Here is a 144179-nt window from a genome sequence, read left to right as displayed (position 1 = left end):
GGAAACAAATAATAAGCTCCACGTGATAAAGCCACAGTTAGGATTCTGGCCTTCCGTAACAAAATCACGCCGGACAGATGTCCTATTTTGTCGTCTAAGAATAGGACACACATTTGGCACACATAACTTTTTACTCACCGGAAACGAGCCTCCAACCTGTGGTAGATGCGGGGAGAGGCTGACCGTCCTCCACGTCCTTCTGGAGTGTCGGGCAGCCGAATCTGAAAGAAAGAAACATTTTCCCTTAGCATACCGCCAGCACATCCCCCTTCATCCAGTGATGTTACTCGGCCCAGAACCGCTGTTTGACTCCAGCGCAGTCCTGGGCTTCCTGAAAGATGTTGTCTTGCATGTTCTTAGCCCCACATGTTCGTAGCGGGTCCTCTCTTCAGAGGATACCGCTGTGATAGCTCTTTCGTATAGCACGCGCCTCTAGGCCCTTGTGTTTCAAGGGCTCTGGCGAGGCAGCAGTGCTCCAAGTAATTTTACTATCTTATACATTTTCCATTTTGCATCATTCTCCTACGATGGATTTTAATGGTCATAGTTTTCTTCATTAATCATCGCCATAATATTATAGCACGTAGATTTTACGCACTTTACAGCGACTATTTTTAGGCCACTTTACAGCCAAGTCACATCTTCCATAATACATCAACATTAACACTTGTCATGGCGCTCTTTGGCCAAACCTGGCCCTTGCGCCACTAAACACAACACATCATCATCATCATCATCATCAATAAGGAACGGCAAGGCGTGGAAATTGATCAAGTATCTGCTGGATGAAGAAGGCACGAAAGCCAACCAGAGACACAGCCTTGTCCGAGCTATACACGTAGCCCTTAAGGATCAGCCCATCGAAACAGTTACCAAACAACTAGTTGACAAATACCTACCAGTTAGAAATGAGCAGGACCAACCACTTCCATCAGAATACAGGGGAGCCGCTCAACCTGAGCTCGACCAACCCTTCACCACATCCGAAATCCGGAGGGTGTTAAGTGAACTAAATCGAAAGTCAGCCCCCGGTCCTGATGGAGTAACAAACAGATCACTTAGCAATCTCGATGAGCCGTCAATTGAATCACTGAAAGACTTCATCAATGAAGCATGGATTTCAGGCGAGGTCCCAGACGAATGGAAAACTTCCCAAGTTATACTAATACCGAAACCGGGTAAACCTCCAAGCTTGGACAACTTAAGGCCAATATCTCTTACATCATGCGTGGGGAAGGTTGCTGAGCACGCAATCCTTAATAGGCTAAAAGAGCACTTAGAGAAAAATAATATATACACTCACAACATGCTGGGTTTTAGGTCCGCACTTTGCACGCAGGATGCCATGAAGCAAATTAAACACCACATACTCGACGGATATTCTAGAAATAGACTTGGAAAAAGCGTTCGACAGCATCAAGCATGAGTACATCCTCAAAACGATAGAAGACATTGGACTGGGATTGAGGATGTTTAAATACATCAAATCCTTTCTCGAAGCACGCACAGCGAAGATAAAGGACGACGACACATACTCCGAAGTGTTTCAGCTCGGAGATCGAGGAACCCCCCAAGGATCGATGATCTCTCCCGTCCTTTTCAAACTGTGCATGATTGGTCTGTCCAGAAAGCTGCGCAACATTAAGGGCATTGACCATACCATATATGCTGATGATCTCAGTGTATGGTGTGCTGGTGGCAGTGAAGGGCAGATACAGGACGCACTGACTGAAGCGATCAAGACGGTGGAGGAATACCTGAGACCTACTGGACTCAGGTGCTCCCCACATAAATCGGAGTTGCTACTTTACAGACGGGAAAAAGGGGGCAGGCCTAAGGGCTGGAAACCTCTATCGGAAACCAATGTATACCTACATACAGAAAATGGTGTCAATATACCCAGAGTCAACGTGATCAGGGTACTAGGCTTTTTCATTGATGCCAACGGTGGAAACCATACGGAAGTCAAGAAAATCACCCTTAAAACGGATAACGCGTACAGGATGATCAGACGCCTGGCAGGAAGACACAAGGGCGTGAAAGAAGATAACCTCATCAGGTTAATCAACTCTTTCGTACTCTGTCATATCTCATACGCCGCTGCCATGTACAACTGGACGCAGGTTCAACTCAAGAAGCTTGACGCAGCGATCAAGAAGGTTGTTAAAAGCGCATTGGGGCTCCCAATTCGAACCAGCACTGAAAAATTGCTCAAGTTAGGAATACACAACACGACTATGGAGATCGCGGAGGCCCAAGAAACATCACAAATAGCGAGATTATCTACAACCAGCACGGGAAGATCAATCCTGGACAAGATCATGATCAACCCCATTACGGATCCAGCAAATTACACTAAAGTTCATCAAGATTTCGCAGACAACATAATTGTCGCACCGCTACCCAGGAATATGCACCCAAAACATAACATCAACAGGAGAGTTGCACGAGACAGGGCGTTAATCAAGAAAATGGATAAAGGGGGCAGAGGAGCCTGCTTTGTGGATTCGGCTGCCTACAAGGATCGAACTAAGTTCGCGGCGGCGGTAGTGGATCATCAGGGCAAATGCACCAACTGCGCCACGGTCTACACTAGCAAACCTGAAGTCGCTGAACAAGTTGCCATTGCATTGGCACTAACAGACGATAGATTCACAGAAATATACAGTGACTCGAAAACAGCTATTAGAGCTTTCAATAGGGGAAAGATTGCCCCACAGGCTGCTAGAATAATTAACCAAATGCAAACAAATGTTACGCGTTACATTTACTGGTTCCCGGCACACCTTGGTTCACTTGAGGACATTCCTGTCAATCCAAATGAATCGGCCAACAGCGTCGCCCGCGACCTTACAGACCGGGCCGCTTTTACATATGGTTTTGATTCTGCTGGATTGGAGAACCTACAGAGAGATACGCTCATTACATACAATGAAATTACAAAACATTACTACATGGAAAGGAGGGAGTTTCCACCCCCTCACTACAGGCTAAGCAGAGCACAAGCAGTTACACTTAGGCAATTACAAACACAATCACCTGCACAAATAAAGGAATGGTATGACATTACAGACATGAATATTTTATGCAAAGCATGCGAAAAGGAGATGTGCACGCTTGAACATCTGCTCTGGGAGTGTGGGTCGCTCGGCCCTGGCATTTCCCGGAATCGGTTTTTAGGAATGATCAGATCTTCAGATCGTATCCCTCAAGTCCTGGCTGTCCAGTACGCCCGTGATAGGGCTAGGAGGCTTGACCTCCCGGTCCCGACATGGGACTAGCCAGGCAGGTGGCAACACCTTGTACAGGACCAGAATAAAGTTTTTTACTCCTCCTCCTCCATATATAAACAGATATATTTGAAGGAATACGCGTTGAAAAACATAACAAATTTATTTTGACCGTTTTGGCTGCGGACCGACCGTAACGTCGAAAATAAATTTGTGATGTTTTTCAACCTGGATTCTTTCACATAACTTTGCAGTTGCCAAGCGCTCTTATCAGTATTCAACTATATGCATATAATTGTGAAAAACTCAGGCTGCTAACAGCAATGTTGTCCGAGGATTCAGGTAAGCACAAGAGGAAATAAATCAGTAATAAGAATGTCAGAAAAGCGTCGTCCTTCACTTTTACTGCGAAAGGCACGCGCTGCTTCTGCGAGTCTCGCGAACGCTTGCTCGTCGTTTATTCTTATTTTTTATCCCTCCTTTTTTTTCTTGTTGGCTTTCTTCTTCTTTTTTTTCGTTTCTTGCTATGCCTTGTCGTTCTGAGGTGACCTGTGTCTCTTGCCGCACAAGTTCGCAAGTGCGTTTTTGTGATGCATGGCCGTCCTTTGTACCATTGTTAGTTCACAGTATTTCTATTTTTTTTTTTTTCACTAGGAAGTCACGCTATGCGAATACTGTGTAAATAGCAAAAACTGCTGTTCGCATGAACTGGTCAAAACATGTTTTTTTCTGCATTGACGCGCAGACTACTCGCTTCAATTTCAGCGGGTGGCACGCTTATCTCTCCTTTTAGACATCATATAGCGGTGTAAGGGAAACCAGCTCGGCTCATTGGTCTAGGGGTATGATTCTCGCTTCGGGTGCGAGAGGTCCCGGGTTCAAATCCCGGACGAGCCCGAGTCCTTTTTGTTCTTACTCCTCCCTTATTTTCCTTTTTTTTTTCTTTTACAACTTTGAGTAAGGCCAGGCCTTCTTTTTTTTAATTTCGTGCTTAACTTTGTATGCAGCAAACATGGGCATAATTATCAACAGCCGTCACCTATACTAAAATTCTTCGAAACGGGTCTCAATGGATCTATTACAGACAACCATCCTGAAAAAGAAAGATAAGAAAAACAAGAAAAGGCAAGAAAACAAGGACTGTTTCAGCGTGGCCGCTGTTCCGACGCACCGGTGCAGCACGGCGAGAAACGAGACGAAACACGCATAGATCGCGGGAAATGACGCTTTTTACGAAGCACGCGATTATACGATTGTACAAACACACTGTGGTCGACGGTTGTTGCCCCATCGTCGCGTCAGTAATGCACGGCGTAGCGTGCTTCATCGCTACAGATGACGGGCCGTACGCTATCGCCACAACTGCTGTCGTGTTTTGGCTCGAAAAAAATAAATCAGAAGTGCCCAGACGCACAAGCGTCGGAAATAACGCACAACTTCCGTTTCCGTTGATGATTTCAATTACTAAGTTGTGATGCCAACTAAAACGTGCCAGTAATATGTCATTTCGCAAGCACAAGTTGGTTGCATACTTACATTAAAAACAGTTATCACGCCAGGTGGCAACCAATTTTCATGGCACCTATTTTTTTTTAATGCAATGGAATGCTCACCGGTCAGAGTGTCTAATCATGAAGCGGTAACGCGGCAAACGCCGTGGAACATTTTTTGTCCGAATTTTTCTATCTGGAGTGAGGGTGTAGTCGTTCACAGGAAGCATGCTGAAAACGGCGACAGGTGAGCGCGATAGCGATTATACGCCGACATTAGTGGGAGGCAGACGACAAGCGCGGCCGTAACTGTGAAAAAGTATGATTTTCGTTATCAAGTCGATGTTCCTGCGATTCGTGTTTTCCGAAGTGTTAAAGTATTTCTTCGGCAATAGTTCCGTGTCTTCGTGGCTTCCTGTCCAACTGCTTCGGTATTTAACCAGTCAAACCAAAGCCAATCGGATTCAAAACGAAACGACGCTTTCGCACGTCACACGCAGTTCGGCGTGTTGCCGTAAACATGCGTGCGCTTTTGATTTCCGAAGCATATGATGTGTAATAATATAGCAACTAAAACTTTAAGCAATGGTTGTGCTGTACTTAATAACAGTCGAGTTACGTAAAGTAATATCATAGAATACATCGGAAGTACCAAAATTTCACTGCCAGGTATCGCCACTTACTGGTTTCTGAGACTTTCTTTGCCGATTTAAAATTATAATTCCCATTTATATTGCAAACAGCGTGCGGGATTCTATTACTATATGTCATGGTCATTTCACTTCCATCAACGTCTCACAACGCATTCTGGCCAATTGTCGATCCCTTTAATCGCTTGTTTGGTTATGATTAAGATGCTGATTGATGATGATGACCGTACGTGTGCTTACGATCAATAATAATGTTTATTATGATTATTATTTCTAACGACACATTTCCCAAGAAAGGTTGGCGTCCAAGCATGCCACATTACTTATGTGCTGGCCCCAACGCAACTGATTGTCTGAAGCATACAGCGACAGCACTAACGATGATCTAGGTCAGCAGGGACCCCGGTACCGGAGGGCGTTTGCCCGCCCCCCCCCCCCCCCCCCAACATTTTTCCACAGAGAGCAGGGCCCCCCACTTTCCGACTGTTTACGCCAAAATCAAAATTTTTACACGTTGAATTTTCAAACTGATGGCTGTGTGGTCCACTGCTTTCCAGAAAGCCGATGATCAACTGGACCTACAACGGTGGCACGATGGCCGGTTCAGAAGCCGCAAATTAAGGCACGCCACTCAACATACCATTAACAAAACTCTTCATTAAATCGCAACTACGGAAACAGATGTACACAAAAAATGGCGGGATATTGACTTACATACGGAGAGGGAACAACAACGCATCAATGGATGAGGAACATTTCCCTCATGCCACCGCACTTCCCTACAAAATAATACACAAGCCAGGCAATCACCGGACACTGTACATTTCCAAACTATCTCTTAAGATCCAAGAAAACTGACCAGAACTCTTGCAAATGCTGAAAACCGGAAAACCAAACGCGGAAAAAATGATGTACCAGGTTGTCCGGTACCTACAACTCGTGTTTTCTGCGTCAGCTGCTTCAGGAGAGCGATCTTTAAATACTCTGAGGCGAGTAAAAACATTTTTGCGCAGTCGAATGACACAGAGGAGGCTCGCACACCTTTTCCTCTTCCACGTGCACAAGAAGAGAGCTGCGGAACTGCACTTGGATGTGAGTTCGTGTCTAGAGCGGCAGAAGGAACAGCGACCTTCGGCCTCACCTCTCGCGCCTAACGCCTTCTTAGAACGACAGACAGCTGAGCTAGTTGGTAAGGATTCATTATTATGCAATTTAAGCCTGTCGCACAGGCTTAAAGAAGTTGCAAGTAGATATGATGGTAATGTTGCTTTCACTGCTCCCAATAAACTAGGTAAGATATGCGCTGCCGTACAGAGGAAAAAGGAGCAGGTAAAAGGCAAAAAACGAACAGATATTTGTCTAGTGAAGCACAATAAGAACAACAGGTTTACTGACTGTCGTATGGGTGGGATTTATAAAATTCCCCTTAGCTGTGGCCAGTTCTACGTAGGGCAAACGGGACGGTGTATGAATCAGAGGCTAATGGAACATAAAAGGTCGTTAACCGGTGGATCGCCTTCTAATTTTTCCCTGCATTGCCAAGATTGTAACTGCGCGCCAGAGTTAGATGAATGCGCGATATTGTACAGGCATAAGAATGAAGATACGCGTCTTATGGTAGAGGCATGGCATACCTATAATGGTGGAAGTGCGTGCGTGAGTCAACCTTCGATTACTTTACATAAGGAAGAGATTAAGTGCATTAACAGTTATCTCTCACGTAGACCGGCACGTGTACCCGACTGACATGTGTTGATACCATTCCTGAGCTTGTGCAGATGAGTTTTGTGTCTTCTTTCTTTTTTTCACCTCAGTGCTCCCTTCAGTTGATAGTCGGCGTTCGTGTTGTCCACTTCTCTACTCTTGTGTCCTGTCTGCACGCCTCACTTCTTTTTTGCATAATAACGCCTTCTTGTCATGCCAGCTATGAAGCTCGTCAATCTGCGATAATAGCTTTGTGCCTAGTGCCTACTTTCTTGTCTACTTGTATCACATTTGTGCACTTGTGTCAGTTCACATTTGCTTCACTGCGGGAGCGAATGCAGAAATATTAAAAATTATTTTTCGCAGCTTTCGAACCCGTTTTGTCAGTTGCGCGGTTGCACAGGTTTTCACTACTTCTGAAATTTCCAACCATATTTAAAGTGTATAACAATGCAGAATAAGCGAGGAGGCAAATATGTAAAATTTAATACGGCTAACATGAATGGCTAACATGAAGGGGGTAGCGGAACCATGAGGCGGAAAGCGGAGGAGGCGCGGAGGGGAGACGGCCTGCGCATGCGCTGAGTTGCCGGCGGCCGCGGCAACCGCAGCCGCGTGAGCGATCTCATTTGCGCTTCCGAGGGGGGGGCAGGGTGCCGTGAGGTGAGGAGGGCTGCGCTCGTCCGCGGCGTCTACTACTGAGGTCAGTTCGCGGTACCAGCGTGTGTGGCATGATTCACTGCTCCTGCAAGGGACGATGGCGAGCGGCTACGAGTAAGGCTCGATGTGACGCTCCCTTGGGTGTTGTCGCCACTGGCACTGGTGGCACGACTTCCCCGCGACGAAGGGCCGCTCTCGTCATTAGTGGAACCGATGAAAGCGACGCTTTCTGTGCTGTTTGCGTTCATTGAGGGTATTTGGCGGTGACGTTAACGGTATACGACAATCCTGATGCGAATTTAAATGTTACGTAGAAATTGTCGCTCGGCAACTTGGTTGTGATCTAATGAATACATTATTGCGCCAAAAAGGAAAATAAAGACTTAGGAGTGAGAGTATGAAACAACAGATCGGAGCGCTGAGTTAAAAGAGGAATAAACACTCTTTGCATTGAATCTGCTCTCATGAAGTCGTACCCTCACGCGATGCAGGCTAGCGTTGATAAGCAATTGGCGAGGCTACACACAGCCGGCTACCGAGCTTGGTCGTTGGCGTGGTGTCAAAAACTTTACTCCAGAAGGTGAAGGGGAAAAAGAAAGGCCTACGCCTAGGCCCGACCAAGAAGGATGCAAACCCGCAGTGATGCCATACGTCCACAGGCTTTCCCACAACTTGAAGAAAGTCGCTACTAGGTTTGGTGTGCCAGTTGTTTTCTCGGCGCCACGCAAGTTGGCCGAACTATGTCCGCGCATAAGCCGCGTCGACAAAAAGTCAGGATGCCAGAAAAAGCACACTATACAGTACATGAAATGTGCGACGGGCGTTATATACGAGATAGCGCTAAAATGTGGGAAGTCCTACGTTGGACAAACGGGGAGATGTGTCAATGTTTGGGCACGGGAGCATGAATAGTCTGTAATCAACACATGTAATGCGCATTTACCTGCCCATTGCATGGTTTACCTGGAAGGCAGATGCCAGCCACTACTGCGTGAGATAAAGATACTTGTCAGGAGTGGTGATACGTTAGCAAGATAACTTTTGGAAGCATATTACATAAAACAGAGAGGCGCCGGTTGTATTAGTGATACGTCTGTTTTTCTGTTTGACAACGAGTTGCAGCTGTTAAAAACGTCACTTTAATCGCTCTAACAACACTGATGTACGCATACGCATTTGTTCATTCTCCCTGCCCTGCTGTAAGAATAAAATCAGTTGAATCAGTGCTCGATCTGTCGTTTCAGACTCTTACTCCTAAGTCTTTACTTTCCTTTTTGGCGCAATAATGTATTGTTTAAAGGTTACCTTGCCTGCACCACTTGGGTTCCTACACGTAGCAGACAGAATTCAGAGAGCCGTGTCATTCATTCACTCACACCTTTACCGAAGAGAGCCCAAATTAGCAATGCTTTCTGGTGACGCTTTTCCTTTCTCCCGTTGCCACGAGCGCAAAGGGGTTAAGTTAAAATCACCCGCCTCGTGACTGCGTCCATGCGGGATCCGGTTGTACTCATTCCCTGCCTCCTCTTTCTTTACTCCCTCTCTAACATTCCCCATACCTCCTCCCTGGACTGCCGTTGTTGTTGCGCGTGAGCAAGGAGACGAGTGCGGCAGCTCCTGCAATGCTTCTGAGAAGAGTCACGTCCTATTACGACGTCCAGAGATCATTCTTGCGCAAGGAGCTTCAAAATGCATTGTGGCGTCCCGGAAGGCGCGTCAGAGGGCATTGTGGCCCCGCTCTATCGAAACATTCGTTTTACCCATTCTCCGCAGTGCCTTTTTGTGGGTTCGAGAGGTGTAGTTTACAAGCTACCCCTGAAATGCAGTCTGCCCTATATAGGGCAGATAGGCAGATACCTAAATGTTAGACTGCAAGAACACAACAATAAAGGGCGAGAGGGGTTTCTAGGTGTCCATTGTGCAGAATGTGGCTGTATTCCGCTCTTTGAAAAGAGCAGTAACTTGCCCACTGAACACACACTGGTCTGTTAGCCGTCTACAAGGCGTCTTGGCAAGATCACCAAGACGTCTCGAAAATCTTAAACAGCTGCAAGACATCTTCAAGACGTCTTGGCAATATATTTAAGATTTCTTGAAGACGTCTTACAAAACTTTGTCGGATGTCTTAAAACGTCTTGTAGCCGCCGTGAAGACCGTCTAATGCACTGCCAAATGAGGTATACAAGACGTTTTGCTAGACGTCTTATAGCCGTTTTAAAAATGGCTGTAAGGAGTTTTGCGAGACGTATTGTAGCCGTCTTAGAAATGTTTTCCCAAAAGGCTAAACAGACTTTTGAAGAACAAGGTACGATACCTTCTAGTCAATATTTCTGTAACGTAGCCCTATAATTTAGTAAAGCAATTCGTTGAGTGAGATTTGTAACGTACGCGCAGAACATTCAAAGCTCTTTAAAAAGTGGCGGAACTTCTAGTTAGGAATGTTTAACATTCATTGCAAGCATCAGCACCTTAAAATTGTATCGAAAAGCACCACTTGTTCATTGGGCTAGGGAGCAGTTGCAAAAATGACAGCAAGACCTACCAAACCTGTCGAGTTACAATGGGAACACTATTGTCAGGGGAAGCACTAGCACAAAGATCACATTTTAAGTAGGCTCTAGACGCCAAAATAAAGTCATAACATTGCAATTCAGAGTGTGTCTCCTTCCAGATCAACTGTCCAACGAAATGTTGCAGAGCTTCAGTGGTTTGGCTCGAAACAGCATACACAGCACATCTGTGATGGTTTGGGAAGACTGAAGATAATTTTCCTTACCTTGTCAACATTGTTTGAGATTTGCGGATGGAATAATAGCAAGGACTCTAGCAACACTATCACGGAGGTTTTTCTTACGTGGATATTTGGCACTCACATGAATTTAGAACATGATACACCCTTCCACTATAGCATAAGTATAAAGAAATTGAGTGTCTCCTGATACTTGCTAAATGAACAAATCAATGGGAATGTTCCTAACCCTCGCAATATTGAACAAAGAATGGCTGTACCGACAGCGCCAATGCCTATGGCCCATTTCTTGCAACCCACCATAGCACCACTGAAGTATTGGCAAGGCCACAAAAGTGATAACACATGTTAAAGCCATGCTTAGCAAAAGAATGATGATTCACACAAATGAAGCGCTAAAGTGGCCAAAGGTTTCAAATAATTTTTTAATAAATAAAATCAATAACACCATTACATAAGCAAAACGTTTCTAATGCACCTTCTAGAGATTTGCCTTGTGCCTGTTTGTTATCGCACATTGGCATTTCACGATACAGGGGCTGGGAGATTCAGGGAGTTCCGCAGGCTGATGCACCCTCAGACAATGTAGCTTGTTCCTAATGTTGCTTGAGCTCAGATTTGTCACCTGTAATTAGAAGATAAGAAAAGGTATTAACACACACATGTTACAGTGAAACTTCGTTATAACGAAACGGGACATAACGATTATTGGAGGTAACAAAGTGCAATTCGCCTTGAAATCTCCGTAGATATCCACCTTTTAAAACATTGTTTCAACGAAGAAAAATTATCCTGCCAATAGATTTGCCGAACTTGATTTGTCTCTTTTGTCTCCGGAATACAAACTTGACTTGTCTCCGAAACATGAAATGCCCGGCCTTTGCAGGCTCCATCGCATTTCGCGGGGTTCGGCACACATTCGGCGCCAAAACTTTTGGGTATGTACGTTGAATGCGCCGTCGAACACTGTTCCTTCTGACCATTACGCGTAGCTGCGCATAAGCAAAGGTTCACAACCGCCATCGCAATTTCTCTGATTGCGGCACCGCGCAGGCTAGTGCAGCTAGGCGTGGCCTCAGAGATTGTACCGACGTGCGCTGAAGAGAAAATAGCAAAAGGAATTTCGGCGTCCTCAACACACAACTTGTCAGCATCAGACACGATTGCGTTCACGATATCTGCCTTCTGTTTCAATGTGACGGCCCTTCTTTTCCGCTTTCAGTTGGCTTGTCTCTAGCATCGCGAAATGACGACGCGGTTGTATAGACTGCACCCTGCAACGCCAACAACGTTCGTTGCATTCGAACTCGACAAACGACAAACGGTATCAAGTAAAACGCCATCTTGAAATGGTCGCATGACGACAATTTTGTTTGCTTCTATGATTGGCTAGCGGAGTAACAACCCTGTTAAGAACGGCCAGCTGCAGTGCAAGTTTTGCCACCCAGTTGCGACTGTGGAGGCAACATTCCGGGAGCGTCACCGCCAACCTCTAGCCACGGCGTGACTAAGCCGGCTTTGTGTCATGAACAATACGCGCATCCTCCACTCTCCGTCGCTTCAGCTAGGATGCGTTCGACGAAGCAGACTTTGTGCTGAAACCGTCACCGTTACGCTCTAGCCTCGTCGCTGTTGTGACTGAATGAGTTCGACGAAGCAGGCTTTGTGCGCAACAGCACAACGCCAACCTGATCTGCTACGGGTGGGGGAGTTGACGCGGGAACGCCGACGCAGGCTCCTTCCCACGCACCGACCAAGACGCAAGACAACGCGCTACCCGGAACGGCTCCGAGTTCCACGAGGCCCCTCTGACGTCGGCTCCCGACAATCGCACCGGTGTGTATGCGTGTGTGCGTGTCTGTGTGTAACCCGTCCCGGAGAGAGGCGGCCTGTATAAAATGAGCGAACGAACGTTCGCGTCACGTTGTATCGGTAGAGGACCGAGTGTTTAAAAACCGCTGTTGTGCGGCTGCTCAGGACACTCTCTCTCAAGCAGTCATGTTAGATTGATGTACTTTCTCAGACAGTAATGTTAGCCTGATATAAATACTGTAAATAAACCCATATTCCTCGTTCTCGATGAGAAGCAGTCCTTCCCTTCATCAACGTCCTCAGCGTGGATAAGTTGGACGACGGCATGGGCCAGCTACCTTCTAATTCATGCACGACTCCAATCTTGACAACGGATCACGAGCGATGGGATTGAACCCCCAATCATAACAACCCCGTGACGTCCATGTGCCTTAATTGCCAACTGCTGTTTTTTTTTTTTTAAGCTGTATCCTATCATAGAAAGTCGTCACATTAAAAGATAAACTACTTTCTTGAGCTCGCACGTGCATTCTCGTTCCTCTTAAGCAGGTGGTTATGTGTCGTTTGAATTTTGAATGTGTACTCGAGCTGGCTTCGTCATTTGGAGGGGGCGTTTTTATCTCGGTGTCTTGGTTATATATGCTTGTTATTGGAAATAAAAAAAATTCATTTAGAAGTCAGCGCTTGTCTTCGTCGTTATTTCGGTCCTTTTGTCTATGTGCGCGCTGAAAGTCAACCTCCACGGAGGACGCCATGTTCAAAACTTAACTGCAACATAATGGAAGTACAGTGAACTAGAAGGCTTCTAGTTCGCTACAATGGAAGGCCCCTATATTGTGACCTTAAAATTAATGGAAAGCATCACCTACCGGTACAAGGGCCGCACACTCACGGCTGAACTGCACAGCAGCAGCAGAAACAACAACAACAACAACAGCAATAATAATAATAGTAATAATAATAATAATAATAATAATAAAATAAAAATGCTTATTATAGTGCCCAGGAACAGCTACGGAGAATTCCCATTGGCGCACTTAAAAAGTAATACGCAAGACAATATGTACAGATAAGACAAATGCGGCCGCACACAAAACAGTGTGGGATATGGAAGCCGAAAATGAGGTGGCGGGCGTAAAAGAAAGCAAATCTTACAACATATATACAAAACACAGGAAATGAACTCTGAAATATGCGAATAAAGGCAGAATACTTCGCGAAGGAAACAACAGGAAAAAAGAAAACCGATGTAAACTCTAAAGCCACCTTTGTATCGTTAAAATGTTCAATCTGGATCGTGGCGAGCTACCCTATCGTCGGTGACGCCACGTTACACGTAAATAAGATAACATCTCACCCTCTTTATTCTTTAAATCTTTTTTGCTTGCTGGCACAAGTTTCGATGAGCAATCGACTCAGTGGACGCCATAGGAAGTATAGTACGCGCATGCATGGCCGGCTGCAGAATATGCGTCTCAACGAGGACTTGGGAAAACCGGTTGTCCGCACGCAAGCAGAGCAGGGCTGATGCAACGATTCCTTTCCGGACGCAGTTCCTTTTCGCGCTTCGCCTGCAGCGCTGATCTCTGCACCACGAGGTCGCAGGCTCGACTCACGGCTGCGGGGAACGCATTCCGATGGGGGAGGAATGCAGAAAACGCTTGTTTACCATGCTTAATTCGTATAATATGAATCTTTTTATTGCAGCATACCAATGCCCGCTGCCGAATCCAAATGTCATACTGGACTTCTTTTTCTCTCTCTCCCCCCACCTTTTCTTCCTTTTTTTTAGTGCTTCGTCAGTGGTTCGAAAGGCGCAAGCAACGCAGACATGAAAAGTTAAAACACAAATTTAAATACTGTGTTAAAGGGGGGGGGGGCGCATTCCGGCCCCATCGGAATGCGGCCTCGAGCTCAGCAGCCTAAACGGTGGATGATGGAAAAAAAAATTATTCTTTATGCTGGACCATGCAGGCAACCTCAGTTGCCTTAGATATTATCATATATTCCCTCTGACAGCAGCTGAATATTAGAGGGCAATGGGCCGCTCATTGTAGTTCATTCAATGGAGCAAAGAATATGCAATGCGGACAATAAACCACATACGCAATCAGCCAAGCAAGCACATGCGACAGCGCAACCTGTCGGATCTGTCGCAATTTTCTACCAGACAGCCCGGCTCGTTGGTCTAGGGGTATGATTCTCGCTTAGGGTGCGAGAGGTCCCGGGTTCAAATCCCGGACGAGCCCAGCTTTTTCTTTTTCTTTTTTGAGACTTCGTCTTTTCTTATTTTTTTTAAAAACAGAACTTGAGACGTTAGCAAAACATCAAACCTGTGCTGCCGGGCCACCACCACTACTGCATAGCGGTGCTAGCAGCAGCCATGCTTATTCAGCCAAGCACATTCTTCTTTCCTGAAGACAAATATGAAAATAATCCAAGGCAGTGCCTGGTTGTCAGAGCAGCCTTGACCGATTAGTAACTGCAGCACTTGGTAGCATGCACGCTTCATTTGTGCTAGTAAGCAGAAAAAAAGAAGTCCAACCCTTACATGACAAACATATGTGACACCATGAAAAAAGTAGGCACCTAACAGTGTCTCTGCCAGCACATTGTGAATTGCAACAACTGCGATAGCTAGCAATCGGGCGTCGCGACACCTCAAAACAGATCAACACAATGTGGCACGTTCATGGACCATTACATGCCCAGCACATGAAACATACATGGTACCATCGAGCACTGAGGAACTTACTATGCTATCACATGTACCTACCTGCCAAGCTGAACTTTAAAATTTGTGAAGATACTGAGGACACAACAGTTAACGACCATAATTACTGACCATTCGCCCTTGGATGCAGCACTCGAGCAGCCGCTAACTTGGAACGACAGAGACCGACAATGCATTGTTCTTAAATCACAGTGACCTTTTCAGCGAATGTGCTTCTGCCAATTTCGCCTCCTTCAGTCTATGTAAACTTGCTCACAGTAATGAGCCTTTAAAAGAAAAATTAAAAGTAAATCATGTGGTTTTATCCGCCAAAACCACAATCTGATTATGAGGCAGGCCGCAGTGGGGAACTCCAGATTAATTTTTACCACACGTGGTTCTTTGGCATGTGCCTATATCTAAGTACACGAGCATCTTTGCATATCGCCCCATAGAAATGTGACCACCACGGGTGGGATTGAATTTGCAAACTCAAGCTCTGCATGCACAAGTAGGAACCCGTGGCGTAATTTCACAATCAGGAGACTTTTAACATTGTCAGTAGGAAACTGAGAAGCAAACCTTTTACGTCAAGAGAATTTATTTTTGGTAGAACTTGACACAGCAACTTCTCAATTGTAGGATGATCCCACATTTGTAAAATTTACAAAAAATTCAGTTGAGTTGACAGGTGTGCAGATGTAGCATTCTTCCCAACTTTTTTAAAATTGTCAGCCGGGAGAAATTGCAGGTGCACTCTTTTTGTCAGACGTTCATAGAGAAAACACGTGCGAGATAAGTCAGCTCAATTGAGATAACCACATCACAAATACAACAGCATTAACAAATTTTCATGTGCTACAATATAAAAACGAATTAATGGACATTACCCTCGGCACAGATATCTGTCGAGGATTAGCACGACGTATCCATAACCTAAGAATGAGAAGCTTCAAAAGATGACTACAACCGCAGGGTTGCCGCGAGAACGCACATTTACTGCTGCACAATGTGTAAAATTTAATTAACGAGACAATTTCTGAAAATCTCACTCTGGTATGTGCTGAATGGAAAGGTGTTCAAAAAGAATGCATCATTTAAGTGCAGCACCAGTTGAAGAAGTGTGTTACACCTGTGAACTTTAAAATTTGTAAGAATTATGGGGCCAGGGTTAGATAGCGTACGTTTTAATGCGAAACATTCTTCTTCGAGTCGATCCAGTGGGTAGGTATGTGCTGCTTTTCAATCAACCTCTCTGAGGCCAACTTGGGTGAGTGAGTATCACAACAACAAACACCTACATGCTGTTTGCTGCACGAGTTGAGTCTGATTGGATTTCGTAAGGTTTGTCTTGAACACGCACGCTCTTTGTGGGATATATATGCACTGTTAATGATATTGCTTTAGGCGCAGAACACAAGCAGCACCAAACTTGGAAGAGCGGAGACTTTGGGTCACAGCGACTTTTACAGTGGCATCAATGATGCCATTTTCGCCTGCTTCAGGCACTTATTTATTTATTTATTTATTTCCTCAAAGGTCTCTTGTTGAGACATTACATGAGGGAGTGGGGGGTTAGTGACAAAGAAAGATACTACAAATTACAAAGGGATATTTTCGATGAGTCACTTGAATGCAAGTGGGTCGATGATAGTGGCAACTTCGGTGGGCAGGCCATTCCAGTCTCGTGTTGTGCAGAGGAAAAATTATTGCTGAAAAGTCGTGGTAGGGGCTTGTGGGGGATATACTGTGTTAGAATGACTGGTGCGGGCAATGCGATGTGCTCTTCTTATGTACGGGTTGTCAAAAGGCAAAGAATGAAAAAATTTATGAAGAAGGTTAAGACTTGCTATTCTATGGCGTGAGGCTAGAGAGGGTAAGTTTATTTGGGCTGCTTGAATTGTACGAATAAGTTGACAGAATAAATCGTGTCGCGCGGTTCTGAACAGACTCAAGGACGTTAATGAGGTTATTGTGGTGGGGGTCAAAAACAGCATCGGCATACTCCAGCTTGGGCAGCACAAAGGTTAGAAAAGCAAGTTGTTTAATAGAGGGAGGAGCGAGGAAAAGGTTATGGCGTAGATAACCTAGAGTATGATTAGCAGAATTTATTACGTGGTTAACATGACAGGTCTAAGTTAAGTCACGCGAGATGTACACGCCAAGATATTTGAATGAATCAGTTGTTGCAATCTGCATGTTATTGATGCTATAATTAGGCATATTGTAATTACGACGACGATAAATAGACATTAACACGGTTTTAGCTACATTTAATGACATGAGCCAAGCGTTACGCCAGTTTTGTATGCGCAATAGGTCATTTTGTAACGCCAAATGGTCGGTGGGGTTAGTAACTGCTCAGTAAACCACACAATCATCTGCGAAGAGTCGGATATGAGAAGAAATATTACAAGGCAGGTCATTGATGTATATTAAGAAAAGGAGGGGACCAAGTATGGTACCTTGAGGTACGCCTAAAAGCACGGGTGTTAAGGATAAAGAGTGTGAGTTAACGTATACGAACTGCTGACGGTTAGTTAAAGACCCTCGTATCCAGCTTAGAACACAAGGATGAATGTTAAGACGGGATAACTTTATTGAGACGACCACGGGAGACCTTATCGAATGCTTTTTCAAAATCTAAAAATATTTCGTCAGTCGAAATGTCACTATCTAGGTTTAAATGCAAGTCGTGCAAGAAAAGAGCAAGTTGGGTGTCACAGGAACAATTTTTTCGGAAACCATGTTGACTTGGGTGAAAAAAATTGACGGATGTTAGGAAGTTAGCAATATGCGAGTATAAGATATGTTCCATTATTTTACAAGACACACTTGTTACGGAAATAGGGCAGAAGTTACTCGGTGATGATCGGCTTCCTTTCTTGAAGGCTGGGATGACCTTGTCCACCTGCCATTCATGTGGAATTGAAGCGCTGTTTAGTGATTCCTGGAATATGAGTGATAAAAACAGGCTACACCCACGTTTAGTATATTTTAGCACTTTGGCATTGATACCGTCTACTGCCGTGGATGACGAGTTCTTCAATGATTCAATTACTTTGACAATGCCGATGGGATTGAATGGAATATTTTGCATGAGCGGATACGCGAAGTATAGTGGATCGTGCATGCCGTCGGGTAATTCATTAGTAAAAACCGAACTAAATGTTGTGTTAAGAAGATCTGCAAACTCAGTCTCGGGGATCGGAAGTCCGGAGCTATTGTTAAGTGAAATCTCATTCCATTGATTAGGATTAATAGTTTTGTGGGTATTTTACAGCTATTCGTTATACACTATAATTCGTTATATCTGGGCTCACTATATCCGGGTTCGACTGTACGTAAAGTTCACTCATGAAACATTCATATAATGGGTGCAAACATTTGGTTGCCTTCACACACCAGCTCAACAAGTGGTTGCTGCTGCTGTGGGTAGATCTAAATAAGCACCCGGTTCTGAAAACTTAGGCTGAGAAATCGGTCAGCGACCGTCTTTTGAATACGTTTGAAATCGATGTTTCCCAAACTAGACAAAATACAAAAAATGAAAAAAATTATTTGGGTCATTAGGACAATCGTTAAGGACCAGATCTATAAACCTAACATTTAACAAGAAAGTTGTAAATGTTGACCGGTGTGATTATGTTGTTTCATAACACAACCAGCAGTGTCATCTATGCTGCTGATAGTGCTACGCTATGATGATCGTGCATGCACCGACATGATGCACCGACCTAAGGAGGGACTGCATGCACCGACCTAAGGAGGGACTGAATGCTTTTGGCGAAAGAATCAAAACCCTGGAAATGATGACTATGTCAATGGACGTAAGGGAACAATGCGGGTCGTCATTCCTCAGAGCTACACTTACTCCCCAGGCGGGGGAGATGAAAATGCAATATCGCTCACACTAAGAGGGAATTTCGAATATGGCAGTGGAATTGCGGGGGGTACAATAACAAACGTACCATCATCCAGCAATACGTTAGGTCACTTCAGTATAAACCGGAAATTATCGCACTTCAAGAGACGGGATATAGATATGTCACACTCACTGGATACAGAGCCATAGAGTGTCAAACATTTGGTAGGGGCCTGTACGTGCTTGTAAATAAGCAGCTTACACACATTTCACATGACTTAGGCATCATAGACAAAAACCTAGAGTACCTCATGGTTGATGTTGTAGTTCCAACTTCACACAAAAATCAAAGGAACAATAGCTTATTCGTGCTCAACGTCTACAGCAATCCGAAACACCAGAAACAACAGTTCAAGAGATTGTTCGAAAAGGCTACTAATGTAGCTGGAAGTAGACCTCTGATTATATTAGGAGACTTCAATGCAGCCCACGAGCTATGGGGCTACGCTACGACGAATGTCAAGGGTAGGAATCTGTGGAACCACGCGGATGAGCTAGACCTGGTCTTAATCACGGATAAGACACATCCCACAAGGATCGGCAATTCTGTCTGCAGAGACACCACACCTGACCTTGCGTTCATTAAGAACGCAGAGCATGTTTCATGGACTAACACAAACATGAATTTTGGCAGCGATCATTACGTGATAGAAGTCAAACTGGAAGTTGAGAAAGGCCGAACTCGAGAATTCGAGGTAGTAGATTGGGACCTTTTTCGTAAGTTAAGAGCCCAAAGCGGAAAAGAAACCACCAAACTCAATCTCAGAGACTGGTGTAACGGCATCAGAAGGGACATCAAAACAGCGTCCAAAAGGTTTGTTACAGACACTAATGTAGAGATAATGGACTCGAAACTTGCCCACTTAATAATAGAAGCCAAGGAAGCCATAACCCGAAGGTGGCGGGCCCAAAGGCTAAATCGTAGGCTGAGAAAAACAATCGCAGAACTTAACAAACAAATCGAACAAGACTGTAACACCCTCTGCCAGCAACAGTGGGACGAGTTTTGTGAGTCAATCGATGGGCAAATAAGGAACACATACAAAGTTTATATGCAGAATCGAATGAGTGGTCACTTCATATCCAGAGAACATACATCAGCCAAACATATTTTTTGAAAGTCCACTCTAATCCTCAACATCCGTGTTATCATACCGTTAACGAGATGACATACGCTACACTCTTTCGCAATCGTCCCTCCGTAAGACAGCCTTTCTCGCTGCGTGTGAGGGAGCTTAGTGAAGAAATGCAAATTCCACTCCTCGAGCTTCGCCTAATGCATCCAGCCAAGCTGCTACCTCCTTGGGAGTGGCAGCTGATACAATGCGACACATCTTTCGTTCAAGTTACAAAGCACGCTTCAGACATTGAAATCCAAATGCATTTCCGGGAACTCCAACACAAACACTCCTGCACGGAGTTCTACACAGACGCATCGAAGTCACACGACGGGGTGTCCTACGCAGCCGTCGGGCCATCCTTCTCGGAAACCGATGTACTGCATGCGGAAACTAGTATCTTTACGGCTGAGGCCTACGCACTATTGTCGGCTGTGAAGCATATCAGGAAATCAAAACTCCAGAAAGCAGTCATATATACGGATTCCCTTAGTGTTGTGAAGGCCTTGATGGCATTCTCTAACCACAAAAATCCGGTAATTAACGAACTCTATTCTGCTCTGTGTAAAGCGTATGTAGGTAATCAGCATGTCATCATATGCTGGGTGCCAGGTCATAGGGGCATCGAAGGTAACGTTCTGGCGGACCAGATGGCCACGTCAGTTGCATCATATTCTGCTAATCCCACCGCTGCAGTTCCTGTCACAGACCTGAAGCCCTTCTTACGGAGGAAACTACGGAACCAGTGGCAACGCCTATGGGACGCGGAAACAAATAATAAGCTCCACGTGATAAAGCCACAGTTAGGATTCTGGCCTTCCGTAACAAAATCACGCCGGACAGATGTCCTATTCTGTCGTCTAAGAATAGGACACACATTTGGCACACATAACTTTTTACTCACCGGAAACGAGCCTCCAACCTGTGGTAGATGCGGGGAGAGGCTGACCGTCCTCCACGTCCTTCTGGAGTGTCGGGCAGCCGAATCTGAAAGAAAGAAACATTTTCCCTTAGCATACCGCCAGCACATCCCCCTTCATCCAGTGATGTTACTCGGCCCAGAACCGCTGTTTGACTCCAGCGCAGTCCTGGGCTTCCTGAAAGATGTTGTCTTGCATGTTCTTAGCCCCACATGTTCGTAGCGGGTCCTCTCTTCAGGGGATACCGCTGTGATAGCTCTTTCGTATAGCACGCGCCTCTAGGCCCTTGTGTTTCAAGGGCTCTGGCGAGGCAGCTGTGCTCCAAGTAATTTTACTATCTTATACATTTTCCATTTTGCATCATTCTCCTACGATGGATTTTAATGGTCATAGTTTTCTTCATTAATCATCGCCATAATATTATAGCACGTAGATTTTACGCACTTTACAGCGACTATTTTTAGGCCACTTTACAGCCAAGTCACATCTTCCATAATACATCAACATTAACACTTGTCATGGCGCTCTTTGGCCAAACCTGGCCCTTGCGCCACTAAACACAACACATCATCATCATCATCATCATCAATAAGGAACGGCAAGGCGTGGAAATTGATCAAGTATCTGCTGGATGAAGAAGGCACGAAAGCCAACCAGAGACACAGCCTTGTCCGAGCTATACACGTAGCCCTTAAGGATCAGCCCATCGAAACAGTTACCAAACAACTAGTTGACAAATACCTACCAGTTAGAAATGAGCAGGACCAACCACTTCCATCAGAATACAGGGGAGCCGCTCAACCTGAGCTCGACCAACCCTTCACCACATCCGAAATCCGGAGGGTGTTAAGTGAACTAAATCGAAAGTCAGCCCCCGGTCCTGATGGAGTAACAAACAGATCACTTAGCAATCTCGATGAGCCGTCAATTGAATCACTGAAAGACTTCATCAATGAAGCATGGATTTCAGGCGAGGTCCCAGACGAATGGAAAACTTCCCAAGTTATACTAATACCGAAACCGGGTAAACCTCCAAGCTTGGACAACTTAAGGCCAATATCTCTTACATCATGCGTGGGGAAGGTTGCTGAGCACGCAATCCTTAATAGGCTAAAAGAGCACTTAGAGAAAAATAATATATACACTCACAACATGCTGGGTTTTAGGTCCGCACTTTGCACGCAGGATGCCATGAAGCAAATTAAACACCACATACTCGACGGATATTCTAGAAATAGACTTGGAAAAAGCGTTCGACAGCATCAAGCATGAGTACATCCTCAAAACGATAGAAGACATTGGACTGGGATTGAGGATGTTTAAATACATCAAATCCTTTCTCGAAGCACGCACAGCGAAGATAAAGGACGACGACACATACTCCGAAGTGTTTCAGCTCGGAGATCGAGGAACCCCCCAAGGATCGATGATCTCTCCCGTCCTTTTCAAACTGTGCATGATTGGTCTGTCCAGAAAGCTGCACAACATTAAGGGCATTGACCATACCATATATGCTGATGATCTCAGTGTATGGTGTGCTGGTGGCAGTGAAGGGCAGATACAGGACGCACTGACTGAAGCGATCAAGACGGTGGAGGAATACCTGAGACCTACTGGACTCAGGTGCTCCCCACATAAATCGGAGTTGCTACTTTACAGACGGGAAAAAGGGGGCAGGCCTAAGGGCTGGAAACCTCTATCGGAAACCAATGTATACCTACATACAGAAAATGGTGTCAATATACCCAGAGTCAACGTGATCAGGGTACTAGGCTTTTTCATTGATGCCAACGGTGGAAACCATACGGAAGTCAAGAAAATCACCCTTAAAACGGATAACGCGTACAGGATGATCAGACGCCTGGCAGGAAGACACAAGGGCATGAAAGAAGATAACCTCATCAGATTAATCAACTCTTTCGTACTCTGTCATATCTCATACGCCGCTGCCATGTACAACTGGACGCAGGTTCAACTCAAGAAGCTTGACGCAGCGATCAAGAAGGTTGTTAAAAGCGCATTGGGGCTCCCAATTCGAACCAGCACTGAAAAATTGCTCAAGTTAGGAATACACAACACGACTATGGAGATCGCGGAGGCCCAAGAAACATCACAAATAGCGAGATTATCTACAACCAGCACGGGAAGATCAATCCTGGACAAGATCATGATCAACCCCATTACGGATCCAGCAAATTACACTAAAGTTCATCAAGATTTCGCAGACAACATAATTGTCGCACCGCTACCCAGGAATATGCACCCAAAACATAACATCAACAGGAGAGTTGCACGAGCCAGGGCGTTAATCAAGAAAATGGATAAAGGGGGCAGAGGAGCCTGCTTTGTGGATTCGGCTGCCTACAAGGATCGAACTAAGTTCGCGGCGGCGGTAGTGGATCATCAGGGCAAATGCACCAACTGCGCCACGGTCTACACTAGCAAACCTGAAGTCGCTGAACAAGTTGCCATTGCATTGGCCCTAACAGACGATAGATTCACAGAAATATACAGTGACTCGAAAACAGCTATTAGAGCTTTCAATAGGGGAAAGATTGCCCCACAGGCTGCTAGAATAATTAACCAAATGCAAACAAATGTTACGCTTTACATTTACTGGTTCCCGGCACACCTTGGTTCACTTGAGGACATTCCTGTCAATCCAAATGAATCGGCCAACAGCGTCGCCCGCGACCTTACAGACCGGGCCGCTTTTACATATGGTTTTGATTCTGCTGGATTGGGGAACCTACAGAGAGATACGCTCATTACATACAATGAAATTACAAAACATTACTACATGGAAAGGAGGGAGTTTCCACCCCCTCACTACAGGCTAAGCAGAGCACAAGCAGTTACACTTAGGCAATTACAAACACAGTCTTATTATTCACCTGCACAAATAAAGGAATGGTATGACATTACAGACATGAATATTTTATGCAAAGCATGCGAAAAGGAGATGTGCACGCTTGAACATCTGCTCTGGGAGTGTGGGTCGCTCGGCCCTGGCATTTCCCGGAATCGGTTTTTAGGAATGATCAGATCTTCAGATCGTATCCCTCAAGTCCTGGCTGTCCAGTACGCCCGTGATAGGGCTAGGAGGCTTGACCTCCCGGTCCCGACATGGGACTAGCCAGGTAGGTGGCAACACCTTGTACAGGACCAGAATAAAGTTTTTTCCTCCTCCTCCTCCATATATAAACAGATATATTTGAAGGAATACGCGTTGAAAAACATAACAAATTTATTTTGACCGTTTTGGCTGCGGACCGACCGTAACGTCGAAAATAAATTTGTGATGTTTTTCAACCTGGATTCTTTCACATAACTTTGCAGTTGCCAAGCGCTCTTATCAGTATTCAACTATATGCATATAATTGTGAAAAACTCAGGCTGCTAACAGCAATGTTGTCCGAGGATTCAGGTAAGCACAAGAGGAAATAAATCAGTAATAAGAATGTCAGAAAAGCGTCGTCCTTCACTTTTACTGCGAAAGGCACGCGCTGCTTCTGCGAGTCTCGCGAACGCTTGCTCGTCGTTTATTCTTATTTTTTATCCCTCCTTTTTTTTCTTGTTGGCTTTCTTCTTTTTTTTCGTTTCTTGCTATGCTTTGTCGTTCTGAGGTGACCTGTGTCTCTTGCCGCACAAGTTCGCAAGTGCGTTTTTGTGATGCATGGCCGTCCTTTGTACCATTGTTAGTTCACAGTATTTCTTTTTTTTTTTTTTCACTAGGAAGTCACGCTATGCGAATACTGTGTAAATAGCAAAAACTGCTGTTCGCATGAACTGGTCAAAACATGTTTTTTTCTGCATTGACGCGCAGACTACTCGCTTCAATTTCAGCGGGTGGCACGCTTATCTCTCCTTTTAGACATCATATAGCGGTGTAAGGGAAACCAGCTCGGCTCGTTGGTCTAGGGGTATGATTCTCGCTTCGGGTGCGAGAGGTCCCGGGTTCAAATCCCGGACGAGCCCGAGTCCTTTTTGTTCTTACTCCTCCCTTATTTTCCTTTTTTTTTTCTTTTACAACTTTGAGTAAGGTCAGGCCTTCTTTTTTTTAATTTCGTGCTTAACTTTGTATGCAGCAAACATGGGCATAATTATCAACAGCCGTCACCTATACTAAGATTCTTCGAAACGGGTCTCAATGGATCTATTACAGACAACCATCCTGAAAAAGAAAGATAAGAAAAACAAGAAAAGGCAAGAAAACAAGGACTGTTTCAGCGTGGCCGCTGTTCCGACGCACCGGTGCAGCACGGCGAGAAACGAGACGAAACACGCATAGATCGCGGGAAATGACGCTTTTTACGAAGCACGCGATTATACGATTGTACAAACACACTGTGGTCGACGGTTGTTGCCCCATCGTCGCGTCAGTAATGCACGGCGTAGCGTGCTTCATCGCTACAGATGACGGGCCGTACGCTATCGCCACAACTGCTGTCGTGTTTTGGCTCGAAAAAAATAAATCAGAAGTGCCCAGACGCACAAGCGTCGGAAATAACGCACAACTTCCGTTTCCGTTGATGATTTCAATTACTAAGTTGTGATGCCAACTAAAACGTGCCAGTAATATGTCATTTCGCAAGCACAAGTTGGTTGCATACTTACATTAAAAACAGTTATCACGCCAGGTGGCAACCAATTTTCATGGCACCTATTTTTTTTTAATGCAATGGAATGCTCACCGGTCAGAGTGTCTAATCATGAAGCGGTAACGCGGCAAACGCCGTGGAACATTTTTTGTCCGAATTTTTCTATCTGGAGTGAGGGTGTAGTCGTTCACAGGAAGCATGCTGAAAACGGCGACAGGTGAGCGCGATAGCGATTATACGCCGACATTAGTGGGAGGCAGACGACAAGCGCGGCCGTAACTGTGAAAAAGTATGATTTTCGTTATCAAGTCGATGTTCCTGCGATTCGTGTTTTCCGAAGTGTTAAAGTATTTCTTCGGCAATAGTTCCGTGTCTTCGTGGCTTCCTGTCCAACTGCTTCGGTATTTAACCAGTCAAACCAAAGCCAATCGGATTCAAAACGAAACGACGCTTTCGCACGTCACACGCAGTTCGGCGTGTTGCCGTAAACATGCGTGCGCTTTTGATTTCCGAAGCATATGATGTGTAATAATATAGCAACTAAAACTTTAAGCAATGGTTGTGCTGTACTTAATAACAGTCGAGTTACGTAAAGTAATATCATAGAATACATCGGAAGTACCAAAATTTCACTGCCAGGTATCGCCACTTACTGGTTTCTGAGACTTTCTTTGCCGATTTAAAATTATAATTCCCATTTATATTGCAAACAGCGTGCGGGATTCTATTACTATATGTCATGGTCATTTCACTTCCATCAACGTCTCACAACGCATTCTGGCCAATTGTCGATCCCTTTAATCGCTTGTTTGGTTATGATTAAGATGCTGATTGATGATGATGACCGTACGTGTGCTTACGATCAATAATAATGTTTATTATGATTATTATTTCTAACGACACATTTCCCAAGAAAGGTTGGCGTCCAAGCATGCCACATTACTTATGTGCTGGCCCCAACGCAACTGATTGTCTGAAGCATACAGCGACAGCACTAACGATGATCTAGGTCAGCAGGGACCCCGGTACCGGAGGGCGTTTGCCCGCCCCCCCCCCCCCCCCCAACATTTTTCCACAGAGAGCAGGGCCCCCCACTTTCCGACTGTTTACGCCAAAATCAAAATTTTTACACGTTGAATTTTCAAACTGATGGCTGTGTGGTCCACTGCTTTCCAGAAAGCCGATGATCAACTGGACCTACAACGGTGGCACGATGGCCGGTTCAGAAGCCGCAAATTAAGGCACGCCACTCAACATACCATTAACAAAACTCTTCATTAAATCGCAACTACGGAAACAGATGTACACAAAAAATGGCGGGATATTGACTTACATACGGAGAGGGAACAACAACGCATCAATGGATGAGGAACATTTCCCTCATGCCACCGCACTTCCCTACAAAATAATACACAAGCCAGGCAATCACCGGACACTGTACATTTCCAAACTATCTCTTAAGATCCAAGAAAACTGACCAGAACTCTTGCAAATGCTGAAAACCGGAAAACCAAACGCGGAAAAAATGATGTACCAGGTTGTCCGGTACCTACAACTCGTGTTTTCTGCGTCAGCTGCTTCAGGAGAGCGATCTTTAAATACTCTGAGGCGAGTAAAAACATTTTTGCGCAGTCGAATGACACAGAGGAGGCTCGCACACCTTTTCCTCTTCCACGTGCACAAGAAGAGAGCTGCGGAACTGCACTTGGATGTGAGTTCGTGTCTAGAGCGGCAGAAGGAACAGCGACCTTCGGCCTCACCTCTCGCGCCTAACGCCTTCTTAGAACGACAGACAGCTGAGCTAGTTGGTAAGGATTCATTATTATGCAATTTAAGCCTGTCGCACAGGCTTAAAGAAGTTGCAAGTAGATATGATGGTAATGTTGCTTTCACTGCTCCCAATAAACTAGGTAAGATATGCGCTGCCGTACAGAGGAAAAAGGAGCAGGTAAAAGGCAAAAAACGAACAGATATTTGTCTAGTGAAGCACAATAAGAACAACAGGTTTACTGACTGTCGTATGGGTGGGATTTATAAAATTCCCCTTAGCTGTGGCCAGTTCTACGTAGGGCAAACGGGACGGTGTATGAATCAGAGGCTAATGGAACATAAAAGGTCGTTAACCGGTGGATCGCCTTCTAATTTTTCCCTGCATTGCCAAGATTGTAACTGCGCGCCAGAGTTAGATGAATGCGCGATATTGTACAGGCATAAGAATGAAGATACGCGTCTTATGGTAGAGGCATGGCATACCTATAATGGTGGAAGTGCGTGCGTGAGTCAACCTTCGATTACTTTACATAAGGAAGAGATTAAGTGCATTAACAGTTATCTCTCACGTAGACCGGCACGTGTACCCGACTGACATGTGTTGATACCATTCCTGAGCTTGTGCAGATGAGTTTTGTGTCTTCTTTCTTTTTTTCACCTCAGTGCTCCCTTCAGTTGATAGTCGGCGTTCGTGTTGTCCACTTCTCTACTCTTGTGTCCTGTCTGCACGCCTCACTTCTTTTTTGCATAATAACGCCTTCTTGTCATGCCAGCTATGAAGCTCGTCAATCTGCGATAATAGCTTTGTGCCTAGTGCCTACTTTCTTGTCTACTTGTATCACATTTGTGCACTTGTGTCAGTTCACATTTGCTTCACTGCGGGAGCGAATGCAGAAATATTAAAAATTATTTTTCGCAGCTTTCGAACCCGTTTTGTCAGTTGCGCGGTTGCACAGGTTTTCACTACTTCTGAAATTTCCAACCATATTTAAAGTGTATAACAATGCAGAATAAGCGAGGAGGCAAATATGTAAAATTTAATACGGCTAACATGAATGGCTAACATGAAGGGGGTAGCGGAACCATGAGGCGGAAAGCGGAGGAGGCGCGGAGGGGAGACGGCCTGCGCATGCGCTGAGTTGCCGGCGGCCGCGGCAACCGCAGCCGCGTGAGCGATCTCATTTGCGCTTCCGAGGGGGGGGCAGGGTGCCGTGAGGTGAGGAGGGCTGCGCTCGTCCGCGGCGTCTACTACTGAGGTCAGTTCGCGGTACCAGCGTGTGTGGCATGATTCACTGCTCCTGCAAGGGACGATGGCGAGCGGCTACGAGTAAGGCTCGATGTGACGCTCCCTTGGGTGTTGTCGCCACTGGCACTGGTGGCACGACTTCCCCGCGACGAAGGGCCGCTCTCGTCATTAGTGGAACCGATGAAAGCGACGCTTTCTGTGCTGTTTGCGTTCATTGAGGGTATTTGGCGGTGACGTTAACGGTATACGACAATCCTGATGCGAATTTAAATGTTACGTAGAAATTGTCGCTCGGCAACTTGGTTGTGATCTAATGAATACATTATTGCGCCAAAAAGGAAAATAAAGACTTAGGAGTGAGAGTATGAAACAACAGATCGGAGCGCTGAGTTAAAAGAGGAATAAACACTCTTTGCATTGAATCTGCTCTCATGAAGTCGTACCCTCACGCGATGCAGGCTAGCGTTGATAAGCAATTGGCGAGGCTACACACAGCCGGCTACCGAGCTTGGTCGTTGGCGTGGTGTCAAAAACTTTACTCCAGAAGGTGAAGGGGAAAAAGAAAGGCCTACGCCTAGGCCCGACCAAGAAGGATGCAAACCCGCAGTGATGCCATACGTCCACAGGCTTTCCCACAACTTGAAGAAAGTCGCTACTAGGTTTGGTGTGCCAGTTGTTTTCTCGGCGCCACGCAAGTTGGCCGAACTATGTCCGCGCATAAGCCGCGTCGACAAAAAGTCAGGATGCCAGAAAAAGCACACTATACAGTACATGAAATGTGCGACGGGCGTTATATACGAGATAGCGCTAAAATGTGGGAAGTCCTACGTTGGACAAACGGGGAGATGTGTCAATGTTTGGGCACGGGAGCATGAATAGTCTGTAATCAACACATGTAATGCGCATTTACCTGCCCATTGCATGGTTTACCTGGAAGGCAGATGCCAGCCACTACTGCGTGAGATAAAGATACTTGTCAGGAGTGGTGATACGTTAGCAAGATAACTTTTGGAAGCATATTACATAAAACAGAGAGGCGCCGGTTGTATTAGTGATACGTCTGTTTTTCTGTTTGACAACGAGTTGCAGCTGTTAAAAACGTCACTTTAATCGCTCTAACAACACTGATGTACGCATACGCATTTGTTCATTCTCCCTGCCCTGCTGTAAGAATAAAATCAGTTGAATCAGTGCTCGATCTGTCGTTTCAGACTCTTACTCCTAAGTCTTTACTTTCCTTTTTGGCGCAATAATGTATTGTTTAAAGGTTACCTTGCCTGCACCACTTGGGTTCCTACACGTAGCAGACAGAATTCAGAGAGCCGTGTCATTCATTCACTCACACCTTTACCGAAGAGAGCCCAAATTAGCAATGCTTTCTGGTGACGCTTTTCCTTTCTCCCGTTGCCACGAGCGCAAAGGGGTTAAGTTAAAATCACCCGCCTCGTGACTGCGTCCATGCGGGATCCGGTTGTACTCATTCCCTGCCTCCTCTTTCTTTACTCCCTCTCTAACATTCCCCATACCTCCTCCCTGGACTGCCGTTGTTGTTGCGCGTGAGCAAGGAGACGAGTGCGGCAGCTCCTGCAATGCTTCTGAGAAGAGTCACGTCCTATTACGACGTCCAGAGATCATTCTTGCGCAAGGAGCTTCAAAATGCATTGTGGCGTCCCGGAAGGCGCGTCAGAGGGCATTGTGGCCCCGCTCTATCGAAACATTCGTTTTACCCATTCTCCGCAGTGCCTTTTTGTGGGTTCGAGAGGTGTAGTTTACAAGCTACCCCTGAAATGCAGTCTGCCCTATATAGGGCAGATAGGCAGATACCTAAATGTTAGACTGCAAGAACACAACAATAAAGGGCGAGAGGGGTTTCTAGGTGTCCATTGTGCAGAATGTGGCTGTATTCCGCTCTTTGAAAAGAGCAGTAACTTGCCCACTGAACACACACTGGTCTGTTAGCCGTCTACAAGGCGTCTTGGCAAGATCACCAAGACGTCTCGAAAATCTTAAACAGCTGCAAGACATCTTCAAGACGTCTTGGCAATATATTTAAGATTTCTTGAAGACGTCTTACAAAACTTTGTCGGATGTCTTAAAACGTCTTGTAGCCGCCGTGAAGACCGTCTAATGCACTGCCAAATGAGGTATACAAGACGTTTTGCTAGACGTCTTATAGCCGTTTTAAAAATGGCTGTAAGGAGTTTTGCGAGACGTATTGTAGCCGTCTTAGAAATGTTTTCCCAAAAGGCTAAACAGACTTTTGAAGAACAAGGTACGATACCTTCTAGTCAATATTTCTGTAACGTAGCCCTATAATTTAGTAAAGCAATTCGTTGAGTGAGATTTGTAACGTACGCGCAGAACATTCAAAGCTCTTTAAAAAGTGGCGGAACTTCTAGTTAGGAATGTTTAACATTCATTGCAAGCATCAGCACCTTAAAATTGTATCGAAAAGCACCACTTGTTCATTGGGCTAGGGAGCAGTTGCAAAAATGACAGCAAGACCTACCAAACCTGTCGAGTTACAATGGGAACACTATTGTCAGGGGAAGCACTAGCACAAAGATCACATTTTAAGTAGGCTCTAGACGCCAAAATAAAGTCATAACATTGCAATTCAGAGTGTGTCTCCTTCCAGATCAACTGTCCAACGAAATGTTGCAGAGCTTCAGTGGTTTGGCTCGAAACAGCATACACAGCACATCTGTGATGGTTTGGGAAGACTGAAGATAATTTTCCTTACCTTGTCAACATTGTTTGAGATTTGCGGATGGAATAATAGCAAGGACTCTAGCAACACTATCACGGAGGTTTTTCTTACGTGGATATTTGGCACTCACATGAATTTAGAACATGATACACCCTTCCACTATAGCATAAGTATAAAGAAATTGAGTGTCTCCTGATACTTGCTAAATGAACAAATCAATGGGAATGTTCCTAACCCTCGCAATATTGAACAAAGAATGGCTGTACCGACAGCGCCAATGCCTATGGCCCATTTCTTGCAACCCACCATAGCACCACTGAAGTATTGGCAAGGCCACAAAAGTGATAACACATGTTAAAGCCATGCTTAGCAAAAGAATGATGATTCACACAAATGAAGCGCTAAAGTGGCCAAAGGTTTCAAATAATTTTTTAATAAATAAAATCAATAACACCATTACATAAGCAAAACGTTTCTAATGCACCTTCTAGAGATTTGCCTTGTGCCTGTTTGTTATCGCACATTGGCATTTCACGATACAGGGGCTGGGAGATTCAGGGAGTTCCGCAGGCTGATGCACCCTCAGACAATGTAGCTTGTTCCTAATGTTGCTTGAGCTCAGATTTGTCACCTGTAATTAGAAGATAAGAAAAGGTATTAACACACACATGTTACAGTGAAACTTCGTTATAACGAAACGGGACATAACGATTATTGGAGGTAACAAAGTGCAATTCGCCTTGAAATCTCCGTAGATATCCACCTTTTAAAACATTGTTTCAACGAAGAAAAATTATCCTGCCAATAGATTTGCCGAACTTGATTTGTCTCTTTTGTCTCCGGAATACAAACTTGACTTGTCTCCGAAACATGAAATGCCCGGCCTTTGCAGGCTCCATCGCATTTCGCGGGGTTCGGCACACATTCGGCGCCAAAACTTTTGGGTATGTACGTTGAATGCGCCGTCGAACACTGTTCCTTCTGACCATTACGCGTAGCTGCGCATAAGCAAAGGTTCACAACCGCCATCGCAATTTCTCTGATTGCGGCACCGCGCAGGCTAGTGCAGCTAGGCGTGGCCTCAGAGATTGTACCGACGTGCGCTGAAGAGAAAATAGCAAAAGGAATTTCGGCGTCCTCAACACACAACTTGTCAGCATCAGACACGATTGCGTTCACGATATCTGCCTTCTGTTTCAATGTGACGGCCCTTCTTTTCCGCTTTCAGTTGGCTTGTCTCTAGCATCGCGAAATGACGACGCGGTTGTATAGACTGCACCCTGCAACGCCAACAACGTTCGTTGCATTCGAACTCGACAAACGACAAACGGTATCAAGTAAAACGCCATCTTGAAATGGTCGCATGACGACAATTTTGTTTGCTTCTATGATTGGCTAGCGGAGTAACAACCCTGTTAAGAACGGCCAGCTGCAGTGCAAGTTTTGCCACCCAGTTGCGACTGTGGAGGCAACATTCCGGGAGCGTCACCGCCAACCTCTAGCCACGGCGTGACTAAGCCGGCTTTGTGTCATGAACAATACGCGCATCCTCCACTCTCCGTCGCTTCAGCTAGGATGCGTTCGACGAAGCAGACTTTGTGCTGAAACCGTCACCGTTACGCTCTAGCCTCGTCGCTGTTGTGACTGAATGAGTTCGACGAAGCAGGCTTTGTGCGCAACAGCACAACGCCAACCTGATCTGCTACGGGTGGGGGAGTTGACGCGGGAACGCCGACGCAGGCTCCTTCCCACGCACCGACCAAGACGCAAGACAACGCGCTACCCGGAACGGCTCCGAGTTCCACGAGGCCCCTCTGACGTCGGCTCCCGACAATCGCACCGGTGTGTATGCGTGTGTGCGTGTCTGTGTGTAACCCGTCCCGGAGAGAGGCGGCCTGTATAAAATGAGCGAACGAACGTTCGCGTCACGTTGTATCGGTAGAGGACCGAGTGTTTAAAAACCGCTGTTGTGCGGCTGCTCAGGACACTCTCTCTCAAGCAGTCATGTTAGATTGATGTACTTTCTCAGACAGTAATGTTAGCCTGATATAAATACTGTAAATAAACCCATATTCCTCGTTCTCGATGAGAAGCAGTCCTTCCCTTCATCAACGTCCTCAGCGTGGATAAGTTGGACGACGGCATGGGCCAGCTACCTTCTAATTCATGCACGACTCCAATCTTGACAACGGATCACGAGCGATGGGATTGAACCCCCAATCATAACAACCCCGTGACGTCCATGTGCCTTAATTGCCAACTGCTGTTTTTTTTTTTTTAAGCTGTATCCTATCATAGAAAGTCGTCACATTAAAAGATAAACTACTTTCTTGAGCTCGCACGTGCATTCTCGTTCCTCTTAAGCAGGTGGTTATGTGTCGTTTGAATTTTGAATGTGTACTCGAGCTGGCTTCGTCATTTGGAGGGGGCGTTTTTATCTCGGTGTCTTGGTTATATATGCTTGTTATTGGAAATAAAAAAAATTCATTTAGAAGTCAGCGCTTGTCTTCGTCGTTATTTCGGTCCTTTTGTCTATGTGCGCGCTGAAAGTCAACCTCCACGGAGGACGCCATGTTCAAAACTTAACTGCAACATAATGGAAGTACAGTGAACTAGAAGGCTTCTAGTTCGCTACAATGGAAGGCCCCTATATTGTGACCTTAAAATTAATGGAAAGCATCACCTACCGGTACAAGGGCCGCACACTCACGGCTGAACTGCACAGCAGCAGCAGAAACAACAACAACAACAACAGCAATAATAATAATAGTAATAATAATAATAATAATAATAATAAAATAAAAATGCTTATTATAGTGCCCAGGAACAGCTACGGAGAATTCCCATTGGCGCACTTAAAAAGTAATACGCAAGACAATATGTACAGATAAGACAAATGCGGCCGCACACAAAACAGTGTGGGATATGGAAGCCGAAAATGAGGTGGCGGGCGTAAAAGAAAGCAAATCTTACAACATATATACAAAACACAGGAAATGAACTCTGAAATATGCGAATAAAGGCAGAATACTTCGCGAAGGAAACAACAGGAAAAAAGAAAACCGATGTAAACTCTAAAGCCACCTTTGTATCGTTAAAATGTTCAATCTGGATCGTGGCGAGCTACCCTATCGTCGGTGACGCCACGTTACACGTAAATAAGATAACATCTCACCCTCTTTATTCTTTAAATCTTTTTTGCTTGCTGGCACAAGTTTCGATGAGCAATCGACTCAGTGGACGCCATAGGAAGTATAGTACGCGCATGCATGGCCGGCTGCAGAATATGCGTCTCAACGAGGACTTGGGAAAACCGGTTGTCCGCACGCAAGCAGAGCAGGGCTGATGCAACGATTCCTTTCCGGACGCAGTTCCTTTTCGCGCTTCGCCTGCAGCGCTGATCTCTGCACCACGAGGTCGCAGGCTCGACTCACGGCTGCGGGGAACGCATTCCGATGGGGGAGGAATGCAGAAAACGCTTGTTTACCATGCTTAATTCGTATAATATGAATCTTTTTATTGCAGCATACCAATGCCCGCTGCCGAATCCAAATGTCATACTGGACTTCTTTTTCTCTCTCTCCCCCCACCTTTTCTTCCTTTTTTTTAGTGCTTCGTCAGTGGTTCGAAAGGCGCAAGCAACGCAGACATGAAAAGTTAAAACACAAATTTAAATACTGTGTTAAAGGGGGGGGGGCGCATTCCGGCCCCATCGGAATGCGGCCTCGAGCTCAGCAGCCTAAACGGTGGATGATGGAAAAAAAAATTATTCTTTATGCTGGACCATGCAGGCAACCTCAGTTGCCTTAGATATTATCATATATTCCCTCTGACAGCAGCTGAATATTAGAGGGCAATGGGCCGCTCATTGTAGTTCATTCAATGGAGCAAAGAATATGCAATGCGGACAATAAACCACATACGCAATCAGCCAAGCAAGCACATGCGACAGCGCAACCTGTCGGATCTGTCGCAATTTTCTACCAGACAGCCCGGCTCGTTGGTCTAGGGGTATGATTCTCGCTTAGGGTGCGAGAGGTCCCGGGTTCAAATCCCGGACGAGCCCAGCTTTTTCTTTTTCTTTTTTGAGACTTCGTCTTTTCTTATTTTTTTTAAAAACAGAACTTGAGACGTTAGCAAAACATCAAACCTGTGCTGCCGGGCCACCACCACTACTGCATAGCGGTGCTAGCAGCAGCCATGCTTATTCAGCCAAGCACATTCTTCTTTCCTGAAGACAAATATGAAAATAATCCAAGGCAGTGCCTGGTTGTCAGAGCAGCCTTGACCGATTAGTAACTGCAGCACTTGGTAGCATGCACGCTTCATTTGTGCTAGTAAGCAGAAAAAAAGAAGTCCAACCCTTACATGACAAACATATGTGACACCATGAAAAAAGTAGGCACCTAACAGTGTCTCTGCCAGCACATTGTGAATTGCAACAACTGCGATAGCTAGCAATCGGGCGTCGCGACACCTCAAAACAGATCAACACAATGTGGCACGTTCATGGACCATTACATGCCCAGCACATGAAACATACATGGTACCATCGAGCACTGAGGAACTTACTATGCTATCACATGTACCTACCTGCCAAGCTGAACTTTAAAATTTGTGAAGATACTGAGGACACAACAGTTAACGACCATAATTACTGACCATTCGCCCTTGGATGCAGCACTCGAGCAGCCGCTAACTTGGAACGACAGAGACCGACAATGCATTGTTCTTAAATCACAGTGACCTTTTCAGCGAATGTGCTTCTGCCAATTTCGCCTCCTTCAGTCTATGTAAACTTGCTCACAGTAATGAGCCTTTAAAAGAAAAATTAAAAGTAAATCATGTGGTTTTATCCGCCAAAACCACAATCTGATTATGAGGCAGGCCGCAGTGGGGAACTCCAGATTAATTTTTACCACACGTGGTTCTTTGGCATGTGCCTATATCTAAGTACACGAGCATCTTTGCATATCGCCCCATAGAAATGTGACCACCACGGGTGGGATTGAATTTGCAAACTCAAGCTCTGCATGCACAAGTAGGAACCCGTGGCGTAATTTCACAATCAGGAGACTTTTAACATTGTCAGTAGGAAACTGAGAAGCAAACCTTTTACGTCAAGAGAATTTATTTTTGGTAGAACTTGACACAGCAACTTCTCAATTGTAGGATGATCCCACATTTGTAAAATTTACAAAAAATTCAGTTGAGTTGACAGGTGTGCAGATGTAGCATTCTTCCCAACTTTTTTAAAATTGTCAGCCGGGAGAAATTGCAGGTGCACTCTTTTTGTCAGACGTTCATAGAGAAAACACGTGCGAGATAAGTCAGCTCAATTGAGATAACCACATCACAAATACAACAGCATTAACAAATTTTCATGTGCTACAATATAAAAACGAATTAATGGACATTACCCTCGGCACAGATATCTGTCGAGGATTAGCACGACGTATCCATAACCTAAGAATGAGAAGCTTCAAAAGATGACTACAACCGCAGGGTTGCCGCGAGAACGCACATTTACTGCTGCACAATGTGTAAAATTTAATTAACGAGACAATTTCTGAAAATCTCACTCTGGTATGTGCTGAATGGAAAGGTGTTCAAAAAGAATGCATCATTTAAGTGCAGCACCAGTTGAAGAAGTGTGTTACACCTGTGAACTTTAAAATTTGTAAGAATTATGGGGCCAGGGTTAGATAGCGTACGTTTTAATGCGAAACATTCTTCTTCGAGTCGATCCAGTGGGTAGGTATGTGCTGCTTTTCAATCAACCTCTCTGAGGCCAACTTGGGTGAGTGAGTATCACAACAACAAACACCTACATGCTGTTTGCTGCACGAGTTGAGTCTGATTGGATTTCGTAAGGTTTGTCTTGAACACGCACGCTCTTTGTGGGATATATATGCACTGTTAATGATATTGCTTTAGGCGCAGAACACAAGCAGCACCAAACTTGGAAGAGCGGAGACTTTGGGTCACAGCGACTTTTACAGTGGCATCAATGATGCCATTTTCGCCTGCTTCAGGCACTTATTTATTTATTTATTTATTTCCTCAAAGGTCTCTTGTTGAGACATTACATGAGGGAGTGGGGGGTTAGTGACAAAGAAAGATACTACAAATTACAAAGGGATATTTTCGATGAGTCACTTGAATGCAAGTGGGTCGATGATAGTGGCAACTTCGGTGGGCAGGCCATTCCAGTCTCGTGTTGTGCAGAGGAAAAATTATTGCTGAAAAGTCGTGGTAGGGGCTTGTGGGGGATATACTGTGTTAGAATGACTGGTGCGGGCAATGCGATGTGCTCTTCTTATGTACGGGTTGTCAAAAGGCAAAGAATGAAAAAATTTATGAAGAAGGTTAAGACTTGCTATTCTATGGCGTGAGGCTAGAGAGGGTAAGTTTATTTGGGCTGCTTGAATTGTACGAATAAGTTGACAGAATAAATCGTGTCGCGCGGTTCTGAACAGACTCAAGGACGTTAATGAGGTTATTGTGGTGGGGGTCAAAAACAGCATCGGCATACTCCAGCTTGGGCAGCACAAAGGTTAGAAAAGCAAGTTGTTTAATAGAGGGAGGAGCGAGGAAAAGGTTATGGCGTAGATAACCTAGAGTATGATTAGCAGAATTTATTACGTGGTTAACATGACAGGTCTAAGTTAAGTCACGCGAGATGTACACGCCAAGATATTTGAATGAATCAGTTGTTGCAATCTGCATGTTATTGATGCTATAATTAGGCATATTGTAATTACGACGACGATAAATAGACATTAACACGGTTTTAGCTACATTTAATGACATGAGCCAAGCGTTACGTCAGTTTTGTATGCGCAATAGGTCATTTTGTAACGCCAAATGGTCGGTGGGGTTAGTAACTGCTCAGTAAACCACACAATCATCTGCGAAGAGTCGGATATGAGAAGAAATATTACAAGGCAGGTCATTGATGTATATTAAGAAAAGGAGGGGACCAAGTATGGTACCTTGAGGTACGCCTAAAAGCACGGGTGTTAAGGATAAAGAGTGTGAGTTAACGTATACGAACTGCTGACGGTTAGTTAAAGACCCTCGTATCCAGCTTAGAACACAAGGATGAATGTTAAGACGGGATAACTTTATTGAGACGACCACGGGAGACCTTATCGAATGCTTTTTCAAAATCTAAAAATATTTCGTCAGTCGAAATGTCACTATCTAGGTTTAAATGCAAGTCGTGCAAGAAAAGAGCAAGTTGGGTGTCACAGGAACAATTTTTTCGGAAACCATGTTGACTTGGGTGAAAAAAATTGACGGATGTTAGGAAGTTAGCAATATGCGAGTATAAGATATGTTCCATTATTTTACAAGACACACTTGTTACGGAAATAGGGCAGAAGTTACTCGGTGATGATCGGCTTCCTTTCTTGAAGGCTGGGATGACCTTGTCCACCTGCCATTCATGTGGAATTGAAGCGCTGTTTAGTGATTCCTGGAATATGAGTGATAAAAACAGGCTACACCCACGTTTAGTATATTTTAGCACTTTGGCATTGATACCGTCTACTGCCGTGGATGACGAGTTCTTCAATGATTCAATTACTTTGACAATGCCGATGGGATTGAATGGAATATTTTGCATGAGCGGATACGCGAAGTATAGTGGATCGTGCATGCCGTCGGGTAATTCATTAGTAAAAACCGAACTAAATGTTGTGTTAAGAAGATCTGCAAACTCAGTCTCGGGGATCGGAAGTCCGGAGCTATTGTTAAGTGAAATCTCATTCCATTGATTAGGATTAATAGTTTTGTGGGTATTTTACAGCTATTCGTTATACACTATAATTCGTTATATCTGGGCTCACTATATCCGGGTTCGACTGTACGTAAAGTTCACTCATGAAACATTCATATAATGGGTGCAAACATTTGGTTGCCTTCACACACCAGCTCAACAAGTGGTTGCTGCTGCTGTGGGTAGATCTAAATAAGCACCCGGTTCTGAAAACTTAGGCTGAGAAATCGGTCAGCGACCGTCTTTTGAATACGTTTGAAATCGATGTTTCCCAAACTAGACAAAATACAAAAAATGAAAAAAATTATTTGGGTCATTAGGACAATCGTTAAGGACCAGATCTATAAACCTAACATTTAACAAGAAAGTTGTAAATGTTGACCGGTGTGATTATGTTGTTTCATAACACAACCAGCAGTGTCATCTATGCTGCTGATAGTGCTACGCTATGATGATCGTGCATGCACCGACATGATGTGCAAAGACAACCATTGGTACATTTGTTGAAGTTTACCATTCAACCTTTACCTGAGGAGATTCTATTGGGACCTTGGCCAGATTCTTATGAGCTTGATGTTCTAAAGGCTCTCATCGAATTCTTGCATGAGAGTGGTCTGGATTTGAGACTTTGAAGAACCTTTGCTCTTCAAGTTGACTCGCCACATCTTCATCTTCGTAATCAACACTTCTCTCTGCATTTTTCACTCCCGTCTCCCTTCTCCTGTGGTGAGCAAGCAGGACAGAACTTTGATTTAGGCCAACCTCTCAGCTTCTCTATCACAATAAATGCGCGATAATCTCGTATGATCTCCTACCTACATTTCCTCTCGCATTGATCATAGCCATAGGGTTGGAATCATTCAGTGCCGCACCAGAACCTGTAATGAATCATGTATTCCTAGGATCTCTCAGGAATGGAACCACCTTTCCGGCGCAGTTGTCGCAATCAAGGACAACTCAAAGTTTCGTTCGACCTTATCAGACATCATCACTCCCGGATGGAATTAACTAATCAATTTTGCTGTAATAACTAACCATTTTTTGCTGCTCCGTTATTTACCTGTGTATGTTTTTTACCCACTCCTCTCTGTAATACTTCGGTCTTGAGGGTACAATAAAATAAATAAAAAATAAAAAAATGTCTCTCTCCCTCTCATTATCATCATTAGCAAGAAAACCGAGATGACTCCTTTTTGTTTCATACGTCAGTCGTTGAAGAACTGGCACACATCTCTGAAAATAATTTTTTTCTTTTTAAGTTTTTTTTATTTGTATTTAAAAACTGATACATGGCCTTGGTAAAAAAAATTATCACAGATTTATTCAGCAGAACTGTGAGAGCACCTCACTCGACACTAAATTCATGTTATCACAGTGACAGCCTTGGGCATAGCCAGCTTCTGCTGTATGTCCTTGTAGTGCTTCAGCTCGGCTGGCGAGACAGAAGGTACGAGATGCTTGAGGGCTGCCTGAAAGTCTTCCAGGGTAACTAGAACGTGGTGGTTGTCTGCTGCTACAAGGCCTGCATGCAAACAAAGTAAGCATTTTCTTCATTCTTTACTAGTTATAAATAACTGCTAACAGATCACCACCTTTGACATGGTGCACAAAGCCATTAAACAAAACACAAATGAGTAGTAGTTAACATAAAAAATAAATACAAGACACAGACAAAAGAAGTACTTGATAGTATTTACGGTGAACTGAATGACAATCCACCCATGACCAGTCACACATAAATTATACTTCACAGGCCTGAGTGGGTTATTAAAGGCCAACTGCAACAAAACTGAAATTGCACAGACTAGTTTCAGACAGTACACATAGAGAGCAGATTCTGTGGAAAATTTCACGTCTGAAAGAGAAGTGGATGTACGCTTGATGGAAAGCTAGAAAAAATAGATAATTTTCGTACCAAGACTGCATAAAACACCACTTTACCCCTAACTAGAGGTAACGCATAACCCAGAATGCCGAGAACCAGCATGGCTTCTTGGCAGGACCTCGAGACTGGTGATGCCCGTGCCTTTCTGGAGCGCGCTGAAAACTCCTGGCCGTCTGCTAAAGTTCAAGCTTTTGGGGCTGTTACATGACAAAACCTTCACATGATTATGAGGCATGCCGTAGTAAGGGTCTCCAGATGAATTTTGACCACCTGGGGTTCGTAATGGGCACCCAGTACACGGTACGTGGGTGTTTGCACATTTCAATCCCATCGAAACGGTGCTATTTAAAGGCTGCTGCCCGCCGTGGTTGCTCAGTGGCTATGGTGTTAGGCTGCTGAGCACGAGGTCGCGGGATCGAATCCCGGCCACGGCGGCCGCATTTCGATGGGGGCGAAATGCGAAAACACCCGTATACTTAGATTTTAGGTGCACGTTAAAGAACCCCAGGTGGTCCAAATTTCCGGAGTCCTCCACTACGGCGTGCCTCATAATCAGAAAGTGGTTTTGGCACGTAAAACCCCATAATTCTTTTTTTTTCAAGGCTGCTAATAAGAAAGCAAGACAATTACCAGGTCTGCAGCTTAGCCAAGATTGCTTCACTAGTACAGTGGAACCTCGCTGATACGATCTCGTTACGTATAATTTCCCAGCGCCAACGTGCGCGATCAACAACACAAAAAATGACCCAATACAGCTACCCTTTTTTTTACCGGTTCATACGTTCCCAAAAACACGGTCTTTTGGCACCAACGTTCAGTAGATCCCCGAACTGCCATCATACAATGCGTTTTCCGGCCACTAGATCCCACATAAACAAGAAATGATGTGAAGTGCACGTGACTGAGAATAGTAGTCGCTCACCCCAGCAGCTTCTCCGCAATACTTGCCCGCCCGTCTCGCATGAAAACACTGGTGCGTACCAAGTTTCTTATTCCAGTACCAATAAATCACCTACAGGATCGTCGCACACCACATCCGCAGCTATTGCCGCCAACCCTACTGCAATAAGAATTTTCACTTATCTGGTTCACAGCGCGTGGACCACAGTGCCGTTGGAAGCGTACTGTACACTTTTAACGGGCGATAAACCAAACGTTCCCTGCTGCATGCAGCGCAGAGGGAGTGTCACGTATCACTCTGGCGGCATCGTAGGCATCGTATTCCGACACTACCCACCAACTCAATTTCTTATTTCCAACCGCAGTCTCAAAACACTATGCAACAGGAAAACAACAACGTGTGTCTCTGGTTGCTCGGGACCTGCCTGCTTGAGGCGGGTCCGCATCTCATGATGCAACAATTCGCACCGAGCGGGCATGTCAAAGCTTCCTGTCAAAATGCCTCGCTCCAAGAAGCTGCTGCCCCAGGCCGAATTCAAGGAGCGTAAACATGAGCTTGCGGACGCCGTAAAAACTACAACGCACGTTTCAGGGCTGCTTGAGCTCCACCAGCTCGGCTCGCGTCGGCATCTTGCACTGCAACGATTCGTGCAACGCTTTGCATCATGTAGACGTCAACTACAGTTGAGTCTGTCAAATTTTTAGTGACTTCCAACTGCACGTTTTCTCGGTTAGTACGTTTTTCCTCACGTTGTTTTCTAAAACGAATGAATGCGGTTCTACTATATATCTATGACTTGCATTTAAGTAATTTAGCCAAAGTCATGGCAGCGGGTCTTTAATGGAGTCAAGACAGCAGTGAGGAACATGCCGAGTGTTTCTTAAGTATGAATGCCAGGCCACATAACTCTTCGAGCACTTGAAGTGCTGTCTCATTCACACTGAAATTTCGCAACAGAGCTCACATGTTTTGGTGTTGGTTTAGTTTAACAGCACGTTTGTGGGCATTTATTACCCGTTTCATTCACAAAAAGATCGAATTCTGTGTCTGTGCTGAAACCACAGCAAAAATTTGATTCACTGCAACGGAATGCTGGTGCCATCTGTCACCACTACGATGAATGCTACTTTGAGTAGGGGACACAGAATTTTGTTGTAGCACTGATAGATGGCGCTAGCATTTTGTTGCAGCAAAATCGCCATTTTTGAGTGGCATCAGTGCAGACGAAATGCATTTCAGGTCTATTGTAGACGAAACAAGTCAGCGGGCAGCACCTGCAAAATTGACATTAAAGATCGCCCTGAACCACTTTTTACCGAAGACAAGAAATGCATTTGAAGTTAAAACAGACTATTGCAGAAATACTTTGCGCAAAATGTACTTCAATGCGCTCAACAGAAGTGGAGTTATTGGCAATCAAAGGTTACCTATGACCCCACCCCCTTTGTGGTGTTCCCGCTCCTGTTACAGTGCCTTGCACTGTGAAGGCTATGACGGAGCAGGGCGTGCCCACAACACACCACTCACTGAATGTCCCCGTGGCCTGCCATTCAAATTCGACTGTGGATGTTCACATAGGCTCCACTACTTGCAATTTTGGTGCCGGTTGCCCTCGGTGAGCCAGAGTGCGCCCAGCGAGCCTACTCGTTGCGGCATCCCCTGCTGCAGCCTAGGTATCTATGCTACATAGTAGACCGCAGCTACAGGCAATTGTAATGCACACGTGCAGCATTTGCTTTGCATATGTCAGGGTTTAAGTGGGCACTTGTGCTCATATGTCTGGCCGTGCTATGTGGTGTGCATCAGCTTTGTCCTGCACCAGCTTGGCTGACGGATAGTAGCCACATCCAACCTGCGCATTTTGAAGCGCTGTAAACAGTTCAATATGAAGCAAAGTCTGCCAAGGCACCTTGCCCAGGAACAGCCAGGAGTGAGTGCATACTGGTAAGCATGCGTGTGGTCTGACCTTAATTTCTGCATGGTTCGAGGATAGTTGAGTGTTCAAAACTAATAGAAATTAGTGAGACTCGATCGCTACGACCCCAATAAGCAGTCTGGCCGAAGTTTAGTTCTCACACAAGCGGCCAAGTGTGAGGAGACGATAGTTGGATTCTTCTGGAAGTAGGTAATCCTAATTGAAATTGGAAGCAGATTTTCACGTACTCCAGCCTGTTCATCAAACTGCATCAATAAATATACAGAGTAACGATAGGAAGAAGTGTACTGATCCAAACACCCTTCTTGATTGATGTCAGCTATTAGTCAATAGCACCCACATATGGGAATATGCTATACGACGAAATACAGTGCCAGAGAAATGTGAGAAGAAGGCTTCTGTTGAAAGGAGAGCGTTCGAGAAAAAGGTGACTTCGCGCTCCGATTCCTAGCTCCACGTACTGTGCACGGCTGCAAAATTTAGCTGAGATGTTAACAACAGCACATGCCAGCTACACACTGGTTTTTCACTAAGCCTAAGGCTTGGTTTAGTACACCTTTAAGCTAAATGTACCGTGAACTGTTACCTCTATGAGACATTTCAGTACGAACAAGCCAGCATTTTAGCTGGAACAGCTATGCAGAACTGGTGCTCCTATTCAAGGAACACAGTAGAATACAGGTGAAACAGTGGTGGAGCATGAATTAGCTCACTCTATTAATTGTTGCTGTAATTTATGATTTGTCAATTAAGGACCGGTAGAGAATTGTAAGAGACATCGAAATGAGATGTTTCCAGCAGGGTACGAATTGTGTGCGTTAATTTTCCGGTGAAGAAAGCCTGTGAAATGCAAAAATATCGAGTAGCTACGCACCCGCCCACACAGGGTTGCCGCACCATCAAACAGCCTCAGTTCAAAATCAAGCGGTTCATTTCAGGCTCACCGCTCAGGGAAGCTCGTTTCCTTATTGGTGCGAAATAACTGCCTGGAGCTTCTGGTGCCTCATGGAAAGAACACATGTCCTGTTATTGTCGCTGCTCAGCCCAGTAACAGTTAAACAGCTTGCTTTCCCGCTGAGACTGTTTAATAGTGCTGAAATCTCGTGTGCGCGGGTGCAGTCACATGGCATTTTTCATATTTTGAAGGGCTTACTCTCTTCACGTGAAAAAAGAAACATGGTATGTGCACCTTGATGGAAACGTGTTACTTTGATGCCTCTTACCATCCTCTACAACTGGCTAATTGACAAATTGACATCTTGAAAATTAGAACAATTAAGAAGTTTAGTGAATAACTTTTTATTAAATATGGGGATGCCTTAGTCACGCAGAATGATGCCCCTTTTAAGGCTTCGTGCATGGTAGCTGGGGCACCCTGCGTACTCTTCTTCATCAGAGAGTGTTGTTTCTTGACAGTCTTCCCCAGCTCCAGTGACATAACTTGAGCTTCATTTGTGAGCTTGAAGCCATTCAGAAAGTGCTCTAGCATGTGTTTCGCACCATGACCCTCACCTCTTTCCAGCTGGTCGATGTGGCGCTTCATGGCATGCACCATTGCAGACGATGAGAGTGAGTAGAAGTCGGCCCCGGTCAGACCCGGTGGGCACTTGTCGACAACAGAAGCCAGATCCAGGTCTTTCGCGAACCGGAACCTGAGGACAAGCATTGTTCAGTTTGACAGGTAGCAGGGGAACCGCAAGTCACTGGACACGGCGCTTCATTTTTAACTGGCACACATATTGTTCATCACTATTTGATTTACGCCCAAGCACTCTTTTCTTTGCATCCCGGTGTACTACTACAGTAGGCTTCCATTAAATTGACTACAATTAAGGAAATTTTTTTTTAGTAATCTGATCCCAACAGAAAGTGCCGGCTGGTGCCCATACATTTCTATGGACCTGAACTTTGGTTTCCAGATAATTTAGAAAATTTAAGCTTGGCTGTTCAGCATGCATGCGCCTGGCCCCAATGGTCATCACAGTTGCGGTTCCAGCTGTAATCTCAATGGCTACAGTGTCTTCCTTGGCAGTGCTAGAGGACAGTGAATGCATCAACAACGCATTATTTTTTGCCAGAAACGCCGAGTTTCGGCCCTCCCTTGGCAGACTTCTAAGCAAAAAATTTGGATGATTAGCATTTATGCGATTCTAAAGCGTGCATTTTCTTCCAAGAAGATTGGTACGAATATCACCTGCATGTTAAATCCTATCTGAAACGGCGTTCACAGCACTGGCAACAGCCTCTCGTCATAGCCAGTGTCATCGCCACCGTTATTCAACATGGCGGCAAAAAAGGTTTTAGCCCAGTGTGCTGACAATGACACATTGCTTTTCGGCTTTATTTACGAAAGCTCAAAGATGTTGGTGCTGTTGTATATAATTTCTGCGGGTTATACGCATGAATTTCTTTTTTTTATGCTTTAGCATTATGAGTGGCAAAGTGAAAAAAAGTGCATGTTTGTGAAGTGTAGGAAGCCGGTCATGTGGTAGAGATGGAGAGGGGATGGGAGAGCTTAGAAGAGCACATATAGTGCAACTTACTCTGGATCACCGTTAGTTGCACTTTGCTCCTCAACAACACTTTGCAATCTACTGAATGCGGTTGAAATCATGGATACGTCACCTCACACAAGTGCGACATAATGCTAACGCATTTCTCTCACATTTATCGCTAAATCGCTATTGAAATTTTTTTTTCATTCTGGATTGTTTCAATTGGGGGAGCACCACATATTCATTAAAATATATATATTCGTTCATTTAGTTCACTTCAAATATTAAAATTCGAGCCAGAACAAATATCGAATAGCATAGTTATTATTTGATCAAATATTCAAAAGCATTGAATATTTGCACAAGCTTATCAATGTCCCGTCTGTGAAGGTGACTTCTACAGCTTTCATCTTACTTATAGTAGTTGCCAGAATCGGAAGTGTACTAAATTAATTTTTTTATGCTTCTATACAATAAGGTGTGCGTTAAGTTTGGGTGCACATTGTTTTCTACTACGAATCAACAAAAAAAGGTGCATTACATATGGGAGAACATAAACGAGCAAATGTACTGGCAAACAAAACAGCGGTGTGGTTTTAATTCGGCTTGCCAGACAACTAGATCAATACAGTCGGTCCTGTTGAGAAAGAATTAACGGAAATCGACTGCATTTGTTAGCCTACCCCAAAAATTAACGGCGGCAGGGTGTTTATGCCTCTTTTCCCCAGCCACTGAGGAGTGTGCCTCGAGTTTGTGATGTAATGCTGCAATAACGTAGCATGTGCCATTATTGTGAACCATGAGAGGCCCAGAGAAGTGACCATCATTTTAATTTCAAGGGTATGCAAATATATAGCACAATATTTCTTACTGTGATCAATTTTAGTTGTTCACAAGCAGTCAGGTTCCACAGGTCAATGGAAAACCAGTTGCTTTGAAGCATGACTCCACGAATGACCTTTCTAAAATCCTCAGAAAGCATAATTCCCATAAGAAGCATGTTAACCATGACCTGATAGAACAAATTTCCTTATATGATGTTTATGGAAACATCTTAAATATTAAAGTAATACTTCCCAATTTGTTGTCTTATTGTTTGCCACTTGCATTTGTTCTTATAAGTAGTAAGAATATTATAAGTAAGAATATAAGTAATCATAAGAATATTTTTTCGATCCTACTTATTGTACTATTATTAGTGCTAACTTTTTGGTACTTATTGTCACCTGTGTTTGATTCTGCCTGCTTATGAGAAATAAATTCTGTTCCCCTGTTAAGTTACTGTGATATGTCCAGATACTGAATACAGTAGAACCTCATTCATATGTGCTGGGGGAAAAAAAAGCAGAAAAACGCATTGACCAGAAAAACGTTAACAGACTCAATTAACAGACTCAAAAGTTAACAGACTCAATTGTAGTTGGCATCTACGTGATACGAAGCATTGCAGCAGGAGACGCCGCCGCAAATTGAGCTGGTGGGGCTCGGGCGGCCCAAAACACATTTTGTTGTTTTCCTATTGTGTAATGTTTTAAAATGGCCGCCGGAAAATCGAGCTGGCAGGTGACGCCGGATGCCGCCGGAGGAAACATGACACTCACAATGCGGTGCCTGCAGCAGGAAACGGCAGGGCGTTTGGGCTGTCACCTACTAAAAGCGTGCAGTACGATTCCAACAGCACTATGCCCCATGTACTGTGAAACAGATAAGTGAAAGTGCTGATCGCGATAGGGTTGGCAGCTACAAAAAACGAATACAGAAGTAGCGTTTGGAGAAAGAAATATGTCAAAGCATACAATCACATAAAGTAAACAATATATGGGCATAAGAGGCCTAGCTGAGGGCCCAGATACTGCATACTTGAACATAGTATAAGCGCAAACACAAGCGCACCTCAAAAGGTGGCCTCTGTCTGTTTCTTTTAGCTTGTAGTGTGTGTGTGTGTGTGTGGTGCCTGCACTTACCTACAATGTCAAACGTATGGGCGATGAAAAGGGGTCCTGAATGTGCGGTGCATTTAAGCAACTCACACAGCAGTCCATAAGTGCTGCCTGTCAGCTACTATGTATGGCAGCTACTCAAGTGAACCCACGGTCCCTCCCTTCACCCGATCCCTGCTGGTGCTTGGTACTCAGCGACTTGATGTGCAATGATGTGTTTCAAAATCAAATCAGATTATGGTGCTTAACAACTCAGAGCAACAGAGAGGCAATGAGGGACAAGGTGGCGGGGGTTCTCCAGATTATTTTCGACCACATAGTGCACCTAAATCTAATACACGAGCCTTTTTGTCTTCCACTGTCATCTAAACGAGGCCAACGCAGTAGGGAATCAAACCCACAACGCTTAGCAGCAGAGAGCTACAGCCACTGCACCAGTTTGCTATGTTTCCAGAGAGAGAGAGAGAGAGAAAGCATACGAGACAAAAAGAGGCAACTTGCTTTCTGGTTAAGGCCTTGAGGATCTTGAGCTGTGACTTTTTGTCTGACGGGATACCCACATACAGGAGCTGATCAAACCTGCAAATGCATCGTTGTATATATGCTCAAAACAGTGGACATGCGACAATATTTACGACACCGAAAATCAGAACATCAACAGAGACTAGAGCCGCATAAATATCATAAGCTTTCAATATAATGCAAATAGCTTTGTTTGAAGCTGACATATTTGATTTAAGAGCTGCATATTCAATTTTTGCAAATGATTCCATCTGCCTACTGCAGAATTTTCATTGGTGCATACATTAGGCATATAAATTTTTCCTGCATTTCCATTACTGTTACCTATTCCATAATCATTGCCTTATGGGTGTGAGTGTATAGACTGTTCTTACTTTTTACTTTCAAAAGTGCTGTCCACAAGGTCCAAGTTTTCTGCAGGGTCACAGGCCATTAGTCAAGTCCTTTACACAGGCTTTTTGTCTGTGGGCCTAGACATCCTTCTGATGTTCAGCAAAATTCTAACCTTCTTTTCATTTTATTAATTATGCCTAGGTATGCAGTGTTACAGGATTATCCAAGCCTGCTTGCCATGGGAAAAGGCATATCCATCGGTCACTTGAAGATCACAACTGCAATCAACCAGGAATTGGGATGAACTTAGTTCCGACATGAAAGCTGCTCAAGGAGTATTCCAAGTACAGAACTGAATATGCATTTTTATTTTACGGCCTTTTTTATCAATTGTTAACTTTCAAAAACAATGAAGAAAGAAACAAACTACATGAGAATTTCTGGCACCAATGCATTGCTGGCAGCAAAGTGAAAGAAAGCACCAGTGTGCTGTAAGCATTTGCTCAAAGCTTTAGCAGGGATATGCCAAAAAATGTCTCCATGTATGTGCATTGGGTTTACAGTTTGTCTTTCTAAAAGTTAGTGGCCTGGTCACAACAAAAGATTGAATATGTAATGTTCCTTCCAAAGAGGCAAGAAGCTCACACAGGTTCCGCAGAATAAAAGCTTCGCAAGTGGGCTACATTGTAACTACAGTAATCAAAACTCATCCTGGTCTGTTCCATTTAGTTAGTAACTAAATTAGTCAAATTTATCTTGATCCAGATTAATTCAGTATGTATCCATCTAGCCTAAATTTGTTCCAGCTTGGGAAAATGACTCATACCAGGTCAATTTCTGGGATAGTCTGGTGACGAACTAGCAAAACTTTATCTGCAAATATTACTTTTGCAACATCCTGCATCATTCAGGTGGGTGCCAACTTTCACTTTCGTGTACTGTCAAACCTCAATACACTGAACATAATTATAACCAATTATTGGATGTCACAAGGTAAATAAAAGACTTGAAGCTTATTTTTTCCGGACATTATCAGTATGTGTGCTTGCATTGAATATCGGATATAATGAAGGTACTTTGAAGTTCAATGAGGCTTCATTGCGACAACGTTCAACTACCGTATTTAGTTGCTTAGTGGACGCGCCTTTTACCATGAAAAATATGCACTAACCTGGGGGGTACATTCATTATGCGGGGTAAAATATTGAGGGACTTTTTTTTCCGCGGCCACCTCTAAAAGAGTCAGTTTTGCCCGAAACGCAAACCAGCGATTGCGATAGCAAATGTGTAGACAGCTACACGAAGTAAAGACAGTAGTTTTATCAGCTGTATAAACTTGCATACAACTGCTTCAACGCAAGCTGAGCGGTGAGTACACAGCACTCATACAATGGTATGAGTCGACTTCGACTCAGCCCCCGAAGCAGATTGCTTTGAAGATAGGGTGCGCTGTGGCCATGCAATGCCCTTCCCACCCACCTCCCTATCCTCTGGTGCCATGCGAGTGATGGAAGATGGCTTGTTTCCTTCCCACTTTCCTCCCTTGTACTGTACATGGGAGATTGAGCCGTGATCATCGACGCCCCTCAGGCATGGTGGTGCAATACGCAGTTGCTGCAAGAGCACACCACAACCCCCACCCCTGGGCCCTTTGCATGACGAAAGAACGCGTGCGAGATTGAGCCATGATCGTTGGCTTCCCTAGCGTGCTTTCACTCACACCTACACCATGTGGCAACGACAACGAAGGCAATAATGCGCCTCGAGCGTCTATATCACTGCTATCGCAATAAAAGTAGGAGATACGGCACGATTCGGCGCCTGATACGTCGTCGGACACAATTGCACCCGCCGGATGCCCTATCAGACGCTGAATCGTACTGTACGTCTCCTGCTTCATGGCAGCATGTTCAGGGCATGATCATTATGCCATAAAAAGAAAAAACTCACTTGTTGAATGGGAAAGTGGGGGCTCCACTCATCATGCGAGTGCATTCATTATGCGAGTAAATATGGTATATATCTCAAGAGATCTGGCACAAAGGACTAAACGGAAAAAGATGCAAAGGATTGTTTAGGCTGCAACAGCATCGGCAATGTTGTGAAGCAGAGCAACCAAGAGGGAAAACCAGCAGTGGCACACCTTCCAGGCCGCAGAATTGCTGGGTCCAGCAGGTCGGGCCGGTTGGTGGCACCGATGACAAACAAGTCTGCCGACTTGTTCAGCCCATCCATTTCAGCCAGCAGCTGGGACACCACTCTGCAGGAGAACAAGAAGGGGGAGGACGTACCTCAGGGCCCTGATTAAATCATCACCACCTCGTTCAGTGTGGGACACTAATGAGAAACACTGGTTGTGTTCCTATTCTGGCCAGCATTCGAGAGCGTCTGTGTTGACAGGTAAGAAGACAGCTTCGAGCCCAAGTAACAGAGTGCACATGGAACTGTCTGGAAGACGTCTCTGCAATGTGACAAGCCAAGCTGACAGGAAAAAGCCCAGAGAAGCACATATCATGGCTATATCTTAGGTTTGCACACTGCGCGTGCAAACCTGTGAAAAATACAGCGCAGCTTACACTAACCGCTAAGAAAACATGACATTTTCCCGCCAGCAGATGACCTTATGTTTGGTTTCCAAGCCTTGTGCTCGGACACCATCTTGTTTGGATAGCAAAGTAGCTTACACTATTTTTTATCCGTTTTCGTGATGCCATCTTAGCAAACCTGTCTCTTTCGCAAGCTTTGTCAGAACTGGAGTGTGACATAAGACGGCCACTGTCCGCTTGGCTTTCTATTTAGTTGTCTAAAGTGGGTATTGGAACACAGCCATAAAATCAGTTTAGACTGACAAAGTATTTTTAAAGATACATCTTCATTCATTTCATGTGAAGAGGTTGATCAATAGATGAAAAAAACGAAGGCCACACTTTAAAAGTGATTTTAATTAAGTGCCGAAAATCGACCACTGGAGCGTCAGTGTGATGTTGAAAATTTTGGTTACACCTACTCCCCTCCAGTATTTGGGCCATTGTGCCTCAGTAACAGTTCTTGAAGCTGGCCAAGTTCAGTCTTTGGCTCCTCTAGAGTACAATGTAGTCAGTCTTTGCCAATAAAAAAACTAAATAGGCCCGAGCAGGCACCATCAAAAAAGCATCACGACAAAGTGGTGCACGAACTTTAAGGCGGCAGTGCCACGCATTTCTTGTTTTTTACTCTTTCCTGCCTTGCAGAGCCCCCTTTCATGGCAGGAATGGCTTGTTTCGGTATTGCAGAAGGGTAATTAACTGATGCGAATCGAAAAATTTTTCTCTTCAGCATCCCTTCAATGCCCACAGAAGGGCAAAGGTCCCTTCAAGTGATCTCCGGTTACCCCTCTTCTGCATCATCCCACGATATCGAATGCTGGCAAATAAGAGCGATCGTGGGGACTTGCCTGTCCATGACACCTCCAGAGTCTCCGCTGCGTCCCCGGTTTGGGGCTAGGGAGTCCAGCTCGTCGAAGAAGATGACGCAGGGCGCCGCACTTCGGGCACGAGCGAACACTGTAGTCAAAACACACAGTTAAGCCGACCAGGTTTAAAGGCAGAAAGATAATGCAGGAACCAGATTTTGCAATGATCCATTTGTAGGCTCATGCTTTCTGGCTTTTACCACTGTCTAGTGCACACGGTCCCATATTGCTTCTGCCAGGACCACTAACTCAATGTGAGGAATGAAAGGCAGATGGACATAATTGAAATTAAACAAAACAACCATTACAAAATACAGACACGTCCTCAAGAACTACAGGTCAGAAGAAACAATATTTTCATGCTCACAATGAGCCAACACATGTTTCTCGTGACGAGGCAAAGTCAGGAAGCAGGCAGCAATTTGTAAATGTAGCCACAGGTGAGGCAGCAAATACCATAGCAGTACAGGTAACATTCAAAATGGTGCCTTGGTACAAGATCTGAAAATATATCTTCCAATGTGCTCGGCACAAGATTTTGTCGAGACAGTGTGACAAGAAGCTTGGAGAGAAGAATCACACTGCTAAAGCAAAATCGTGAGCCCACATCGACCTAGCAATGTCTGCGCTGCAGTTATAAAAACAACATGATAAACCTTTAGAATAAAAGCAGGAACAGTGCAACACAGGACGAGCGAGTAAAGAGCACAGGACCAAACGTACATGATAAACCTGTTGCGTCTGGATGCGCACTATCGATAAGCAAACGTAGTGCATCATCCAAGTACTAACACGCATTCTCCGGAAAGTCAGTAAAGTCAATAAGCGCTCTCCTAAATCCCCAAAAGAAATTAGGCCTCTCGTAACTGAAATTATACTCGTATGTCTCCAGGCGCTACCTTTATGAAAATACAACACCACGAGAAACTGACAAAGCGTATTATATTTCCTTTTCAGTTTTACGAGCTAAACCCACTTACCAGCTCGGACGTTCTCCTCACTCTGCCCGACGTACATGTTGATCAACTCCGGCCCTTTGACACTGCACAGAGGTAGACGAGAAAAAAAGAAAAAGTTACCGCTGCGTTTTTCCAGGCTAGCTCTGACGTCAAATAATGCACCTTATTCTCAACCATCTACTATTTGTGTACGATAGTCTCGAGCTGGTCCAATAAACAAAACGGAAGAGAGAGAAGGAAGAGGAAAGGCAGGGAGGTAAATAAACGATGCAGCATAGCAACTTCGGCTGCTTGCTCATCACGTCACATAAACGGTGAAATTCAGAGGAATCTGCCAACTTCTTTCTGCACCCCTCATTCCTTCGTTGTGACTTGAGTTTGCTACTTGAAGTGTTGTTATTGTTGGCAGATCACTCAGGGTGATACGATCGCTTTTGCGAGATTTTGCGTGATTTGGCAGAGGACACATTGGTGTCTAGAGGTAACAGCTTTCCTGGCACAATGCTAAGACAGCATGCACGGCACTGTGTGATAAATGCTGTTGTCCAAAGATATGTCAGCATCCAGTGACAAGTCATGTGAAATCTAGGAGAAGTAATAAACCCTGGAAGTAGTCAACCGAGAACACGGCCTCTGGTCTATCTCACTGCTAGGTAAACTTAATATACCGCTTGTAAGAGGACATCGTGTTTGCAACAAGTGCATTCCGTTTACTTATTAGAAGGATGGACAGTGCCATGCAATTGTTTGCAGATACAAAAGGACTACGAATTATGCCCTCAACCACTGACCTCTTTAGGAAGACCACGGACATATATTTTCTACGTGCTACGACTAAGCCGAGTGGACAAGAGGCTGCTGACAGAACAGAGATGTTGAGACACCAGTCTCGAGGGTGAGCCTCGCAGAAAGCTGCTAGAACACTGCTGCACTTCATTAAAATGATTAATGCATGTGACCAGCGTTGTTTGCACTGCAAGCACCGTCATATGAGCATGTACGTCACTTTTATACCTTTTCTTTCCTTCCTTTTTTCTCTGTTCCCTTTCCCCTAAGCCCAGTGTAATGTAGCAAACAAGAAGCAAGAACAAAAGAGGTAGATGGGAAGCCAGAGGACGGCCAATGTAAAAGATGCTGCCCAGCAATGTAACAAATGTCATCTTCATCATGACTGCACTTCTAATGCAATATTGCTAAGCATTATCCTACAGCAAGCACATGCACTAAAGTGGGGAGAAAGTCTTGATGGAGCCATGGCATGTTCAACTGAAGCACAGAAAGATTGCAAGAGACTTTACGGAAACCACACTGAAGTACCATTAGCCCTTTCTGTGGCAAATTTTTTACTGCAAAATACTGCCAAAATTTTCAGACTCTTTTTGTCTGGTTCATTGTGAACAGATTTTATTATTGCAATATCAGCAGCTCACTTTTTGTTTTTTGTTGTCTTGAACACGAAATATATTTTCACGTTCCCGAATTCCAGATAGGTAAGGTCACAGAAACACTCATTATGAAGTGCAATATTTCTTGAAACGGAAGTCAAGCGTGCTTTTGTAAACCTCCGTGTGATGCGTTATTGCAGCCACAGCATGGAAAAAAAATCCCGTAGGTGCCAGCAGCAACACAGTTTTGTCAAGCTGTGTCCCCATAAGAAAGATCATTAGAGGATTTAAATCTTTATTAATACTAAGTTGAAGCTCCAAACAGGACTCGCTAGACCTTAACAGGTCTGTTTACTCGAGGTGAAGAAACGTCCAAAAGCAGGACGAGTCTGGCACAGAAAAAGGACAGCTAGATTTCTGCTTTATCTCTGTCAACTGTGCCCTCAAAAAGTTACTTTTCTGGGAAGCAGGTGCCATTTAATAGCACAGCATTCAAACAAAAGTGACCAAATGACTGCCACTCCTCCGTGGCACTCAGTAGGTGAAAAGGAGTCTCTGGACAAGTGAGCATGTGGTGAGTGCGCATTAGCATGAGCAAGCATGTGCTAGGGGGCTCCTTCCTGCTTCTCTTATGTTGGATGGGAAAGCAGGGTGAGCACCGCTCTGCTTGCTTCAGTTCGGTCTCGGCTCACTGTGCACCTTTCTTCATCATTTTTATGGCACCCAACATTACAGTAGTAGCGACGCATCAAACCTCTGCCTTTGGCTTGGCTTTGTCTGAAAAACAGCCCATGCGAGCAAGAAATAATGTTCAAGATAACCATTGCGCTGTTTTTGGAGTTGAAATTCGGGGGAGTTTTTCTCTATTCAAATACATAGGACTTTCCCGGGACCAATACAGCAGTTTGAATTATCCGCCATTTCGTATTAAGAGATTTTGCAAAGCGTACAAGAATTGGTTTTTAGGCAAACTGAAATGAATAAAGAACGCGTGGTAGGAAGCTGGACAGTTTGCAGCCATTGGTTAATACTACAAGCACAGAAACTGCTGCAAATCGGCCTTTGCATTAGCACATCAGTAATATCTCTGATTGCTACACCGGCTATCAGGGTTGGATATTAATCCACTGAATTGTTTGTTGTTTTGTTTCTTTTACTTGTCTGTCTCAGTTTACCTAACGAGGTGAAAACATTTTCCCCATTCACATCTGATAAGGCAAGACGACAGGAAGCAGTACATCATCACAGCTGCCAGACTGCCATGCACATCGGACCACTGGGTCACGTGTTCAATAATTTTCCTGCACTGTTCTTACATGTGCTGCATAGCATATATAATAAACAGTGGAATAACGTACTTATACATATCATTCGATGGTGCATTAAATCTGGCTGTCGACCATGCAAGAGAGAGAGAGAGAACAAAAAACTAAAAACGACCAAAGAAAAAAAGTTAGTTCCAACTAGGAATTGAACCTTGGACCTCAGCGTAGCAGGCACAAACTTTTCCTCAATGCCTCCACCGATGCTTGCCGATTCGTTTTTCCAGTTGTCACATTAAACACTGCCTCGGAACTGTTCAGACCTTTTGCCACATTATTTTTTATTGATTTCGGCATTTCAGAGGCCGATTCTTGTGCACTTTATGTGCATTCTGCTCTAACCTATTGTCTTATAACGTATTTAACACCTAGAGCCGCTTTCGAATGCCTCTTTCGCTAGAATAGCGAGCCCTCCACCATGCCAGCATTGACTGCCATCGAAGTCCACTATGGCATGTACTCCTCCCTCTTGTTCGTGCAGGTTTCTAGCTCACACATGTGATCACGGTAAGGTACGCATATATGACAAGCAGCTATGTAGTAATTTTAGCCACTGTATTCTGAAGGTAGTGCAAAGCTTTGCGCAATGCGGTTGCAGAAGACCATTCTTCTTATGGATCCGCCATATCTTTAAGGCAAGAAAGAGTATTGCTCGTGCACACATCCGATGTAGCTTCAGACACTTCAAAAAAGATAAGCTTAGCATAAGTGGATTGCATCAAGGCTCAAGTTTTTGGCATTGTGGCAGGCCATAAAAACACTTTTGCAATACGTCCAGTCACCAACAAGTTCGTAAACAGAGAGTTTTAGTAGAGTGTAAAGCAGCAAGTGCAAGGACTTGGAATTTTAGCATTAGCGTCAGCACTGCATGATTCAAACTGTGCACCTTCAAGATTTAGTATTGAATGCTGACACACACAACAGGAGCCTCGTGCAGGGAAGAAATGGCAATGCCCGTTAAATAAAGTATCACCCGTTTTGAGCCATCAAGTCATTGTGCTGCAACTGCTTGGCCCATTTGTTCACCATTATACCTTTTATTTGCTTTAGATTTATGGCACAATGCTCAAACAGCAGAGTATTAGTGACACATGGGCCTTGCTTCCGAGATCTGTAGTCGATTTTTTGGTGCTGCAGGCTTAACAAGAGAGGATATACTAGCTGTACACAACCTCTGAGATTCGGTGCTACACGTGCACCTCGATTTCTCGCGCAATAGACTATGAATATTTGCTTGTACTTTGTACTATTTCATATGGATGGAGCCGAGCCACAACTGGCAGTTGATGATGATCGCCATCATCCAGGAAAAATCGAAGTATGGTTGCACTGTGCACCAGTGAAACGCTTTGGGTAAGTGTGTAGCGTGCTGCATTATATAGCATCTCCATCCACATATCTGCATCGTTGGTGTGAATGAATTGCAAATGGTGGCAGCACCACCTAAACCACCGAGTCAAGCAAATCCACAGCAACGGTCTCTTCACTACTCAGGCCTTGCCTCCTATGAAAGCTACCCCCCCTCCCCCGTCATCTGAATAAGCAGTGCATTGAACTGATGGTGCAAGGGGTGGCTTGCCTGAGGAAGCTGAGGGCACACTCCGTGGCAACCGCCTTGGCGAGCAGTGTCTTTCCCGTGCCAGGTGGGCCATAGAGGAGCACGCCTGCATTCCATCAGTGGCTACAGTTGCGTGCAACAGCCCGGACTACCTTGCACAGCATCTTTCTCTGTTTATACACAAAGACTACGACAGACGACCATATCAATGCCAGAAAAAAATAAAGGAAGATGACCCGTCTCAATCTACGGTACAGTCAAAGTGATTGCGATGCTTGGGGAGGGAACAAGCTTCCTTCAATATACGTTAGTGCATGATTAACCTCCTTATTCCAGAGGACTACTGGCGAATTGCATCAATGCTGCAGGAGAGCTGACATTTAGGCAAGTTGGCATAGACACAGGGCAGAAAAACAGCATAACTTTACAGAGACGAAGAAAGAATGGACACACTTTGGCGCTGACTCACAACTAAACATTTGTGGAAGACACAGCAATATATATACATTGAAACCTCATTATAACGAAATGGGCTATAACGAAATAATGGGTCTAACGAAGTATATGATGTTTCCCTTGAAATCATCATAGCGATATATGTATTTAAAGCCTCGTTTTAACGAAGTAAAATTGCCCTACCAATGGATATAACGAACTAGATTCATTTTAGAATCCAAAAAATGCCCAACCGCTGCACGTCAATTACATCGCTTACCGCGAGGTTCAGCGCTTCCTCACTGTGGCATTTCAAAACTCCCGCGTCGAACACGTCATCGAGCAACAATGGTCTCTCTCACCACCATGCATAGCTGCGAACCTGCTTAGGAGGATATAAAAGAAATTGCTGGAGTATTGGGGACGCTCGTCAAGTGAGGCCAGTATCGCCATATTGTGGTGGGCAGTAAGCACGGTGGCCGCCAGATTGTGTGCAGCGATTGTGTGCAGAACGTGGTGGCCTTTCCTATAGTCAGGTACAACTTTAGAAAAAAGGGGCGTTTACTCCTCCAGGGTGGATGCACACGAGCCTCTACCAATGGGCGTGCACTCTAGACTGACGTCACAAGCCAGACGACCAGTGACCCCACCGATGGAGAAGATGGCTGCCCGCATTTCGAACAGGGCCAAATCGCGTCAGTTGCGTGTGTCTGCACCTCATCAGAGTGAATTCCCAAACTGTTTGTGGTGGTCTATCATGCCTGAAATATTATTGCGAGCTTATAATGCACCATTTGTGCCACGTGCGTTTATTCTGAGCCGTGATCCAGTGATTAAAGTTTGCAGCGAGCATCGCTGACGCTACACTATGCGAACTGGTCAAACTGCAGGCTTGAAAAAAAGAAAGAACTGGAAGAAAAAACAAAAACCTATCACATTCTTGAAGACAAGGTTGTGAAAACACAAAACCAAAAAACATAAATATTATGCTATTTAAACCCCGAGTATTTATTTAAAACAATTAATGAAGCATTTTCGTACCTTTCCTGCCTCGATAGCCTTCTCACCCCAAGTTCGTAATGGTTTCAGTAAATGCATTGTTTTATTTAAGTACTCGTTAAATAGCAACTGATTTATTTTAAGCTCGGAAAACGAGTAGTGAATGCACTGTGTACATGTAAACCAGCGCAATAGCCATGCCCAGCTGCTCTTTCTACTTTTCTCCCTTGAAGTGAAGTTAAAAAGCAGACGACGCACAGCACGGTAGAAGGCATGGAATTATTTTTCTCTCGCGGTCCAGCATGTGCTGTAGCATTCTTATCAGGAGATCTACCATACCAGTCATCAAAATATAAAAGATTTATTTATACTGATAATTACTCATTTTCGAAGCACGGTTTTTCAAGCTGGACTATTTTAGTCACGGAGGCAATCGGCTGTCGAGCTTCGATCATCTGGGCGGGGCCTCCATTTTTATTTAAATTTGTACCAGACTATATAGACCGTTTCATCGGGTGAGGAGGATAGGGCGCGCGGAGAGCCTTTCCTCCTCTCTGGCTTGGGCGATCCGGCGCGGCGCTGCTTGAAAGTATTACTGTCGCGTGCTACAGAACAATTTCAAGATGTTTTAGATCTTACTTTGTGAAATTTACGCCATGTTCGTTCATATAAGGTCATCAGGGAAGCCTTTCGGTGCATCGGTAACTACTGTAGGCGGAATTATGTCTTGGGGGCGCAAAAATGTGACGCGCATAATCAGCCGCGGTGTACGCGCATTATCAGTCGCTGTGCGTGTATGTGTTCTTTACTATTTTGCTTGTATCGATTTTAATTCAACAAAGGAAACCGGCGTGTCTGTATTACCAGCATTAAATGGTAAATCAGCTCACTGTCTGATCGATTGGCGTAGGGAGTAAAACATAAAAGCACGTGCTGTGCACGGCCAACCTAAGGCAGCCACGAAATATCTGAACGGCAAGCGCTATCAAATATTTGTGATACACTGGCATCGTTCTCACGCATTTCAAGTCTAGTATGCTTGAAATTACCATATGTCTACGCTAGCCTTGCTGCATGTGGCCCATGGCACTGCTCAACACAGCGATCACTGCAGTTGGTGAGCCAGCACGATACATATATATAAGCTGTGTGCTTTGGCATTGCCCTTTTGGCCTGTATACAGCCATATAATATATGAGAGGGTTCGCATAAAAAGAATGCGATGGCTATTTTTGAGCGCAAGATTTCCCTAATACGTGTGAGTGCGTCGTAGAGAACTGAACGAACACAACCGCAAAAAAATTCGGTTATCATCCTCTTTCTCTAAAAAGCAAGAGAAAACGGGCTAACGCCGCACAACGTTTATAAATATATAAGCGCTGATGCCGTATGCTTGGACCATGCGCTATATAGAACAAAGATATCTGTAATTCAGCTCCTACTACTGCTTAGGACGCTCGCGCAGTTTGTAAACGGTCGCTTTGCTGGACAAGCTTAATTCAGACTGTAAGGTATGATGCTATTACTAGCCAAAACTATTTTATTCATAGGTGGAAACCTCATCCATCGAACCAAGTAGTCACGCAGTGTAACCTGCAGCGAACAGTTTGAATGCTTGTCAAAGTATAACAGCACAGCTCCTATCGTAGCAGAACGGTACCCACGCTGTTACGATCGTCGCGTATGTGTCATGGCTCCTAAACCGCAGCCTAGAAATAGAGGATAATACTGCAATACGGTCACATTAGTGATTGGAACATTCAGAAATACACCATTGATCTCCGAGGCTGATTGTAGGCTCAAATATACACGCACACATTGCGCTGCGTGTTCCGTCCACCTCAACGCCAGCAGAAATTCCGGCCATGACGCCTTAAACCACTTCAGCATGTCTCACAGGACCGTTTACCACGTAGAAAACGCACGTCATACTAAACATACCACACGACCGCGAAAACAAACGCCAAAACCTACCGCCGAGCGTATACCTGCCATGCAAAAGACCGCTTTCACCCAAGCCAGTATGGCGCTGCTCATAGGCGGCGCCACTGTGTTCACAATATGGCGGCGCCTACGAAAAAACGGTCTATAGACAAAGGTGCCTCTGCAGCACCTTCGTATGTGTACAGCCCGACTGCAGCGAGTATAGTTCAATCCTGCGTTTTGGATTGAACCATGCTCACTACCCCTAAATTTATGCTGGCCCACCCCCAAATTTAAATTTGGCCCATCCTCAAATTGAAGTAGGCCCACCCCCAGTCAAGTTGGGCTACCCCAAATCTTAAGTTGGCCCACTCCCAAATCTCGCACAAGTGATCCGTGCACAAGCAGCAGACCACTATTGCACTTCTCCACTGACCTCTCTCTCCTGCACGTGCCTGGCTGCGCAGGCCACGTCATGCTACACAGCTAGGCATGGTGGTGCCCCCGAAAGATTAGTGCATTTGCTTCTCGCTCTCGTTGTGGCGCGCCATGCCGGCTGGCAGCTAAGCGTGGCCTCCTAGATCGCATTGGCACTGGGGCAACCTTGGAGGCCTCGAGCCGGCCGAGCCAAGTCAGTGCAGTGAAGTTTGCTCGCCTCCTCTATCACACGGCGGAGCGCTCTGTCGTGTGCCACGAACTGCTCGACCGCGAGGAGCCAGGTGGAAAGCGGACGTGAAAGACCATCACGTTGGAGCAGAAGGCAGCTATCTAAAGGCTGTCAAGTCGGCTGCTAAGTCACGTGTTGCGCACGCTGAAGATTATTTTGTTGTTTTATTCAAATTTCATTGCATGCCTAGCCATGTGGCAGTTCCGCGGGCCGCAAAGCTGTCTCCTTATTTCCATGTTTACATTTGCGCGCACAATTGGCATATATTGCAGTAAATGGCACTAGTGGGTATAATGAAGCACTGGATATAACAAAGCAACAGATATATGTATAACGAAACAAAGCAACAGTTATATAACGAAGTAATTTCACCTCCCCCTTCAATTTCGTTATAACGGGGTTTGAGTGTATCTAACGCTTACCATAAGTACGAAAAACAAAAGACTGTGCAGTTCCCACACACTCTGGGATTCGGTGTTATGTCAATCATTTTGCAAGTAGCTGGCTATCTAGTATTAGTTTTGGATTCTGCAATGCGATACTAGGTACACGAACGTGTTTGTGTAAATTGAGTGATGCGTGTGTGTGGCAAGAGCGTACGTGACTGTGATGACAGACAGCAGCACGACAACGACCGCATTGACAACGACTGTATGGTGGCAATGGCATGATTTCTACGTTGGCCGTTCAACGTGAGCTTACAATATGGCAATTGTTGGTTTCCACACAGGTAGTAGGCAAGTGTAAACAAGACAAACGCAGATTGTGATGTCATCAGCGACTACGTGCTATGCAATTGCAGGTATCTATTAAGTTGTGTGGTTTTAAGTGCCAAAACCATAATGTGATTATGAGACATGCCGTTCTGGGGGACCACAGATTGATTTTGACCCCCTCGGTTCCTTAACGTGCACCCAATGCACAGCACGTGGGTGTTAATACATTACACGCCCATTGAAATGCGGTCACCGCAGCCCTACATATCTATGGCTATGTAATGTGGTGTATGTAAAACGACTATGATACTCATACTCCGGCAAAGAAATGTTAAAGCATGATTAACATGGGCAATCATGAAGTTAGCACAATGTACAATTAGACAAGGAAAGTACTCAGAAAAGTCCCAGAGATAGTGAAGTCTAACATGGTGCCTCAGAGTGCGAGCTGTTAGAAGGAAAAAAGACAAAGATGATACACAGGGTGCATTCGCTGAGCGTTTCAAATAGCTGGCTGGCTTTGAAACGACTGATGTACGCATGTGATCGTGGCCTAATGGTTAGAACACGAAGCTGCTGTGCTCGATCGGAGAGGTTCGATTGCAAGGTTGGTCAAACATTATTTTCTTTTTATCGAAGCGAGGTGAGACGAGAACATAGCTGGCTGCCGCCTACCTACTACCACAAAGTGCCAAGAATGAGGCAAAGAATGCTTCGCATTAAAAATAAGCACACTCCCTATATTTGCAAACAACCCTTCCTAAGGCCATGTGCGTGCACCATCAGAACGTATCAGTGCCACTTATCAAGAAACAATATTTCTTTCTCTGTTAAAGGCAATGAAGGATAGCTGATGCATGCATTTTCTTGTCTTCTGGATGTCGTATTCTTCAAATGGTCTGGCAGTTACATTTTCTACGTGGATTATGCTAATACTAGCAATATTGCATGTATGACATAAAAATAGTGTAGCTTGAGATAAATACAGTGGAAGCTGGTTGAGATCCTGATTTGTACAATTTTCCGGCACCAATGTTCGCAGTTGAAAATGCAAAAACTGACCCAATACAGTTACGCTTCTTTTTCACTGGTTAATATGTTCCCGAAAACACAATCTTTTGGCACCAACAACCAGTATATCGCCAAATTGTAACCATATGATACGCAATGGAGTTCCAGTGCTTCGGAAGAAGCAGAAAAATTCAGACAGTAAAAGAGAACAGGACAGGGAGGTTACTGGACTCCCTGTCATCCAGGGTCCTCCCCTGTCCTGGTCTCTTTTACTCACCGATTTTTTCTTTCTTCCAAGGCACTGAAAATGCATCATTTATCAGAAATCCAACTAGCGCAGCTTTCTGCCATAACGTATGATATGTTTCCCGGCGACTAGGTCCCATGTAAACAAGAAAAAGTGCAAGGCATGCGCGATCTCATAACGAAGCCATAAAATATCATGTGGAGTGAGTAAATGAGAACTTATGCAGCTTCGGAAATGAAGCCCGATTGCAGGGCTCATTCACAAAATTTAGCGTGGACTAAGCGGCATTGCAGTTGTACACAAATTTTACATTTCGCTCATAATTCTAGTCACTTAGTGTTGCATATATGAAACTGCTGATGATAAAAAAAATCTCATTATTTCCCTGACAAGCAGTTTATCTCGAATGTTAGAGCTGCACCACGCTCTACCATGTTTCGCAATCGTCAAGCACACTTTACATGATTACCGTGCAAATAAACCTCATTAGCAATGTCTAATGCAAACGTTTGATTTTTGTTTAAATTAACATGGCTATTTCTGTTCACCACACTTTCAGACTACCGGAAACCACTCAGAAAGCATCACTTTATTACCATAAAAATACAAATATTATGTTATAAAATAAAAAAGAGAATGCAGGACGGCCAGTGAACATTTTATTGCGCCTATTATTGTGTGTGTTTAGCACTCCAGCAACTTATTTGGTCAAGTACCAGCAAATATAAACTTCAAAATTTTCTTGTTTTAGATTTAAATACATATGACCTGCATACAGAACAAAAAATGTTCAGTGACGATTTAGCAGTACATGCAAGAGAAATACGTAAGCATTATGTCACACCTCTTTGAGGTCCCGGATCTGTAATTTACATCGTGTTCACCACATTGCAAACTGTTGTTCAGGAGCTCACTCAAGGCATGTCCCGCCTCTTCGAGGAGCAAAGTGCAACTGAAGGTGGTTCGAAACAGATCTGGAGAGCTTAGAAGAGCGGGTGCTCTTTTAAACTATTCCATCCCCTCTCTTTTTGCCACAAGACCAGCTTCCCACACTTCACACACACACTTCTTTCCACTTTGACACATTCCTAGAGCTAACGCATTAATATATTGAAAACAGTGATCTAAGCAAAGGTTGTTACCCATTTCTGTATGCTGCAGCACTAATTCTCGCCTCTCAAAGAAACTTGCACGTGAAATGTGTTTGCTAGCCACGGCACGAGCAAGGAGCAAAGAAAAAAAAAAGAGTTGTGCTGAGCTGAATAACATGCAGGGGCAGGCTCTCTCACGGCGGAAGTAATCAAGTTCAATCAAGAATATCTTGCAAAGTTCAGCATTGCAGCGCAAGACTACGTAACTTTGTTTTGCCCACTGATTTTGTCTGCTGTTCCATCAGACTTTCCAGGCTGCATTTTGCTGTAATGCCGCTACAGCAGTGCACACGTTAACACACTGCAGCAACCACCTAGTTGTTTGAGAATGGCATCAAACGTCTTTCGTGTTATGTATAACGCATTGAGAAGCAACGGAACTGCAATGTCTGTGGCCAATGGAGCGGGCGGCCCAACACACAGCACGTACCGCACAGACAAACGCAGTATTACAGTGCAAACACAGAGGCCGAAGGTTAAATGCTGCAGTTCACTGTCACATGAAGGGCCACCACATCATTATGAGTGTGCTGTGACAACGAAACAGCAATGATGAGAAACCAACGCCGTAGACGCACGTGTACACACTGTTGGCAAGCAGACGACGCCAGGAGCAATCCGCACTAACCGTGCTGACGACAGCGAGTCCACTCAATTTCGAAGGGAATGTGTCCTAGAGCATTCCATATACACTGTTCTACAAACCTGCACACTCACATTTTGAAAAGTCAAGCAGAGCATGTTCGCTGGCAGCATCAAGTTGCCTTCATGTAGCAAGAGCAAGTGCCATGCGGCAGCAAAGTCCCCTCGCTTACGTCGCACTCGAGAGGGTTCCACTCAAAGATCTTGGCACTAATAGTGTAACTTGTGAAACATGTACATAGTGCCAGAATGCACTATGCACACATGTTGTAAATAAACTTATGTCTTTGCCTAATTCGCCAATTTGGTGATTCATCGTCTTGGAGAAAACTGGGTTTACGGTCAGCACCATAAGAAAGGAAGGCAAAATAAACACACAGTGCTGTTTCTATTCCACAACCTTTCATATCGTTCCTAGTAGCACGTCTGGTGGAGAAAGTCACGTGTTTGCGGGACAATGTGCACAGTGCGATGAGCTTACCAGACCGCTTGAGCCCAGCATCGAGGAGCTGCGGGTGTCGCAGGGGCAGCTGGAGGGTGTCGGTGAGGGTGCGCTTGGCGTCTTCCAGGCCACCCACGTCCTCCCAGTGGACACAGGGGATGCGGGGTGCTCCCACTGCCTGCGCCTGGCTGTCCTGGAGCCACTCGAGGGCCGACTCCAGGTCAGACTGCATGAGCAGGGGGCCCGCCACACATACGCCTGCTTCCCAGTCAGCTTCTCTCTGATGGTGATCGCTGCTGCAACTGCTAAAGAAAAGAAAGAAAGACAGAAAGCAAAATCAGTGGAGTTCGGCCATTTCTCTAGCTCTTAACTCAGGTTTTCAACTACACTAACATTTTCACGTCTCCTGATCTTTCCCAGGTTTTCTCAAACTAACATTACGAAACTTCCCTGGAGGTTTATGAAACTGGAGACTCACATGCAAGGAAAAAATACCGTGGCAAATGTATGCCAATCGGAGCAACTAATACATCTAAGACAGCGAAGCTGAAAAGGCGACTTCTCACGTCCTTTGTTGGAAGCACTAAGGCCCCGTTTGCTTGCTGTTCTTAGTAGCAATCACCGATGCTGGCTGCACATTTTCACCAATTTCCTGGTCAAGTGGCTACTTCGGGGCTACCATACAGGCTGCATAGCTGCGCGTTGACATCAGCTTTTACCACCACATCCAGGCTCCACAGCTAATTTTGGTTATATGCTGGAAGTTGTTACGTGCCCTCCAGGGAGCGTTCTGCTGCAACCATTTTTCAAGTTCGCTCATTAATAGCAGAGATGGAAATATTTCAGTGCCGTGAACTCATGATTTCAGCAGGCGGGCTCCACTGCATAGCAAGACTCTCTCTCCACTCGCTCCGTCTAGCCTCCGCAAGCGAAATTCCTTCCCTGCCTTTTTTAGGCTTGTAGCGCAGCTCAGAAAGAGCAAAAAGGAAGGTGGAAGGGGTGATGAAAAGGAACGGAGAACCTTCCTTTTTGCCCGTTCTGAGCTGTGCTGCAAGCCTAAAAAAGTCATGACATACCAACTCGCCTAAATGCCACGCTATTGTCCTTCCCTGCATACTCCCATGCCGGACCTCGAGGATTGCATAACACATACGTCACAGGCCCCGCCTTCACTTTTTTTTCTTCTCCTCGCTTTTTTCTTTTTCGGTGATGCACGCTTCCACTGGCAACGTTGCGCATGAGCTGTTATCGTTTTGCGCAGCGCACAATTTTGCACACTGTGGCCAAGGACACATGGCTAGCTGTATAATTCAGTGCTACACGAATACTGAGGCAGAACAAGCGGATCGCAGAACATGATCACACACTGGAACACGGTAGAAGATATCATAGTTTCGTTACCTGCGCACGTGACCACACGACCGTGGGAACAAGCAGACGAAGCGGCAGTACATCTCTCTTTTTGGTGCAAAGTAAAGCAAAAAATACGTAGACATTCCGTTTGTGTGTTTTATTGTTTCTCTAAACTTCAATTTGTGAATTCAAGCAACAGATGACACGGATAACAGATGGTGCCTTGAATAATTCTCGAAGTCACGTGTCACCACGAGCGACGTCACACTGCGGGCCCGAGAGCGTAGGCGCAGGGACGCGAGTACGTCATCCTCCGGTTTGGAGGCTAGGAGCGTGGCAACCACGAGAAGGAAAAACGGCGTTCGGTTTGAAATTTCAGATGTTTCTGTGGAGCGTAGCGATGTAATACTTTGCAGACATGATCGTTAGTGCGCATAATATGCTCTGTGCTTGTCAGCTCAAAATGGCCAGATCTGGTGAGGGGCCCATTAACGCTATCGCGTTAAAACCGCCTTCACGGCGTTTGTATGCTTTATTGCATAACACGAATGTACTGCAGCGAAACTGACTTTAAAAACCGGCTGCCATTGTGAAACATATGCAGTAGACCCTTGCCCTTTTATTGTTAATAAATCAGGTAAGCTTTGGCTTTCTACTTTGCTTAGATGCTTTAATGTCATTTATAGGTTAGTTTTCTACTTTGTATACATAAAAAATGGGCGTGCGTTTGACTCTGAGGCGTATTATGACTCGGAAAAATACTGCCATATGAATCAGCAGGGAGTGGAGTTCTTTCTGCAACTTGTTTAATTTGACGTGGCGGATGATTAGATTGATGCCGTCAGTCCAGTCAGGGTCGGATTAATGGAAGTCGACTGTACGAAGCATTGGGTGAATTGTTGTAGCACAAGTGGCCGAAATGCGCCAAGCTGTGGGGCCCAAGTGGCCCAAGATGCGTGCTGTCGTTTTTGAAGTTGCAGTAAGCTTATGTTTGCGCTCCTCTTATTCAGCCTTTATTGGTGGCTTCTCTAACAGCAGCATTCTGACGGGAAGTTTTGACATGCCCACTCAGCGAGAACTGCTGCGGCACGAGACACCGATACGTGTGGAGCTGGTTGGGCCCTAGTGGCTAGAGACGCGCTTTGTGTTGTTCCTATTGCTTAGTGTTTTAAGACCGCAACAGAAAATAACGGCGGTGTGTTCGGGTTACCGCCCATTAAAAGCATGCACTACGCTTCCAATGACACTATGCCACACACGCTGTGAAACAGATAGGTGAAGATGCTCATCGCAATTATACCTGGAGTTGGCGGCGATAGCTAGTAATGCGATGTGTGACGACTGGTGAGGAGATTTGCAGATACTGGAAGAGGAAACTGTACTGTAGCATTTTCATGTGATGCAGGAGGACAAATACTGCAGGGAAGCTGCCATGGTGATTACTTTACTGCTCTTGTTCGAGCATGCTGCGAGCCTTTTATTGTTGACGTGATATCTACCGGCCGGAAAATGTATCATACGATTGCCTGTGGATTCAGATGTTCTTGTGGCTTTGTTTATTATGCTCCATCTGTCTTAATTGTCATAAATTTCAAAGCAACCTATGCTTTTCTACGTGCAAAATACTCTGCGAACACGCACAATCACTACTAAGCAGTGGCTCAACCTGTCGAGCTGGCCAAGTTGAAACGCACCAAGCGTCTCACCACGCGGGCTTGCCTGCGGGTAATTCATAAGGGCGTTCTACGCCACTTGTCGATTCATGCGTCTGTGGCTTAAAGGGAAGCTGAAACGGTTTTCAATTTCTATGAATTGCTGGGATTGGGAAGAACAGACCTAATAATTTACGGTTCCGCATTTTTTTTTTCGTTTTGTTAATATAACGGGCGGAAATCGCTTTCTAAATCACCCGCGCGGACACGCCCCCATCGCTTCCCGGAGCGCCGGGTGAGGACGTTGGCAGAGGAGAGAACCGGCGAGAGTGACGTCATGGGCGGAGACCGAGCCAACGGAGCTGCGGACCGACGTGCTGACATGTGCTGGCATGCCTCTTTCCGTCCTGCGCTTTACTGAACGACGCTACGAGAGAGCTGCCGCCGCCGCCGCCGCTCACGTTTGTTTTGCGATTTTCGTAAACTGTTCTTTCCTTCTGTGCTGCGTGAGTGCCTACAGCCAAGGGCGCCCAACATGCCCTCGTTCTGTGCAGCATTCGGCTGCGCGAACACAGGCGGGCGAGACGATGTGGTGTTTCACAAATTCCCGAAGGAAAAGAAGCTTGCAGCGCAGTGGGTACGTGCGGTGAGGAGAGATAATAAAAGTTCGTGCCGACGAAATCAACTGCGCTGTGCTCGGACCATTTCCGCGACAGTGACTATCATCGGAGCTTGACAACGATGCGGGCAATCGGTATTCCAATTAAATCGGCGCGACTGAAGCCCGAACAACTTCAAGTACACAGCTTGGCAGAATTCGACGGTTCTTCTTTCCCAACTTTTTCCATACTAGCCAGACAAACTGGCGGTATGCTGCATACCTCAACTGCCTGTAAAAAAAATTGCTTTTGCATCACTCTTTTTCCATTGGCCATATCATTTTCACACCTGCGTGTAAACTTCTTGCCTTGTCCAGCCGGTTCGACTCCTTTCTGGGCAAGTGCCACTTCCAGTACTGCCCTGCTGAGGCACACAGTCCTGAATTGTCTTGAACTTGTTACGCACTGCGTGCGCTTCTGTTTTTTCCTAATATCTTGCACCTCCTGGCAGCACAAGCAGTTCTCTTCATCTTCCATCAATACGCAGCACATGCAGGTGCACCTAGTTTAATGAAAGCGTGATTAGGCCCACATTGATGCACTGGAGAAATACGAACATTTGCAGCCATTAACGTCTGGTAACACAGTTTTAGCGTAGCCGGATAGCCTTACGACAAATGCGAAAACGCGTTGTTGCTAGCGTTGCTATACTCCGTTTCATACATCAGGTGCAACGCTGTGGAGGCTTGAGATACTTCTTGCAGTGGCTGCGTTCGCACTTAGAAAACGTTCGGTGTTTCTTGACCCGATTTTTCAGAAAGCTTTCCATATATAAGCTCAGTTCGGAATGAAAAAAAAAAGAATTTACCCATAGAAACCATCCGTGTACTTATACGACTGCTAACACGTTCTTTTAAAAAAAAATTCTTTTCAGTATTTTTTAATTGCAGCCCGTCGCGGCAGCTTCACGTGCATGCTCGCGCGAGCAAACGCCGCTGGCACGCTGCGAAGCATAGACGGAAACGCGCGCAGTAATAAATTTTGGTGACCGGACTTCGAGCGTAGCTTCCACAGCGATGCACCTGAGGTATCAAATGGAGTGTAGGCTTGCCTAGTGACATTCGACGTTTGGTTCAGTTATCGTGTTTACCACACGGCGGTGCTAAAATTGCCTAATATCTTTATGTCAACACTAGCATGGAGCACGCATACCGATTCTTGATCGAGCCACACTCGCAAAGTCGTCGAACCATAGTATGAATATTGCACATATAATACCTCTGGTCATCTCTGGATGTGTATGATAAGCAACTTCCATGACTGTACCTCACAGCACTGCATGTGCGCGCTTTGAAACGCGGCACTTATGTTCGCGATCGTGTTTCAACGCTGAAAAAACCACGGGACTTTAGACAAGCAGCGGCGAGGTGCTTGACATCGCGGAATTGCACCCGTGTATATCTAATGAGAAGTTAGTGCTTCGGCATTCTTCCAGCAGCATGTTCCCAGTGACACATTAGCGCATTTTTTCTCCCGTCATTGCAACGTGCAGCTACATGAAAAAAATAAAAACATACGTGCCAGCTAAGATTTCCAGCGCGCGAGAAGGTGCACACATCGCTCTCGCTGTTGGCACACTCAATATCGTCGTTGACTCTGTTGCCGCCATCGTTTTCCGTATCGGCTGTGGGTTCAAACATGTACGGGGACAATACAAGCTATCGGAGACAGCGAGAACGTTCCATCTTGCAACTCAGCTATGAAGCCAGAACAGCAGAACCGCGTGCTACCAGAGAGAAAGGAATGTTGCTACACTCTGAAACGGAGACATGCAGCGGCGCCGACCGGCGACTACCGCCAACGACGTCACAGCGGCCCCGACCAATCACGGGCAACAGCGGCGTTCGCGCGATGCCCTGAGGCGCTGGTGCGCGTTTTCTTGGAAAAACAGCCGCTTGCGTTTGTTTCCGCCCTTTTTGAACCAGATATTCGTGTTCAGGGGACTCAAAACTGTAGAATGCCGCAGAGAACTCATTTTTTTTGAAAAGTGTTTCAGCTTCCCTTTAAAGGGAAGCTGAAGAGTCTGTCGAATTCGATAAGACGCTCAAATACGGATGGGGGAACCTTATAAACCATGCACGTAAAATTTGGGGTGGGATTTTTCACTTACGAATGACGTAATCGTAGGTTAAAATTTCGCTGTCGCTCCGCCCCCCGTCGAGCGCCGCGCACTGCTGCTGACGCTGACGATGCGAGCGGAGACCGTACACCGTGGCGTAGTGACGTCAGCACTGGTGTTCCGCTCCTTCACCGTCTCTGCGAACGTGCCTGACCGCGCTTCTTTCTGCGTACGTGCCATCAAAATCTGCCTCGCTCGAGCCTGCATTCCTTTGTTTGTTTGTATGTAGACTGGTAGTTGACGTGCGCAACATCAATTGAAGTGGTGGGCCGATCATGCCGGCGTTCTGTGCAGCCTACAGCTGCACGAACACCAGCGGTGGCGAAGATGTTCCATTACTCCCCGCAAGACAAGAAGCTTGCAGCTAAGTGGGAGGCTGCTGTGAATTGAAAGAATTTCAAGCGCTCAAGAACAACAGTGCTTTGCTCTAACCACTTCTGTGACGATGATTACTACCAGAGTTTATCAATAATGCGTGAATGAGTGAGAGTATGACTTGCTGCTAGCAGGCTTTCTAAATACAGTGCGAAAAGGTCGGGGCAACGAACGCACAAAGGCGGGATGGGTGCGGGCGGACTGATGGTAACTGGTCTTGGAAGACCTTATGAATACACGAACTCGTCCAAACCTGGATTTTGAGTTATTGCTAGCTCCTTCGTGTTAGCATGCTGAACGGAAGGTACATGTTCATCTCCCACCCTTGATGCAGGTTTCGTTGCAAACCACCGTTAATTTTCTATTCGCACGTGTGTTGTGAAACAGCCAACATGCAGGTACCATAATGCAGTGCAAGTGTAAAGTTTTCATGTGTTTGAAAGCCGGTGCATGCCAGGACGCTGCGCTCCCCCTCGCGCACAGAGAGAAACCGACCGTCTCACGTAGCCGACGGAATTCGCCGCCTTTACGGCTCCGGTTACGAGTAGCCCGCGGATGGCGCGCTGATGAAGGCCACTACACATGCTACAAGAGCCGGAAAACTTTTCCCGCATGTAAATCATCTGTGTAGATTGTCGACAGCTTTGGGGCAGCGCACAGATGCCGACGATCGCATCCCTGCTTACGTTCTACGAGGAGGCATGCAGGAACATAGCAGTACAGTTGTTTGCCCGGAAACGAACTGGATCGCTGAATAAAACTTTGCAAAAAACATGCTCACCAAAGAACGTCTCTAACACAAAGAAATTCTAACACTTCGCTTTCGTTCGCATCGAAAGTACTGCTTGCTACCAGCATCTTTTGCTTATTGGAGAGTCCGGCTATGTATACATGTAGGGAGCAACGCCGAACTACTCAGAGAAACGCAAGCTCTCAAAATTGACCATTACCGTCCAAACCACAGCGCCAAACCACCTTGCAACCTGCTTCATGTGTGGCGGCAGCGGCCGGTCCGGATGAACACCAATGTTGACGTCACGAGGCGCCCGACCAATCACAGGTGGAAACAAGGCGCACGAGCTGCCCGAGTCTGCTGCTGCACTTTTTGTCGAAATAAAATCTGTTTGCGCTTTCTTTCGCTCAATTTCTATGCGATATACGAATTCGGAGGGTTGAAAACCATTATGTACAGCTCTTCATTCATTTTTTCAGGAAAACTCTTCAGCTTCCCTTTAATGGTTTCAATATCAAACTTCTGTGCTAGAGGTCCCGCGTTCGAATCGTGCCATCGGACAATTTTAATAATGTTTATTTATTTGTTTATTACATAGTACTTTGTTGAAACTGACCAATTTATGTAATCATGGAGCCGTTTGAAACCAGAATGACGACGTTTAGGCAAACTCATGCCCTTCCCATAATTCCCATGCTGGTACAACCGCCTCGACTGCAGCTTCTGTAGGCACTAGCGCCAGAGTTCCCTCTAGTTAATTCTAAGTAACCGCACATTCTAGGCTATGAGTCACTTCCGGCAGGTGCTAATGCAACATTTTTTTGTTTTGTTTTTCAGTTTCAGTTTCAAAAACGGCTATTTTCGCTACCATTTTGCAAAATTTCCACTTGCATTTCAAACGTAACGTTTTGCATGGAGGCTCCTCTACATCTGCCCTACTACGCTTCTTGCATGGTCCAAAACTTTGTTGCACTTTGCCCTTCAGACACTGCCATCGCCATATCAACTGGCGGGGGTCAGGTCCAAAAGCAGTGGTTTCCATTACAATACATTTTTGTTTGTTTCTTAAAAGAGACAATGTGATTCAGTGTGGTGCAATGCAGAGAAGGCCACAGAATTAAAAAAGAACAAAAGAAAAATAGATAAGAAGGCAGCGGCACGGTTGTTATGCAGTGAAGTGCAGCGTGCCCTAAGTACTAACCGTGTGAGTCTTGCATAGGCCCGAGCTGTGGCCTGGCCCACCAGTGCACACAGGTCACCCAGGTTGAAGCCCTGCAATAGTGACATGCACACACACACGTATAGTACTCAGTGCTTTTAGAGGGGGAACAAATGGCTAGGTTAAAATGCCCCAGTCCAAAGAAATATATTCACCTATGTCCCTAGATTTGAACATAAGACCCTCGTTGTGCAAAACGTGTGACCTGAGGGCATCTTAATGGCTGTTTATTAAATGAGTCCAGAAAGAACAGGCCATTGAAGAACCGGCTATCCCCACGATGGCAACATGATAATGATGATGACTCTAACAAAGATGTCAGTGCAGGCATAACTAAAAAGAATGGGAGACGCAGTGAACCCAGTTTTGAGATTTTAATGGCTGTTGCGGTAAAAGTGTTTGACTGGTGGCATTGAACTGAATATGAATAGTATTAGGAATTGTTAGAAATGACAGTACTATACTACTTCCTGTGGCTGGCATCTCTCATACTGTGTGTACTCAAAATTACAAGTGAGAGAGGAATTATATATGACCACTAAAATAGAATAGTAATTCATGCCATTGCTTAGCTGTTCTCCTGATTGGTGTTTTCAGCAACTTGTTTTTCTGGCTTGCTATGACCGGTCACCATAGGTCGGCAGAACAAGCGGGTCCTCACTGACCAATATTTTCGCAGGCTCTGTATTCTCTCACACTCGCTGGTACTCACTTCCTTTCTTACTCACGCCCGTGCATACTACTCACAAACATTCAGTCGTGTTCATAATCTCCTTCATTACCACTTACTGGCACCCACTCACACTCATGTTCCCATCCACTACCGCTCACAGGCCCTCGCACACATAAATACATACTCACTTCCACTCCCACTCGTCAAGTCACACCTGTCCATACTCACTCACTAGTGCTATGTCTCTAGCCTGTGAAATGAGTATGAAATGAGCATGAGTCAGTACACTCGTGAATGAGTATGGCAAGCTTACATGTAGCTTGAAAGTAGGTGGGAAAGCACCTTCACTGGCAAGAGTGGTGCCTGCAAGGCCACTGACGGCACTTGTCACTCCAGTGTTATGAGATGCATGGTAGCTGCCAGGGCACCGTTCATTCTGCCCAGCAGCAGTTGCCTTGCGTGCTGCATCACACCAACATGTCGTACCCAACATGTCGTAGTTGAGAGCACAATGCTAAACCTAACTATCGCTGTCAGCGTTTCGCCCTTCGGGCGAAGCTGCCATGTTTTGTGGTACAGTCGACAGCCATTTCAACAGACTGTAATAATCCAGTGAAAAAAGTTTTTTCTATCCAAACATTTGTTCCTCTAGAAAATTTGCCCCATGGTATGCTGCGAAATGGTGGAACTTTGCATGTACCGCTGTTTAACCCGACGGCTATCGCAAAAACGATGAAAAGATTGAAATTAGAATATCCAGATAAATGGGCTTACGTGGTAATCATACTATACCAGGGAGCACAGTGGCTTGATGTCTGCCGTTTTCTGATGGCCGATTGCCAACAAACAGCAGTTTCCCCACACAAGGGGAATATATACACCCGCTCAATAACAAGATTAACGGCAGGCCAGCTCCCCGCATGGCCAACCAACATTTATAGAGCCAAGGTTAGTAGCAAAACTCTCCGCCCCTGCTTAACCTCTCGCGAGGCACGTGGACGACTTCTGGTTACAGGGCTTTGGCGCCGCAATGGGCGCCGCAATGGGCGCCCACTAGCAGACGACAGAACACGAGCGACAGTGGCACAGCCAGCACACTGTTGCATGGAGATGTTCAAGAAATGCAGGATTGTTTATTTTACAAACTGTAATGCTACTGGGACATCTCTTTGAGCTATGGTCAAGATAAAAATTTTGGTAACGTTTAGCGACTTAGCAGCAAGAACTGCATGTGGGCAAGGCGGTGTCACTGAAATGGTGGCTTTCCACAGAACATGCGAGAAATGAAGATGTTCAATGGAAAAAGTGAAAAATTTTTAGGTTCTGCGGGGAACTATTAATAGTGCTCTAACTGCAGCTTACTTTCACGATGCCGTGTACCACTTCTAGATCTCAGCTGAAGTTACCGTATTTACTCGCATAATGAACACATTTTTCTTCCCGAAATATATCCACAAAATTGGGGGTTGTGTTCACTACTTGGGTGAGATTATGAGCGATTCTTTTTTTCCGAGGCCACCTCTAACAAAGTCAGTTTTGCCCAAAATAAACTTGCAAACATTCGCTTCAATGCAAACTGAGGGTCGAGAATGCAGCACGCACAAAGGTATGAGCTGCCATCGACTCAGCTAGCCCCCGACAGACTGCTGTGACGATAGGGCGCGCCACGGCCACGCAATGCGCAGTTGCTGTCAAAATAAAACACCGTGCCACCCTCCCCCCGGCGTCATGCATGTGACAGAAGACAGCGGGTTTCCTTCCCGCTTTCCTCCCTAGCACGTGGGAGATTGAGCCACAATTGTCGGCACCCCTCGGGTACGATTGTGCAATACGCAGTTGCTGCCAGAGTACAACACCGCCATCCCTAATCCCCTCCCCAACAGGGCCTTTTGGGTGATGAAAGAAGACGCGCAAGATTGAGTCATGATCGTCGGCTTCCCTCGCACACTTTCACTCCCACCTACACCATGCAGCATGCAGCAACGACAACGACGATGGCGAAAATGCGCCTGTAAAAAAAATTATGCAGTTTTACATGCCAAAACCACAATCTGATTATGAGGCACGCCGTATTGGGGGCTCTGGAATAATTTGGACAATCTGGGGTTCTTTAACGTGCACCTAAATCTAAGTACACGGGTGTTTTTGCATTTAGAAGATGCGGCCGCCGTGGCCGGGATTCGATCCCGCGACCTCATGCTTAGCAGCCCAACACCATAGCCACTAAGCAACCACGGCAGGTCCTATACAATTGCTACCGCAATAAAAGTAGGAGACACACTATGATTCGGCGTCCAACACAGCGTCAGACACAATCACACACGCCGGACACCATATCAGACGCTCAATCGTACCGTGTGTCTCCCACTTTACAGCAGCAAGTCTAAGCTGCGATCATTACGCGAGAAAAATAAAAAATAAAACACACTTCTTGATTGGAAAAGGGGAGGTTGCGTTCATTATGCAAGTGCGTTCATTATGCAAGTAAGTACGATAATAAATTGGCAACAACATTTCCTTCAGTAGTACCGAAAGTTGGGTGAGTTGGTATGCATTCATATTTAAGAAAGTTCCTAACAGTGTGAAAAGATGCAAACTGAGGGCAGAGAAAGGGCTTGTTTGGTCTATTTTCTCTGCTCTTTGTCTGAGTCCTTTCGCACTGCTTGAAACTTTCTAACTCACCGGAGTAACACAGTGGCTAAGTATGACATTGTGCTGCTCAACTTGAGGTCGTGGGCTCGACCTCGATCATGGTGGCCACATTTCGATGGGAGCAAAATGGACAAACACTCATGTACTTCGATTTAGGCGCACATTAAGAAACCTCAGGTGATCAAAATAAACCAGAGTGACCCTCTACGGCATGCCTCATAACGATAATGCACTTCTGGCACATAAAGCCCTGGTATTTATTTCATTTTACACTGATTCCGCAGGCATCACTGTTCCTATTAGTTGTTTCCAATCAGTATTTTTCAGCATTCTTAAACAGAAATATTATAGCTGTCTAATTTTACTCCTGAAAGAAAAGTAATTTTTTCTGGCAATGTATTAATGTGACTTGTATTTAGGATCCACAGAAACCAGTTTATTTGAAATAGTCTGCTTTTTTCTTTTAATACAGAGACATGCGCAATAGACCTTGTTCCCAGACTGCATGTTTATTTTTAGGTCCTATACACTAAAAGAATGGCTGTATAATTCTACAAATGCTATAACCTTATGTGACTTTTGACACTTGTATTAACCTCATGTACTTAAAGATGTACGTAAATCACAGTTTATTCACAATACACATAATTACAACATACTGCATTGCTTTAAGTACATCCTCAGAAACTCATCATGAAGAAGTTGGGCATCACAAACGCCCAATTTATCTGACTGTTTCTTGTCAAGGTGAGGAATCACTCTACCCCACGCCGCATGGAGATCCGGGTCGGGAGGAGCCCAACAGAAGTGGGGCGGCGTTTTTCACGTCCTGTAACCACTCGTGCAGTCAGACAACACATTGTCATATACTGCGCTGGCGTAGAAAGAGCAAGACAACTTTTCACAGACTGCTGAAACCGCAGGTGGCCACACTGCATCGCTGCAGCAAAGCACTAGTACGTTGTACTTACACCACCTAGACAAAATTTGCCCACAAATTTGTCCGTTGTACTTGATGGTCCATTATAACCAGGGTGTTAATAGCGGTATCTGTGGCACTGATAATATAGACACACTAAACTAGAAGAGAAGAATGGCCTGTTATATCCCGAAGTATGTTGTATGCAGATCCATTGTAATGAGCATGGACTGTATAAACAGTGGAAGGGTCAACATACAGACATGGCAAGAGCTGAAAAAAACCAACAACAGCCACTGCTGCGGTAAGAAAGACGTAGACTCACGGCTGTCCTCTGGGCCAGATAAGAGATGTCCACAGAGTTGTTCTTGGGCAAGCTCCACAACAACGCATCCAGCAGCTGGGCACGGCCTTCTTCGTCAGGGTACTGTGCACATGAGCGGGAAGAGCATTTTTTGAAAATCAAATCCAAATCATTTTACGGGGTTGAACGCCCAGGGTAACAACGAGCTATGAGAGATGTCGAAGTGGGATCATAATGAAGAAAAAAGCGTGAACGAGACAGGGATGCAAGAAAGACTACTCGCACTTACTCACAACCAGATTTTTCATTGAAACGCAGAACATATATAATTGTGAAGGCAGAGAAAAAAAGGGCTCACGGTAGCTTAGAAATGATTAGAAACTATTCAGGAAACATGACAAGTGGTCATGGACACAAACTCTATCTGAAAGTGAATGCGATACCTGGCTAACACATCCAGCACCTGTTCTTTTGATGTGAATTGCCTAACTAATTTCGCGTAATGTCTGAATATGATGCCTAGCCAGGATGATTGTGCTATTATTGCATCACGGTTGTATACAGTATATTCTGTATTTCTTTCAATAAAAAAGAATAGTTGTGAGTAAGCACTAGTGTCATTGTCTTTGTGTCCTGTCCCATTCACACTGCATTTTCATTATGACACCTTGCCAATTTGGCCAGTTGACGACTCTTGTGCCATAGTTGGGGGTCCGATTAATCTTATCTGTGTGGAACAGGCTCTTCACTGCAGACCTAGATATATAAGCACTACCTGCGCATTTTTTGCAGTATGCCCACATCAGTATGCAGTCGCAGCATTTGGGAATTGAACCATAACTATGTGCCCACCGGCCCAATGTCATGGCTACCAAGTCACTGTGGTGGGTAGAATATCGCTTCAAATATTTCGTCACCGCGCTTATAGAAATCGATCAATTTGATCAACAGTTTTCTTCTGTGTTGTTACACATTTACGTTAACATTCTTCTAATAGCAATATCGTACAGCATCTGAAATAATGAATGACTTTTAACTATTTGTCAGATCTGACAATTTTTGTTGGATTGGGGAGACTAGAAAAAATAAAACTTCGACTGGAGTTTTCGTCAAAACTAGCCTCCAGTGCTGCTAGAATGCTATCAATAAAAACACGCACGCTTTGGTTGACTCGCAAAAATTATTTTTAGGTGACAGCACCAGCAAAGACGCAGAAGCTTCTATCAGGTTGTCAATTTTCCAATCCGATGTATAGGCTGATTTATTATCTCAAACAACACTAGATGTTCATGAGTGTGTGTCATTTTGGTAATTGTGTTTGACTAATACCAAGTGCAACTTTATTTTTCTCACAGTGGGTTCCTTTCATCCATCAACGTTTCAACAGCACATGCACAAGTCATTACGAGCAATCCTTCCCGTCGAGCAGTGTTTTGACTCACAACAGAGCATGTAGTCGATTTCAGACCGACCTTCGGCAGTCTGATCCTCTGCATTTTGAAAAGCGCCTGTGCTGGTGGCCTTATTCATTGCTGTACAATATTGTGCAACACTCCACATCACTGTAAAGCAGGGTACAGGAACTCAAGAAAGCATGTGCCAGCTCCAGCACCAGTTGAATGCATGCTAGACCACCTTTCTCGCCCACAAAAGCTGACTGAACCCAATAATCAATTATGAGGAGGCTTCTGCATGCTCCCTGGCCTAACAACCATTGCTTTGCAAGCCTAAATATTGCAGTAAAAAACTAACCAGGTGCCTGCTGCAATCAGTAAAGCAAATTCTACCTATACAATAGGAATTTACCCATTTTTACAATAGTGCAGTCACTGCTTTATTGCATAGCATGGTGGCTAGTACTGACGTCAACAAATCATCACAATTTTTTCGTGTGGTCTGACTTACAAAAGTTGGGAGCTAGAACCAAGCGCATATTTTGTATATTTTAGATCTGTTTTACTCCTCAGTACTTATACTAAAAATAGCAAATTATTATTTTTATCCTTGTTTCTTGAGGTGTTTCTTTGAAGTTTCACATAAGAATTCTAAAAAATTGTCTGAACAACTATTACTGCTATACATCCATTCAAATCCTCAGTGATCAAGCCAAAATTTTATGTATTGCCGTATACGCTGTGACTACTACATCTTGAAATGACATGTTAAAACGTAAAATTACCGAAAATGAGCACATCTCTAGCCGTAATGAAAAGAGTTGAACAGAGTGTCTACCAAGCTGACATTTCCGAACTCCCTGAGTTTTTCAGGTATTTCCTGAGTGCCTTTGCGAAATTCCCTGAGTGACACCAAACTTTGTTTTATGTCAAGACAGGCTGGCTGACACCATGTTGCCCGATGCTGTCACTCCCTATACTCGCAGACAACTTTCTGTGGCAATGAAAGGGAAAGCTACGGAGGCAAAGCGCGCACAAGTGAGAGCGCTTCTGAAAAGAGTCCCGTGTTTTCATCCACATTAGCTTAAGCTGGGGAAGAGAAAACACAAACACCTTATTAGCAACAGTTAAAAATGCAAAAGTTTACTTATTCTGTGGCTTCCCCATTCCGCGTCTGGGCAAACGCGAAACCATCGCACGTGAAGCTGCGTCAATTCACCGTCCGTTTTAAGCAACCAAAAGCACTGTCAAACGCTGCCGGACTACTTGGCACGGTAAGACGTGCAGAAGCTCCGCGCCCCGCAGCTTTCCCTTCATTGCCATAGAAAGTTGTCCACGAGTATAGTAAGAATGTTAAGAAATAAAGAAAATGACTTAATCCAGTTTGAACAGTAAAGAGTAGTGTTTATTTTATTCAAAAAGAAAACAGAAGAGAAGTAAAATGCACAGCAAAAAAGAATATATGAAAAAAAAATGGTAAGACAAATTGTCGAACATTCCCAAATATATGAATAAAAAGGTGATGTATAGAGAAGCAAATATTTTCGAAGATGAGCTGTTTCTATCAACTGATAGCAAGCTCATTAGTGTGAGACCCAAACTTTGCCATAAATGAGATTCTCTCTCAACAGCTGGTAACCTCAACTGTCCTGACATACTCTCATCCCGCATACAACGCCTCAGTTACGTTTCACTACTTTAAAGAGTTTATTTTGGTTTGGATGAGGGATACCGGCGTCAGTAGACACTTTGTTTTTTGAGCTCAAGCTCATTGGAAGAAGCGGCGGCGCGGTTCCCTTTCCATGAATTCCTCAATGTGTACGTCCTTTCTGTTCATGACCTCCTTCCACAGTGCGTTTCCCCACGCACCATTTGAAGCATCCTCTTGGCCAATACAGTAGAATCTCGGTGATACGAATCTTAAGGGGAGGGGAAAATATTCGTATCACCCGAAATTTCGTATCACCAAAAAACGAGCAAAATCTGTCCCGAAACCATGAGACACGCACAAAAAAAAAAACATTTATTTACGAGCAAAGAAGTCGCGTATGTCCTTCTGCGTCTTCTTCTCCGCGAGGTCGGCCAGCAGAGAATTTTGGAAGCTGAAGAACTGGGCTGTGGTGTTCTCACGCACGGTCTCGGACGTCACAGCACGCCGCAGAATATCGAGAGCGTGCATGGTTTCGGCTACCGACGGTGCTTGCTCTTCACCATTTTGGCACTCATCTTCTTCATCGTCACTGGTCGAAATTTGAGGCTGCGACGATACATCCTCCACGATGTCTTCGACTGTGCGCAGACCACAGGTGACGAGATCGTCGTCCGCGGTGACGAAATCGTCGGCACTGCAGTCAGCGCCAAGCTGGTTCCAGACATCAACCGGAAATGGATCTGGCACTTGCGAGGTGGTAGCCACTGCGGATTTAAAAATCCCACACTTAGCGAAACAATTCGCGATGGTTGCAGGGGAGACGCGCTCCCAGGCCACTGCAATGAAATGCATGGCGTCCAAAGGCTGATCTGGATATTTGGGTCCTTGCGGTCAATCTTCGCAAGGAGGCGGCGCACCAACAAACCTTTAAAGTGGTGCTTCACGTTTCTTATAATGCCAGCATCCAGTGGCTGCAAATGACTTGTGGCGTTCGGGGGCAGGAATACCACTTTGATGCTCTGTAACGTCATGTGCTTTGGATGCGCCGCACACTGGTCCAGCAGCAAAACAATCTTTCTGTTCTTGCATGACATCCTATTGTCCAAGTATGTCACGAACTCCATGAACAGAGCCGACGTCATCCACGCCTTTTTATTGGCTTTATATGTGCAGGGCAAACGACCGGCTGCCTTGAAGCATCGGGGCTTTTGGTATTTTCCAATGACGGTCAGTTTCATTTTTTCTGACCCGTCAGTGTTGCAGCAAAACAAAACAGTCACACGCTGCTTACTTTTCTGTCCTCCCTGGCAGGCTTCGCCCTTGAAGCAGAGAGACTTTTCGGGCTGAAGGTTGTAAAAAAGCCTTGCCTCGTCAATGTTAAAAACATCGCGAGCGTCATATCCCGCGATGAGAGACTGCAGCGTGGTTGCCATCCAATCTTCAACGACGGAGGCGTCAACCTTTTTCCCTTCGCCGCAAACGGTATTGTAGGAGAAGTCATGCCGTGCCTTAAATCGGTGAATCCAACCACCAGAGGCCTGAAAATTTTCAATTCCAAGCGTGAGTGCGATGTCCGCAGCCTTCTCACGCAGAACTTTTCCGTCAACGTTGACGCCAGCCGCGGTGACCTCTTTAAACCATGTTAGCAGAACTTCTTCTAACTTTACATGGTGAGCAGTCTTCGCTTCTTTGGAGTTTACGCCAAAGTGCTGCACATTCTGCATAATTTGGTCACGCTGACCGACGATGGTAGACAGCGTAGAAATTGGCAGGCCTAATTCCTTGGCCATGTCAATGCGCCTTTTCTTGGGCTCTTCGTCCACCTTCTTCAAAATATCCAGTTTGTCCTTCAAGGACAGCGCCTTCCGCTTTCGCGACATCTTGTACCTTTCGGGCTGACGCGATCAATGCTCAACGACACACGCAAACAACACGCTGCACTTCCGTAGTCGTCGCGCACGAGGAAACAAAGAAGCGGGAGCTGCTGCTAGCGTGAAGATCTGCTCGCTGGCTGTCGCGGAAAGACGGGCGGAGCGGGCGCGCAGGGCCGCGAGAAATGTGGAGAGGACAAATCGCGCTCGGCCGGTTGGGTTGGCTGGTTCGCAAGGCGAACGGACCAATAAGCAGCGGCGCTAGCCTCGGGCAACAACAAAGTAAAAAGAAAAAAGCGAAGAGACCGCCCCCAAAAACGAGAGAGAGAGAGAAAGCTTCCCTTGCCTCGTTCGCCTCCCCGCTGACGCGGAATCCCAAACCGGCACGGGCGCACGCTGCGCCGGTCTTTTTTTTTTTTTTTGCGCTGGTGGTGGCTCGACGGTTGCGGTACCGAAGTTCGTATCACCCGGCGCGACGCGGAAAAGTGTTCGGAACATCCGAATTTTGGCCCATTGCACACAATGCTTTTGGGCGGGGGAATTTAACGAATTCGTATCACACCGAAATTCGTATCAGCCGGGTTCGTATCACCGAGATTCTACTGTAGTAATGTCAACATCAGATTTTACGGACTCCCTAGGGGTCGCGAAAACATTCGAAAAATCAGGCAGTCAGAAAAAATGAATGCATCTCTCTTAATGCCATTAAGGGCTAAACTTGCCGCAGGCACATTCGAAAAAGCTCTGAAGGCCTGCCAGTACACTTATTAGGCATATCAGTGCTTGTACGGGGACAGAAGATGGTGGGTGCATGCGTGTATAATTAAGGAATACATACTGTGTCCCGTGACAACTGCCTCTTCCCATGGTTGTTATGCTGCACCGCAATACTTTTGTGTACGCTTCACCGCGCAACAATGCTGTACTGAGGCAAAGCTGGCTTTTGAAAACCGTAACTATGCAACGGGCTGTGCTTTCCAAGATTTGAAGCCAACTGTGAGGACCACAAAGGCAGAGTTGGTGCCATTGCTAACAATAGCAAATTCTTTCAATGAAAAACATGGAACCGAACAGCAAGAAGTTTGATAGAGAACATCGAAGCAGCTCGGCCTAAAGCCCCTTAAACTTCGTAAAGTAGTGCCACGCTTTGAAGAATGCCGCTTCCTCCTCCAGCGCTCTGGCCGAAGCCGACGCCGCGTCGCTATTGGCCTAATGGCATCACGTGGCCCCTTGCGCCGGCTTCGTTTGTTTACAGTCGTGCTTCAGTGCCATCTTTGCTCAAAAGCGGCGCTTGTTGGCGGCATTCCTTCCGTTCCTATTCTGTGTTGTTTTGATCTTGTGAACACCTTGAAGGATGTTTTGTGGCAAGTGCGACGTCGCTTCACGTCATTTTCTGTTACCATGACCTGCTGCGCGTTTGGATGCCAATATAGTTTTAGCAAAGGCAAGAATATGTTCGCGATACCGTCCGGTAAGCGCAACGGGTTAAGAAGAAAGACATGGCTTCACCGAATCGGGAGGGAGAACTTCCGACCAACTTCCTCCGCGCGACTATGTGATGTAAGTTGTGGGTCTCTCAGAGTATTGTATGTGCCAGGCTTGCGTATTGTGCTGCGGGCAATAACGTAGTAGATATTGCACAGTTCACTGTGCATGTTGTCATTTGTACGCAACGTCTGCTTTGCTTATATGCGCACTACGTGGTCGTGTTGGTCATATTTGGTGCGCTTAATCGTTTTGAACGCCAACCGGCTGGAGTTCGCGGGCACGCGAGGTTGCGTGCGATAACGTGATTACGAAATTTTTAAGATTCAGCGCAGTGCTTTTGATAAAATTTCAGTCTCGATCATGAAAGCGCCTCAGGAGAGCAACTCTCTGCCTTTTGTGGTTACTTAATTACTAGCCTTCTTTAGATAGACTAGCTTTGTTTGCCACATTTGTTCGTGTTCCTCGTTGGCGGTCGCCCGGTGGATTTGCGATACAGAGGCACCGATGAAAAGCGTGCGTGCTCTCCCGAAACCGTGTTACGCGGTGCGTTCGTCGTCGAGCGACCGCATCATCGGTAATTGAGACGTATGTGCTAATTCGCGTGAGCTTTAAAGTGTGCGAAGCTTAAGATGCGGCGGTGGAGCACTCGCAAAGAAAACGTGCGGTCGCCCGCCCGTTCCCTGGCTGGTTTAGTCGTCGTTCGTGCTTAGTCGTTTGCTCGTTCGTTCGCACGCTCGTTTAGTCGTTTGCTCGCTCGTTTAGTTCGCGCGCTCATATAGTCGTTCGCTTGCTCGTCTATGCCACTATTATAGTTTCTACAGTCACTATGCCTAATTGAGACGCGCTTGCTGTAGGACTCTTGCTGGTGCGTTTATTTATGCTATGAGACAATAAATGGTGCACACGCACTTGTGACTGCAAAGGCAAATCTGTCATGCATCTATGTGAAAATAAACTTAACTTGCAACTCGAATGCCGTTTCATATCATTTTAACCTATGGATAAAACATTTCACTTGCCGCAATTTCGGCCGCGTCATGGCGGGGGGATTCTTTGCGCGATCATGACTTCACTAATATAGTCATGTCTCGCAAATGTTACTTCGAAGGGAGTGCAAACGTCCTCAATGCATGCACCTCAGTGCAACTCGGTTCGCGACAAGTACGTCACTTAGTAAACGGACGAACCAACGCACGATGAACTGTTATTCGTAATAAGTCATTAACCTGAAAAAATTACTGAAGGCCACAGTGGTCTTGTTTGAGATTGAGTCAAGCATTGTTATCGCGCTCCCGCTTCGCGCACAAATGCTAAAAAGTCATTTTATTTTCTTGTGTACGCACAGTCCCGACTCGATGATCGGCCGCGGCATTTCTGTCGGCGTTGATACACAAGAAGCATAATAGCACTAGCGCCTACCTCTGAGGCTTTGCGCGCGCTTAGATTGGCAAGCACGCACGTTGGCGGCACTGCAGCTTGTAATACACTTTCGAACCTCCAGAGCAGTGATCTCCGTCAGCCTTTGTACGTCATAGCTGATACGCGCCGCGAATTCTTTAGGCTGAGGGCTTGCTGGAAGCCAAGAGGTTGTCATTCGATGGTAAACGTGTTATTTACAACCATTCGCAACAAGATCTTGCGACACGCCCTTGACAAATGTTGCGTACCTAATTGTAGGGCACGCGATACATTCGCAGTCGTCAACGCACAGCGGTAACACTCCTTCAGATACTTTTATAAGAAATAGTTATCAAAAAAATGAAACAAAAGTTGTCGTTACCGAATTTGTATAAGCATCCGACTAGAAATTCTATGCTGTACACGAAGTTACGCGGAGCTGGAAAGCCAACGTGAACGCCTAAAGAGCACTGCCTTGCTATGCGTGCATTCACTCTGCGAAAGGTCGTCTGCTGCGCTCGAGCAATGTAGGTGGCGCCACGGTTGAGGAGGGAGCGCGAAAGAGAGGAGAAACGAGGAGAAGTGAAGGCGGAGGAGGAGAGTGGCACTACTTTACGAAGTTTCAGGGGCTTTAGCTCGGCCTAGTATTGCCACAGTGGTGGCTACGGCTGCCAGCGAATCCGCGTGCCAGAGCGCCGGTTCGAGGCGGCGACATCATCAAAATGGTGGCAGTGGTGGTTTTGATCCATTGTAGTAGAAGGTAGTACTCTGTAGTTTTGATAAATGCCACTTCGGACCTACGGTCAGGGTGAAAAGTCCAGAAAATCGGACGGTGAAGGGTCCTTGCATCCGAAATTTCAGACGCCCTTATACATAGGCTCTATGGGGTACTGCATGGTGGGTGGTGCTGCGAAGCTGTCCGAATTATCAGGCATCAGGCTGTACACTCTGACAGCTCCCCCGATGACATGGCGTCAAAGATGATTAGTTACGATTCCTCTCTGTTAGTCAAGCCAGCATTACAGCAACTTTCGTTCCCTATTGATAAAATTATAGTTAATTTTCCCTGATAGAAGCAGAAATTCCCTACTTTTCCCTGAGTATTTCCTTGTGTTATATTCAAAATTCCTGAGAATCCCCAGTTTTCCCCGTTGGTAGACACCCTGTTAAAGGAATTTTCTAGTGACATTAAGCTGAGGGGAAACAAAACACTGATTTCATGTAAAAGGGGATAGCAGGCAGAATGTTGTACTGCTGTAAACGCATTGTGTGACTCACAATAAGGAAAAATTGTTTTTCGGTGCGTTGTTGAAAGGACTGCATAATGGAGTGTTGTGTGGAGTCACAGTTCCTCTGTTCCGACATTGAGCAGACAGCACCAGACCTCTTAGATACATGTATACAGCGTAATATCGCGATAACAAAAGCACATCTGACACAAAAACGTCTTCAAACGCCAAATATTCTTTATAAGCTTACAGTTGTTACACAGTAATATTTGTGACAAATAGTTAAGGTTTACTTCGTTATATCTGATAATTTTTTATATCATGTCCGTTATAGTGTTAAACTATATGTATTTTGATTATGGAAAAGTTTTTGAAATTTGGGAGGTTGAGCCTTGAGCTCTTCTAGAAAGCAATGAGAACCCACCTAGGCAACTACCAAAATTCACGACATCTTACCGAGCTGGCGCAGAAACTTCCAGCCAGAGGGACCGCCTAGATTCCGTTTATGTCTCTAATAGCTCCTTATGGCAACAGCAGCTGCTTTGCTTCTTTATATATTCTATATGTATAATTCTTTACATATACCATTTCATCCATAGCAGGCAATGCTGTCGAAGCTATGAAAGTACTGTGGTCGTAGAAATATCATTCCGCACATTTTGCAGTGCTGCTGTGGATATGCAACATTTTCCACGAAATAACTACGTCACAAGTACAACTTGTGGACACAAATTTATGTCAAATCACATATTACCTGTGCAAATTTGAGCTTCCAGTAGGCAACATGGCGTATATTTCTGTATATAATCCACACCATCAATTACAGCATCCCGGAAAGAAAAAGAAAAATCTGCACACATAACTCGCAGAAATAAATACATACAACGCTAAAATTCCCAAACCAGGACAATTTTTTTTTTCAACTGCGAGGCATTTCTTTTGTGGAATCCGTGTGGGTTTCCTTTGTAGCAATTGCTACGAATGGATGGATGTCTGATTTTCCCTTTATTAATTACTTCTCTCCACCTTGCGGGTTTCCACAGAACTATTATGCCAAACTCTTGCCTTTGCTTCGAGTTGTTGATTGGTTCGACTTTGCCCTGCCATCTGCTAACCACCTGGTTAACTCGGAAGGTAGAGCGGCTAGCCTGCAAATGTGGTGGACCTGGGTTCAAGTCCCAGACCCGGACAAATTTTTTTTCAACTGCGAGGCTTTTCTTTCGTAGAATCTGTGCGCGTTTCCTTTGTAGCAATTGCTAAGATTGGGTGAATGTCTCATTTTCCCTTTATTAGCTTAATTGAATGTTCCTTGCTAGGGCCTGCTTTAACTCACCGGGATTTCAATGGTGTGCAGGAGCAGGGGGGCCAGGTCCGGATGAAGGGCGTCCGGGTCGGCGGCCGTTGTGGCTACCACGGCTACGGGTGGCTCGTCCGGCTCGCTGTTCAGCAGGCGCAGCGTGTCACCCAGGCAGCGGACCACTCGAGGATCTGCACACCCACATGATCACCTTTGACATTTGCAAGTGACTGGAAACTAAAGACAACACCAAACACGAAGCAGCAAGACGGTATTAGGGCAAATATAATGTGTGGATTCCTTTCACTGGATTTTATTCCTTTCGTATCATTCCCCAATCATGACCGGCCAAGTAATACCACAGATGCAGCGCCACTCAGACCATAGACGAAGCACAAAAAGGAATAGCATGCCGACCCAGAACAAAGGAAAGTAGGCGACAACACACAGCACTGAATACAGTCGCCGACTAATTTTTCGGACTCCAAAAATTCGGACATGCTTGATTATTCGGTCTGCTTCGCAGCACCACCATTCGCCCCATGGACCATAATGTATAATGGCCCACGAAGTGGCACTACCGGAAATCCCCACTCATCATCATCGTTTCTGCCTGGTTCGATAGAGTTGCTACAGCAGTTCCGGTCTCAGCTTAGTAAGCCATGTCAAGACAATCCAGCAGCTAATTTGTCTGTTTTTTCGTGCAAGACGCTGCAAGTAGGCCACGTTTTTTGTTTGTGTGACTGGTGTCGGCGTGACGGCGTGGTGGTGTTTGCTTGGTGTGCTGTGTCGAGGTTGCGGTGATCCAACGCGGCATGCACCGACTCTGACCGGTGCATGGTTCGACTTGCTGATTGCCATTTTTGTTTTGAACGGAGCCTCCTTGCTGGCCCACGAAGTGGCACTACCGGAAATCCCCACTCATCATCATCGTTTCTGCCTGGTTCGATAGAGTTGCTACAGCAGTTCCGGTCTCAGCTTAGTAAGCCATGTCAAGACAATCCGGCAGCTAATTTGTCTGTTTTTTCGTGCAAGACGCTGCGAGTAGGCCACGTTTTTTGTTTGTGTGACTGGTGTCGGCGTGACGGCGTGGTGGTGTTTGCTTGGTGTGCTGTGTCGAGGTTGCGGTGATCCAACGCGGCATATGGAAACATCGTGTCAAGTGTCTAATGGCGCCGACAGTGCCCGCGCAGACTGTGATGGGGCATGCCAGCAAGCGGGTGCCGGGAGGCCTAGGATTCGTCGTCTTCCGATGTGCTCCCTACTGACGCCGAAAATGTTCTGCGGAGACCTGCACAGCAATTGCATTGCGATTCCAGACACCGTCTGATTTGCCAGTTTCACAGGTGCTGACGCTGCTGTACTAACAGGCACAGAACTCGACGACGGTGAGATCATTCGTCAGGTTTCTGCTGCACCGCCGGACGATGACTCCCGAGTCGGAAGATGACGCACCATGTGCTATGCTGCTGTCGCATACGGAGCGTGTACAAGCAGTGACCGTGCTGTCAGCCGCCTATAGTGACCGTACGACTCTCTCCGAGATTTAGGCTTATCTGATTGCGCGTAAACAGAACAGGGTGCAACGGCGCATTCATGATTTCTTCAAGCCTACTGCCGAGCCCGAATAAGTGCGTGGAAATAAAGGATTTCTTTTTTTTTTTGTTCTTTTCCTTCTTTTTTCGACACCTGTTTATTCGGACATTTCCGCAGTCCTCGTGAGGTCCGAATAAACGGTCGGCGACTGTAGCGAGTTCAGTTTATTGCAGGAATGGAGAATAATGATGTCAAGTGTCACATGAATAAAACCTAAAGAATAGTCATTGTCAAGATTAAATTGATAGTGAAGAAGCTGAAACAGTCCCAAAAGGAATTAAGAAAAACTTTTCATAACACATAGAGGAAATATACCATATTTACTCGAATGTAATGCAACCGCGATTGTAACTCGAGGGCCGACTTTTCAGTTCGCAGAATAGGAAAAAATAAAGCTGCTAATGCAACGCGAGATGAACAGAAAGACCAATGGTACCTTTTTTTCAAAGAATCCATTTGAACACGAGTTCTCTTCACTTGTCATTATCATCTAAGGTGGGGAAGAAGCGTTCCTTGGGTGGTATTCTCGAGCGATCACATTGGGAAATATTATCACTTTCGCAAAAATTCGCGTGACTCGGCACCGAAAGCATCCCTGACAAGTGTTTCTGGCCCTGTGGCAAACTCGTTGTCAGTGCCAAGAGCACTGTTGGCCGCATACTGTGGGGTTCGGTGCTGAAATGAGTCAAGTCTCGTGAAAGCGAAACTATTTCCGAAGGTGATCGCCCGAGAATCAAGTCATTCGTGCCGTCAAGCTCGTTCGATATTAAGTACTCCTTAAAAAATAAACCACAGCACTATTTCATTTGGGGACAGTACCAGGCCACTACGAGGCCTTTCCAACCAGCCCTGCATTTACAAAGGGCCTCCCATTGGTGCTACCGTCTGAGAATCGTCGACTCATTGATGTTGAGCTGCTGAGCCACGGCGGAGTTTCCCAGCTCTTCGACCATCAAACTTACTCGTCTCTCAAACTGGCCGTCGTACTGAACACTCCGTGTTGCCATAACACTGTGAATGAACATAGTCAAAACGTGAAATGCCGCAGGGTAATGCAGCACCGTAACTGTAACACCGGTTGCAAGCATAGCGAAAATGGTGCCAATTCCAACAAAAAGGTTTTTATTTCAGTCGACTTTCTGGATTAAGTAGAGATGTAAATGTATGGGCTGCCAGCGTAACGTTGAAATCCACGGAATTTAGAATACTTATTTTAAAATTGTAAATTTTCTGTTATTTTAATGTAACACAAAGGTCGATTTCAGGCAACAAAAATCATGAGAAAGTCACATTACAATCGAGTAAATACGGTACTGATTTTTCTTTCTTTGAAACTTAGAAGTAATTAAAGATGGGCATTAAATTTGCTATAAACTTCATGTTCTTGATAAATGATAAGGGAAATTAAATTGGAAGAAGTGGCAACTTGCCACCGTAGGGAGCTGCGCTCACAACCTCCACATGAAGTGTGTGACACGCTACTGATTGAGCTGCAGAGGCAGCTGTTCCCTTGGCAACTATACCAGGTTTGACCAGAGGAGGGTTAGGCAGTGCCACTTCCAGCATTGTTGACAGATGTTGGACACCCGCTAAATAGCAGGTGTCACACAGTATGTGAAGTTTACACAGGCAACTGGCCAACGAACCCTTGCTTGCTACCTGAAGCATCAAGGCCAACAGAGTTGAATCTCTCACTACACAAGCGACAAGAATCTGGGAAACTGAGGAACTCAGTTTTTGGTAACTACTAGAAAAAGCAGTGGTAACTCATGAAAGGAATACTTTTTGCCCGTTTTCGCCTTTCTTCCTTGTCCGTGCATACTCTATCTCCTAATCCCACAACGCAACAAGTGGTCTCCAACATTTGTATTGAGGTGAACTCGAGTAAACATGGTGCTTGGGCACATCAAGATAAGGTACATATGAATAGAAAGAGCAAAGTGCAGCAAAAAAAAAAGTAAGAAAGGCAAGAGTACCAATAAGAAAAAAAATGAAGCAAATGCTAAAGAAATAGCTAGCGAGGGCTTCAACGAGCACAATGATCAAATGGTGGAAGCAGAAGGCACTCACCATCGCCGGAGCCAACGTCCCTGTCCTGGCTGAAGACCTCCACATTGGACAGCTGCAGGAGGCAGGGCGTATATCGCTGTGCTGCAAAGGGAGCCATGGTAACACATTACAGCGAAGCTGTCAATGAGACTAGAAGCACTCACGAATGTTATGTGCCAGATTTCATGGTTTTCTGAAAAATCTAGATCGTTCACAAAAGTTTATATTTTTTATGCACTGCTTCAACAACATGGTTGTGTTGTATATTTAATTTACCAAGGTAATTATGTTGGCTCACCCCAGACGGTGCCAATACATAGGCACATAACATGCGCTCATTTACAAGTTGCTTCAACGACGGAGTAGTGTTCACGAATGTAGTTCGGCTAGCCAACCCCAAGGGGCGTCGATATGTATTAAAATCAGGGAAAAGACTGATAGGACTGGATTTACTAAAGGCATAAGTGGCGGTACAAGTTAGATAAAGAAGTTTTGATGAAGAGAAAAAAGATTAACGAGATGTACACAAAAATACTAGAATGAAAAGCATGTACGTATAGTATACCTGATTAACTCAAGCAGACTAGGTGACCATTTGTCACAGTCGCATTTCAAAGGGGATGCCAATAAATCATGATCAGTATCATCATCATAGCATACATACATACACAAGAAAGTGAGAGAAACAGACAGTAAATTCGATGCAAAAGATGGAAACAAAACTGGCCCCATGGAGATGTATAAGAATGGCAAGAAAGTGATTAGAAGGGAAGAGAGAGAGATGAAGAGGAAAGGCAGGGAGGTTAACCAGATATTAGTCTCCGGTTTGCTACCCTGCGCTGGGGATGGGAGATACAAGTTAGAAAGAGGACAGAGAGGAAAGGGCTAAAAAAATGCACATACAGACGCACATACTAAGGGAAAGTCAGTATGATAACACAAAGGGCAGCACCTTGCCGTTTGAGGCTCCAGTGGGTTGCCCAAGGACAAAAACGTACTGGATGAGGCATGCATCTGCTGCAGCAAAATCCTCCGCACAACCTAATGCAATGCGAAAGTATTCACATAGCGAAACTTGTAGGCAATATACGCTTTTCAGAAGCACAGGGATTAAAAGTGGATGGCAGTGTGGGTGAAGAAAAAGCAGACATGCCCTGGTGTCTGGTGTTCACAAATTATATTTTAGTAGAGCCCACTCAATCAGGCAGGCCAATTCCACTGTTTGTCCACTGTCAGCGTGCCGGGCATGTCGTCGTCTTTTGCGTTTGGACCACTGCGTCACGTAGTAGTGCGTTACAGAAGCATTAACCGGTCAGTAGTCGAGATAAGCAAGGGACACTTAGAGTATTGGTGGAAAAAGGCAGGGAAGAGATTGACAGAACTGGATTCATTACAGGCCAAGGTAACAGTACAAGATACACATAGAAGTTTTAAGAAGAGAAAAAAAAAAAGATTAAGACGCTGCAGGCAAAATGCAAGACTGAAACAATTAGCTCAAGTAGGCAAGGTGAATATTTGTTGCTGCCCCGTTTCTTAGCCAAGCATCCAAAGCAATCACTGAGCAAAAAATGCTATAAAAGGCGGCTCAAATAAGCGTGTCAAGTGCCACTCAAAGTAGCAGTAGCCGACACGACAATGAAGACAACAGCACGATGACGGCACGAAAATGTATGTATGTAATGATAATGTATGCATAATAATGTATACAATGATAATGTATGTAATGTAATGCTGGCGCTCTACATGACAAAACAATGATCTGATTATGAGGCATGCCATGGCAGAAGACTCCCAATTAATTTTGACCAGCTGGGGTTTTTTAACATGCACATCATGCATGGTACAAGTGTTTTTGCGTTTTGCACACTGCGATCAGAATCGAACCCACAACCTTCAGCAGCCCAATGCCATCACCACTGAACTACTGCAGTGGGTGCCAATGCCGTCATGACGACTAATACATCACGAACCCCCAAGATTGAATTCGAGATGGGGAAAAACAGGCAGACTCAATTCCAGTTGACACCTATGTAGAGCAAAGCCTTCTTGGTGTGATTGACTCACGAACCATGTGTGTGCACACATGAAGTGTGGTTTTAGAGTTATAAATATTAGTATTGAAGAGCAGCATGCTTTAAGAAGAAATGATTTTATTTGCAGTGAATTATAGACACGCTGGATATCATACACACATACTTACATGCACTGCATCATACGCAAATTATTTGTTTCAATTTTCGGAGGTGGATCCACAGTGTCGAGTCGCACTCGTGGTGTTTCTGAAGCGTCAGTTTCTTCTTGTGAAACTGCAGATCGAAACATGCCAAGCACCTCAAAGCGGTGGCGCAAGAAAGTGCGTTCTATGTCGCTTGTCGACGCATGCGTACGTGGCGTTCGCCGTTAGAGGCCAGATACGTGCCCAGAACTTGGCACGGAACTTGCCGTTAGAGGCCAAAAGGTGCCCGGAACTTGGCAAAGAAGCCTCGCTTTAAATTTGAGCTTTGTTCTCTGGAAACTTCTTCCACTGCCATGACAACTTGATGACGAGGGTTTTTCAGGTGCCCAATGAATGAGCACATTGAGAACCAAAGGAACAGGCACACGCTAACACTGGAAAGCTGCTGCAGCTGTCCAGTCATGGGCAGGATGCCTCACATGGGTAGTGACTGGTGGAGTTTAGCAGCCGAAAGCAGTAGCCTTGGTTTTGGGAAGCACCATAATGAGGCGCTATGAATCGATCTGACCTCGTGGGGTCATTCAAAGTGCGTCGAAATCTCAGTAAAGAGGCGTGCAGCTACGGCAAGGTGAACAGATGCAGGGGCACAGAAAGGGCAAAGGCTAGATAGGAGGTTATCATTACAGCACTGGCTGAAGACAACTGTGCCATTGAAAATCTCTTCCTGAAGGTGCTATTTATTTTGTTATTAGAAGCTCTCCCATAGCTCTTAAGGAGACAACACATGAACCTGGTGATGACTGCATATGACGGAAGTCCCAGCGCATCGCCTCTACAATTTTTGTGCTGTGGGCAGCCGCATAATCTCGGAGGTCATGCCGAGGAGCCATGCATTATAGGTCGTGCGTCACTTCCGGTGATCAGTACTGGCGGCATTTTTTTCGGTTTAAGTAGTGAAAATGCTAATTTTTGCAAGCTTTTTGTCACGCATCTGCTCGTGCTTCAAACGTAAAATTTTGCATGGAAGTTCCTGAAGCTGCAATGAGAGGCTCATGTTCGGGGATTGACACTTGCCTATCGTTCATCGACGTCTGGCCACCAACACGGGGCCAAACACAGTGCAAAACCTGACAAGTACTATGCCACTGTATCAGAAATTGTTATTTCTATAATGAAATAACAACTAGTTGTATGTTACCATGTTAGAAATAAGTGAGTAACACCAGTGAACACTACCAACTAATAAAAGGTTGTAGCTGTTGTTAATAAGGCTCTGTTACTAACCACAAAATTTGGAGAGCACATTTCGTAATTATGAGCACGAGTGTACAACAAATGCCATTTCTATGGCCAAAATAGGTCACTCCTATTCTGAAAGCATATCCACTGAAAGGAAAGCAATAAAAAATTAGAACCACATCTTCACATTTTGTGTTGCATTCATATAACGTCATCGATCAATAGCACGTTATGGAGGGTCATGCCAGGAAAGCTGAGCAACGGGGGACTCGTCTCCACTTATCGACACTAGCATTGTTGCACACGCCTTTCTTCCTCTCAGTGGAGCAATTACCTTTCATCAAGGCATTCCTGATGCGTGTCTCTGCCGCTGCCGCCGTGTCCCCGAGGAGTTGCTGGCAGTTGACCTGCAGCCCAATGTGTGGATGGGGATCAGGCATAACACACAACAGCATTAGACGCCGGTGCTCCAGAAACAAGCTTATTTTGCACGTCTACCATATTTATTCGAACCTAACGTGCACTTTTTTCCCGATAAATCAGGTCCGAAATTTGCGTGCACGTTAGAATCGAGTAGGACCCTAAATCTGCATTACCGTATTGACAATGGCGTTTCAAAATGGCCACCTCGTACGTGCTTTGAGCATAGTTGCCGTAGCTCCCTCCATGTGCTGTAGTATGTGTCGTCTACTGTCTGGCTTCCCATTCTCTGTGTTTTCTCAATCAGCATGGAACTGCCAATTGCAAAGACACGCCCAGCTCATCATTATGCCACCTTTAAAAGGGAAGTGATCATGTGTACGGAGACGGAATGAAATCGGGCCGTGTCACGGGTGTTTGGAGTTCCTGAAACTTGCGTGCAGGACTGGCACAAACAGAAGGGGGGCATTCTCCTCCAGCAGCTGCTGCATATGGCGTGGCTGCATGGGTCCTATCTTGAAAGCGATCTGCGATGGGGACAGCGTCTACACGTCTAGGTGCACAGTGGGCCAATAGCTTCGTGTGCACTGTGTTATCGTCGCTTAGTTCCCATTGAACCGAGAGGCAGCACGAAGGTCAATTCGTTCGCTCCTGCTACCATGCTTCCTCACTCCAGCGTTTTGATAGCGAGTTTCTGCAGTCATCGAGTGAGACATGTTCATGTTTGCTTATGCGTGTGTGACGCCATGCTTGTTGATTTAGTTAGTAAGCGAATGCTTACAAGTTTATACAGCCAATAATACTACTGTCCTTACTTCGTATAGCTGTCTACTAATTTGCTATCGCAATCAACCTTTGCCTTTCGGACAAAACTGCGTCTTTTTTTATTCATCGCAAATTTAGTGCATTGGGAGTAAATCTGTTCTTCCAAATGAGAGAAAGTTGCATTTCTGTATGAAAGCATGAGGTGTGTAGTGCTGTAAAGGACTTTTTACTTTTCGTCACAGAAAATGAGTGCGCACTACAATTGAGGGTGCGTTAGAATCGAGTAAATACGGTAGTTGTCACTGTGGTCTTTGCTTAGAAGGCTGCTCCCTGCAGAAGTGTGATGTGGCTTCACAAATTCTGCATTCCAGAAAGATTTAGAGCAAGACTAAGGAATAAATGTTAAATACAGTACACTCCCCCCCCCCCCCCAGCTCCCTTCTGTAGTTTAGTAGGTGGGAATTTTCAATGTGGGCTAAAACAACCAAACATATGGTATAATGAGTATAGGGTGGGGGGTTGGGCTAGAAAAGCCTAGCATCTCTCAAGCTAATGCTACATTTGACTGGTAACTTTTGAGTGTTCAAGTAGGGCAGTTTACACAGAATTGAGTGCTTGGAAAGACTTCAGTTCAGAGCACTCAGAGAAGTTAACACCTTCGAGCTGGGAGCACAATTGAAATCCTACAGGATTCTAATTGTGTGGCTCCAGTTGCTCTGGGAACAGCTGAACATTTAGCTCTGGCACTGGTAGGTTCTGTTAGGTTAGATTAGGTTAGATGAGGTTAGGTCCCAGCATCAGAGCAAACTGTGCCATAATGCTGTAGGAACCAGTCGAATGCACCATTGATGCAGAAAATCGCAGAGTCATGTACAACCCGTCATCGCTGTGCTGACCTGGTAGTGGTGCAACCCGAGGGAGCGCGTCAGAGCAGCCAGCGCAGTGCGCTTGCCGCAGCCGTGGGACCCACTCAGCAGCACGCAGGGCGGCACACGCTGGCGTAACGGCCTGCAGAGATACAAACACGCACATGCACAACAGAACTCACCTCACAGCAGTCGTACAGCTAATGGCTCTCTCTTTGAAAGTACCCCACTTCTTTAGAACGCGGGAACACTGCTAAGCCCGAAACATCAGCTAAGCGCTGATGAAAAACCTCGCACTACCTAATGAAAAAATTTATACGCCCCATATCTAATAATTCCATATGAACATATAGGGTCCCATATAAAATCCCGCACGTGCCCATACATAATATGGAGCAAGTTTGATATGATTATAGGAATGCATAGGAATCTCACATAGAAGCCTGTGTGTGACGCCTTCGTAAGATATATTTATATGGGGACATAAGGGTTTTTATATGGAATCCCCACACATTCATATCAATCATATGAGACTTGCTTCATACGATATGTGGGAAAATGCGGGTTTTTATGTGGGACCTATATGTTCTAATGGGGATAAGAATAGGCAAAAGTAAGGGCTAATGTAACTACAGAATATGTGCCGGGAGAAGCTACAGCCAAGATGGCAGAACAACAACACAAGCACCTCTATCATCCACTTCATCGCCTTGCTGGGTGCTTTCTTCAGTGTGCAGGAATAGCCTGTAGCAATATGTTCATATGGAATCAGCATTGAGTACGGGGCATGTAGGTATTTTTGACAGGGCTGCCTGGGAATCAAACCTGCATACATTGCGCTGGAGACGAACATCCCAAATTGAAGCTGAAATATTGCGGTTCATAAAGTGCTGCAAAAGCTGGTACAGCTGGCTGTGGCATTGCCTCCAATATCTCCGGTGCAGCCTGCATTACACACTGCTCATAACATCTTGAGTTGTTCCGCAACAACCCTCTCGTAAGCCTGAATGAACAAAGTGACACTCGTACTGACCAATTTGACCACGAATTCGCCATCGTTCTTGGGCTATGCACAACACTCACGACTGAATGGTTACGAGCAGAAAACAGCGCTATGTGACAGGACGATGTGAAGGACACAGACCACCAGCGTTTATTAACAACCAAATGTTTTTATTCTTTCAGTCAGCATATATGTACTCTAGCACTATAGCAAAGAACAGAACAAAAACGAAAAAGGCACAGAAATTTAGCATTGCCAGGGGCAATAAGTTGTAATCAGTGAGACATGAGAGCTATCTCCTTTGGAAGGAGTGAAATCGAGGGGAGTCTTACAGATGCGTTGCCGCTATTATGGTTGTGAAAGGCTTCAGAAACAAGATGTGCGCATTCGTCATAGTATTTTGAAAAGAAGGTCACATCTTTGAAAGACGGCGTGCAGCCGAATGAATCATGCTTTGAAGTGTTGCATTCTCTCCCCTTGCCTCAATCGCAATGTTTCAGAGTTAAAACGTGCATTTTTAAGGTTGCACCACAATTTTTAGCACACTTACATCTAGCAGACTTGTTGCCAGGAAATTAGCCCACTGAAGCACAGTCAACTATGCAAGACTTCTTTTTTTTCTCTTTGTCCAGAAAGAAAAACAACAGCAAGGCGGTATTAGTATGTAGTTATTGCGGCCTGTTATCTTTAGCTTTGCTTTGCCTTTTACAAAGCAATATAGAGAAACCTGGGTCCTCATGCTTCCCATGAGCAATTGCAATGTGATATCACGAGTAGCAAAACAACTCTTTAGTTGCGGAGTAAGAATATCACGAGTTGTTGGCCATCATTTTTTACAAAGACTCTCACTAATGCTGGAGTCGTGCGTTGCATTGCTCTGATGCTTCTGATGCCATTCCACTGCCTTAATTATGGTTTTCTTCTGTTCTCCCGTTTAGAGGGAGCTGCCACTTTCTTGCTCACTTAGGTTCGTAATGATGCATACTTCCAACGGTGCTGCGTGCTCTTTGGAATGAACACTCTTAGGACAAGGAATTTTGGCGACAGACGAAACATCAGCACAGCGGCACCACATTGACGGATGGTGTAGTGCTGCAATGCATTCATAATACACCAGCACCCACTTAGTGTGCATATGATTAGCCAATGCAAATTGGAGCTGGCACTGGACAATTGCTGACCTGTTCTGCCCATTACTGCCACGCCCTACGCGTCCGGTGTTTCAATGTGTTTTATTATCACAGTAGAGTTTTGATCTTTCAACACCGGCTAATTTGATTTTCCACTTATTTCGATATTAACTGAAGGTCTAGGCCAATGCCCGTGCATTTCTGTGGGCCAGAACTTCCGTTATTTCTATTCTAGAATTGGCCCTCACCGGATAATTAAGATTTGACCGGTTGACACAGACGCACTAGAACAAAATCGTGATCCCAGTTGCGAAACTCAGTGGCTGCAGCGTCTGTTCTGGCTGTGCTATGGAAGTAATGCGTCAAAGTCACGTGATCTCCCACCAACAATGCCTATTCTCGGCCTGCCTTAGGAGGTATTCAATAAATATGGCAGCTCACAGTGAATGATTACTGTATTTACCCATTTCTACAGCACACTTCTTTTTTGAGAAAATATTACAACAGTGCCTGCACAGTGCAACCAGGTGCAAAACAACGGTCTCAACAGACAGTGCTGGAGCCAGCCCCATCGCCATTGATATCAAAAGAAGGTGACAAAGAAATTTCTCATGCAGATGGTAATTACAGCATACTGCCTTCAGTCTGTCGTTACAAAAGCTCATTCAAAAGATCAACAGATTATTTTACATGCTAAGCTAGCAGCAAGAAGTCACCTCACATGTTTTTAACATTCTAAAGAATACCATGCATTGCATCATGAACTAGCGAAGTAGTTAGTCTAAGTGTGGGCCACCGCCACATTTTCGATTGTTGCACAGTTGTTCAATAAATGCGGAGCATAAAATGCGCAACGGGCCATACAGAGGATGACATGCTGCAGTGCATAAACAATAAATAATAAACAACAAACTGTCATCTGAGAGCAATGACCATGGACATTAGGCGTAAATAAGTTTCCCATTCTGTGAATGTAAGCTTCTCAGGTTTCCTTTCTTCTGATTGCCAGAATCGAAGGCATGCTAGATTTTTGTTGTTCAAAAATCAGCTGTGTGTTAGGTTTATACGTCTTTTACATACTCTAGTGTCATTTTTACATTTGTTTGCTGGTTTGAATGTATAAAATTTGGGTGTGAATTAGGTTCAAGAATGTCTTAGAATTAGGTGAATACTGTCACGTGGTCGTGACGTCAAAGAACACAGTAGCAATACTGTGAAAGGCAAAACTAGATTTTATTGGGCGAACCTGTGCCCACAAAACAGGCTACACTTATAGCACAACGAGAGCGGCGAACACAGTCGGCGATCGTCGAAAATCTGATCAGCGGGTCAAGCGCGTCGGCTTTTATACAGCAGTCGTCGAATGTTTCAGACTAATTGTTGGGACCCACGTGCCTTCCACAATGTTCTACACCATTCACGTCACGCGATGAAATCAGATAACACAAGGTTCGGCGACAACAGACAGCCTGGATAGAAGCATCGATAACTTTCCAGAAACTTCGGATACATGTAGGCTCGTCCTGCGCTGTGCAATAACATTTGTTAGGTGGCGAAACGTGGTCGCCCGATAAAGATAAGTACACGTGTCAATATTGTTTAATGAAGTAGCAGTGCGTTTGAGTGTTGTTTTTTTTACTCTGCTTGAATTCAACCCAACAGATAGAATAAATATTTTCAGTCTTGCTAAACTTGAATTAATGGACATCAATAGTATATTTGGCATTACTTATTGCTAATTAATGAAATGGCATAATATTAAACTAATGTTATTTTAATAACATTCAACTTGAGTATCAAACTGTGGACTGCTTTGAAGAACCACGAAGGAAATCTCCAATGCTTTCCTTGCCTGCATGGTCACAAAGTTATCCATAAGTATACCACCTGCGCTATCCAGGAGGCTATGTACTCACAATCGCTTTTTGATCATTACAAACATGATACTATGAAGTGCAGGCTGCAAAATGGTCACCAGAAACTGTGGATGCCATATCTTCCAAGAAATGCACAAAACGTGCACAACTGATAGCACTACTATCCATAGTGCGCTTGGCAAGTACTATTGATATTATTAGTGCGCTATTAAAGGTATGTATTGATAATTGATAGTTCGATAATGACTTCGATTATATCAATGGTACAATCGATTGCTTTGCATCACTAGGGTTCACACCCAGTTGCCCGACGCCACTCACCCCGACTGCAGGAAAGGCAACAGGATGGACTGCAGCCGCTCGACCGCAGGCGCCAGATGCGGGGGCTGGGGCGCGTCCCAGACAGGGTGGGGGGCCCACTTCCGGTGGTAGGTCGCCATGGCAGCAGGCACGTAGCAACCCTTGCTGCCAGCCTTGAAGGAAAAGAGCAGCGACAAGACAAGCAGCGAGTGAGGAGACCGTCGAGTCTGTTGAATCCCACTGTACAGCGTGGTCACTATTAGAGGGAACATTTAAGCAGCAATCAAGTCAATACAATTGAAATGTTTCTTTGCCTCTAACAGAAAGTGGTTGACACAACCAACTGTGCGTGCATTTTTACATGAAATATCAGTCCGTAGGCCTTTATGTCATGTCTTGGAAGTAATCGAAGGCAGATTATTCGTTGACTCTATTCGGCAGGGCTACAATGTCTGGCTTTCTTAAAAAACTATTGAAATTAAATTCTGGGGATTTTTGCGCCAGAACCACGATCTGATTATATGAGGCATGCTGTAGTGAGGGACTCCAGATTATTTTCAACCACCTGGCATTCTTTTTTATCATGCACCTAATGCGCGGTACCACGGGTGTTTTTGCAGTTCACCGCCATCAAAATGCAGCCCGATGGCCATGATTTGATCTCGTGACCTCGCGCTTAGCAGTGCACTTACTTTTCTTTTTCTTTTCATATGTGGTTAGAGCACAGAATATCTTTGCTATTCTTGCTAACTTGTCAACTTGGTAAATTTGCAAAATTCCCAAGGACATGACTGGGGGCGGGGGGGGGGGGGGGGGGGGGGGGGTGACATCAATAGCATGCATTTTTTGAAGCTTTGCCTCGAGCACCCACCTGCTGTGGAATACACGCGCTTTATTAAATGGGCCCTGAAACACTTCTTGAACGTAGCAAACAAACGTTGCTGAATGTCGCAGAGGCTGCTATGAAAATGTGAGTCGAACATTAGTGCATTGCCTGCGGCAGGGAATTTACAACCTCGTGACCAAGCCATGAAAAATTGCTTGCTCTCCCTTCCACGATGCCGTCATGCAGTGTCGTCGAAAGCAGCTGGCCCACCAACACTAATGGTCGATTTCGTGATCGCGAGAGCATTTTCAGTAATACATAACTGCTAATTTTTAGTTCAATCAAGAAAGACATATGTATGCAATCTCAAAAAAAAAATATATATATAAATTTTTTTCTCATCGTTGCACAGTGCGTAGATGCATTGGCTGCGCGTGCTGGCACGAGGTTGACGAGATGTTCCTTAATAGTGGAGCCATTCTACGACTAGCCAGAAAAGTGTTGCAGCATCCATTTAACACTGACCATAGATTGGCTGCATAAATGGACACTCGCTTGTTCGTGCTCGATTGCGAATATTTTCGCAGGCCACGCACTCCCTCACACTCACGTACACCCACATTTGTCGGCACTCACTCCCGTTCCTGCTCCTGCCCAGTCACACTCGACGCACGCTCGCATTAAAGGGACCCTGAAATCATTTTGACGATTTTCTACAAACGTACTGACTCGTTAGAGTAGGTCGTTCTGATCATTAATTGACACATCTAAGAGCTCCGCGTTAAGCGTGTCATTTATTATAAGGCTTTAAAAATGCACATCGCTGCCGATCGCAGCGCACTGCTCGGTGGAATTTTAAGCCGCCCCTACCCATATGACCGAAATCATCCATATGACGTCAGTGGGGCGAGCTATCCGATTGGCTGATCAGGGCGCGTGATCGATAATTTTTCCAACTTTATGGTAAACAAATGATCTTCGTAATAGTTGGAATGTTAGTTAATTTGTTTTTATAAAAAGAAAGTAACATAAAGAGAATGCACAAGAACAATTATTCAGTACACCCAAGCACTTCCGGCAAACAGCAATGGTCGTCTGCTTGTATACAACGTACCCCATTTTGACGAGAGCTCCGCGCTCAGAGTCAGTCTCAGTCTTTTCGCGAGCACTATGATTCGACTTTGTTGCCTTGTGGACTGCAAAAGTAGTGACTGGCAATATGTCAAGCTGTGACATCGTGTTCCTCTGCAAAGCAGCGTACGAGCGAACTGGCTGCTGCGCATCGGACTGCCGCTATCCGATCGGCGCTAGGATTTGCGCGTTTGTGGCCGTCACTTTACACCGGAAGATTACTAACGCAATAGCGTTTCGCGAGTCCGGTATTAGGGCAAACGCAAGCGCAAGGGGACAGGGTCTGGCCACTTGACTGTGCCGTAACGGGATGAGCCATGAGATGAGCAGAAGGGCAAATGTGAATGGTCTGCACGGTGCAGCCACCTGGTGGCACAGAGCTCAACCATACAGAGTAGCAGCAACGAAGTGTATTCGTCTTTGCTGCTGGTGTGTATTTTTCGCAGGAGTGTAATCATCAATACGTTGTTTCTATATATGTTTACAATGTTTTACACTTGGTTAGAGCAATATGAGCGCTTTGTTTGGCTGGTTAAGCGCTGCGCCAACAAGTGTCTGGACCGTGCAGACCGATCAGGCCGCTCACGTACATCTACGCTAAAGTTCCTTCATCAGCTTGAGTTTATGCCTCCAGTCATTTGCCAAAATGATCAGCTTGCCTGTGGTTACCGGAATACCAGACACGTTCGGCGCTACGACAGATTGCTCGCAACGCACGCTGCTTCGATAGCTCCGCTTGGGGTCGACGGCCAAGCGGCTAGCGGAGAGGTCTCGCGCGGGCGGGGGCGGGCTCCAATACAACCGGAAGTGGACGATGTGACGTCGCATCGTGACGCCGAACCAGTGAAGACGGAGCTTAGTCCCGCTCGCTCGGCGAACGAGTTGAGGAGGAAAAGCATGGCTCGGGAGGAGGGTAACTTCTAATCGCTTGTAGCTCCATTAATACGTAACACTTCACTTAAATTGTGGTGCGAATGTCCTACTTAAGCTGTACCCTACGCGTCTACAAAATTTGTCCGAACCGTTTCAGGGGCCCTTTAATAGTGATTTCCGTTCGCGCTTACCGACACCCGCTCGCACTCACACTCGCACTCACTCAAAGTCACAGTCACCAACTTTCGTTCCTAACTCGTGTTAACCAGAACCGATTCTCGTTTATGCTAACGTCCACTCACACCCTTCGTCAATCACTAACGTTCCATGGAACAGCTGTGAAACGAGTCTGGAACAAGTATGAGCCAGCGTAGCCGTGAGCGAGTATGCCTGCCTATGACAACTTGCCTCTAGGCGCAGCACACAAGCAGCAGGAAATTTTAAAAAGATTGGTTGATGGATATTGTTTTTTGGTGCAAGGGCCAGAATAAATTAAAAAAAAATAAGCAGAGACTGACGAGCCACACATCATTTTTAGATCAGATTAGATATTCAGCAAGGCTGCTGCTACTGATTTCGGCTGTTTTAGGATAGGAACTATACAGAATAAGCTTGCTCGAAGCAAGTACTCTTCTGGTGTGTGGCGCACTGAAATGCGACAAGATGGTGGTGCAAGTACCGTGACAGTTTCTTTTCTTGTATTCGTATTTTAGCAATCTTGCACTGCGCCCAACCTTTCAACACTTTTAAGGGTTTTTCGTGGATGCAATTTATTTTTCGTAAAACATGACGCAACATTTGTAAAATCGTAGAACGAGCACAGAAGTGGGAATACATCAAGAAAAATTTGGGAGAGTCGGCAGGTACGATCCTCACATAATTGAAAGGTTCGACTTCTGCGGGACATTTAAAAAGAAAACACTTAGATTTTATGTGCCAAAACCATGATCTAATTAGTAGGAAGACTTAGGATTGAATGTGACCACCTAGGGTTTTTTAACGTGCCTGCAATGCAAGGCACATGAACATTTTTGCGTTCTGCCCGTATCGTAATGCAGCCACCACGGCTGGGATCGAACCCGTGACCTCACGCTCAGTAGTGCAGTGCTATAGCCACTGTCATAGCCATAGCCACAGCTATAGCCACAATCAGTTCAGGGGACACTTTTCTCAGCCGTACGACCATACAAAATGGTTCCAATTCATACATTGGAAGATAATTCGGGGGAGTTATTTGGTACACAAATCGACAAATTAATACCGTATTTACTCACATAATGATCGCACTTTTTTGTAAAAAAAAATTGACGCGAACTCAGGGGTGCGATCGTTACGCGGGTTAAATTTCCCGTGAAAAGAAACATTTTCTTTTTTCATCCCGCAGTAACAACGGATCAACAAGCAGGCGGCTGCCGCTGTCAGTGTGGGACACCAAAACAAAAATGGCGGCTGGCGGAGCAAGCTGAAAGCGCTGAACGCAATTATTTTTCTTCTCTTGTGTACATTACACGCATTGAAACAGTTTCTTCCGTATCAGTAATGAATAATATCGTTAATATCGGCAAGTTTGCGACAATAACGTAGCCATATCCACTTTGAGGGGACAGAAACAGAGATGGCAGTGACATAGAAACATATGGCGGGCATGCTGCAGAAACTGCGGCATTTGTCTTCACTGCTATCCTAACACGACACGTTTCCGCTAAGGGTGGGCGAATATCTTAGTTGCGTTACAAGCGTCGGCATATGAATAGGGTACACTTCTAACGTATCAGTGTAAACGTGGCTACCGTTGTTGCCGCTCGCGATTTGTTACGTGCCCATGAGTGCAGATGAGAAGAACCGAAAGGCGGCTCTTATGTTGTTGTTGTTGACCAAAACCATTATGAAGCCTATGAATAATAAAGCCGAGGCAAGTTTGGTTGTACTTTTTTTTTTTCATGGAAGTGCGGAAAGTGATGAAAGGAATGAAATGGGGCATCTGCTTAAGAATGTTGGATGCGTGCAGACTGCTTGGTATGTCTTCAGGAGTCGCTCGTGTAGCATTTGACACATGCTAAGTGTGATCATCATTAGCTAGACTTGGCACACGAGATATTGCTGCTACAGGTTCAGGGTGCGATTATTACACGAAAAAGAAAAAAAAATCTAATTTTGCCGACAAAATACAGGGGTGCGATCATTACGCGAGTGTGATCATTATGCGAGTAAATACGGTATGTATTCGGCAACTAACTCGCACTGGTTAGAGCAAAGCGGAGTCCAAGAAAAATGGCTAATATAGCTGATATGGGCTTGCAGAGGAGAATAATGGTGGGATGTTCACCTGATAAAGCCTAGTGTTGGTGTCACAGAAATAGCCAGGAGCGCTGTTGTCCGGGCCAACCAGATGGGTGGCTTTGAAGAACACAACGTGATTCCTGGAAGAGAATGTAGAAAGATCTAGGCAGCAGTTATTGCAGTCCACACAGAGAAATCTCATCAGCCCGCAACTCTTCGCTCTGCTACCAACGGAATGGAAATCGAGGCGCATCATCGATCGAGTGAAATGCCAGGACACACTAAAATAAAGGTTGCCAGAGTGGTGGCCTCCACAGTTTACTAGCAGAAGTGAAGCCAGTGTTGTCACCTCTGAAAAATAGCTGCACCAGTTGGAGTCTACCAAGGTCAGATGTTCTAGCTCACCGAGGATCAATGCTAAGATAAATTAAAAATAAAGGCTTGCTGTTTCTGGCTAAAACATACCGTACACTTTTGCATAAGAGCCACACATGTCTAAGGGCTGCATCCCTATATTTCAGCCTAAATATCTAAAAAAAAAAAAAAAACCTATTCATGTATGGGCTGCATCTCCTATTTCGTAGCGTGCACCTCATTAGTTGCGGCCAAGCAGCAGTATCTTCGTACAGTACACAGGTCCCTATAGGTCACCTCTTTTGTTGTTACCACAGTTGATAATATCTTGGTAGAAACTCGATGGCTTAACCGTTGGCGTCATCACAAAATTTGTTTCCCAGTGCACCACAGTTTGTGCCGTATGGGGCACACTTACAAAATACAGGCCCAAATTTATTCCAAAGAAGTGCGACCCTTACATGAGAATAGTATACAGCAACCTTTATCTGAGCATTGAAATGAATATATCCCATAAAATTTGCCAGGACATTCATGCTTTAACCTAAAACCAGTGACACAAAGATACACGTCGAGCAGCATCCAGAAGATGAAATTAGGCATCTTAACAGCCATACGAACTGGGAATAACAAAAAATTTCACATATTCTCCACTATATGCTTTTTTTTTGTGCTAAGACAGAAGCAGTCCAGCTTCACCTTTAGGACATCGTCTCCACTATACTAGTAACCTTATTTTAAATATTCTTTAGTGAAATGGCCAAGTAGATTGTGTACAATTACAGCTTCATGCCATTACCCCACCGAAAGCACTGATGTGGTACCACATTCTGGAACGCAACATTGACACACATACACACACACACAAAAGTAGCAACAGCAATGAGGCCGACGAACTGAAAGGGGCCCTGCAATGCTTTTCGAACATGACAAGTATGAGGGGGCCCCTAAAAGAAATGGGAATAGCGCTGTGCGGGGCAGAGCTACCATACCGTGCATTCCTCCCTCTATAGAAATGTAGAGTTGCTCGTCGTTTTGTCGTTTTGAGAAACAGGAAAAGCATTAAGGAGGTGTATATGAAAATGCTAGAATCAAAAGCATGTATAGCATATCTGAGTAACTCAAGCAAACTAGGTGACCATTTGTCACCACCCCATTTCAAAGGGGATACCAATAAATCATCATAATCATCATCAGAGTTCATTGCACCCAGCGGCTTTTCCTGGGAGGTTTTCTCCTAGTACGGCTTTTTTTTTGTGAAAGCAGTTTTGCGTGCTTCTTTCTTTGTGAAGGCCAATTCAAGTGAACAGCATGCGGCTGTGAAATTTTTTTCCTTGCTAGGAAAAATGCTGCAGAAACTGTTGAGATGTTAGGTGCTACTAACAAAAATGGTGCTATGGAAAAAACTCAAGCGTTTGAGTGGTCTTCCTGGTTCAAAAAATGGCAAATATTAATTTATCGAAAACCTAGTTGAGGCCCGTCAACTTCACGAACGGACGAAAATGTTAAACAAAAATGTATGCATTTTGCAAAACAGACGAGTTTCAAAAATGCCTCCAAGAACTAAATCACAGATTTGACATATGTACCAAGTGTAATGGAGAGTGCTTGAAGGTGATAAAGTTGTTGTGTTAAATAAATCTATATATGCAGTTTTTTAAAAATATCCATGGTACCCCCTCATAATTAAAATTGCTTATTTGCTAAACGCCAGCATCTGAGCAAAAAAAAAAAAATATTTTTTTTTTCTATCTAGCCTAGACCCTTTCATACCGAAAAAATGAAAGTACTAATTAGTGTACTGCTTAGCACAGAAGCTCGAAAAAACATGTTAAAATACATGCTGCACTTGAATGCAGTGAAAAGAAAGCAAAATGACACACAACACTTTTGGTAACATAGTGAGAATTGTTGGGATTGCCTCTCTTTGCATACATCACAAACACAAATTAACATTTATAAATCAAGTACATCATAGGCAAAGGCAAAGAAAAGAACAATAACCACGCTACACGAATTCACTAGTCATGTTTCTTGAGTACTCGGCTTATAAAGATCATCCGTAGCAACTAAATTTCTATTTCTCCTTTTTTTTTGCCTTTTGAGCAGCCATATTTAAGTAGATAACAATGTGACCTGCCTCTACCATATAAACTTTTAGTGCCTCATAATCATATAGTGGTTTTCGCACGTAAAACCCCATAATTTCATTAAATCATAAAAATTTTCAGCAGTCTTCATACAGAAACCTGGCATAAAGCTCACTGACAAGCTGTAGACATGAGCCCATAATAGCAAACCACATCAACATAATACTCCTCAAGATGCTAAATTGAGGTGTAGCACCTGAACTGGCTTGCACAACCAAGTAAGCTGCCACTACCAGTGCTTTGACAGCAATGCACGCAAATGGATTGTCAATGCACACAATATCTTCACAAACACTCAGAAAAAAACAGGGCGCACCTCTGCGATGAACCATCGGGGAGGTACTCCTCAGAGCAGGGTGAACCTGGAAACAAGAAAAATGGAAAGGCACATCTGCCAGTTGAATGTCCGAAATGCACACGACATTGTAGCTCGTGGCTATAGCATCAGCTATGGCTGAAGAGAAACGCCACAGCCACTGAGCCAATAGGGAGTTTGATTCATGGCCACAGCAGGCGCATAGACACTGAACGGAAAACTGCCATGTGCAGTACAGTCAAACCTAGTTGTACTGAAATCGCATCTGAAGCGGAAACCCCTTTCGTTATATCCAATATTCATCATATTGTACCATATTTACTTGTGTAAGGCCTGCCCTCGTGTACGGCCCCCATCCCTACTTTGGCGGAATGCGGTCCTTAGCCCAATCTTTTTTTTTTTTTTTATGTAGAAGCATCAAATGACTCACTGAGTGAAAAGGCCAGCGTCCTGTGTCTATAGCAGTGAAACGGCACTTAATTTCCCACTGGCTGCGACACCACATATCGAGCACGGCTTGACGGAGTCATCCGTCATACATGTCATCCCCATTGTCATACATCCGTCATACATGAGTCATACATGTCATCCCCATTGGCGGCGACGCCAAAGGGTGATGACATGTACTCAATGCAGTCATTGTCCCAGCTCTGCTGACACATAACGACGTAGATGAGATAGACGAGTGTTTGTCGTTTCTCTCTATCTCGTCTACGCCTTTTTTGCGCAGTTTTTTGTTAAGATGGTATACTGTACTAGTTCAGTTTCAAAAGTTGTCAGTGACGCTAAGAAAGACATGTGAGGATCACCCACCATGGAGGTTGATGGTGACAATGTCCCCGTTACAGATGTACCTGGAACATCAGGAGATGGCACAAGGAATTTTAGAATGCGTCTTTCATACAAGCAAAGGTCACCAGATTGTCATGTTATCAAGGCCATGACAGTAAGTCACGGTCCAATATTTATGTCTACTCGCACACATTAACAGTGTCAGCTTGCCTAGAAACAATGTTAGCTATAATGGGCAACATCAATTATAGGGTAACAACTTTGCCTGTACAACACCTTTATGGTTACCAGGAAAATATTGGTAACTGGAAATCCCAGTAAAAACTGCCCCTGGAAATATGCTTTTGCCAAGTTGTAGTGACGGCGCAGAACTAGAAACACTGAGCAAAGTGCGAGTTAAGAATCTAACTTTAATTTAATTTCATTTCATTTAATCTAACATGTACACAGAAAGGCCCTAGAATTACCATGATAATGGCAAGCATAGTCTATTGTTGAATGTTCTCTCACGTCTCATGTTCGGCTGCTAGTTAGACATGTCTCAGCCCGCATTCCAACTTAACTGCTGGTACTCATATGTACAAAAGAACCTCGTTGACACACTCCCATTTAGTAAAATTTCCCGGTGACAATGTTATCAATAGCAAACACCTACATATGACAGTAGTTTTACGCTTCTTTTTAACCGGTTAATACGTTCCCAGATATACAATCTTTCAGCCCCAACGTTCAGTAGATTGGTAAACTGTGATCGTATGGCTCAGGTGAACAAGAAAAGGTGCAAAGCGTGTAACTGAGAGCAGTAGCCACCTACCGCTACAGCTTTCCAGCAGTACTCACCTACCTACATCACGTGTAAATGCTGGGACACAGCTAATTTTCTTTTCCAGTATCAGCGTCGAGAAGTTGTAACGACACCTACTCGTGAACGACGCCACGGCCGAAATGCCGCGCGCTCCAACTCGCTCGGCTGCTGCGCGCTCACATTCAGTTTGAGCATGCTCGGGGTATATAATCAGGGCATACCGGGTGTTTTTACGAAAACCTTAAGTAATATTTAAATACAGCTGTTTGAAATAAAAGGACGGTTCCTTCGGAGACATGCCGTCAGTGGTGGCGACCATGGGGTGACAGGTGATGCGTGGTAAGTAGTTGCTTATTAACAAAAAATCCATGAATCACTTTTGAAACTTTATCATCGTAATTTGGACATTGAAGTGAGCTACGCGTACAAGCCATATAAACTTTTGGAACTGGTAAAATGGGACTACCCACGAAACTGTGGCACAATAAATTTCGACCATCAGAGTGCACGAAACCAAAACTGGCAGGTTGCAGCGAATGCTTAGCTGCACCCCACAAGGCGAAATTCTGCATACGCCACCCAGAAGCAAACAACCAGCGCTCTGCGACAGCGAGGAGCACCACAGCAAGTAATGCTCCTCAGCAAGTAAACGTTGTAGGAGTAACATATAGCCAGTGTCTGTTACATTCTTGTTGCACCACTGCAAATATGTTCGCTTAACAGGATTGTTCTATCTTATGTTATTGCATTTATGCTGTTATTATCCATGTGAGCTACTGCTGCAGAGTGTAGAATTTCACATGAAAAACTCACACCGCGCTGGACTAAGCTCTGTCGGCCGAAGCCGTAACGTTGCCTTTGAGAAATATACTGCTGTCTACCAAATAAGCTGTTTGAATAAATACTGACAAACTAGGACATTGTAAAAATATATTTGAGATGACCGTCAAAAGTGCACTAGTGTAAGGAACACGATAAAATGAACAGAAACACTGCAGGAGGAAGCCGGACACCGCCTGAACTGTAGCAGACGACAGGCACAAGTCCTTGCCCTGAGCGGCGCTCGCAGATTTATTGCACTTGTGATGGCCTGTTCGGTAGCTGCAACGATGATGTCGAGGAAGCACAGCCTTTTGTCCCTCAAGAAATGGCTAAATATGCCATAGTTACTAAAGTGTAACACAAGTTTTTTTCATGATTTTTGTTACTTGAACTCGACCCTCATGGTACATTGAAATAACGGTACAATTGGCCATTTAAGAAAATATATTCTAACTTTTGCCGTTTTAAGCATTACACTGGCAACCTGTACCTTAGGTCTCGATACAATCCATAGACAATTCGACCAAAGGCAAAAATTGCTTTTTGTTCCAATCGATGTCGTTTTCACTGTGCTTGTGACTGGTGTTACAGTTACGGTGTTGCAGTACCCTGCAACCTTTTTGATGGTCGAGGAGCTGGTATTTCTTGATGGCCAAGGAGCTGGCGAACCCCACTGCAGCTCAGTAGCTTCATGTCAACGAGATGATGATTAGCGGATGGTGGAACCAGCCAGAGGCCCTCTTTTAAACGTGAGGCCAGTCGGAAGTGCTCTGTGGATCTCGTAGTGACCTGGTATTGCCCCTGAATGAAATGGTTGTGCGGTCTTTAAAGAAGTGCTTTAATCCCAAATGAGCTCGACAGAACAGATGATGACTTGATTCTCGGGCAAGTCGACCCTCACGTTAAAGTCGAGGTCGCGTTAGATTCAAATAAATACGGTACTAGTGGTTGTCAAGCAGAATCCAAAGAGGAAGTGCATAGACATAGTTAGTGAGCTTGGACTAGCAGTATCCATTGCAAACACGCACAGCCAGTTTGGCCCATGTGCCTTGGTCATGGCTCGTGGCGAAGGGACGCGGGATCTGCCAAGAAGCTGAATTCTCGTGAGGTGTGGTCACACAGCCTCGAAATAAATGTTCCAGCATGTAGTAGCCTTCTCCCCCTACATAGCGATTCATTAAATACGAAGTGTCATTCACATTTGAAGGGGAAACCACATCCCGAAAACTTTTGCTGTTGACTGTACATCTTCTTTCCAAGCGCTAAATGTTGAAGGTGACATGTTTGAGCCCATGTGGTGCGTGCACCATGTATCAGAGGTCCTGATGCAGGTGCCAGGACAAAGCACTAGCATGCAAGGACAAGCCAAGATAGCTCATGGCTTCATGTTGGCTATCCTCTTGTATCCTCTTGTGCACCCAATGTTAGAGGTCACATTAGCTGTTGAGTTTTGGAGGCGCAGCACTGTTGAAATGGCAAAGCGAGCGGCAGCACAGAAAGTTTCCTTTGGAACAAGCATGCGCACTCCCTATTTTCAGTGCGTCTCATGATGCCAGTGTTGCGCCGATGAGTGCTCGCAGTCATCGAGTGAATTTTGTTGATGCGTGTCTCTGGGCACGTGAAACCATGTTTGCCTAGTTAGCAAGCGAATGTTTACTGAATTTTAAACTGCCGCTGAAAAACTACAAGACTCATTTCATGTAATATTAGCCTAGTACATTGCTATCGATGTGGATGCTTCACATTTTGGCAAAACTGTATTTTTTAGTGACATTGAATCATACATTTCCCAGGATGTTTTTCTGACATATCTTTTTTATTAATACATATGAACGAGGTTCTACTGCACTCAAGAATATACAACACTATTTGCACAACGCTTGTAATATAATTAGACACATCTTATACAATTTGTGACAGCATTCAAGAAATTTCACACATAAAGTAGGTGAATCCTGCAACAAGCAATAACTTAACAACAGTGATAATCCAGTGAAAGGCGTCCATGGCATAAAGTAATACAATGTACAAGTGAAAATATGCTACTTAGCCCACGGAGTAAAGGCATAAGGGAATGAACTGAGCAACAATAACAATAAGACTGGACGTAGCTTTTGTGCATACACCTTGAATGCTCCTTGGCTTGTTAGTTGTCTTGGACCAAGTGCATCTACAGGTGCTTTATTGTCCATTCCGAGATAAAACGATTTTAGCATATACTCTGTTACATACTTAGCAGGCAACACTGCAGTAGTAGTGCAGTCATCAAGTCTGACTACATGCAGTTTACAGTGCAGTTATATTTTGAGCTGTGACAGTTTCTCCAGAATAACTGCTACACATATACAGTCAACGACCGATTTTTCGAATGCTAGATTTTTCAGACATGCCCGATGATTCGGACGCCTTTGCGACACCGTCACGTATCCCGTAGAGCCAACGTATAAAGACATCTGAAATTTTAGCTGCTAAAATCCTTTGCTCTCTCATTTTCCTGACTTTTTTGCCGAGACCACAGGTTCAAAATGGCATTAATTGAGGCCATCACCACCACCGTTTTGATTATCTTAAAGCCTAGAACCAATGCTCGCGCGCGCTGATCCACTGTCAGCCATAGAAACCACTCGTGCACCTTCATGCTTCCAGTACGTGGTGTACTAAGATTTTGTCGCAAGCACAAGTGATGTGGCATGGCCGCTGGCACAAAAGTGTATCATACTTCGTGGCATAAGAGTATGAGACTTGCTATTACATCTAATTTATTTACATACATTAATATCTTGCTTTTACGTGCGATGCACTATATGGTTACGAGTGCATGCTTTGTCCTTCAAAACAGAGTGCCAACCTCAACAATGTATTGCCGACTAGCCCTTAATCTTGCTTCGTTAGGACCAACGATAAGCCCTCAACCTGGGCTCGGGCATTATATGACATGAACCATGATGATACCATAATGGCAATTCTATGGCAAGGCATACCGGTACACGCGTGACGAGTCAGAGGAACCCGCGATAGATGTCACTCCGTAGCGTAACAACCGGCATACGCATACGCTTCTCTTACCGAGGCCTTGAGAAGTGATCCCTCAGCAGTGCTGTGCATTCAATAGTGCTGCTGTAAGCGGGGCTACGCACAATGGCCAGGTTGAACTCGTGCGCCGACACTGGCGGACTGCCTTTGCTGGAACCAGCCAGGGCCTCCTACGAAACAGAGAAGATGCAAGAAAAATATTCCGGCAGAACCCCTCTAGCGATAAATGTCAATGTTAATGTGATGAGCACGGAGGCTATGTAGCAACACAGTATTGCCACCACCAAAACGCATCATGCATTTATTTGTTTATTTATTTTCGGGTTACTGATAGTATCTGATGAGACCTTAAGCAGGAGTGGGTAAATGCATGTTAACAAACATATGGTAATCATGTGTTAAAAAATTTGTCAACAATTGGGATACTCCCTAATGTGAAAGTTGAGCACAGCTCTATACACATTTTCATTTCGTGATATAGTGGCTGGCTTGGACAATCTGTCTCGTGCGGCACGTTTGGGCAAGCAATCGGCTCACTTATCGGGAGATCACGAGAGCCAGCACGTGGGGCCAACGCATGGGTGACGACGCGTGGGCCTGATTCGCAGAAGCCGCCACCAACAAAACTCCCAGACGCGCGTTACTCTGGCGCCATCTCGTAGCCACTGTCACCGCACTACGCTTTTCTTCTCACGCTTTCGCCATACCCTCCTCTGCATTCAGTGTATGCATCCATGCTCCTCTCTCACGAATTTTTCTGTAAACGTTGTGCCATCTAGTGGTGCTGCCGCGAAGCCCGCATGTGACAAGATTCTGAATATACTATATTCAAACAAGATTGCCTGATAGAGTATGTGATGCGGGATCAGTTCCACCCGGCACCAAAGAAATTTTAAAGCAGTTGTTTTTTTTTCTCATCGCAGAGCGGCACATAACCAGTGCCACATGCCCAGTGACCCAAGTTGGTCCGACGGTTGGTTTCAAGCCCTGTTCCCACAGCACAGCAGCCCAATGGTCTACCCATTAGGCCTTGGACTAGCCAATGACACAAGTTGGTGAAAAAGTGGTTAGAACACAGAAACAAACATAACAGAAAGTGTGCAAGGTATCCTAAGAATGATAATTGCATTTAAAAAACCCGCAGATCCCATTCACTGTGGGTATCAATGCTATGGGAAGCATATTGCAGGCAACTGGATCCAGTGTGTAGCTGACAACAGCAGTAAGGTGATGATAATCGGTGCCCACTGCTGTGCAGGGTAACGGAATACCGGGTCCAGTGGTCCAGTGGTCCATTATTAATGCAAATAGCATTCCTTGCCTACTTTAGCCGTTTTGAGTCTGCGCGCGCACGCACATCTGTCTGTCCGTCCATCTAGCCTCTTACGCCAACCCAGTTGCACAAGTTGTCTACCTGTTTGGGCAGCTAGGTACATGCTCCTGGTCGAGATGCTGTAGTGGTCATTCCACTGTAGTTGCTCCAGCCTTGTGATCATACACTCGTCATGCTGTCGCCATCATGCCATCCCGCCGACCCAGTTACCCAAACTGTATGAGAGCTTGGGCCAATAGGTACAGCCTCGTGGTTGTGATGCCATCGCTATCATTGTATCACCTTCATTCCACCTTTGTCATCCAACAGTCATCATGCCATCGTCATCACGCCATCGTCGTCATACAGTCATCATGCGTACGTTGTCACATTGCCATAGTGTTGCCATCGTGGTCATTCAATCATCGTCCTTCCAGCTTCGTGATCTGACTATCGTCATGCTATGGTCGTCACGCCTTCGACTCTGCCGCAGTGGTCCAAAAAGCTTGACTCACTAGGTATGGTTCGGGCTCATAATGGCGTTGTTGTCATTGTATCCTCGTCATTTCAGCTTTGTCATCTGACTCTCGTCATGCCATCCTCATCATGCCACTGTCATCACACGGTTGTCGTTGTGCGGTTGTTTTATCATTGTCATCACTTCAGAAATGTCATCCCATTGTCGTCATGTGACCATCGTCATACCGCCTTCATTGTTCTAAAGAAGTCAATGTTTCTTCGTCATTCTATTGTAATCATACTGTCATCATTCAATCAAGATTATGGCACCCTTGTCAGGCCGTCATCATCAGTCACTATCATGCCTTCATTGGCAGACTGTCATGATGCCGTTGTTATCATGCTATCATCATCTCTCCAGCTACATCATCCGACTCTCGTCATGCCGTCATCATCAAGCCATCGTCGTCATACAGGTTTCGTGACACAGTCATTGTCACACCATTGTCATCATACACTGGTCGTCATCCTATTGTTTTCATTTCATTGTCTTACCATCAATGTCACCGCACATCGTCATGGATTCATCATCATACCGCTGTCATCATGCCATCTTCATCACACTGCCTTTCACCATCATCCCGTTGTTGTCACACTATCTTTGACGATCCATCAGCGTCATTCCTTTTTTGTCATTCCATCATAATCATACTGTCATCATTCAATTGTGATTATGTCATCATTGTCATACCATCGACGTCATGGCGGCGACGTCGTTCAGGCGGATGCTATCATGCATCCGTTGTCCTACCGTTGTCGCCGTGCCGTCTTGGTCATGCGATCGTAGTCATTCTCACTTCTTCATCTGGTTGCCATTATACAGCGTCACTGCCTCAGTACCATACAGTTATCATCCTGCTTCCATTATCATGGGCAACCTTGGCAATTGAGAACCATAGCAAACAGAGAAGGGATGTCGTCATTCATTTGTGATTATGCCGCCTTTGTCAAGTCGTCATCATCAGTTATCATGCCTACACTGTGGGAACATCGTCGTGATGCCATTCTTATCGTGCTATCATCATCCCTCTGGCTATGTGATCCAACTCTCGTCATGCTGTTGTTGTCAAGCCATCGTCGTCATATAGGTTTCGTGATACAGTCATTGTCACGCCACTGTCACCCTACACTGGTCATCCTCATGCCGTTGTCTTGCCACTGTTGTCATAAAGTCATCGTCATGCACTTTTCATCATAGTGTTGTCATCGTGCCACCTTCGTCAAGCTGTTGTTTCACCACTGATATTGCCACCTGCAATAGTGGGCACAGTGCAAGAGAAGAGGCAGGAAGGACAAGGAAGGAGCACGCATGCTACCCCTGCCCGCTCGACAGCCAGGTCCCATCGCCATGTTTTTCGGGAGCCAGCTGTCCTCATTAAACAGTGCGAGTCCTCTTTGAAGACACGTGACAAAGTGGCGGAGGTGCTGGATATTTCCCACTTATGCCACAGACCCCTCCTGGAAGCACAACCACCAGCCCAGTGCCAATCGAGACTACCGTCCATCGGGCCAGCCAGGGGACTGCCTCCGGAAGATAACACAGCAATTCCAACCATCTCAACTGGTATGGGTAGCATGATGATGACCAGCTACGCACTTCAGAACCCACGGGTTCCAAAGTCGTTCCATGGAGATGTGTTCGAAGATGTCGATGACTGGATGGCTGTCATTGAGTGCATGGCCGAGTACAACGAATGGGACGACACAACTAAACTCAGAAATATCTATTTTTGCCTGGAGGATGGTGCACATACATGGTCTCAAAACCATGAGGAGCAACTGATTTCGTGGCCTAAGTTCCGCCGTCAGCTGCTAGACACCTACGCCAGTGCTGATTGCTGCGAATGAGCAGAACGAGCAATCCAGGCCCGTGTCCAGCTTCCCAATGAAAGTGTCACCACATTCGTGGAAGACATGGCGCACCTGGAATGACCGCGGACAAGAAGTTGCATCACCTGATGCAAGGAGTGAAGCAGCAGCTCTTCGCTGGTCTTGTGCAGAGCCCTCTAAAAACAATCGCCGAATTTTCATCTGAGGCTGTAAGTGTGGAGAAGATGCTTCAGCAGCAATTGAACATTTTTGAGTGGCAAGTGAACGCGACATCCCCTTCCGATATTTTCACGGCAACTGGAAGCAACAATGACAACCTCCGAGAACTCATCCGCACCGTTGTACATGAAGAAATGCAGAAGGTTTACAGCGCTAAAAAATGCTAAAAGGTGAAGTGGTCGCAGAAAGTAACTTATCACATCTACTGATGCAAGGTGTTCGTGCAGCTAGGCGTGTGCTACAGCTTAGCGATGGCTGTTCTCAGTTGCTTGTCACCAACTTCAGTAACGGGCACTGACACCTTTTCTGGGTACTTCGATTGCGTTTGCCGACGAAATAGAGAATGTGGCTGAATGATCTGCCTCTGAAGCCGTGGGGATGCCTGACAAGTCACTGGGCAATACTGACATTAATTCAGAGCTATCAAAAGACAACCAAGCAGCACTGTGCGAGCTCTTGCTTTAATTCAGAGCATGTTTTGCAAGTTCGTCTAAGGTACGCCAGACTTGAATCACAAGGCATAGGATCATCACATGCGACGACGCACGTACGATACGCCAGCAGCCCTACCGCGTGTCGGCGAAAGAACGAGAAGCGATTCATGCGCAAGTAAAAGAGATGCTTGAAGATGGCCTTATCAAACCCGTGATCATCTCCGGTCTTTCTTGTCAAAAAGTACGACGGATCGCGGTGCTTCTGCGTCGGCTACCAGAAGCTCAACAACGTAACCAGAAAAGGACGTGTACCCACTGCCATGTATTGACAACTCGTTAGACAGACTTTTTTGTCACTCAAATTGAAGAGCAGGTATTGGAAGATAGAGGTAGATGAATGAGACCACGAGAAAACTGCTTGCGTGACTGCCGACGGCTTCTACGAATTTCGAGTGCTCCCTTCGGCTTGTGTTCATCCCCAGCTACTTTTCAGCGAATGATGGATACCGTCCTCACTGGACTGAGGTGGCAGACTTGTCTCATGCATCTTGATGACGTAGTAGTCATTTATGAAACATTTGAGCAACATCTTCATCGCCTGTGGAATGTGCTAGAAGCAATCTATCGGCTGATCTCATTCTTAAACCAGAAAAGTGCCACTTTGGTTATGAAGAGCTCAAGTTTCTCAGACATGTCGTAAGTGCCAGAGGAGTTCGACCCGATCCTGACAAGCTTGCCGCGGTAGCAGCAATTCCTCCTCTGGCTAACAAGGCTGCGCGGCGTTTTCTAGGCTTGTGTGCATATTATCGTCGTATCATTGAAAACTTCTCCAAGATAGTGGAACCCCTGACTCCCCTTACAAGGGATGACACGCCATTTGCCTGGACAAATGAGCAACAGGCAGCCATCGCCAAACTACGACAACACATGCAGTCAGCACCAGTCCTGGCACATTTTGACAATGACACTGACACTGAGGTGCCAGTAACATTGGTCTTGGTGCAGTACTCGTCCAACTTCAAAACGGCATAGAAAGAGTAATAGCGTATGCTAGCCGCTCGCTGTCCCGTGCCGAGATGAACTGTTCTACCACACAAAAAGAGTGTCTCGCGGTTGTGTGGGCAATTACGAAATTTCACGCTTATCTCTACGGCCGTCCCTTCAAAGTGGTGACAGACCACCATGACCTATGTTGGTTGGCAAACGTACACAATCCTTCAGGACGACTGGCACGGTGGAGCTTGCAGCTACAGGAATTTGACGTCACCATCGTTTACAAGTCTGGCCACAAGCACGAAGACGCTGACACATTGTCACATGCACCCACCGAATCTGTCAGTCGAGAGTCGGAGGATGATGACGGCTTCCTGGGTACCATTACTGCATCGGACTTGATCAGACGACAGCGTGACAACGCTGAAATTCGATCTATCATCGACCACTTAGAGGGCCACTTAACAACCATTTCACGCCATCTATGTCGCACATTGATGTCCTTGTGCCTATGCGACAATGTGCTTTATAAGAAAAATGCCCGTTCAAATGATCAAGCCTACCTACTGGTGGTTCCAAAAGACTTGGGGTCGATGTTCTTTTTGCTTGCCATCATGAGCCAACATCTGGCCACTTAGGCTCCTCACGAACGCTTGCCACAGTGCGCGGTATATATCAGATGTATTACTGGCCTGGGATTTCGACAAGCGTCAAACAGTATGTTAAAGGCTGGCATGAATGTCAGCGGCAAAATTCCCCGCCCATGAAGCCCACCAGGTTATTGCAACCCATCGAACCACCCCACAAACCATTTGACCAAGTCGGCTTGGACATTCTTGGGCCTTTTCCTCTGTCAACCGATGGCAACAGGTGGGTGATTGTCTTGACTGACTATTTAATCTGTTATGCCGAGACAGAGCCGCTCCCATGAGCCATGGCTTCGGAAGTAGCGCATTTCTTCATGTGCCACATTGTACTGCCCCATGGTGCCCCGTCCCATCTAATCACAGAAAGCGGGACGGCATTCACAGCACAGCTCATGGATGAAATTTTCAAATTGAGCAACACCAAGTATCGAAAGACAACTGCTTACCATCTGCAGTAAAATGAACTTACGGAGCGATTAAACAACACTATCACGGCCATGATCTCTATGTATATTGACGTCCAGCACAAAACATGGGATCATATGTTGCCTTATGTGACCTTTGCGTATAATACCGCCGTACAAGAAACAACGCGCTTTATGCCATTTCATCTCCTATACAGCCGCGAAGTTTAGACGATGCTGGACGCTATGCTTCCATGTCAAGACAACAAGCGTCTAACTAATGACACCGAAGAATTTGCTCAGCGTGCAGAGGAAGCTCGCCAACTTGCGCGGCTGCACATTGGTCAGCAGCAGCATGCAGATGCACGCCGTTTTAACGTCCGCCACAGACAAGTATACCACAAACCCGGCGACCAAGTGTGGGTGTGGACTCCCGTTCGCCGCCATGGCCTTAGTGAAAAGTTGCTCAGCCGGTATTTTGGCCCATCCAAAGTGCTGCACCCTATTAGTGACGTGAACTACGAAGTCGTTCCGGACAGTGCGGCTCAAACACGGCGTAGACAACAACCTAGACCAAACATTGTTCACGTCGTACGCATGAAACCATATGTCGTGCATTCGTGATTATTTTTTTTCTTCATTTATTCATTTTTTATATTTGTGCTCATACTTGAAGCTAATGCGGTTACCTTTCTGTGTCTTGAGACTCTGCACATCACGCTTCGCCACTGCCGTACTTGTGTCTTTCCTGTCGTTGTGACTGTGTTCTTCGCACGAGCATCTGCCTTGGCCATGTTTTTTTTCCCCCCTCTTTTTCTTACACCGCTTCTTCACCATCGAGACGAATCTCTTTTAGAAGAAGGGGAAAAATGCCACCTGCAGTAGTGGGCACAGTGCAACAGAAGAGGCAGGAAGGACAAGAAGGAAAAAGCACGCGTGCTACCCCCACCCGTTCGAGAGACAGGTCTCACCGCCATGTTTTTCGGGAGCCAGCTGTCCTCATTAAACGTCAGTATCATTATCTCATTGTCGTCGTGCCATCATCATCACACTATCATCGATCCATCGACATCATTCCTTGTTCATCATTCTATCATAATCATGCTGTCATCAGTCAATCGTGATTATGCCATCTTCATGCGAACGTCATCATCGTGTCATCGTCACAAAGACGCTATCATGCATCTGTTGTCATACCGTAGTCGCCACGCCATCTTGGTCATGTGATTGTCGTCATTCTCGCTTCATCTAGTTGTCGTCATACATTCGTCATCACACCACCATTAACATCTAATTGCCTTCATGCCAGTGCCGTCACGTCATCATTTTACCATCGTCATAATTTAAGAATCGACATGTGATTGTCATCATGCCGTCGTCAGTATAAGCCTTTGTCTTTTCATCGATATCAGTCCTTCCTCATTCCACTGCCACTGTGTCAGTGTCATAGAGCTGTCATCACGCCTCCATGCTCATAGGCGACCTTGGCAAGCGAGTGCCATAGCAAAGTGGAACAATATCGGGGTATGTAGCACACAGCTGAATCATTGAGTCTCAGAATTGCCCACTACATGTGTTAAATAATTAAATAAACAGGACTTCAGGATTATAGTCTGTCACTACATTGCTCGATTGCTGTTCGCATTACTGTCAACAGTCATCGTGAGATGAGTTCTGCTGTAATTTTTTTGCATGGAAGCTCATGAAGTGAACTTTGCGGAATCCTTATTGGCAGATAAAGATTTAGGAAGGGGAGGGTCACGTCGACCAGACCGTATAAGGCTTATAAAGGAAGCCAGCGCAAGTTCCTCGAAAAGGAAGCCGAGCAGCGATTCCACTAGACCAGGATAAGCTTTTCTTTAAGGAAGGCTATTTATCAGTGTAACCTGCTCCAGGTTTCCCAAGTAGGGTTATGTGCCTAGTATGTAAGCTGCTGTCTTTCTTCAAATAAGCAAACATATTCATTTCTAATATATAAGTGAATGGTGTGTAATAAGAGAAGGACAGGATTATCAGGCACAAATAAAATACATACACTAGCAATCACACAAGAATTATGACAAAAATTACACCTGTAGGCATCCCTATTTTGTGTCTTATGCCCCTACCCTTGTCATCTTTTGTGTCATTGGCTTATTCATTATTACAGCAGCTAACCAACTAGCCCGGAACACGGCTTCAATGTGCAACTCCAATGTTTGTCCTCTTATGTTCTTTGTCTTAATCCCTGCCTTTTTAGGTCCATATATATTTTTTTCACTGGTTTTGTATCGCAGCTTTGAATGCCCTCACACAAGTAGGAAGCATGGCATACGTGCATACCAGATGGAGCCGGGCTGTGGGCCGGACCAGCAGCGCAGGCAGATCCCTGTTGTGCAGGTGAAACCAGAGGTGGGGGCTCAGGTATGCGGCGTCCTCTGGAGCGACGCCACTCGCACACTCGCTCTCCAGCATGTGCAGCCTTTCTACACTCCAGATCGCCACCTGACGTCTGCAATGCAGGAGTTGTCGAGGGAGAGCTGAGTTATAGTGGATTCTTTAAGCAACTTTCGGTGCCACATAAGCCCTCTTCTGAGCCTCCTAAATATTCATAATACCGTCGTGCCCACTGATAATGATCCCAGATACAACAATCTATCAGTTATAACAACCACATTTCAGTGTGCTTACGATTTCCTGACCCTGTCTATTGAAACTGCTTCCAGATATAACGAGCATTTTTAAAATCGCCATACAGTTACAAAGAACGCTTTAAACCTGGTCAAGGTAAAAAATAGGGCACACGCAAAGTCCCATAGCACGGAAGCGCAACCAAACTGGGCGCATGGCAGTGCGCAGCCTGCTTTAGTCCAAGCGCAACAACGATGGCACTAATGCGGCACTCTTGCATTTGCCTAGTTGTCTGTGCAGCACTACGTGCATTACGCCTATTTCAACGATTTGGAACAGCCATTTATGTCCTTCCGCCAAGGGAACAGTGGCTTCTCAAACATTCCCGACGTTACCGTTGGTATTCAAGTGGCCTGTGTCAGCGAGAATGCTGCACCACGCAATGTTGCCCAGGAGTGATGCCTACTACGCTGCTATCAACAGGTCACGATTCGGTGGCATTTTGTTCATGAGTTGACGACTGCTGATAATGGTTTGCGGTGACATTGTACATTTTGAACAATGCATTCTTTTTACCCAAAGTGAGATTGATAAAGTCATTTTATGGCTCTTGTGTGGTTGACGCGCATTCGCGATGCCACGACTATGATGTCTGAGACCTTCGCGGAATGGGGATGTGCCGCAGGAGTTTCTGAAGGTTACGCTTCCAGCTAACTATAACGCTTCGCTCTCTTGTGCAGAATACAGTGATGTCCCGCTGGTAGTAAAACAGATCACAAGCTCCTGAATAAAAAATGGCAGCTACGCTTGCAGTTTCGAAATGACAGGTGGAGGGAACCGGGCACTGTTATGAGAGAGTTATACGCCGTCACATCTCGTTCTTTAGAAGGACGTTTCTAACATAAATTTGTGGTTAGGTACATGAATGCACTGGGAACAAAATTGACACTGAAAATCTGGTTTTCAAATCAAAGAGCTGCCAAATTGTAATTGCTGACACCTGCTTCAGTGCGGTTAATTTTGGAGGATTTTTAAGGACGAATTTATACATAACGAACTACTGATATAATGACTGCTTTTCGCAGAGCTATTGAGCACATTATAAACGGGTCAAACATCATGGTGCACACATAGGACTCCCTGAAAATGAAGAATAGCATTTACTCAAGAAGGAGCAAGCAGCATGCAAACTATATTCGCGGAATCAAACACGACAGGGAAATTTGAAAGTAGAACACCCAATCAGAACAATTACTTGAGAGTGCAACGCTAAGTCGCTATGCATCTGATCACTAAAGATGGCATAAACTCTGATTTAAACATACGAGTCAAAATTATGCCAATGTAACTCAAACTGGTGACGATAGAAATTAAAGTATATGCATAGGTTAGCCCTACGTTGGCGCGATGCATTCTATATTGTGAACAAAGTGAACAGGTGAGTTTGGGCGAAAAAGCTTAGGTAAACAGTAGCGCCTGTCCAAAAGTAGCCTAAAGCAAGCGACACCATATCCCTTAAAGAATCTACATAAAAATTCCCCTTATTAAAACATGTTGTATGTTACATGTCGTTATTAAAACATGTCGTATGTTGCACGCCCATGCACATTATGGAAGATGGTTGAATTTGTTTAAAAGGTTCCTGAACCACCCCTCGGGCTTGGTGAAAGAAACGTAGTCCATAGCATTGGCTGCTGTGAACATCTCAATCTAGTTTTGCAGTCTTGCGCGACACGTGGAGCTCGCAAGTGGGGCGTGAAGTCAACCTTTCTTTCAAATGCTCTTGTTTGAACAGAAGCCTGCATGTTACCCTTTTCTGGATGCTTTATTTCATAATACAGCAGATTCCCATACATGGCTGCTATTGGCCAACAGCTGACATCAATCAAGAAGGGTGTTAGAATCACAGCGCTTCTTCCTACTGTTACTGTGTATAATTACTGACGAAGTTTAATAAACAGACTGAAGTAAGCAAAAATCTGCTTTCAAATTTCAATAATTTTATTTATTTATTTATTTAGAGAATACTGCAAGCCATCAGCAGGCCCTAGCAGGAGTGGATATAAATACATTCAACTAATACAAAAATACATGCAATTCAGATGGATCAATAAAAAAACGCCAAGTATTGTAACAGCAACAAGAACAACTAAGGTAGAAAGTGTGATAACAAAAACGGAAACTAAAAGAGGCTGCTTTTACACACCTATAAGCTCTATAATAAATGCCAACGCTGAAGACCACCACAACTCTTCAAGCACCCAAAAGTTAGGTTATGCTATACAATCAGGCTAGTAAAGAAATGCACGAAATACTGCAACAAAGCAAAGCAACAACATACCAATTACAATCAAGCAAATGGAGACGCATATGCATAAGGTAACAAGGTACCAACAACACAGAAAGGTACCAACATAAGGGACCAACAAAACAGAAAAGAAAAAAAGATACCACTACGTCCTATATAACCATTTGCTCGATTATCAGGGCTGTGCAACTATGCCGATGAATCATGTACTTCTGGAATAAGCCAGCTATCGTCTGCTCACGTTCGCCCGCAGCCCCCCCCGTAGGAATTATACTTTGGCCGCTCTGCTTATCGGTGTCATACCCGTCTGGTCTCACTAATTTTGACTAGTTTTGAACACTCAACTAGCCTCGAACCCCGCGAAACTAAGGTCAGACCCACACGCATGCTTGCCAGAACGTGAGCACTCCTGTCCGCTCCTGGTTAGACACCTTGGTAGACTTCGCTTCGTAAAGAGCACTTCGAAATGAGCAAGTTGGATGTGGCTACTATCCATTGGTCAAGCTGGTGCAGGACAAAGCCGGTCCACACCACGTAGAACAGCCAGACTAGAGCATACAAGCGCGAGTGAGCATCCAAGTCTTGTCGTGCACAAAACAAACGCTGCGCATACGCACTACAGTTGCATGCAGCTGCAGTCTACTACATAGCAAACATACTGCGGCCGCCACAGGGTGCTGTGACGAGTGCGCTGGCTGAGCGCACTGCGGCTCGCTGCGGAGAACCACGTTTCGTTTACGCTTGTTATATCGTAGGCACCAACATTGGAAGTAATGGCATCCGTGTGAACATTCAAAATCAAATTTTAACTGTGTGCCACAGCGACGTTCAGTAGGCGGAGCATTGTGGGCAAGCCCTGCTCTGCCATAGCCTGCAAGGCATTGAAGAAGGAGCAGAAGCACCGCGAAGGGAGTGTTTGATTGCCAATAGCTCCACTTCTGCTGAATGCATGGAAATACTTTTTGCAGCAAAGTGTTTCTAAAATAGCCTAATTTAACTTCAAATGCATTTCTCCACTTCGATAGAAATTGGTTCAGGGGCCCTTTAAAGGGACTAACAACCAATTTTTATGGTGCGCATTTTTTTTAGTGCAATGGAAAGCTTACCGGTCAGAGTGTCAATCCTGCAGCGGTAATGCGGAAAGCCCAGGAATATTTTTTTATCAGAATTCTTCAATCTGTTATGAGGATGTAGTCATTTGCTGGAAGCAAGCTGGAAACAGTGATAGGTGAGGGCGATAGCAATTATACGCCGGCATTATTGAGGGGCAGACGACAAGTGAGGTCATAGCTGTGAGAAACTATTATTTTGTTTACCAAGCCGATGATTGATGCTTTCTTGAATGTTAAATTCTTTCTACCATAATAACTACGTGCTTTAGTGGTTTCCTGTCCAACAGTGTCGGCATTACCAAGTCGAGGGTGTTTAAAGGTGAAAGGACGCTCTCACACGCGATGCGCAATTAAGCGTGTTGCCATAGCCACACATGTGCTTTCAATTGCCGACGCGTGTCATCTTTGGAAGACCTGAGCGAGCTGGAACAAAGGAATTTTAGCTAGGACGCATGCTCAGAATGTCGCGCATGTGCAAAAGCAATCGTGTGCACCGCCATGCATTGAGGGATGCAAGCATTGCTGATTAGCATAAACTTTTCTGCTTTGTTATGTGCACAGAATAAAGCAAAATAGCCTAATATTACAAGAACTGCAATTTTAAGAAATAAGTATGCGGCACTTAATAACAGCTGACTTACGTCCACGAATCTCACAAACTACATTTGAAGTACCAAGGCTCCACCACCAGTCCACACCACATACATACTGTTTTTTTCAGACTTGTATTGCCAATTTAGAAATCTAATTCCTACTTAAGTGCTGAATGGTCATGGTCCGACATTTCCATCACCATTTCATAACACATTTGTTATCACTCTCTTTAAAGCAAGCTGGAAAAAAAATACGGTCAAAATGAAGTTGCACAAATGGTTACACTACCACGCTATAATGACCAGTTCAGGACAGGTAGTATGTGTACTCACACAAGCAACATGCCACAAGAGAAGCCAAGTAAGTGTGGCATCTTTTTCTCAGATTTTTAATTGCAGGGTTTAATTGCATGCACACTGGGCTATGAGTGATGCCATAGAGGGGATTTCGGATTAATTTGGACCATTTGGCATTCTTTAACATAGACTTAAATTTAAAAACAATCAAAGATTTGACAAAAGCTCGTCTGGTGAAGGAAGAACATGGTTTAAGAAAAACGTACACTCACCAACGAAAAATATTTAAAAAGAAAACTTTTTCAATGGTTCAGTACTCAAATGCCTTTGATTTTTCGGTGAATTAAATCTAAGTACAGGAATGTTCTTAAATTTCATGCACATTGGAATGTGGCCCCAGCAACCAGAAATCAAATTCTTGACCTCGGGCTCGTTAGCAAAACATTGCAGACACGGGCCACCACAGTGCGTCAGTTCTGGCCCACTCTCGTAATTTTGACTGAGCAGTCTCGGCCGCACCACAAGACTGTCTGTTTGAAAATTATACTTGACCTGTCATTCAAATTATCTGGCTCCTAGTAAAGGGAAGGAAACATTGCTGTGAAAAGGATCCGAACCTGCCATTCGAAAATTTGTTGTAAGTTGGGTGTTATCCAGGTGTTACACAGGGGCACCAAAGGAAAATATTAGGTCGAGCGAGATCGATAGATTACTCATCTAGAAGTCCATCATCGTTTCCTGTGTGCCAATATATCACTTTGTTGCAAAGTATCAAAACTACCCCCGAAGTTTCCGCTGCTGTTCCGCAATTTGAACGGCCCGCACCAAAATGGCCGAGTTGACGCTGTCCCCTTGTAACCTCTCTCTGTGAATCAACCAGAGCTAGTGCTAATTAAAGTTACTGCATAAGGTCCCCTCCCCAAAGGAAGCCATATACGGTAATTTTAGTGCTGATGTCACATGAGAGGTACCATGTTCTATGTGTAGTTCGTTGTGCAGTGGCTTTTCTGCTCCTGGTTTCGCTTGCCCTGTGTTCTTTTCTAATGAATCAGCTGACAAAGGTGCTTCATCGTCCGTGCTCATGTTGATGTTGTGTGCGTGTCTTAACTTTCTTCAGCATTGTTTTCTAATTATTGTACTATAGTCTCAAACAGGTGGTGCCATACCAATTTTCCGTTTTCTTCACTCCCTCATGTGCAAAGTCTCTGTTGTCGCTGCGAATGACAAATTTGTTATTGTAAAGGCCTAATATTTCAATTTAGCTTGATTTAACAGTTCCCTTTAGTGCCCGTTTAAAACAAGCCGTTCTTCATTTCTGTGGATTCTGCACTGTGCAAACATAATTCACTCTGCATCACGTTTATGCCATTCCTGCAGCACACTTCAAGCCCTCACTTGAGTTGTGTCTCCGACGAAGTGCTTCGGCTGCTGCCTCCCGGCTCTTGCAGCCACGCCTGTGCCCAGGAACCCTCGGCGAAGCCCAGGGCAGCCATGGTCGAGTGTCCAAGGAAGACGCAGTTAAGCGGGTCAGCCGTTGCCGGTATGTTGCGTTCTGGCAACTGGGGAAGGATGTGGACGCGCAGGAGCCCCGGGGCTTGCCTCCGAGTCGATGCGGCCATGCCCGCTGCCACAGATCTGTGGCACAGTGGAGCCAGTTCACTTGACACAGATGACAAAATGTCACACATCGTGTCTTGTAATCAATAACATAGTACTGGGTGTTTTTTTCTTTTAGACTATACAGAATTTTCAAAAATTGTTTCTGGCAGATAGCACAATTCCAATCCATGAACTGGATTGCTTGAGGAGGCGGACATTTATTGCATAATAAATCAAAACACCTATTTGACTAATTAACATAATTTTCCTATGAGCTAATCTCTTTACAGCACATATTGAAATTTATGAAGTGAAGCCGGTAAATTAGCAAGGCATATCCACTTTAAATGAATTCTGCAGATGGCACGGGTTTCGAGATGTGCGCCGTCAGACTTGCGGTAAAAATGCACTGTTGTTTCACTTAGCTTCTTTTATAAAATGCCATTTTTGCATTAAAACACAAAAGTACCCGGAATGCCAATGTACTTCGTTCCACACCTGAGGAATGATTAGTATCTCGAAACTGATGTCATCCTCAGAATTCTTTCCAAGTAAGCCTTGCATACTCACCACTACAATTAGTAATTTGCAATGTGTGCCATAATGAAATTTGTTAAAAAGTTAATCAGTTGTGTTATCTAGTTGACTGTGCATTTTGATTGCCTGTGGAAGTTATTTCCCCTTTTAGAGCAATCCAACTCAAGGACTAGAATGTGCTATTTGCCACAGGCAATTTTTTTTTACTTCTCTATAATATAAAAAACAATATATAACGCTTGAATAAGTGCAGGCTGCAACAGCAATGTATTTTTCCTGCTGTACTAAATTGCTTAACAATTATTTACTCATTTGTTAATTCAATTGCATCTGCAACCTCATTGAACAATATTACAGCAGGGAGGGATGGTAGCAACATCATTTGTTCGTTGCATCAAAATGACAAACACCTAAACGTACAGTCCATGCCACAATGCATTCAAGATCACTCTGCAGCAAAGAAATGCTTTGTGGTTTAGACATCAACAGTAGAAGGGCACCGCTGGACATGAGATATTATGCATATATGTACATGCGTAATATGTGGGGGGAAAGAATTTTGGAATATGAAACACTTTTCACTCATGCAAGACCTTTTTAGTGTAAGACTGCATGCTCAAAAGAAAACAAGAAATCAATTTTTCTATAACGGTTTGAACAGTTTTGATTTCATTTTTCTCCTGCTGAGACTACCTGTGTTGATTCCTTCAGCTACAAATGTTGCCGTACCCTTTCAACTTTTTGCTGTTCTTGCTCTGTGTTTTGTGCCTCCTCCGTACACTATAGTTCCACATGGTTGTGCCCCCCTCCATCACTTCATTCTCTCTGGCACACTAGATTGTGGGTTTCACATGCCAAAACCACGATCTGATTATCATGCGAAGGTTGTGGGTTCGGTTCCCACCTGCGACAAGTTGTTTTTTCATCCACTTTAATTTCCATGAATTTATCGCTTCTTTATTTAATTTATTAAAGCACAAGTAATTTACCCTATGTTGTCCTTGGTATCGGTGTTTGTTGGCTTCTTCTGATATGACTAATAAAAATCGGGCCCCTCGGTTAACCCTCTTTCTTCTTGTTGATCTGATTATCAGGCACACCATAGTGGGGGCATACTTAAAAGGTAGAGGTCCGGACACCAACCAATCCAGACGCCAATCATCCCGACCAGACGGGATTCCATCATACTCTCGAATTCATTCATCATAGTGGGTGACGTCGAATTAAGTTTGACCACCTGGTGCTCTTTAACACACATCCAAATGTAAGTGCACGGATGATTTTGCATGTCGCACCCATCGAAATATAGCCTCAACAGCTGGGATTGAACTCGCGACGTCGAGTTCAGCAGCGCAGCACCATAGCCACTGTACTGCTGCGGTGGGTCCCTGGATAAATCTTGATCACCTGCAATCTCATCAAGCTTGCAGAAATCTCGGGCCTCAAGCCTGTTTTCCATTCTGGCCCTCAAGTGAAATATGATTACCTCTGGTAGTCAGTTACCACAGTAGTCACCCTACTGATTTTGTGCTCAACAGATGGGGTACCACAGCCACTGGCCGCTCTAGCCGTTGTGGTGGACAACTGCTCAAAGTCGATGCAATCCAAGTGCACGTTACTTCCCTGCTCATTATGCAGAGTTCGCCAGCAGCCATTTTCCATCCTCGATTTCTGTGACCCCATACCCCACTCTCAAATGCGTATGCCGTAAAATTTTGAGCAAGCACCTCGACCCCAAGCAAGCGTCCCCCCACTAGCCTCTGTTAACTTCAAACTGATGCCCATTTCTGAGCACCCCCCCTATCCCCCCCCTACCCCTATCAATAAATATTTTTATTGCTTTTGCACCACTATGCCCGTCTCTTTTTTTCAGAAAAGAAAAGCTTCCAGGCAACATATTGAATTTTGCAGCCAAATGAGCAAGCGCACCTCCCTCTCTCCTTCTTCAGTAATATCCCCCAGCCCAGGGGGGGGGGGGGGGGTGCTTGCTCAGTATATTACAGTATGTACCTTGAAGCACACTGGCTTTCCCTCATAGTTCAGTCCCTTGGCGGTTAAGTGCACTGAATACTAAAGGAACACTAAAGTTGAGCTAGATCAATAGATTATGCGACTAAAGTGTATCATCGTTTTATGTGTGCCAGTAGAAAATTGCCGCCATGGGTACTGCTGCGGCTCTTCAATTTGAACTGCTTGCGGCAAACCAAACGAGTTGACCTAATCTTCACGTGACCTCTCTCTACTAAGGCACTCTCTGAGAACCAGCCAGTGCTGACGCCACAGGAAGTGTACCACTGTCCACAAGTGCCCCCCCCAGCACATTACTGCACATTTTTCGATGTCCACCACTGCTATGAATACTGGTGGAGCAAAAATAATTTTCCCCTGCACCTCTGAAACATCTCTGATACATATCATTCCTATTTGGTGGGAAATCAGATGGCACAAGTACACCAATTCGAAACTAACGCCTACCTGTCTCGCTTGGTTCTGTGGGTTGACTGCAGAATGCGGCTAGTGTACAAAATGGTGCCAGCCAGCCTGACAACATCGTCACACGAACCAGTGTCACCAGCAGGGGTGTATTCCAGTGATGGCCGTATTACCACAACCTGCACAAGATATTGACCGATCGATCAGGTTATCAGGTTGATATGATAATTATCAGATTCCCCTGAGATGTGGCAAAACCTACATAGGCCAGACAGGCCGTTGTTTGAATGTGCGAATCCTTGAACACGAAATATCTATTAAAAACCAGGAGCAAAGTCATTTACCCATGCATTGCCTAGATCATAAATGCAGGCCTCTGCTCAACCAGGTTAAGATCTTGCGCAAGTGCAGTAACGAAAAAGCACGGGAACTTCTAGAGGCATATTGTGTAAAAAAGAAGGGACAAGCATGCATCAGTGACACATCGATCATACTTTACGATAGGGAGGCACGTTTCCTAGAAAATATGATTAGCTTCGCCACGCCATTGGGTTTTTTTCTGATTTTGTGGTGTTTTTTTTCTCCTTTTATCTGCTGCTGATACCCTGATGTGCCTGCGCTGGCATGAACTGATATTTAAGTGTTTCCCTCGAATAAGCCTCAGTTGTTAGTTTGCGCCTGTCCTGTCTTCTTCCTTGTGATTGTCTACAAAGTGCATCCAATCTTTCCAAATACAATGAACCAACTTGCCCAACATCACATCCTGCTAAACTAATGATGCGACATGGGGAGGCAACTGCTTCCAACAAAGCAGCACCCAGGCGCGGCAAATACACGCGACGTCGTGACACACGGAGATCTTCGCGCAGTTACCAAACACGCGTAGTACAACATGCATGCAACAATGAGCACCTGCGTCTCGGGAACTATGAGTCCCTGGCGCGTCGGCTCGCAGTCGACCACTAGCACCGCGTCGTCTCCGAAGGCGGCCAGGCTGTCGTCCATGCGACACAGGATACCGTCGCTCCGGTCTCCGCCGCCCAGCGCCTCCCAGAGGCTCGGACTGTTGAGCTTGGCGTACGCGTCGGCGCTCCTGGCCAGCAACGACACCTTGGTGAGGCGCGGACATCGCACTCCACAAAGAACGTCCACCGCTTGACCGTCGCCCCATCCTCGTCTGCGCTTCAAAAACTCCCGAGTCACGAAGACCGCGACGGCATCCCCAGAGGACGCGGAAGTCGGCACTTCGCGATCGCCGACGACCGCGTAGTCGACGAAGAGGCCCGGACACGTGAGCGCGACGTTTTCGGGGACGACAAGGGCCAGAGTACCGTCGTCGAGCGTACTGCCCACCGACAGTTTCTGGGCGACGCTTCGGCTGATCCTGACACGCAGGTCATTGTCGTCGCCACGGCCGCTGGAGGCGGAATCGGGCATCAGACGCAGCTTGGCTCGAACTCGCTTCATCGTGGCACGCTGTCGTCGCTTTTCAAGCACTACTTGTGGATCCCACGTAGTACCGAAGGGATGAGATTCACACACAGCCGACTTCCTCGTTCAGGGGAGCATTGCCGTAGGAAGCTGGCGTTGCGCTAGCACAGTCTACGTTCGACCGAAGGCCACCGTCACAGATCGGCAGGTGCGCTGTTTTGCGATGGTCTTTTTTAGCTTATCAACGCAAATAGTTTAAGCAAAGACGCGACGACCGTGCTAACCCCGTTTTCGCTGAAACTTCGCGCACTTATTACGCAATCGCAACCCAGCCGAAGCAGACGAAAGAGACAGGGCGAGTTGAAAGTTGGTGCACGTTGCTCGTGTGTTACGTGTCCAAGCTCGGGTGAACTAAACAATAGCAAAAACTGTTACAGCCGTTGCCAGTTTTTCAACAAGCTAGCGAGCGAGCGCGAGCTTGTCATTTTGCTCCATGTTTTGCTCATAAAGACTCGATGGGAGGAACCATTTATACCAGTGTTGCCACTCTTCGTATCATGAGCGACGCTAAATAATAAGAATCAGCATCAAATCCATCATATCCAGTGATTTAAGCGTACAGCAAAGTACTATTGTTAATCTTAAATTTGACTAAGTTTCACGAAAACAAACAGTGATAATTTGCTCTGAGAGGCCACCCCGACAGGGAAGAAGTGGCGCTGGGGTTCCAGCGCATCGAAGCGCCCACCCATCAAGGCTAATTAAAAAAACTTTTATGCGGACGACATTGTGTTGCTAGCTAACAAGCAAAGTGATTTGCAACCTCTGGCTAATATCTGTGGACAGGAAGGCAACAATTTAGGTTTGAAATTTAGTGTTATAAAATCAGGTGTTATGGTATTCAATGAAAACAGTGAACAGACAGTGGCAATACAGGGTCAGGAATACCTCATGTAACAGAATATAAATACCTTGGTATATGGATAAACGACAGCAATATATATATGGAAACACAGCAAAAGACAATAACAGTGAAGTAGAAGAGAAATGCAGCCATAATAAAGCACAGAGCGCTATGGAGATACAATAGGTACGAGGTGCTCCGAGGTATGTGGAAATGTGTAATGGTTCCAGGACTTACTTTTGGAAATGCGGTTGTTTGCTTTAAATCAGGGGTACAATCAGGGCTCGATGGGAACCAAAGGTCACTGGGACGCCTCGCATCGGGCGCTCACGGGAAGACTACAAATGAAGCTGTGCAGGGTGATATGGGCTGGACTAGTTTTGAAGTGAGGGAAGCTCGCAGTAAAATTGCATATGAAAAACGACTGAGGAATATGGAAGAAAGTAAATGGGCTGGGTGAGTGTTGAGGTATCTGTACAGGAAAAACATTGATTCACAGTGGAGGAAAAGAACTAGGAAGCTTACCAGCAAGTATGCGGCCTGTAGGGTGGGCAACACAGCAACAAAGAACGTCAAGCGGAAAGTCACAGAGGCTGAAATAATCTCATGGGTGGCGGCAATGGAAAAGAAGCCTGCCACGAGCAACTACTTAAGAGGAAAAAACGAAATCAGGAAAGAAACAATTTATGATAACTCAAAGGGAAGCTCATTACTTTTCGAAGCGAGATCGGGATGCCTTAGAACACGCACCTATTAAGCGAGATATAAGAAGGAAGAAGAATCATGTGCTTGCTGCGGTAAAGCTAGGGAAACTATGGAACATGTTTTATTAGAATGTGAAGGCGTCTGCCCAGCGGTCGATTTAGGCACCACTGGCTTCCTTGAAGCCCTTGGCTTCATCCAGAGCAGTGGAAAAGTAAACATGTCCGCAATAGCGATTAGTAAGAGGCGATTGGAGGATTGGTGGAAGAAAAGTAGGGAAACGATTTAAAAAAAACGCAGATGCACAAAAGCACAGTTCGCAATAGGGGATCAGAAAATTTGGTTGTTGGACTTCATAGTGTTTTTTTTTTTCTTTTTTTCTTGTTTAACCTAAGTAGGACATTAGACAGTATGATAGCAAGAGCTTGGTGGCGCAACTCACCGCCCCGTTCCAAAGGGGACGCTCATAACACCCATCCATGCATCCATCGAAGCGCTCACCCATCAAGGCTAATCAATAATAATAATAAATAAATAAATAAAATACAAATAAAAAAGCGTACAAAGGGATTTTATTCAAGGCACTCATGTACGAAAAGAGCAAGACTGCGAGCCCAGCTAGTGTACCTATACATTTTCTTTTATTTATTTATTTATTTATTTATTTATTTATTTATTTATTTGTGAGACCCTCAAGGTACACAGTTGTACATTACAGAGGCCAGAATACACTTTAAAGAGTACAAATATACAAGAATAGTTCTCACAATTCAAAGTGCAGGGCACGAAAGATGATATTGAAAAAAATAGTATTATTTACATAATAACCGGAAAAGACACTTACATAATGTGAAGCAATTAAATACACAAAGAGTACACTATACCAACCAGAGAACGTCCGCGAATAAGTATGTAATCATACCGTAAGCAACGAACACGGCCCCGATACCACCAGGCATCGTTTTTCTCAGAAAGCGAGCTGACTCGAAGACAATACGGAGACAGTCCCGTAAGGGGTGGTAGTCTGCATGCCTGCAGTTTCTTTCCTCCATGCCTGCAGCCTAAAACCCGTCAATGACCTAAATGTAGCGGCATCTCTTCTCTCCTCCTCCTATGCCGGCTCTCTTTCTTTCGGCTCCTCCCGGGCGCCGACAGAGGCGGCACCTAGGCCGGGTACAGCTAGCAGACGTTCGCCCCTTTGGCGCGCAGTGCAATGCGTGCCTGAAGGATTTGGTCGTTGCGTTTATGACAGAAGAGGTTCATAGATGAGTTACTCCAACAACTGCCGGGATCCGCGTTGCACTGCTTTATCGAAGCTCCTTCCGCTACGGTCACTTCGATTGCGGTATCAGCGGTGGTGTGCGCAAGCGAGCTAACGGGGTGTTTTCTTCTCAGACGGCGCCTTTTGATAAGCTTCATTTGAACTTGAACGCCGCCAAGAGAAGCTGGAACAACATACGCTTTGTGCGCGCATATTTACCTTTTACTTCTTCAAAACGCAGACGTGGGGTCTAGACTTTATATGAATCGATGGTGGTGTACTACTCCCATAATATATTCTGTGAAAGGCGCGTTTGCTCGTACTACAAAAAGGCTTGGTAATGCATCTGGCCTTAATTTCTTGAGGCCGTAATTCCGAAGGATTTGCTTTTCAAGTTGGTCTTCGGTGAAGTGATCTTAAGATAAGATAAACTAAGATTTGGTATGACATAACTTTTTGAGAAATGATACAAGGCGCTAAGAAAACATACATGGTGACATTTCACAAATAATTTCGAAAATAAGAACGGTTGATATATCTGCCCGCCGAGTGCCTGGCCATAACAATTTCATCAACGTCGAACGTTGAATCTGGGCCATTGCGCGCCCCTTCGTTAGAGTATTTTTTTTTTTCTACCCGACCTATCCGCGTTAAAAGTGTTTCAACATGCTTAGATTATTGAACCCAATATATTTTCGGCTGTGTTTAGCGGATGTCTGCATTCTGATTTATTATGCGCGCCGATAGGCACAGTAACTGCTGACTTTGGTAACAACCCCGCAAATACGTATACGTGTTCCGATGCGCGCTACATAAAAGCTAGACCTGCACCGCGAGTGGCATGAATAGCGGGGGCTCAAACGATGAGAACCGCGCCATTTTAGTCTCGAGTTCGTCAGCGGAGTTCTACTAAAAAAAAAAATACGTCTAGCAATGCGCGTCACTGAACGGCTGGTCGAACTAACATATGAAGCGCAACTTTCGTGTCTAAGCCTAGCAACGGTTTCAACTACAACGAAACGAGTGCGCCAAGCAATGTGCGCAACATCATAATGAAACCTGCCGAAACAGAAGCGTGAACGGCGCGTGGTTCAGACAACATAAGGCACGGCTTTCGTAGCAACGAGTGAACTTTTCCAACTACAACCATGCCGAACGTTACATAGTGCGAAGAAAGGCTGCAGACGCTCGCGCTTCTCACCAAATCGTCTTAAAACATACGAGTGACTTAGGGTGAATGGCCACTTTTCTCACAAAGGCACGGGTCCCGCGTATTTTCAAAGTTTGACCAGCCGATCCTGTGCAGCCAAATCTTTCGGCGAGCCGCGTTGCTTCCTGCGGGTGGAATAACGAGAAGTCTTTTCCCCTAGCCTCCTCGGTTGTTGCACCCATAAGCACAACATAGGCTAGGCAACGTCGCAATACGTAAATGGCGCCAGCGCTAGCGAAACGCTGCCCGCCAAAACGCCGCCAGAAACCAGGCGAAGCGCGATTTCGATACCCGGGAATGGCGCCGGCGTCTGCTACGGACCAAAAAACATGCGCGAGCACGTGACCACGGCGCTTCGACCAATAGGAGGGGCGACTCTCCAGAGCCGTGGCAGGCGAGAAAGAAAGCGGCAAAGTTCAGAGGAAGTCGTTACTTTCTTATTTAGGGGTTTCACTGCAGTTTCGCCGCCACCCTCGGTTCGACCCATGGAGGAAGACAACTGAGGAGAGGCCCTACCCCTAAAGCCCCTTGATAATTTGAAAGTAGCGACACTCTCCTCCTCACGGCGCTTTCCTCCTCGATTCTCCTCGCCCGCCGGCTGCGCACGGCACGCTATTCCTCCTCGGCTCCCGCGGACGGGCCGCAGGATTCTATGGAGGTGTGTTATTTTGGGCCAGTTGCGCGCCCCAGTGGGGTTTAAAATTTTGAGAAATGCTAATAACAGCATCGATAATGCTGGAGGCAACGTTTATGAGGAGGTTGGTTTTTTCTTAAAGCCGTATGAGCGGGGTATACTGGTTTAAAGGGAGTTCTGAGGCGAGTTCTATATCCAGACAATTTTTCTGCCACACGATCAGACGCTTTACTTCGTGCGTCTGATCTAGTATTGCTTGTGACACATCCCTTTGTGTGTGGCTTATTAAGCGAAAGCCTTAGACCTCTGTTTCAAGGTCCCGTTGTGAGCTACATAAAATATCACGTGACCGAAGGAAGGCGGGAAGCGAACCAAAGCATATGCAGCCGCGTATAAGAGATGATTAATGATTAGCAGAGTAATGATTGATTAGTGATTGGATTAAGATGAATTCGCGTGTATTAAGGATGATTAAGGTGGATTAAAGTCGATGAAGGTGCATTAGGGTGAATGAAGGTGGATTAAGGTGCATAAAGGAGGACTAGGTTGGATTAAGGTCGATGAGGTTAATTAGGGCGGATGAAGGTGCGTTGATGTGCATTGAGGACGATCATAGTGGATTATGGTGGATTAAAGTGCATAAAGAAGGATAAGGGTGGATTAAGAGGAATTAAGGTGTATTAAAGAGGATAGATTGGGTGAGGCAACAAACGCGGGTAAACGACATCTTAGTTGAAATCAAGAAAAAGAAATGGGCATGGGCCGGACGTGTATTGAGGAGGGAAGATAACCGATGGTCACTAAGAGCTACGGACTGGATTCCAAGGGAAGGGAAGCGTAGCAGGGGGCGGCAGAAAGTTAGGTGGGCAGATGACATTAAGACGTTTGCAGGGACAACATGGCCACAATTAGTACATGACCGGGGTAGTTGGAGAAGTATGGGAGAGGCCTTTGCCCTGCAGTGGGCGTAACTAGGCTGATGATGATGATGATGATGATGAAAGAGGATTATGGTGGGCTAGGGTGTATCAAAGTTAATGAGGAAGCATTACGGTTGATCAAGGAGGATTAAAGTGCATTAAGGAGGGTTAGAGTAGATTAAGGTCGATGAAGGTGGATTAGGATGCATAAGGAGGACTTTCATGGATTACGGTGGATTAAAGTGAATGAAGGAGGATTGAGGTCGATGAATGTGCATTAGGAGGATTGTGGTAGACTAAGCGGTCTTAATACTCAATGAACCCCAATTCACCTTAGTCCACCCTAATCCACCTTAATGCTCCTTCATCCACCTTAATACTCCCAATCCACCTTAATGAACCTACATCGCCCCCAATGCAACTTAGCCTACCCTATGCGGTCTTAATCCTCCTTTATCAACCGTTATCCATCATAATCCGCCTTAATCCACCTTCTTCCACCTTAATCCTTATTCACGCACTTTAATCCCACTCAATCCTGCTTAATGGTCCCAATCTACCATAATACACCCTAATCCGCCTCTATCAAGCCTAATCCAGCTCCATGGTCCCTAATCCACATTAATCATGTCCAGGAATTCTGGACATTCTCCTTCGGAACTTCACAGCAACGCACAAGTGTAACTCAATGGGAAATCCATGAATACTTTGTTTAGCGCAAAACGACAGAGACAAGAAAGACGACAGGACAAGGCGCTACTCTCAACTGACAGTTGAGAGTTGAGAGTAGTTGACAGTTGAGAGTAGCGCCTTGTCCTGTCGTCTTTCTTGTCTCTGTCGTTTTGCGCTAAACAAAGTATTCATGGATTCGCACCAACTAGCCCGCCAACGCATTGTGCTGAACTATCAATGGGAAATATTTTTTTCTCAATTATATTTCAGAATATAGGGCGAGGGTCAAAAAGTTTCAACTGACTACAACAAGAGGATAGTCCCTTCAAGCAACATATGCATTTTGGCACTTAGTCGGAACATTGGTGGTACGTTAAAGCAGTTAAAGAAAGTCAGACAGGGGCGGTGAAGTCCAACGACAGGAGAAAATCATTTTGCACCCTCCCGCCAGAGGGCAAACTGGCTTGAAAAAGCGCCAAATTTAAACCATAACGCGATTTATTACAGTTGACATTGAGAAGGTATTGGTAGAGGGAGTGTTATGCAGCCTGTTGGCACGTGCAGGTTTTTGAGAAGCAACCGAGATGGTACAGAGTGGTTGTTTATGCGTGTGCATGTCTTGAGCGTGCCTGGGTATGGTTCTATGCGCATGTTCGCTCTGTGTATGAGTGTGTGGGCGTGTGCCTCCGTATTTGCGTTTCCATGCGCGCGAGTGCGTGTATGCGTGTGTCAGCGTTCGCGACGTGTGAGCGTTCGCGGCATGTGTGCGTGCCTGTGTGTGTGTGCTTGTGCGCGCCCTTGCGGTGCATGCGTGGGCGTGTGTGAACGTGTACGCGTGCCAACGTGTGCTTTTCGAATTTCAGCATGCAGGATTGCGAACAAATGTGTGCGTGTTTGTGTGCGCATGGATATCTGTGCCTGCGTATTGTGTGTGCGTGTGCGTGTGTGTGTGTGCGTATGACGGATGGAGAGAGAGTACGTGCGCGTGAGGGAGAGCACGTTTGTGTGCGAGAGAGACAGAGTGTGTGTGTGTGTGTGTGTGCGAGTAGGAAAGAGAGCGTGTGTATGCGCGAGGGAGTGAAATAGTGTGCGTGTGTGTGCGTGCCAGGGGAGAGTGTGTGCGCGTGCTAGTGCCTCCGTATGTGCATAGGCTTGCACGCGAGTGCGCGTATGTGTGTATGAGCGTTCGCGGCGTGCGTGCATGCCTGCATCTGCGTGTTAGTGCATGTGTGTGTGCGCTTGCCTGCTTGCGGCGCATGCATGGCGGCGTGTGAATGTGCACGTGTGCGACCGTGCTTGTTCGTGATTCAGCATGCATGTCTGCGCACATAAGTGTGCGTGTTTGTGTGCGCATGGACATCTGTGCGTACGATGCGCGCGATGAAGAAGGCGTGTGAATGCGTGTGAGGAAGAGAGTGTGAGCTCGTGCGAGGGAGAGAGAGTGCGTGTGTGTGCGTGCGAGGGTATTTGCGTGTTTGCGGGTGTGAGCGAACATTTTCCTGCTTACACCTACTCTTGGAAACAAACGCGATGTGGAGACCATTAAAGCCCGTGTTTAAATCCACGAGACAAGAACGAATGACACTGCATTTGTAGCATTATCTCTTTCTGAAAGCGAAATCGAAAAAAAGAAAGCGCCTGCAATGTCAGTAATGCCGCCCTTGGCTGGCGCGGCCCGTAAGAGGCTGCCAAGCAGTTCAACTTCGTTATCTTGCTTCCGTCGGTGGCAGCGCAATGTCTTGAAGGCAATGACGCGCAAAATCTGCACTATCATTCAATCGTGTACCGTTTCGGTGACCAAGCGAGCTTTCGGCAGCGCACGTTTGTTGCTATATTGACATTTCAACTTTAAACGGCTTGCCTTCGGAAAAAAACAATGTGAATAAAAATCGACAGTCGTCTGGGCGCAAGGAACATGCTCACGGAGCCTTGTCATTCATGACATTATCTCAAAAGGCTGGAAGCGGTCAGGTCGATGTTACCCTCGACCTTTTTCCGCGTCAGTTAGGCTTTCAGAGAGCGCTTAATTGCAAAATATTTGTTCTTACTCTTACAGGATCATGTTTAATAAGCATATATTCGCTCAATTACACAATGTCGAAGACAGGCTCCAAACTATTCATTCGCTTTAGCCACCCAAGATCAATTATTTAAAACATAATCAACATACATTCGTGAATTACGCACACAACTGCTCAACTTGCTACGTATCCGGAGGTTACCGTCTGAACACTCGAATGATAATAATGTCAGGAAGATTTACATTGATCTATTTCTTAAAATTTGGTGCCGTTAAAAAAGACCACCTGTATATTGATAGTGCAGTAGGCATCTAATAAAGGAGGTGCGAATGCTCGGACAGGTTTTCTTGGTGCAATTCAAGTTGATGAACTTAGAAGACATGCATCCAACCATGCACCTCTGTCTTTACAATGTATTCTCCTACAAATCGCGCAACAGTAGGTTCCCGGAATGATGTGTGATGACGACATTCTGCCATTGGCGAGAATGAATGTGATTTATACAGGGGCGAATGTTTGTGGCTATGCAGCGACAAACCTAGGCCTTAAGTCTAGCAGAGAGAAATCGGGAATTATGATGTTTTATGAAAAGACGAATAATTACATGGTGTCAATTCAACAGCAAGTCGTACGCGTTGTCAAACAATGTATATGCATATTCAGCCATTGCATATTTGCTTGCTTACGAGGGAATGAGCCATTCCTGATTATGTCGTTCTTTTTTCGGGTATGAGCCATTGCAAAGAGCCACTTTAGACTTTTGCCCTAGTCAACCAATATTTCGTCT

At 45.2% G+C, this 144179-nt stretch overlaps 1 protein-coding gene and 4 non-coding genes across 7 annotated transcripts; 4 read left to right on the top strand and 1 right to left on the bottom strand.

Annotated features, from left to right (window-relative positions):
* The first annotated feature begins 4055 nt into the window (after positions 1-4055).
* TRNAP-CGG (transfer RNA proline (anticodon CGG)) lies at positions 4056-4127 on the top strand. The gene has a single exon. It is a non-coding gene; the product is annotated as a tRNA-Pro (tRNA).
* Positions 4128-14472: 10345 nt separating this feature from the next.
* Positions 14473-14544, top strand: TRNAP-AGG (transfer RNA proline (anticodon AGG)). The gene has a single exon. It is a non-coding gene; the product is annotated as a tRNA-Pro (tRNA).
* Positions 14545-24877: 10333 nt separating this feature from the next.
* On the top strand, positions 24878-24949 carry TRNAP-CGG (transfer RNA proline (anticodon CGG)). Its single transcript has one exon. It is a non-coding gene; the product is annotated as a tRNA-Pro (tRNA).
* Positions 24950-35292: 10343 nt separating this feature from the next.
* On the top strand, positions 35293-35364 carry TRNAP-AGG (transfer RNA proline (anticodon AGG)). The gene has a single exon. It is a non-coding gene; the product is annotated as a tRNA-Pro (tRNA).
* A 5016-nt stretch (positions 35365-40380) lies between these two features.
* Positions 40381-135590, bottom strand: LOC126534007 (peroxisomal ATPase PEX6-like). Of its 3 annotated transcripts, none has more exons than XM_050181220.3 (23): positions 134550-135589; positions 133680-133816; positions 130464-130703; positions 124471-124639; positions 115824-115960; positions 111152-111192; positions 110339-110384; positions 107565-107658; positions 102430-102581; positions 98129-98240; positions 96382-96454; positions 92654-92734; positions 89024-89178; positions 78681-78782; positions 74094-74164; positions 66041-66306; positions 57790-57874; positions 53525-53586; positions 52527-52635; positions 51237-51353; positions 48740-48817; positions 45316-45455; positions 40381-40603 (listed from the first exon to the last, which is right to left on the bottom strand). In XM_050181220.3, the coding sequence occupies exons 1-23, from the start codon at positions 135102-135104 to the stop codon at positions 40443-40445; spliced, it is 3183 nt and encodes a 1060-aa protein (XP_050037177.1). In that variant the 5' UTR covers positions 135105-135589; the 3' UTR covers positions 40381-40442. The 3 variants fall into 3 exon arrangements, with proteins under 3 accessions (XP_050037177.1, XP_054928549.1, XP_054928550.1); XM_055072574.2 differs by having other exon boundaries at positions 66041-66303; XM_055072575.2 differs by lacking the exon at positions 48740-48817 and having other exon boundaries at positions 134550-135590.
* Positions 135591-144179: the final 8589 nt, after the last annotated feature.

The sequence above is a fragment of the Dermacentor andersoni genome, chromosome 7 (genome assembly GCF_023375885.2).
Source record: "Dermacentor andersoni chromosome 7, qqDerAnde1_hic_scaffold, whole genome shotgun sequence".
Classification (NCBI taxonomy): Eukaryota; Metazoa; Arthropoda; class Arachnida; order Ixodida; family Ixodidae; genus Dermacentor; species Dermacentor andersoni.
Note: the sequence above shows the minus strand (reverse complement) of the source record. Positions and strands in the feature narration are given on the sequence as shown.

Bases quoted from the DNA above. Each gene is read 5' to 3' on its own strand.
- LOC126534007 (XM_050181220.3), bottom strand. From the start codon at position 135,104: ATGAAGCGAGTTCGAGCCAAGCTGCGTCTGATGCCCGATTCCGCCTCC. The intron at 102,582-107,564 runs GTGAACATCCCA...TTTTCCTTCAAG, and splicing joins CCAACACTAGGCTTTATCAG to GCTGGCAGCAAGGGTTGCTA. The intron at 57,875-66,040 runs GTAAGCTCATCG...GATGGAATGCAG, and splicing joins TGCTGGGCTCAAGCGGTCTG to GCGTGCTCCTCTATGGCCCA.